We start from the raw sequence: 137,717 nt of genomic DNA, 5'->3' as shown, positions 1-137,717 counted from the left end.
GGAGAGGGAAAGAGAGAAACATCGGTGTCAGAGAGAAACGTTTGTTGCCTCCTGTACACGTCCTGACCAGGGCTCGAACCTGCGACCTAGGTATGTGCCCTGACCAGGAATCAAACCCAATTTTGGTGCAGGGGACGATGCTCCAACCACCGGAGCCCCCTGGCCAGGGCTTCTTTTTCCTTTAGAGTTACCAGCTAATGGAGGCCCCCTGTTGGTTAAACCCCCAGGAAGGATCGTGGCTGAGGCTGAGCGTGTGCCCTTTGTGGGAATCCTGGGAGGGAGGGAAGGACCGGACCACGTGACACAGAGCAGGCATGTCCTGGCGGCCGGTGCTGCGGCCTCTCCCGTCGACCGCTGCCCTGTCTGAAAGCACGGGGGGGTGGGGGTGGGTCAGTGAAATGCCCTTTCATGATGCAAACGGCTTTTGAGCTCCCACTGTGGAACGGAGGTGGCTTTCTGTTACACGGCCCCTGCCTGACGAGGCTGCTGCCTTCAGTGGCTGGCCACCTGCCAAGGACAGTCAAACCTTTCAGTGCCGGACAGGGCCAGGCCCGTGGCCTATGAGGTCGGTCCTCCCACCGCCCCTGCAGACCCTCCTGAGAGTCTACAATCCAGGGACAGACCCTCAGGGCAGGGCCTTTCCCCACGGGGTCCCTGACTGCTCCCACCAGCAGGGCCCAGCTCAGATGGCCCTCCAGGCCCCTCTTCCTGAGTCCCCGCAACTGGGGCAGCGTCCCTCCCATGAGCTTCCTGGCTGAGGCCCTGCGTGGGTCCGTACTGTCACGGGGATCGCATCCTTCGGAACGTCCCATTTCTTTGCTGTGTTTCTTATTAGCCTAGGAAACACCTTCCATGCAGAGAGAGAGGCTCCGCCACTGCTCTGCCCCCCGAGATGGCTCGGTGCCGGGCACATGGCGGGTGTTCAGTCCCTACTTGTTGAAAGCAGGTAAACCAATGGCTTCTGCTTGTGAGGTGTCACCCTGGGCTGCAGACACTCATCACAACCTGGGCTCCGGCCGGGTCCCGTGTGTGGTTCTGTCTTCTGCCTCATCTCTCTAGTTCTCCAACAAATGAGACAGACAGGAGTCTCAGTCCCTACGGCACATCGATTCTGCGGGACGAACCCAAAGACATGCGTTTCTGTTCTGGGCCTCCTCTTTCTCAAAATGACTCAGCGGGCCCTGACGTGGCCACAGACATCAGCTGAAACGGTCACTGTCTGCCCAGAGGACACGTCCCAGGAGAGTCAGAGCCCGCTGTCACGCCCGGGGATTCTGTTGTCCTGCTCTCGAACTCACAGAATTCGGGTGCAGGTAAGCACGGCTCCCGAGTTTGACCCCATCTTTTATAATCACGTCCTAATTCAGCATCCACGCAGACTCTGACACACACACACCCCATCACCCTCATCATCCTCGGTATCACTCACATCCCACGCTCAAGTTATTGCTATTGTTAAGGAAGGGAACATGAACACAGGTTCTGTTGTTTGTCTGCAGGGACTGCCTGGTCCTGTCTGGTTCCTTTAGCCTCTGCTTGGAGGCTCTTGAAATCTTGCAGTCTTGCTCATTGCGAAGAACCTCATGATTAGCCTGTCTCCATTCCCATGGGGGTACAGGCCCCTCCTCGCATCCCACCCAACCTCCCCATGTCTCGCCTTCCGGAATGCAACACTGTTCTCCCCAACAGGAAGCTACGTGATCTTATTCAACACATACAGGAAATGTTTAAAAATCACACAGGCTATGGCGAATCCCACACAAACAATAAACACCTCCTGAGACCAATAAAACGGCCTTGTGCCTCTGGAGAGAAGTCACCCTAAATGTTCCAACCAGGAGACAAATGCGGGGTAAGACAAGCAAATTAGTGGGGCAGAAGGAAGGTCACGTGCCACGCAAAGATGGTTTGTCAGTGACCCAGTGAAGGGCCTTTTCCGCAGTTTGGACATAAAAGTACTCGGATGTTATCCTCTGTTGACAGGCGCCGGAAATGCAGCAGACCCCCTCACGGCGCAGGACGGAGCGTCACCGGTCCCTCCCGCCTCTGTCTCGAAGGCCAGCAGGGGACCACATCGGGGTTCAAACACGTGGAAGTGAAGGGAGAAGCGAGCACTCACCCCACTGTCCTGTACAAACTGCATTTCATGGTAACCCAAGTTTCTCTTTATCAAAAAAAAAAAAAAAAAATCAGCTGCTAAGCAGAGAAAACAGTAATAGATACTTTAACATCGTTATTTTGCGACTGCTATTAACATGACAGGCTGAGTCCATTTTAGGAGATGCTCAGGCCCGTAGGCGGAAGGTCACTAAGGAACCTGATCCTGGATGGCACCGCCTGCTGACAGTCCCCGAGCCCTCTGACCCACCGAGACCGCGGGAAGGACTGTGCAGATGGCAGGATGCAGGAGGGACGGACAGCTCCGCCGGGATGCACTCTCCCCAGGTGACCGAAGCCTAAGCCCGTCCAGCCTCCGGAAGGGACAGGCGGAGTGTAAGAGATGCGGGGACCAGAAGAGTGTGTTCAAGGGCACCCCGGGGAGGCAACCAAGGCCACCCAGAAGGCAAGAGACCCTGCAGAGCCCGCGCGTCCTCAGGAACCAAACACCAGTTGTCGTTCCCATCAGAAAATGCTCCTAACCCCCTAAATGCCCGAGGCACCTGATCATTCCCAATCTCCTTTTCTGATAAAAAGCACATAGAAACCTTGGAAGTAATGAGCATAATCAAGAAAATGGGTTAGATGCTGACGGCAAGCCTGATGGGGAGACACTGGAAGAATGTCAGTAAAATTTCCCCAGAAGACAAGGATGGCCACTGTCACTGCAGGTAGTAAATACTGCTCTGGGAGTTTTAACTGGGGCTGTAAATTTAAAAAAAGAATAAGGATTGCAAATGCTGAAGAATTATTTTGAACTTATTATTTGTAGATGATCAATCTGGAGAACACAAAAGAATGAAATGAAAAACTCATAAAAGAATAAATAAGGGGTCTAGAAAAATATTATAAAACCCACTAGCTTTATTTTAGGTCACTTTTTTAAAGTACGCCTATATGGATACATATGCATACACGTGTTTTGTTGAATATATAGGAATGTGCCTCACGGCTTTGTAGGAACCATACAAAATCTGTGAACTCTACCAAAGTAAATTAAATGTCTTGAATAGACGGCGGTAACGTGCTATGTTCCTCTATGGCAAGACCCACTGTGGGGAAAACACATAAGAAATGTTTTAATTCCCCTGGAATTGCACGATCTCTTTTGTTTCCAAGCAGGCGGGGCCGTGGGTGACTCTCCTATTAGGGCTCTTGCTGACCACACGCTACAGGGGACGTCAGCAGCCGGAGGCGCTTCCCCGCGGCGCTCAGCACAGCGTGTGTGTGGGGGTGAGCGTGGGTGTGTGAGAGCTCACAGAACACCAGTGTCCTCGGTGAGCAAGGGCAGAACAGCAGAGAGCACTTGCAGTAAGAAGAACCACAGAGAGAGGCCTCTTGCACTACCAGATGCCAAACCAGATTGTGAAGCCATGACGGTCAAGTGCTTTATTCTGTGAGCATCGGGAGCGCCAAAGGAGACTCAATGCCTTGCAGGGTGTCAGGGGCAGAGATCTGCCTACAGCTGGGCGAGAAGAGAGCACTCAGGACCCCGCTGCCAGCGGCCAGGAGCCCACGGGATGGTGGCAGAACCGGTGACATGGGCCATCCTCTGGGGAGCCCAGATCCGAGAGACCTTCTCTGGCCCGGACTCGGCACTAACAGTCTCCTCCACAGCGGAGAGCTTCCTTCTGAATTCTGGGAATGTGCTAAAGCAGGAGGCTTATCTGAAGATACACAGCCTCACAAACACTGGATGCCTCTTGGGACAAGAGGGGCCCCGCGTCCTCAGCTCCCTCCTGCCGAAAAGGGACCAGATCTGTGACAGAGGCTCAGCTTGTCTAGGAAGTCACATACATCCACACAGATAATGGGAGATAACGTATATATAAAGACATCTAAAGATAATACATAAGATATATTTATTAAGATAATGTATATGAAATAACGTAAGGTAAAACGCATAAGATATACATACACCTACATGGTAAATACCAAAGCCAGAGAAAACATGAGAGATTTTTCTACATAAAACTAAAAACTCTTGCAAGGCAAACTTCATACACTAATAATGCAAAGAAAAAAAAAAACTGGCAGAAGAATCGGGAATCTATGAAAGTTTTGAGACAAGTGTAATATTTTCTAAATGTGAAGCATTCAAATATCCATGACAAAATAACCCACAGATACCCCACGAGAAAAAGGCAGCTGACGTTCAACATCAGATCCCAGGCGTGGAGTCAAGCCACGGACACGGGACACTGGATGGGTTACGTCCTCTGACCCAGCAAGGCGGACTCAGGTGTGGGCAAAGGGAAAGTAAGGTTAGCAAATTTAGCAAAGATGTGCACTTAAAAAGATGTGTTTATTACAGCATTATTTTTCCTGGTAAACTTTCGGAAGAGTCTGCATCCCTACCTCTAGAGGACCGGTTACATTCACTGTGGCGCGTGCCTAGGATGAAATATTCCAGCTGTCTTTACTGGTTGAGCGGGGCTGTATTCAGACCTGTGAAGTATCTCTAGTAAACTACATGTAGCAGTTTTTAATGCCCACAAAAGCAAGCCAATGAACAAGGCACCTGGGAAGGGCTCCTTCCGGGAGCAGGAGCCCACGCTCACTGCTCACCTGGTTGCAGGATCGCCAGGGCCCAGGGGGCCTCAGCGGGCCTCCCTTGGCCCCATCCTCTTCCTCCTCTGTCTGCAACCTCCCCTCACCGACGGTCTCAAGGTTTCAAGAACACAAATACTTGCACGAACCTTTTCAGGACTCCCGACCTCGGATGTCAAGCCCGGAGAAGCAGACAGTTCCGCTCTGGGACTCTGTCTCAATGGCTCAGGAAACAGGAGACAGCCAGGCCTCACAGGGGGACAGGGACTGGCTCATGTCTCCTATCTCTCTCCCCCAGCTGTCCCCTCCTTTCCCCTCTCCATCCCACGTGACTTTGATCATTTCCCCTCGGCACCACGGTTAGTTGGTGAGTAGAGAGTCCCCACCACACTATAAGCCAGAGAACGTGGGCTCTGCAGGGGCCTGAGTTCAAATCCTGGTCCCATAACGAGCGCAGACCCCGTGGGGCCAGGGTGGGCACCCAGGTAGGCAGACCCCACACTGGGACCCTCTCGCCAAGTGCACCCACTCTTAGCAAGACTCAGCAGGGCCTTTCAAGATAATGAGAACAAAGATGAAAACGAACTCAGGCTACATCCTAACCGAAGTCTCATCCACGACTGTGCGCGCAGCCTGCGTTCAATCGTGCACGTCTGGCTAATTTCCAGTCATTTTACCAAGTTTCCCATCTGCGTCGCTCTGCTGTTGACACACACTGTCCTCTCCTCTCGCTGCCTGGGTCATGCTCATGGATCGCTGCCGGGGCCCTTCTCAGGTCTCCCTTCTCGTGATGTTCCTCTTCGTCCTGAGCACCGCACGCCGCTCTCTCCCACGACCTCTGCTCAGAGGCACCGCCCCACCGGCTCTGTACCTGCTCAAGAAGCTGAGACGTCCTCCAAGTTCAACGTCACTTCACAGGCACGACTTCCCTCAGAGTTCAACTGTGTGATCGATCAGACGTCCCTTCACCCACACGGATCAGATTTCAGGCTTCAGCATATGCAGGCAGAAACTCTGTATTTTCCTGCGCTTATGAAAACCAGAAATTAAAATGTTTACACCTAGAATGTTAAAGCCATCTGGGGTCCGTCCAGGTGATGGAACCCTGGAGAGTGACGAGGAGCCTCTGAGCCCAGAGCGGCTTCCAGGACAGTCGTTAAATTAAAAAAGTGTGGAGCAGAGCATGCAGCCTGCTGCCCTCTCTGTAAGGAAGAGAAAACTTAAGGAGAAAGCATATGATGACACATATTTGCTCATCTCTGTAAAAAGCGATACAGAAGAAGTAAAGCAGAACCAATGACGATCTGTACCCCCGGGGGTGGGTGGGAAGCAGGCGGGTGCATGGGTAGAAATGACGTTTCTCTGGCCTCAGCTTTGGAGTCATGTGTTGGACATATTCAGGAGAAATTAATGAAATAAAAGGATGAAAAAAAATCAATGAAAATTGATGATAAACACAAACAATGAACCTCAGCATATATCAAACATATAACCACAGAGAAAAAGAAACAAATTGATTCCAGCCAATTTGGCATCAGGGTCTCTATACACTGTAGTCCTGGGGCTAATTCTAAACACCAAAACAATTGCCGAGATCCCACCCTCCAGTGAAGACCCCAGGGCTCTGTGAGGACCTGCTGACGGCAGCCTGGGGCAGCGGAATCACGGGACAGCTCTTGAATCCGGTCTGGGCACAACGGCCAAGACCCTGCGCAAACCTCACAGAGCACCCGCCGCTCCCGGCAGAGGGGACTCCTGCTTCCGCCTGGTTCCACCCCCACCTGCAAAGCACAGCAGACTCCCGTCCGCAACACCCCTCCCTGTCCCCTAACGCAGGGAAAGCCTGCAGCCAACATCTCCCACAGCAAGGCCCTGCCCTTGGCCATGGTGGGCGGGCTCCCTCCCTGCAGCGAGGGTCACAGCACCGACTTGGTTCTCCCGCTGGCTGTGCGTCTGCCCCTGAATGAGGGTCGGGCGCCCGGCCCCCACGCACGGGACAGAGCCCTGTGTCCGTCGGTGTTCTCAGTCACTGTGTGGATGATCGTTCTCGGAACCACACAGCCGGACGGCTCGTCGGAGCACCGCCCTGGGCCCTCTGCCCCGCTCGGCTACTCCCGGGAAACGACCATCCCCAAACCTGCCAGCCTCTGCCTGGTCTTACACCGTGTTCCGAAACACTGTGCCTGCTCTCTTGCTTCTTGGTTTACCGACCCCCCACGTTACCCTTTGCCCTCCTTCACACAGGGTCTCCCTTGCCCACGTGAGGGAACCATTCATTCAAACTCAGACCAGGCAAAACGGTGGCGGCTGGGCTGTTCAGAAACGCTGAAGCGTTTCCCCTAAAGCGGCCCGGGCCCCTCTGACCCGCGGGAAGGATGTACTTCGTCCGCCGAATGCTGAACGATCCACAGTGGGGGAAGGTGTCCTCGGTCACGCCCAGGACGTGTTCATCGTGATGTTTCCAACTCGACCTTATAGGTGCCATTATTAGCACCATGTAAATGCGGATCATCCCTTTCTTGAACGTTTCTTTGTTTTTTTTTGCTTTGTTTGTTTGTTTTGCCAGGTGGCACCCACCTGCTCCCCAACAGAAACATTCCCTGGGCGGGCGATCTTGACCCCCACCCCTGCACACACACACACACACACACACTCACACACACACACTCACACACACACACACACACACGCTCACACACACACACACTCTCACACACACTCACACTCACACACACACACTCACACACACACACACTCACACACACACACTCACACACACACTCACACACACTCACACACACACACTCACACTCACACACACACACTCACACACACACACACACCCCTGCACACACACACACTCTCACACACAGACACACACACACTCACACACCCCTGCACACACACACACACACACTCACACACACACACACACCCCTGCACACACACACACACTCACACACACACTCACACACTCACACACACACACACCCCTGCACACACACACACACTCACACACACACACACTCACACACACACACACTCACACACACACACGCACACACACACACACACGCACACACACACGCACACACACACACACACACGCGCGCGCACACACGCACACACTCTCACACACACACACACACACACACACACACACACACACCGGGGTTTCGCAGCAAGTACCACAGCTGCAGGGGAAGGAGCCCTGCCGAGGCGAGGGGCCCTCTCGGGACCCACGCGGCTGCCCGCAGCGTGTCTGCGCAGGGGCCCGAGTCCAGGCAGTTTGTCCCGCCCACGCGTCCCGCGTCGGTGGGCCCACTGAGCTGAGCCGCGTTCCGGAGAGCCAGCCTTGCTGCGTGGGTACGTCCGGCGCTTAGATAGGGCGGGAATCCCTCCCTTCTTGTGCCGTCAGCAGAGGGGAGAGAAGAGCCCCCACCGGTTTTACACGGCTCTGTAGACACAATGTCACCTTCACTCGGCGCGCTCGAAATGTGCTGGCCACGTGCCGTATCTGATACGAGGCTGGTTAATTCCCCGCGTCCCACGTCTGAGGCCCTGGAAGAGGACCCGGGGACAGCAAATGCGGACGGGACCGTTGCAGAGCACATCCCAGGTGCTGGCCAGAACGCGCGTCCTCCGTGGGCTGTGATTCTGACAAGGTCACCTGATGCGGGGGCAACATTGTGGCCCATTGAAGATTTGGAAACTCCTTGTAGTTTATTTTTATTCCTTTTCAAAGTCGATCATTCGTCTCTCCATTCCTTCTTAATTCACATTAATCTCCGTAAAAGTCTATGGACAAGAAGACCCCCCAAAATCTCTAAATGACATCAGCGATCCTCTGCGGTCCCTGCACACCCGGCTGTGGATCATCCGTCACTGGGGCCATGTGACCACTGCTCCGTCAGCTTGAGCAAACTGTGAAGGGAAGAGAGAAAATGATCCCCTGGAGCATGGCTTGGGATGCGGGAGAGGCGGGTCCCTTGGGCCTGAAGGACATGAGGAATCGGGCCTCCAGGGAGGCTGAGCATGGGAAGGAGCAGGAGGAATGAGACGATCCTTTGCAAGGAGGCCTGGGGTCTTCCCCGAGGTCAGAGGAAGTGGCCTGGCACCTCAGGGAGGTACACAGAGGAAACAAGAGCTGAAGAATGTTGACAGTAAAATAAACCAAAAACTGAGACCAAACCAAACCCTCAAGCCCATATTTGTCAAGGGTCCTGGCAAGTTCAGAAGGCAGCTCTCACGGCAGGCGCCGATTCTCAGAAATGACAACAGGTGCGTGGTGAGTGGAAATAAAGTGGAACACAAGCCCTTGTCTCCAATGTTTTCAATGTAGCAGCCGCGCTGTAATGAATAATAAGTAACATTTCCCTTCTATAAGACAGAGTACCAACAAGGTACGCTAGGTAAGAATCTGGAGACGAAATAATAAAAATGTAGCCATCGTGAAATGCTGGAAGAATAAAATTAAGGCTCCATAGGACACACACACACACAAGCTGATTTCAAATACATGAGACGTCTCACCCAATAAACCAAGCGGCAGGAAGAAGATGAGTGGCCGGTTTCTTCTGACTACTTGGGACGTACAATTCCCCGATGACGGAACACAAACAGATCGGCAGTCGCTTCCTTTTTAATTCAGTAGCTGCAGTAACTCGATCTGCAATAAGCAAAAGGGAGACAAACCTTGAGCTTTCCTTGGGCCACAGACAGGAACACACGGGCGGATTTCTCAGGCTGGGGGTACAATGCTTGGCAGCTGAGTGTAAAACTGTTTGAAGACCACTGTGTCCTCAGAGACCCCCTACCTGTGGGAGCCTGCTGACCCATTCAGGTGGGGGTGGGCGACTGCAGATGAGGGCTGATTTCACACTCAAAACTTTGTTCAAAGGGGAAATCTCACGTTACACGCTTTTACGGTACAATAAGAAAGTTCTACTACTAAGGTCCCTCCCGGAGGCTGGCTGTTGTTATCACTCATTCCTGTTGATTGCTGCATAATATTCCATTGCATAAACCCACTGACCCTCCCACGGATGGACACACAAATGCTCCCAAGTGTCCGTTAGTGTACAGAGCGCTGCTGTTGACACAGGGCAGGTACCTCTTGATGCTCACACTCAAGTACTTTGGGGGCACATACCTGGGAGTAAAACTGCTAGGTTATGATTTGTTAATGTTCAGCTCTAGGAAGGAACGCCAGGTTGTTTTTGCAAAGTGGTTGGAATTACTTACCCCTCCCTCAGCAACATATAAAAAGCTCCGTGGACTTCCATCCTCGCCAACACTTGTTATTGTCAGACTTCTTACTTCCGCTAGTCTCCTCGCCACCTTGATTTCTACTTCTGTAAAGGAAAATCATTTTGAAGCTCTCTATATGTGTACTGGCCAGGAGTTTCCTTTTCTTTGAAATGCCTGCTCATAATTCTTGACTAGTTTTCCATTGAATGGTTTAAGGTCTACTTTTTGATTTGTGTAAGTTCTTTACATATTATTGATAGTGATCCACTGTCAGTAGAATATGGTGCAAATATTTCCTCCCAGTTTGTCTCTTTTCAAATTCTTTATGGTGTTTTTAATAAAGTTATTGATCTTATATATTAAAATGCATCAATCTTGACTATTATATTCGATTTTTTAAATCTTGTTGAAGACATCTTTCCTAGCCCAAGGTCTAAAATACAGTAATGTTTTCTACTAAGAGTGTTCATGTTTTGCCTTTGACATCAGTCCCGAAATCATTTGGCTTGATTTCTGTGTAGGTTGGGAAGAAGGAATCCCACTTCATCCTTGCCCGTGAGTTACAGATTTCCTTATCCTATTAACCAAATTTTCCCTCCCGTCTCCGGGTCATGCCACTTTAGTCATACACCGAGTTCCATAAACGTTTGCTTCTCTCTGCAGACAGTCCTAATCACAACTTCATACTAAGCTCTGTTGCCTAGTGAGGTAAAAGCTCTCTTCCTGCTAATCCTCATCAGACATGCTCTGGATGCCTCAGAGGTCCGGTCTTCTGTGTCCACTTCAGAATAATCTCATTCTATTCTGCAGGCAATACTGCCCTATGGAAACTTTGACTGGAATTGTATGAAACCTGTCTGTCAATTTGGGAAGAATCGAAGTCTAAAGCTGCAAAACAGCAGCTATCTGGGGACTCCGGATGCACCAGGACCCCAAGAGCGCAGTGTACAGAGTTCTCACTCCGCCGCACCGTCTGGGGCCTCAGCTGGGAGGAAGTGAGGCTCGGGGACCGCTGGCTGGGAGCCAGACTCACCCGGAGGCTCAGTCACGGCCAGCGGCTGAAGCTGGCTGCCACCCAGAACGGCCCTGGGGGCCTCCCCACGAGGCTGCTTGGCTTTCTCCCAGCACAGGAGCGTGGTTCCCAAAGAACCAGCAGGAAGTTGTGTGACCCATTAGGGTCTAAACTTAAAAGTTACATAGACCACAGACCCCTCTCAGGAGGGGAGAAGTATCCAAGCCGGTTTCGAGAGTAGGAGGGATAGGAGATATTCTGTGGCCATCTTTAGAAATCACAATCTGCCCCATGAGTCTTCCTGTCCACTCACCTGGTATCATTCTGCCTTTCCATGTCTTTTAAAATATATCTCAGCCCTGGCTGGTGTGGCTCAGTAGATTGAGTGCCAGCCTGTGAACCAAAGGGTCACGGGTTTGAGTCCCAGTCAGGGTGGTGCATGCCTGGGTTGTGGGCCAGGTCCCCAGCTGGGGGCATGTGAGAGGCAACCGCACACGTTTCTCTCCCTTCCTCCCTCTCTTCTCCTTCCTCTAAAAATAAATAAATAAAATCTTTAAACATATATATGTCTTAAACCTTTCTAAATTTCCCTGTAATCAGCGGGCATGGCCTTATTTAGCTTTACGACTCGGCACATTACATTCCCCACCACTATTGTCAGGGGTGTTTTTCCCATTTTTAGCTTCTTGTGATGTACAGAAACGCAACTGATTTTGAATCCGGCCTCCTTCCTAAACCCTGACTATTAAAATAACTCATTTTCAATTGTTTTCACTTCTTATGCAAGTGATTATGTCATCTGTGAATGATACTTTCTCCTCTGCTTTCTAATTTCAATGATTCTAGTCTATTTTTTCTTACTGCACCGCACAAGCCTGCCAATAAAATCTGAAAGTACGTGGAAATAGCGAGCCTCCGCGTGGCATCCTTTAACTGTGAGGGAATACACACTGTGATGTTTCCCCGTCTGGAACGACGTTGCTCTGTGTTTTCTCTGTGCCCCCTGAGTGGTTAAGAAAGTGCCATCTACCTCTCATTCACCAAGACACTGATAATCAATTATCATCAAGTACTGTTTCTACATCTACTGAGGTCAGCGAACAACGGTTTCTCTTTTTTATACAGCGTCCACTTGGCCTGTTTATGTCTGCGACTCGTGCCCCTATTCACGAGGGAAACGGGCCGCCCGCCTCCTCCCTTCTTGTTACGTCTCGCTTTGGTTTCGGCACCAGCTATCCTGGGCTCCCGGAGTGAGCTGCTGTTCTCCCCTCCCTTCCTGTAACCGCGAAGAGTGTGAATAAAGTCGGAACTGTCCTAGGAATATGTGTTAGAACTGGTCCGTAAAGCCACCGGCCTTGTTTTCTTCGTGAAGAGATTAGAATCACTGCTTCAGTATCTTTCATCACTGCCGGACTCCTGAAGTTTATTACTTCAGAGGCCAACCTACCAAGTGGGATTTTTTCCAAGAATGTGCCCACTGCGCCCTGCTTTCCGGCCTGCGAGGGCAGAAGTGCGGATGCCATTCTAGCGGGTGCCTCTCCGTCCCCACTGCATCTGTCTTACGTCCCCGTTCCATGGGGCATGGCGTCTGTCCTTCCGCTTCTTCAGGTCATCGTTTTGGGTAGAAACTTGTCTACTGCCATTTTTTCAAAGGACCCATTTTTGCTTTGTTGATTTTCCGTCTTTAATACTTTTGATTGCATTTCATCAACTTCTCTTGTTTTTACATTATCTCTTCAACATAATTTGGGTAGATTCTGTCGTTACTTTTCTCACTTCTTAAGATAGTCACTTGGCTCTTAATTTTGAGGCCTTCTTCTTTGAGACAGATTTAAAAATAAACTTTCTCTCTTGATTAAAAAACCGTGAGAGAACATTCGCTTTTTCTGCATCCCACAGGCCCCTCTGCGTCAAGTTTTCATTATCATTCAGTAAATTTCCACTGTGGTTACTGCTCTAACTTGTGGGTTCCTTAGAAGTATGTCTTTTAATTTCCAAATATACAAAAGTGCTTTACCCATTTTTTCCTAATTAAAATTTAACTTAATTACATAGCAGCACAAGTTCTTGGTGTACATGGACCATCTTTGAAATTTACTGAAGCTTTTTCTGTGTTGCCTGGTATTTGTAAACACTTCATGAGAATTGAGGGGGAAAGGGTGGTTTCCCTGATTCTTGATTGCAGAATTCTGTACATACCCGTTAGATAAGTAAGGGTTATTGTGCTATTCAGACTTTCTATCTTGACCTATCGAAAATCAAGATATGTCTGAAATCTATTCCTGTAACGTCAGATTTATCAGCTCCTGTAATGTCAGATTTATCAGCTCATCCTTGGAGTTCTGCCACTTTGGGCTTCATTTACTTTGAGGTTATTTTATCAAATGCATGTATGTTTAAAATTGCCACATCATCTTGATGAGTTGAATCTTATATGATCATAGTGACATTTCTCATTTCGTTTAAAGATTTTATCTTACAGTCGATTTTATTCTACATAAATAGCGGTTTTATTCTGATTACATTTGCTTCTTCAGTCTTTCATTTCAAACTTGTAAACAGCCTATAGATTTTTTAATTTAATATTTCAAGACCTTTCATTTGTGAGTTTAGTCTTTTTACTTTTATTGACATATTGGAATGTGTTTCTGTCATCTTCATTTGCTTTTTCAATTTGTCCCCTTTTGTATTTTGATCCATTCTCATGAAAAGCTGATCTCTGCCTTCTGCACCCCAATAGCAATACGTACGGCGCTCTCTTCACCCCTTCACTCTTCCCTCCCGGATGCCTGTCAGGCTGATGCCCTCTGAGCGTGGTCTTCCTCACCTGCGTCTCACTGACGCAGAGCATCCACACAGACTTCTTCCACATGGGTACTCCAGGGTCACCGCAACCTGGACCGAGAAGTAGAACATCAGAGGCTGAGGCAGAAGCAGCCGGGCGGTGGCTCTCTGCCCCCTTCCGTCAGCAAACACTACAGATGACCGTCATTGCAAACGTCCGTCACCCGCTACTGAACTTCTGTTACGTGGAATCACTCAGGGAGTCGGCCTTCTTTCTTTCGCTCAATTTAATGTTTCTGACATTTATTCATGATGTGTGTTTACCACTATTTTATTTTTTTTAATTGCATAAATACACTTTTTTTTAAATGTATTTTTTTTCGCTCACACTAGACAGCTATTATTGTGTTGTCTGTTGCCATTTTTTAAAATTAATTAATTTATTATTTATTTTATTTTTAGAGCGAGGGGAAAGGAGAAAGAGGGAGAAAAACATCACTGTGTGGTTGCCTCTCACTCGCGCCCCCAACTGGGGACCTGATGTGCAACCTAGTCATGTGCCCTGACTGGGAATCCAACCAGCGACACTTGGCTCACAGGCCGACGCCACACTTGTTTTTAATCTGTTCCCTTATTAATGGGCACCTAGGTTATTTCCAGTTCGATAGTCCTGGCTGGTTTGGCTCAGTGGATTGAGCGTCGGCCTGCGAGCTAAGTGTCGCTGGTTCGATCTTCCAGTCAGGGCACATCAGAGAAGGAAAACTCTGACTCCAAAAAACCTCCGCTGCCTTGCGGCATACCTCTTCAGGGGAAAGGCTAAGGGAGTAAACCCCGACAGAAAATCCGGAGCCGGAGTCCCTAAGGCGGTTTGACGTTGTAGTCAACACCGGCAACTCCTGAGGCGCACCTGAAGCCAAGCTGTATCGACTCCGTCTTTCCCTTGGACCCTTCAGCTGCGAAGAGAGGGGGGGTCTGCTGCATGGGCAACAGCAGACCCTCCATATCACCCTGCCCAGGCTCTGTAGCTTCAGCTTCACTGGAGAGGACACTCCAGCGTCATCGCAAGATGTCGATTCAACACGGGAGGAGACAGATACCGTGTCACTCCCGAGTCGGACTGCACAGCCATTCTCGGCCGTGCAGATAGACTCTTAAGAAGCTACACCATCGTCTCTCGAGACGGACGGCTGCCGACGAGTCCTAAACTTTGCAGTGACTGTAGGTTCTTCTCCTTCCCTCTCGTCTTCGGCTCTCTACGAGCTCTTCATATGTAAACTTTATCAGCATTTTTCACAGGAGTAAATTCGTTTCCACTGTTTCATCAGCTGTTTATTTTCATTTTTATTCTTCATTTCAGAGTCTCCTGCCATCCATCCAGATGTGACACTTCTAACTCTCTCTCCTCTGTGTCTCCTACTTCTTATACTTTATTTTCTATTTCCTGTCGACCGGTACTTTCCTGTCCCCAGACTTCTCCTCCGCCTCGTCTTCTAATGAGTTCATCCCTCGGCTGGACTCATCCTACCACTTGTCCTGCCTGCTAGAGTCTTCTTTCACCTCTTCTGTCACACACAGTATTTTCTTGTACTTTTTCTGTGATGGCTAATTTGGGGTGTATGTTTTTAATTTCTTCCTTTATCTTGTATGTATTTATTTGGCAAATTTAAAATCCTTGTGTCGCTTGTTTTCATCTCTCTGCTTCCTTTGGGAGATGTCCAGCACCTCGTTTTCCTTTTGAAGTCAGTGTGTCTGTCCACGGCCTCGTTCTGGTGCTGCTGAGCTCGGGGGCCCCGGAACATCGGCACGGGGGGCGGGAGCCACGGCAGCTCCCGGCGGGCCGCTGGGGAGTGCTGGCCCCGGGGTCCGTCAGTCCCTGCTCGCTCCACCGTCAGCCCAGGTCGGGCGCTCACCCTTCCCCCAGGTTGAGAAGGCACGTGAGAAACACGCGTCTGTGACCGCAGGGCCCGGGCCTCGTGGCAGCAGGGCACAGGAGACCCGGAGGACACCCGTGGGCTCTCCCGCTTCCTCGGCCCCACACGGGCACCGTGCTCTGGGCCGCCGCCCGGAGTTTGTCACACGAGCAGCCTTGGACCAGAGACCAGAACGCCAGGGCGGCCGCTCTGTTCACCATGGCAACGCCGGGAGAAACAAAGGCAGATCCCCAACGTCTTCTGCTTCCCCCCAGAGGGCTGGCCGGGCTGCCCCCCGCCCTTGGCCGCTCCCACAGCAGCGCCAGCAGCTGCCCATGTCCCCAGAGGCTTGTGGCCATTCTCTGCTGTCCCCGGACTGACCTCCAGGGGAGGGGGCAGCAGGCCTGATCTCTCAGCACCCTGGTGGGTACCAGCCCTGCAGCAGCCTTAACCAGTTCGAACCCTGAACTCGCACAGAGCAGTACTGTTCACACTGGGGCCCCCGGTTCTGAATTACACTCTGTCCACTGGAAGCTCCCCCATCTGGGGCCCACGCTCAGGTTCACGGCAGGGGCAGTGGCACGCGCCCTCGCGGGGAGCTGTGCGTGCTGAGCTCTGGACGGGAAGCGCGCATGAAAGACGCCCTGCAGACTTCACTCCCCACGGCAGCAGCGCCCACGGCACGAGCGCCTCCCCCGCCTCTCCCGGAGCCCACTCCGGTCTCCCTCCCGCCTGCATCCGGCCCCCTCCCCTCCTTCTGCGCAGAGCAGCGTCCCGTTTCCGAGCTGAAGTCTGATTTCCCCACGCTGCTGGACTGGCAGCTTACGAAGACAATTTTCAGAATTTACGGTTCCAGTTTCACAAAGCTGATACCGACACTGTCCTCCCCAAAAAGAACTTCCCAGGGGGGGTTCCTTGTAAACAGTGGAGCTTAAAAGTTTAGTGTCTTCGCTTCACGGCGGTGCTGGTTGCGTCTTCAAATCATATCTGAAATATGTTTTCCTCTTTCGCCGCTGAACTAAAAAGTAGTCTAAGAATTTTAAAGTGTTTTTAAGCAGGGCTTTTGGCTTTCATTTTTTACTTTTAGAACATAACAAAAATCTCTCCTCATAAAACAAGCGTTCGTGGTTGCGCATATTTTGACAAAATCAACATAATTTTCAGCCTAACACACTATGAAGTTCTGTCGCTCTGACTAATTAAGTCTTTTCCGTATTCATTCATCCCAGGAAACACAAACGGAGCCCCTGCTTCATGCAGGGCGTGGTGGGAGGCAGGGAGGCACTTGTTCAGACAGAAGTCAAGTCAAGCAGCTGGTGGGAACCGAGGCAGAATGCAAATCAGCACAGCGCAGGGGAAAAGGGGCAGGAGATGTAAAAGCCTCAGAAAGGGGGAAAAGCTAACCCTGGTATGCAAACTCAACAAAAAAAGAATTTCCTCCTCGCTGGGGTGTCTGAACACAGCTTCACGGGAAAGCTGACATTTGATGTGGCCTTTGAAGGCAGGCAGCTTGGACACGCGGAGGTGGGCAGAGGAAAGCTAAGCACGGAAGCCGCAGCGGCGGGAGAAGAAAGGGCCCGGAGGGGCTGATGGGGGGCTGTGAGCGAGGGAAGGGGTGAGTGCCGGACCGCGCTCCCCGGCAGGTACGTGCGGCCTCTGGCAGCAGGAAGCCGGGCAAGGGCTAACCGCCACGAAACAAAGCAGAAGTTCAGGGTCTCAGGAAGCCTGAGGAGCTCACAGGGTAACATGACCTCTCTCAATGGAGCGCCGCAGAATGGGCTGGCTTGGATTTAGCTCATTCGCCTACTAGACGTGCTGGCAGGGGTCCTCTGCGGCTGCCACCAGGCAGGGTCGTGTGACTGAGATCAGGGTACACGTGCTCCTGAACCGTTTGTGCCACTTAGATGCGTCGCCGGAATGACAAGACTTGCTTAACTCTCAATGACAGAAGAGAGATGAAAAATAATTATTTCTTTAAGAACTAAACTTAAGTTTTTGCAAAGATTTGGTAACAAGGAGTTACAAATTGCTGAATTCTGTGGGGAGAGTCAACTTCAAAAGCATGTCAGAAATATCACTCTGGAAGAATTCCTGGCTAAAATGGCAAAAAACAAACAAACAGCCCGGAAGAGGCTGGAGTTCGGATTGCTTCCTAAACGTCTGGGTTTTTGCTGCAATTCCAGAAACTGCAAGTGGCCACGGTCCAGGCACGTCTGCTGTGACTGATGCCCCCAAAACAGTGCTGACGCCCACGAAGGAATTGGACTCAGAGACGGACTCAGACCTTCATCAAGAGATCAGATCACGAATTCACTTCAATGTGTTTGAAATAAAACCCCAAAGGCACCTATTTTTAAATTCCTCAGTACATTTTAGTTTTCCATCCATCACCCAAGTCCCAGTAACTGTCTTTGAGAACACGTCTGCACAGAGCAGCTGCTCCGCCCGCCCAGCGATAGTCGCGTGACAAGCAGGAAAGCCGTCCCACTTCATTCTGACGCTAATGGCTCCAGCGCAGAATGCAGCTGGACCGAACAACGTCCTGATGCAGCAGACTGAATAAACGCAAGAAGCGTCTAATCTCTTCTTCATACTTTATGAGGGAGGATAATACTTCTAATTACATCGTGTTTTTCTATTAAGTCAGCGAGACCGCGGGCCGTGGGGCAGAGGCTGGCGGTCGCTGACAGAGCCCCCGGCCCCTGCTCGGCCCACGGAGGCCGGAGAGGTTACTGGACGTGCGGGAGCCCAGCTAAAGGACTCCGTCCTCAGCCCTGGCGGCTGCCGGGGGCCACCTGGACGCGGCCGTGTTCTGTCCCAGAGGATGTGAGGGCAGGCCGTTGGGCCAGCCTTGGGGAAGGCTCCCTAGGAGAGGGACAGAGAGCTGGGCAGATCCTTCCCCGTCCTGTTCCCAGAAGGATGGACCAAAGGTGGCCAGGCAGAAGGAAGGGCACCCGAGCCCCCGAGGACACTGCCAGCACCCAGGCGCAGCGGATGTGGAGGCGGCAACGGAGCAGAACGAAGAAACTCCTCCTACTGAACCATCATGATTTGGGGCAACCACGGCTTTTCCCAAGAGATACAAAAGGTGACTTTGAACCATGAACTGATTCTTTGCCATCCAACCTTTAGGAATAACATCACAAAATGATTAAGATAGTAGCTCTCCCTTTTGTAACCTGTCTCTCCATGGTAAGCCAAGGGAAGAATGTTCTAACAGAGAATCTGAGGAAATCGTGTTTGCTGCCCTTGCCTGGAACTGCCAGCGGCCTGCGCTGGGGTGGGGGTGGGGGGGCCCTCGCTGCCCCGTGAACCAAACTGGACGGGCCCCGCAGGCCCAGTCGGGGCCGAGGCAGACCCACGGGGAACGGCACTGTCCAGGAAGGAGACCTGCACGGAAGAACTGGTTCCCTGCTGCCTCCGTTAAAGCACGCGCTGTTCTCTTGGCTTTCGTGCAAAATTAAACAGAAATTTATCGAATGTTACTTTATGGATCTTTTGTGAACTACCCTTTGAAGAGAGCCGATGTTTCCTGCAGCAGATTTCTCAGACGCAGGAGGCGCCGATGAAACGGGAAGATGGATGCTGCAGGGAACGTGGGAAAGAGGACCCCGCCGAGCTCCTCGGGTCCAGGCGCGGGGTCTCCGACTCGGGGTCCAGTGTAGTCCTTCCCCCAGCAGGAGCACCAAGGCCCAGGGGCCCCTCACTCTGCCCCAGCTCACTGACTCCTCGAGTGTGGTAGGATAGTTCCCACGAGGAGCCCTTTCAATGGAGCCAGAATAAGCTCTAGGAAACCACAGCACTTTAGCTCTGGACCACGCAGGTCACGGCAGGGGAAGGACCGTGACTCCTCCCAAAGGACGGCTCCTTTAAGCTGAGGCACTCTCTTGGATGCTACATTATAATCGGTTATATTTTTCCATTTCCACGCTTCACAGGGGAAGAGCAAGTACTTCGCCGACTGACCAGACAGGCGGACCTGCAGAAGGACGCAACGGAGCGCCATGCAGGCCGGGGCTCTGGGGCCACCACGGAGCGTCTGCCCGCGGGGACCTCAGGGCCGCAGACACACGTCGCCCCTGGAACTGACCCGGGTTCGCACCACACAGCTCCCTTCCCTTGGGTGGCAAGGACACGAGGTTGTGGGTTCACTCCGTCGGGGCGCAGGTGAGAGGCAACTGATGGAGTTTCTTACATGGAAGCTTCTTTCCTTCCCTCCCTTCCCCTCTCTAAAATCAGTAGGCATGTCCTCAGGGGACGATGAAAAAAAGCCCTCAGGCTCATGAGCACCCTCACGAGCCACCAGCCGCAAATGAACTACGGAGCCCCTCCGTAGCCCCTCCGAGCCCCCATTTATTCAAAATAAACTGCATCATAAACATCCTCAGGCACCACCTGTGACTCAGCAACAGCACTTTACACAAGTTACCAGGAAACCCACCCGGCACTCGTGAGCGAGGGCTGACAAGGTGACACCAAGAAAAAGACACACCGTCAGAAGCCAGGAGAAAGGGGAGAAATAACGCTCAAGGTTCCTGCTCTTAGAGCTGGTGAAGTTTTCAGAATGCGGTCATGCCTGCAGCTTCAGATGAACTTGGGCCGCCCGGAAACTGCTGAGCGCCCTGAATCTGTGTGTTCTCTAATAGTAATTTCACAACACCACAGGTTTATCTGCTTCTAGTTCAGTATTTAACATATATTTTGTCCTCATGCTTCCAGCTTAAATAACATCACCTGGCCTGTTTTATTGATAATAGCAATTTGCTAACAGGACTTAATTTTTAAAAAAAAGTTCATTTTCTTCTTATTAACCATAGTTCAAATAGGAAACTTTCCCCTGAATGACTGTATCTGCGAGTGTGTGTAAGTACATGGAGGGCGCGCGCGCACACGCACACGCACACGCACACAGAGTCAGCTTTTGGTTTTCGTTTCTTTGACACGATCTCCTCTCCTTACTTTCAAGTGTCTGGAACTGCGGAGAGGGAGCCGGTGTGGATTTACGCCCTGAGCTCGCAAGTCCGCAGCAGGGGGAGGGACGTGCGCCGCTCAGCAGGGCTGGCTCCGTGTGGATGTTTCAGTCCTGTTCTTGGTGGCACCTCAGACTGGGCTGGGATTTGAACCCAGACCTGCATCACCAAACACTCCATTTCTCCCTCTGTCGTTACACAGCATTTCGGAAGTTGAAAGGTAAAAAGAATAAAGTGAACAGCTTTCCAAATCACATCGGAAGGGGTTAATATTGCTAAGAAGTGCAGAATAAAAGCTACTCACAAAATGATACCCATTTATATGGAAATATCCCTTCACCGACATGTATGTTCTGGACACATACGGTTTAAAACCTACGGCTCTGCACTGACAAGAGCCAAACTGCCCGTGAGGACAGTTTCACAAGAGGAAATGGGAATACATCCGCTTTCCGTCCCTAGAATTTATATTCATGAGACCGACGAGTCCGCAGACAGCAATTAATCATCAGTCAAGTTCGTTTCTAGAAATATGTTATTTATTAAATAACTATTAAATAGGATTTTTACAAAGCAAATTGCACAGAGAAAGGGAAGGACGTCTTGGTCCCCAGAACTTTGGACGCCTTTTTGCTGTCGGCTTCCGGTCGGTGCTCTTCACCGGGAAGAGCTGGTGGCCGCCAGCAGCTCCGCGTCCCGTCGGGAAGAAAGGCGGCAGCACCGTGCGGACGGCGCGCCTGACCTCGGGCGACACGGTGCGCAGAGCCGGCCTCTCGCCCGCTCCCCTGCGCGGCGGCCGTCAGCTGCGGGGCACAGCGCCGCCGTCCTCACGAGCTGGCCAGCTGCTGAGCGAGGCTTTCCAGGCATGTCAAGTAATAGGCGTTGAGCGGGCTCTCCTCTGCGTGGGGGCGGGCTGAGGGAGGACATAAGAGCGTGGAGAGCGCGCTGATTACAACTGGTGCTACACCTGCACCGGAGAGCGCCCCCCCGACAGACGTAGGGAGGGTTTCCAGGGGACCAAGTTCTGTTCAACTTCTTGACGGACCAGCATCAGGGCATTTTACACTGTAATCAGACTAAGGAGTTACAGAACTTATATTTAATTTGTATTAATGGTTTAGCCAAAGAGCATGCACTAAAAACCACGCACCTCCACGGTGGACACCATTAACTATAATCCACACGCCCTGCCTCCTAACACAGAAACACGAACATCGGCTCAGTCGTTCACGGCCTCCCGAAGCTCATGGTCACAGCGAGGAAGCAAGCGCAGCAAACCCCAGCGGACACGCAGGGAAAGTCAGACCATAAACGCACGGCAGAGGCACAGTGTGGTGTCTGAGCGTGAAGCAGGGCCGGAGGGATGCTCCCTGAACCCCCGCGTCAGTTAGAAGGGACAGCGCGCTCTAGAAGGGAAACCCGGCCTCCTGGCGCGGCGCGGCCGCGGGGCGGCTCTGTCTGTGGGAAACCGAGTCAGCCGCCCGGGCAGGCCCAAGTGTTCTGTCCAAGGCCAAGTCGCTGGGCCCAATGCCGGTCACCTACAGGCCACTGGCCAAGTTCAGCACAAGGAAAAAATGACCTGAAGGAAGATCATAGTCATGTATGAACAAACGATTATATTTTATTATTTTTAAAATGCTAGGATGAAAAGCACGGGCCACATCCGGACAGACGGAACAACGCTCCTACTAACTGTCTCCTCAAATGTCACTGCGAAACGCTGGTGCAGAAAAACGTTATTTTGCCATGAGCTGTCCAAGTATTTACTCATCAGAGAACCCACTGAACAGCTCCAAGTCTAACCGCGATCCCTCACAATGAAACTTACTTTTCTTCGCTAAGGAATAAGCTTCATCCACTCTTCTTTTTATTGATGCGTTTTTCAAGGTCGTCTTTGCCTGAGGAGAACACGGAACGGCCCGCACATGAGACCTGCTGCCAGGGCCGCGCCGCCAGCCCCCGCCCCCCAACTCCGCTCCTTCCCTCCCGCCCCACGCCTGGCTGCCCTCCCCGCTCGCCCCGTCTCCCGATCTCAGTGGACTTTTAAACGATGTCATCGCCGTCTCAGCTGCCTTCCTATCCCCTCAAACCTCAGGTTCCAGACCAAGGACAGCCCTTACCAGCCGGCCAACCAATATCCACTGACTGACGACAAGGCGCAGGGCGAGGGGCGGCAGCCGCCGCTGCCCCCGTGCGTGCGAGCACCATCCAGTGGGGATGGGAGCTGCCCCGACAGGACGGCCGCTGAGGGCCCATCAGGGACACTGCCGCTCACAGTCGCTCAGCCACCGTTGCAGCGCCAGACACACGCAGGCCTCCCTCTCAGGCGTGCGGTGTCTGCACTGACAGAGGGCACAGAGGCCAGAGAGAGAGCGGGCGCATGTCCCCCAAGGACCTGGGCCCGGGGACTGAGCTTTGCCCAAAACCCAGTGGCCACACGCACCAGAGACTGGGAGAGCCCGCGACAGGCTAAAACGTTGTGATCCGGTTCTATTTCAGGATGTGTCTTTCCTTGACACTTAACTTTGAGCATAAATAACCTATAATAACAGGGCGCCAACCTGGCAAACCAGTGGTACTAACGGGAGATGCCTTTGGAAGCACAAGGCAGCCGCTGAGAGACGGGGTGAAGGTCTGCCCGGCTGGGCGCTGGCCTTGTGGGTGCACGCACAGGGCGCCACGGCCCGAGAGTGCGTCCCCCGCGCTGGTCTCCTCGGACGGCCCCAGATGCCCGAGAGGTCCCTGGTGCCGGCCCCCCGGGTACAGCAGATTTTAAAAACTGACCTTTTGGCAATTGTGAATCAGAGCCCAGAGCGCGGCTGCTCCGATCCTCCGAGCGTCTGGACGGTCGCTTTCCAGACAGGCGGCGAGCACATGGATGACTTTTTCTAGTAACAGACACATCAGAAGAAAGCTCAGTCCCACATGACATTGTACTGACTGACAGCGGTCAGACGGTCCCCCCCGACCGCGTAGCACGAGGGAGGCCACCCCGTCAACAGCTCCCGCGACTGACAGCGCGGTCCATGGAGCAGCCGCGGCCCCACGGCTTCCGGCCCTCGCTCCACACGGCGCCCCCATGTACAGACAACACTGGGGAAGGAGGGAATTCCGCCGTGAGCTGCATTAAGGAGCTCTTCCATTAGGGCTCACGTCCTGGCATGCAGGAAAACAGATCTGCTCTTGCGATACATTATAAAGACTATCATACGAACATGTCTCTAGCATGGGCTGCTACATAAAATCATCAGGAGTCCCACGAGTTAAGCCTTTTACAAAGGGACCGCACACTTCAGAGGACTGTGTGTTGGCGTGTGTCAGAGGGACGGTGACCCAGAGGCCCAGCACCCAAGACGGGCCCTTGTCCCGCACTCCCGGGCAGCGTGCGGGGTTAGGCCTTAAACCACGCACAGAGCCCGCCCCTTCTCAGCGAGACGCGGAGGAGTCCGGGGCCGAAGAGACGGCCCGCATGTTTCAAACGTAGGAACCTATTTTGTCACGTATTTTCCTGTATCATTACGCTGCATCCCTTTCTTCCGTAGCAGGAGACTCTGGACCCGCCAGACACCGGGGACGGGGACTCGGTCCCCACGCCCGCTGCTCCCGACCCCCCGGATGCATCGAATCCCAGCGCAGGCCGGCGGCGGCAGAGCCTGCCTGCCCGGCGGATAACCCAGCCCAGGGCCACTTCACCGTGCGGCTCGGTAAGGACGGTGGGAGGAAGGGCGCATCATTCAGGCAGACGGCCGCGCTGCTTCAGTGATCCGTGTTGAGTTGTTTCTCGCGTGTGCTGTGAGTTGGTGGCCTGGTTTCCTTTTTTTGCACATCCCTGTCCATTTCTCCCGACACCACTTATTGAAGAGACCATTTTTACTCGAGTTTATGCCCCCGCCCCTTTGTCAAATATTAATGGACCACAGGGACGTATCTGGAGTCCAGACAGGTTCCCGCTCCTGTGGCCCTGTTTGCTGATAGGCTTGGTGTCCTTTCACTGTGCACAGGCTGATGCTTTTGAAAAGTTATCCGTGGAGTCTCCAGGAAGCTTAGCACCACCTTGCCCTCCTCACATCCGAGAGGACATTTGCTTCTGCAAAGCCCCCACAGCCATGGTCAACGGAGGACCAGCTGCAGCCAAGGCCACGGCCACCCAGGCTGTGGTCTCCGGGGCGCGGAGCTGTGGGGCGGTCTGCAGTGCCCGTCCTCACACGCGTTCCGTTCTTCAGTCGCCTGGATCGAGGGCCGGGGGCCCAGTCTGATTCTGACTCATCCTCCCCCACAGGGTCGGTCCGCTGCACAGAGGCAGGACGGCCCAGCACCTCCCGTCCCAGGCGGTCCTCACTCCTGTCCTGACCTAACGCACAGCACCCAGCGCTGGCAGACGTCCCCGGAGCAGAAGGAATTCCCGTACACGTCCTGCCTCTGGGCACGGGCTTTCGATCAAAAGCGCCTGGAAGTTTCCCACCACCTTCCCACTTCTCTGCTGTCCTGGAAGGTGAATGTTAGCACATGCCACCTAGAACGTTTTTGTTGTGTCCGAGGAGACCTGGCCTGACATCACCAGAAACGAGGAATCGTCTGCATCTACTTGGACAGCCAGGTCAAGCCCCACAGCCCACTCCACTCGGGACCATCTGAACCAGACCCTGGCCTGCTGCCCAGGCCTCCCGTTCTCCTCGCCCGGCAGACTTCCAGCTGGCGACCCTGCTAGGCCCGGGGGAGCCACACCTGGTGCCTGGCTGGGGACAGGCGTCACTCGCTCTGCCTCCCACAGGGCCTCCCACACCCTGGGGCTTCATAAACGCCTGCGAGTTACATTTCCACAACTACATCGTGTTTCAGTGTGAACGGCGGGCCCTTGGAACCACCACAGGTGTGGAAGCCCGCACACGCGCGCGCGCGGAGTGGGAAGGGGACACCCACCGTTGGCCAGGACCTTGGGCTTACTGGCGGGACTGAAGCAGAGGTTATGGACGATGAGGAGGGGCAGACTCGGGCCGCGCCGCTGCCTGTACGTGCTCAGCTCCGTCAGCAAGTCCAGGCAGCCGTCCAGCCTCAGGATCATCTGCTGCCCGTCCTCTCGGAGCGACACGTTCAGGAGCAGCTTCAGCCAGAGGACGGTCAGGTGATTGAGCTGTTTATTCCCTCCTTTTGGCAACGGGAGAGACAGGAAGTTCTGTAAGAAGTTAGTCTGCGGGTAAACAGAGAGAACGTTATTTTCTTCTTGAGTCTCCGCACCATTTCCCTAGTCCCTCGGGGACCAATTAACTCGCATTCTGCTCCTTTTCCCACCTTCAACGTCTCCTTCCTCTGACACCTTCCAAAGGCACCGTTTCCAGGTGTAAGCGGAAAAAGTTAAGGAGAACAAAACAGTGCTCAAATCTTAATCCCCTGTAATTCTTTTCCGATGATGGAGAAAGCAGTCATAGTCAACGCTTAATTATTTAGGATTGATAATTCAGTCAGGGGTGATTTCAGGCCTCCTGAGCGTTCTCTGTCCGCCTCGGGCAATGCTGCTCCTCATTAAAAGCTGTCCTCTGGGGAGGACCAAGGGCTGCCAGGAGGGCGGGGACTGGGGTACGGGAGAGGATGGGGGAGCGGACACGAGGTACAAGGTTCCAGCTCCCAAAGATTCTGACAATGTAAACTGAACTGAAATAGTCACTGCACAGTTCGGTTTTGTTCCAAGACCAATATATTACTTTGATGATTTCAAGTAAATGTAAGACAGCTGCCTTTCCAAAACGCTCATTTTTGAGTGATAAAGTATAATCCAAAGCAAAGACGATAAACAGAAAGGAAACTGTCTGATCATATTCTGGCTTCTGCCACTTTTCATGGACCAACTATCAACTGGCTTTGAGCAAAGGGAACCTCTCGGTCGCTTTCCAGCCCTTTAAAATCAAATGTCTTGAGGTCGAATACATTAATCCGAGAACCCGAGCTCTAGATTCCTCCCACGCGAGCCTGGCGGGAAGGCTGATCTCACCGCCCCGCCGACGACACGCAGGGGGGCGTCCGTACTCACTTTCTGAATCACGCCTCTGCAGTCGGGCGACAGGGCCAGGTTGGCGAGCAGCGCGAAGGCCAGCTGCTGGAGGGCGGCGCTCCCGAGGGGCGCCGGGGACGCCAGCTTCAGCACGCACAGCATCAGGGAGCTGCCGGGGGCGCCTCTGCACGTGGCCGGGGCGGGGTGCTGCGCAGAGCTGGACCAGCAGAGAGAACTGCAGCCTGAAAGTGACAGCTTATCAGCTTATCCCAGCGGCGCCTCAGTTTCCCTGTTCAGTTTAAAAACCCGCAGGGGTCAGGCCCAGTGTCTGTCAGAGGGCCTGGCCTTGGCCGTGGCTGCATCGACCCCAGGGCTGGTGCTGCCAGCTCCGCGGGCCTCGCGCCCCCACCGGTGCCGCAGAACACCAGGGCGCTGGTTTTAAAAAATAAAACAAGCATAACAGGTTTTTTAATAGTTCCTAAATAAAGTGTCTAATTAAACAGGAATAGGATTTTAGGAATGGGAGGGACCTTGGTCTCATGGCTCCGTTTTCTGGAAGAAGAAAGAAACACAGGGACTCTGGGGTGTGCGGACAGGACAAATGCCACAGCCGGATGCTGGGTGAGGGACACGGCTCAGAGAGGGCAGTGACGGGCCCAGGGCCACACAGCACCCCGGCGGCCACAGCCGGCAGGGGCGCCCCCCGGTCTTCCAGGCGCTCGTGTCTTCTCAGAAAATTGCGCCACCATACGGGGTTTGTCAAGGGAGAAAGGCGACCCCAAAGGAACCGGAAGCACCCTGACTGCGCTGTAAGGGCACCGAAGGCGGGTGAGCTCGGAGGCCCGTGCAAGGAGCCGGTTTGGCTGCGACTGCGTGCCGTGAGGTGAACTCGCGCGGGCCGGTCAGCGGAGCAGGCCCAGTGGCCCTCCCGCGTCCCCACTCGACAGCGGCAGCCAGACACCCTGCTCCCGTTAACTGTGCGGAAAGCTGTCACGAAGGACGCGGCTTTGCTTGGAAGCAACCCAGCCAGGAAAACAAGAAGTTCCTTCCCCACTTTAGTGACCTGATCACAGTCTAACAGTTACATCCATTTTAAGAATGAAAGTAACACAGATAATAGTTTCCAAAGACTGATATTAAAGTAAAATTTTTTCACTAAGTATTTAGCCACTGATTCTTTCTCCCTCCTTCCTTCCCGGAGCCCTAAGTTGGGGGGTGAAGGGCTGCGCAGAGAGGCGCTGGGGAGGCACACGGCCCGCACCCCGCAGGGCAGGTGCGGGAGGTCACAGGCCCATGTGGCCCGGGCCCCCGGGAGGACAGCCCTGGAGGCCGTGCGCCGATCTCACCGCAGCGCGGCCGCCGCGTGGTCCCTGAGCAGCTGTGAGCGCCGGCCCCTTCTCCGTGCCCCCGTGGCCCCGGGGAGGGCCTGGCCGGCTGTGCTGATGAACGCAGACAGAAGGGAGCGGCTGCCCTTCCCTCCCCCCCAGCGGCCCCTCCACACCTCCCCCTCTCCCCCCACAGCGCCCCTCCTGTCGGCGCTCTCCCCCCGCTGCCGGGCTCCCCACGCACGGCCCCCAGCAGATGCTCAATGAAACTCCTGCCCGCTGACTGGGCACAGCAAGAGGCGTCCAACGGCCCCAACCCGCACCAAACCCACCGCAGCCGGAACCGCCTTCAGCACGCACGCGTGTCCTGCTCTCGAATGTAGTCACGTTTTAGCCTTCCCCCGCTTGTTCAGGGCTCACACCCCCATTTTCCCTTTCAGTCTGCCTACGAGGTCCAATCCCCACGGACAGAACCAGGCCAGCCTCTCCGTGTCCCCTCCCTGAGCTGAGGAATGACGTCCCAACACACACAGGGCCACACCGGCCCGCTCTAGGATGGACCGGGCGCCTGGGCCCGCGCACCCTCCCGGAGGGGGAGGGGGAGAGGAGGGGGAGGGGGAGAGAGGGCACGGGCCAGCCGCTTACCGCTGGGGAAGCGCGCGGTGTAGACACAGAGCAGCTGCAGCGCGTCCCGCATCAGCGCGTCCTCCATCAGCAGCCATGGCCAGAGGGCGTGCAGGACGGGCACCAGCTGGGCTTCCAGCGCGGCCTCCTGCGGCGACAGGAAGCAGGACAAGGGAAAGTGACACCAAGCCCCCAACGGTGGGCACCGGCGCCCGCAGATGCAGACCGAGCGCGCGGGTCCCGGCTTTGATGAGCGCGAGCGGGCATCGCAGCCCCGGCCCCGGCCCCAGGACGGACCCGTGAGCCTGCCCAGCGCCGGGAAGCCCCCTCTGCACCAGGGCGGCCAGACACGCCGCTCGGCTGAGGAGTGCAAAAAAGCGGCTGTGAGCCCGTCGGGGACGCGAGGCCGTGAGGACCGTGAGACACTGCGAGCGCCTGACGCGGGTAGAAGGGGGGCTTTCTGCTGAACAGACACCCCGACCGACGCCCCCGCCCTCTGCGTGCAAGTGTGTGCGCGCACCTGCTGTGCGTGGGCCGACACAGAGCCATCAGGCGCGTGTTACTGTTTACGTCGTTGCTCACACAGCGAGTGACACCTGCGTGGTTCCAGGCAGAGGCACCGAGCCGGTGGGCAGCACCGCCACTCAGGAGCAGGACACACCCGTCCTTCCCTCGTGGGTACAGACGCCCCCACTCCCTCCCTGGGAAAGCCGTCTGACCCCCAGCTGCCTCGGAAGACACGCGCGCCCACGGCCACCCCCTGCAGCTCAGCAGAAAAACGCGTGGAATGCCTCACACGTGCGTCTGAGCTGCCCGAAGGCAAAGTCTCAGTGACAAAGTGGTGCGGACGGGACCGAGAACTGTCCCCGGTGCCGAAGCACCTGAAGGCCGGGGCATTGATTCCGAGAGCGCCGAGGTCAGACGCCCACCTGCTCTGCACCCAGGACGCTCGCCAGCGTCTCCGCGCTCCTGCCCGTGCTGTCGCACACAGAAACCACACTGCCCCACGCCACACTGCCGCGGGCCCCCAGGAGCGGCTCCCCTTACCTTGCAGCCCTCGTTCTGATAGAGACAGTTCCTCAGAAGCCGCATGGCAGTGCCCAGGTCTTTGGCAAAGCCGTCCTCCTGTTCCAATAGAGCAGATGGGAACTGTGAGCATGATGGCGCGCTCCCCGCCGGCACGGTAACCCCAGCCTCCGGGCCCCCGCAGTGCAGCGCGCCCTGCCTGCGCCTGGCCCCCTCCCTCTGTGGGGACTGCCCTGAGCTCCGGGGGGCGGCCGCGTCACAAGAAGTGCCCCCACCACGAGGAAGCGATTTCTGTCTACCGAGCACGGAGACACTGAGACACGCAATGAGCTCCCTGTTTCCCTTGACACGGTGACGCGGGGACCCATCGGTGTGCGGCCGCCGCAGGGGCTGGCTGACTGTCTCAGCGATGACCAAAGGGCCCTGGCCGAGAGGAGGGGAGGCGGCAGGAAAAGACACTGAAAGCCACGTGACGCCCTGTGTCCGTAACATGTGAAACGTGGCTTTCGCTTGGCTTCTAACCAAATGCGGCAGACGCTGGCTATCACCAGCCGCTCTCCAACGGCCTTAGAGCAGGTGTATTTCTATATTCACAAGTACATACGCATCCATTCTCTCAGGGAGCCTGTGTGGCAGGTCTTAGCCCCCAGTTATCATTATTAACCACTGCTATCACCTAACGCTGTGTTATTTCAAGTCCACATAAACACACAATCGGAACGTGAGCCCCGCAGGAGGAAGGAGATGATCAGAGACTAGGGACCCCCATTCTGCAGCCCCCCAGACCCGGGCCACGCCTGGCTGTGTCGGCCACTAGCTGCGCGGCTGTGCCGTCATGAGCATGCATGGGACACCGAGTGGGAAGGAGTTAGAGCGGTGCCGGGCCCACCGAGGCAGGGCTCACCCTGCGCACCGGGCCTGCTCGGAAGGGCGAGCTTCGGCCATAGGGGTGTCACGCACACCCCAAGACATGTATGGCAACAAGTACGACATTTCATTTAAAGACCCTCAGATCCGCCGGGGCGGGAACCCAGTCCTTTATCTGACGTGGGCCTTCCTTCTAACCCTCATCTGAACCCAACGCGGGTGGCGTTTCCAGAAGCAAGGACACCGGCGAGAGGGTCAGTCCCGTGGCCGCACGTTCGCCCAGGACTCCGGAGGCCGCACCTTCTTCTTCAGCGCTGCCCGCCCCGGTCTCAGGGAGGCCAGGCTCAGCTCGGCGTGGATGTGCTTCATCTGCCCAACGCAGCGGTCTACGAGGTCGGCTGGAAGACAAGACCCAAACCAGCAAGAGGATGAGCCGTTTCCAAGTCAGTCAGAGCCACAGGCTCACCAGTGACCTTCCCCGCGGCTGCCCAACCCCACGTCAGCCTTCTCAGGGAGCCGATAACGACCCGAGGGAACGAGGTCGGGGGGCTCAAACACTGCAGCCGACTTGTTTCCAACTCAGCCCCACGCTCCCAGAATCTGAGCTACGAGCTGGGAAAGGCGCGCGACCCGTGTTCCGGGAGCAAATCACAGCTGCAGGGAGTGGGCCGGGCGGCACGGACCCTCCCGCTCAGCTCTGAGGCCTGCGCGTCCCAGGTGCGATGCTGCCACACTCGGGGGGCCAACTGCATGGAAGCACAGGCTCATCGAACGCTGCGGGCATCCCCATCGAAACCGTGTTTGGTTTTTCAGGTATGGCACACGCGCCTGTGGTCACTAACATTTACTTATTAAAGAATTAAGGGAGGTATTACTTCTTAAGCCTCCCCAATAGTTAAGGTTTTCTAGAGTAGGAACCACTGCACAAGAAAATATTCTACCTGTATACACTTTTTATTTTAGCAGTAATGCACTCGCAACTATTTTTAGTGACCCCGACGATATCAGCTGCTTTACGTTTGGAGCCCGAATAAATGGCAATGAACTGACGACGCGCCATAGCAGTGCTCGCCCACCTTGCAGCGCGAGGCCCTGTGCCCGCCGGCTGACGGCCAGCAGTGCCAGCAGCGCGTGGCCCGCCACGCTCCTCGGGAGGCCTCCGGGCCGCTTCCCTCCGTAGCTCTGCAAAGACAGGGGCGCACCTGCACGTTACTCTCCCACACCCACACCCACCCGCACCCCCCAGGGCTCCCGTCCCGGATGCCACCCTCGTGGTGCCCCCCTGCTGGAGAAAGCAGACCCGCCACCCTGCAGAACGCCCACGTCCTGAGTCTGTCTGTCCGCGTCCTTGTGACAATCTTACCTTCCCTCTCCCCTCCGTCCCTCCCAGTGACTGGGTGGCTTAGCTCAGAAGACTTGACTAGATTCAGGGGCAGTTTTTGTGGATGGTCCTCGTGTGGCTGTGCACACACATTGTTACTACAGTTTCAAGGGGCTCGTCAATTCCAGTGTCAGAATCGGGAAGTTCCTCGTTAGATTGATAAATATTAGATAATTCAGATTTCATAACTTTTCCTTCTACCAGTTATTTTCAAAATAATCCAGCTTTAGAATATCATGATTAAAATTAAGCTGCTGCCTCTGGCCAGTGGGTTAGACACCCAACGCCTCAGGCCAGGGATGCGGGCGCGGTAAAGACCCTGCCGAGGGCAAGCACGAAGGAGGGGGGCAGTATCACGGGATGATGAAGTCATCCGGGTAAAGCCTAGCCGACCAGGAGAGCCCTCACTGATCGATGAACTCGTCAGGAAGAGCGCTCCTCCACACGCAGGCTAACAGAAACCGCACGCGCCGGCGACTGGAGAAGCAGCCAGCGATCCCACGGAGGAAGCTGCGGGTCGACTGCCTGCGGCGACCAAGGGACAAGAGGAGAGGCTTCGAGGGAACCGGTCGTGCACACAGACGTGTCTGACTCCCTCGTGAGATCTCATAAAAATGACAGAAATGGAAGACACCGCCGCCACCCACCCCTCCCTCCAAGGCTGGAAACCGGAAACGAGGCGGCGGAACAGCAAGCCATCGGCAGCCTGAGAGGCCTGAACTCTCGGCGGGAAGACGAGGAGCACCCGGGGCTGAGGACACCGAGCCGCAGGCCCCCCTGGGACCCCTGAAAGCCGCCAACAGGCAGCCTGATGCCCGGCCCGGCCGCCCTTCCTCCCCGGCCCCTGCGACCTCCTCTGCAGGCGAATGGAGCTGGGACGGCCCGCACGGTTCTGAATCCACTGCGGGGGGCACTGCGGCCGACCAAGGCCAGGAGCTCATCAGAGGGAACAGAAAGCTCGGCCAATCCCAGAGTGACAGGATCGCTGCCGAGGCAAGAGGAAGCTGTGCAGGAAGAGGACGGCGACCGTGTGCACTCCGTCCTCACCGCCCACCACGTGGCTGCTACTCAGCGGGAGGATGGGCGATCCCGGGGGCCGGAAGGGAACCGCTGTGGCTGGGCAGGTGGGTGGGGAGTGGAAGGCGTCACGGTCCCCTTCTCCACACAGGAGACCAACAGACGGCGTCCGAAACCGAACAGCACAGGTGGAGAAGCTGTGTGATCGCCGTGTGTCTGCAGATGAAGCTGACTGAGTACCACCCCAGGGAAGGGAAGTCTCCCCTACGTCACTTGTGTTCGGCGTTTTATGGTCAAAAATCTGCTAACAGTTCCTTAGAGGATACTCACACCTGGAGCCACCCCAACATGGAATTCTGAAAACATGCTTACACATTTTTTAGGCGACGTTCTCATCAAAAGGAAACTTTCAGCCTGTACCCCTCCCAGGGCACTGCTATAAGGCAGCCGCTTAAGCGGTTCTCGGCCGCGACACTTTCGTGGCCGCTACGGCACAGCCGTGTGTGAGGAGCGGGGAGCGCTGGCCGGAGGCGGCGCGGCGGGGAGCGGAGACCACGCACCTGCACAGACTGGAGTTGACGCTGCTTCGTGTAACAGCCGGCCCAACCCACAGCTCACACGGACATGTAGCAAGAAACATTATTTATTACAATGTGTTGCTGTTTCATGTAGTCTAATGACCTTTTAATTCACCTATAATACGCCAGGCTTAGAGTGTAATCAGCTCTTTAATAACGTCCCCTCTTCCAGGGACAGTCACTGCCCCGTGAGGGCGCGGCAGGGACACCTCCTTCCTTCACCCGCCTGAAGCCTGCCTGCGCCCTAACACACGGCCCACGCTCACAGCCGCCTGTGCGCATGAACGAGAAGAGTACGGTTTGTTAGGAAGCACAACTAATAGATACACAGCGACACAGAATACTGTGCGTATCGTGTAATTTGGAAGAAATGGAGGGAAATTAGCGAGTCATTGAGAGAATCAGTGAGATACCCTATGACCGTTTTCCTTGACCGAGAAGGTAACAGCCAAAGATTATAAACAATAACTTTTATAACACGAGGAAATATGAAAGGAAAATACGGACGTGGTGAACCCAGCACGCTCCATGGCGCAGACTCCTACGTACACTGATGTAGCCTCACTCCCTGTCCCTACATGGATCGTGTTTATCACAAGTCTAAACACGGTTCCTGGAAACACAGCACCACAACCAGCAAGAGACTGAGGAAGTTTTAAAAAAAAACAAGAAATCACGTACCTGGATAATGACTTCATTAAGCCGTTCTAGAGACGTCTGATTTTCCTGCGTTTCATCGAGAAGGGACGCCACTGTTGGGCTGTGACATGAATTCACTTTGTCCTTGTCCCGAAGACGCTTCTTCGCTTCTTCAGTCAAGAGGATCGAAAGGAACTGCAGGCTGGCAGTGTAGAGCGGGGGGCAGGTGGCAGACAAACCCGCACATCGGCAGAGCCTGTCTAGAAGACAGGATAGTTCCATATGTAGATGTTTGAAAATTACCTCAAAATAAAAGACGTGAATCCGACCGGTTTAATTTTTAACGAAGTAAAGTGATCAACAGTTCAAGTATCACAAGAATAACTCTAGAGTTTAAAAGTAATTTAAACAGTGCTAAGAGAACATACTGAATCAGGAAATCTATTTAATTTTCATTTCATTCTTTTTATGTCAGTTCTTTTTTTATATGAATGAGTTGGTGTGTGTACAAATGCACATATACATGATACCTGCTAAGACCCAAAATACTCTTCATAAGAGGATTATGTATAGATGACTATTAATCCCTCTGGCATCTATTGGGACCCACAGTCTCTCTAGAATTCTTAACTTGTAATTTTTACTTCAGTGTTAATCTAAAAAAAAAAGTTAATGCAACTATGCCCAGAATTATTTAGATTACCACCTTGCAAGTGTGACTGTGTTTCCACTTGCAAACAAGCTGATGCTAAATAGCACCTACAGCAGGACTCAGTAATAAGCAGTGTTGGCACCATGCAGGGCCAAAGGCTTCATGGTGCTTCTGATGGAGAACAAGAGGGTCAGGAATTGATCTGCAGACGTTGGAGTGGGAAGAACACGCTGACCAACTCGGAAGAATCTACACTGAATAGTCGTTACTAATTTCCTGTTGTGAGCACTGATTAGTATAATCAAAGGAGCATTTGCTGCATTACATTAATTTTATTAATTTGCTAGCACCAGTTTATAATTTTGTTTTATTTATGTATTATTTTGGATTTGTACTTGGGTAAGAATTATAACCATGAGAATTTCTACCCAGACTTAGGTTATAGAAATTTTCATGTTCTTAAGGTTACTGGTAACCTAAGAAAGATAATAGTCAGCAATGGACATCATGAGAACTCTGTTCATGTAAACTATGACTAAATATTAGTCAAATTTGAAAGTCTGAGCAAAGATTGCTACAGATAACGTAAGTGACAGAGTGACCATAGATACTTCAGATGTGTTTGCATACGCGGCACAACAAATACACAAAAACAAATAACTCTGTGGCAATGGAGTCACGGTCAATGATCGTTTTTATTAGTTATGTTTTCACTAACATCACTATTATCAAAGCTAACTGTTTATGTCATAGGTTATTTTTGATTAGTACCATTGTCACACGAAATTGTATGTGTGTGGTTTGTATAAAGATTTTGAACTTAATATGTCTTTATTTTATCACGAGGAAAACCATGTCAGCCAACAGGCGTAAATCGGGGTCTGCAACATTTTCTGCAAAGGCCCAGAGAGGCAGTAAGTGTGTGCTGCGCTTCGTGGGTCCCGGGCCTCTGTCACACCTGCCAGAGGCCCCCCCTGAAGCATGAGGGCCCCTGGGCAGGAAGGGGCGGCGTCGGCTCAGCCATGTTCCAATCACTCTGCATCCACCAGGACAGCTGAGGGGCTGCGCTCGGCCAGCTGGCCCAGGTGCCCCGTGAGCCCCACTAAGCATCTTGCTTTACCTTATTAGGGATTCAGGTGGTAAAGCCCCGTGGAAAGGGTCTACCTCAATCCGCCACTGGCTTTCCTCACCTGCTTTCATGGCCCCCTGAACTGTGCTTCAATTTTCCTACAGTGCCCTTTGGGGCCCCTCAAGGGCACTGCGAGGTCTGCAAGCAAGCACCTGGCCCCTCTTTAATGAGCCACGCCACAGCTACTTTAGCTGAGAGGATGCACACACAGTACAACTGTCATAAGGATTATCTCCACCCGATCAGCGGGAGACCCCAGCCCGGAGGGAGCGGCCCTTACCGACCACAGCCGCCCAGTGCGTGGCCAGAGCCGCGGTGACGGGCGCCAGAGAGGCAGCTGCAGCCTTCCTCAGGAGCGTGGCCAGGAGGTTGAACAAATGTGTCCACGTCCGATGAAACGCCGATGCTAACTCTCCATCTGCCAAGTTCATCAAAACATGTCAAGTTATGGACGCAAGGGAAAAGGACTTGTTAAAATTCAACGCTCACCAGACACTTCACTACAGTTAAAATAAGAGCTGTGTGTGTGTCAGACGGAGGTGAATGTAATTCAGCATGAATTCACTTCAGTTACTTTCTCATCCATATTGCTTCTTAACTATAGCTTTCCTCCATCTTCCTACAGATAAATACACACACGCATCGCCTCTCAGGAAAGCATATACAACAAACACTAAGTGTGACAAACGGAATATTAGGCCATAACTTCAGAAGGGCTTCTTGGGCAAGGACAGCTTCTCCCTTCTCTCCACTTGGCACTTTAAAGCTGGAGGCAGCCGATACGTTAGGGCTGTGTTCTTGGCCCAGTCCACCAGCAGGCCCCGCCCACCTCAAACCCCATCACCACCGCCCACTCCACCAGCAGGCCCCGCCCACACCACCAGAAGGCCCCGCCCACCTCTAACCCCATCACCTCCACCCACACCACCAGCAGGCCCCGCCCACCTCTAACCCCATCACCTCCGCCCACTCCACCAGCAGGCCCCGCCCACACCACCAGCAGGCCCCGCCCACCTCTAACCCCATCACCTCCACCCACTCCAGCAGCAAGCCCCGCCCCCATGTAACCCCACCACCAGGCACAACCCGGGAGGTCCTTCCTGCTCTTCACACCCATCAGGCATCTGGAAACAGCGCCCTCACGGAGCGTGGATAACACCCCCTTGTGTTTCTCCACCTTTTTGTTATCAGCTCTATGGGAGTCTTTTCGATATGTTTTCTCATCACCAGTCCCATGAAATATTAATTCCACAGATATTCTATCTGTGTATGTACTATCTGTATATCTGTACTTTACACTTAAAAAAAGTAAGTATAAAGCTTACCGATTTTATTCAATACAGCCTTAAAAGGGCCAAATAAAATATTTAAGTTGGAAGTTAAATTAAAAATTAAAAAGCTATTAACATTTAATTTTATAACTATGCTTACTGAACTTTTAATGTAATTTATTCATATATTAAAATGTACCAAATTATATATGAAAATTGCAAATCATATAAATATATACTAGAAATGTAATCAATTTTTATAAAATTATTCAAAACTTTCATTTCTCCAGTAAAAAATTTTAATTTCTTAAATAATATTTTAGTGGACTTTTAACTTTTGCTAGATACGAGAAAATAACTTTTAGCTTAACCACTTACTAGATACATATGAAGATGACACATTTTTCTTTTCAGCACTGGACATAATTAATGATAGGTTAAACACTTTTATGTAATTAAATAATAACACACTATTTTTATTTAATTCTCAAATCCCAAGTCACACACAAAAGCAACAGAACGGCACACGCACAGGCAGCCGGTGGCCAGCGAGATGCGCGGGCCAGTGCTCGCCGCGAGGGGCTGGCCCGGGGTTCGATCCAGGCCTCCACCAGCCCCCCGTTTCTCAGCCCCGACCTGGCACCTCTCTTGTGTACCGTCCATGGGCTCGACATTAATGCTTCTCAATGATACCCAAGCAAACCCAACAAGAGAACTAGACGCGAAGGAATAAGAGGACCGGGGAGAGGTGAGCCTCAAGAGGCCACAAACCACGGAAGGGCTGGAGTGTTTCCCTGGCCCTCTCCCCGGTCCCTGGGCAGGGGTGTCACCCTCGTAGAGAACGCAGGGCCTCACGGGTCAGCTTGGTCAGGACGTCACCACCTCCAGCACTGGGACCATTTTAACGCTGATGAGACGCTGGGGACCCGCTTTGCTGAGCATCATTGAATATCCCACTTACCAGTCCTCAAACCAAGCCAGCCCATACAATTCAAAGGTCTGCACAGGAAGAACTGACTCAGCAAAGAGAATGGCCAAATGATCCATTACTTCCTTATAAACTATTTCAGGCCATGATCACGTTAATTTGGATAAAGATCCTATCGGTCTCCACAACTGAGTACTGTATTCAACTTTTCTTCAGTTTATTCCTCAGTCATTTCAGACCTGGACGTTATATGCCAGACTTGCTTATACTTGGCATTGGAAATGAGTTATTGGTAGGGCATCTGGCCTTAGCCCTGGTTTATAGGAATAATTAACACCTAAAGCCCCTAGCACTCCCTCACACTCCGTAACGGACTTGACCCTCGTGTGAACTGACGGCGCAGGGCTGGCCTTTGACCCCACACAGACCCCCCTCAGATGGTCGCCCGGCACCGCTTACTGCATCCAAACTATAAAACACATCATGAAACCTTCCCAACGCTGGCAAAGGGTCACCTAAAGGGAACCCTGCAGGGAACATCTGGTTCAAAGATTTCTTTCCTCAATATCATTGTATTTGCATCCCAGACTAAGACGATGAAGCTTACCCAATAGATCGTCGGTGCGGATGGTGAGAACTCCGACCACGTTGGTGACAAGGGGCTGCAGAAGCTCGTCCTGGAGCACGAGGCCGGGCTCCGCCAGGACACAGGACCGCAGCAGCCTGCACCAGGAGCACAGGTACTCCAGGAGGAAGGACACCTGCCGGCGAGAGGGCATGACGTGAGGCGAGGCCCGCCCCTGCGGTAGGGTACTCCTCTTCTCCATGCGTTGGAGGGAACTTCTTTGTAAATAAGGTAATAAAAAACTAGTAAAATATTAATCATAGCTTTCAAAGACCTCAAATGAATACATGGCGGACAGAGCAGTATTTTTCTCGCGAGCACCTCATTAGCGGCCACATTAACACCATCAACTATAATAACACCAAACAAAGCAACGGTTATAAAGCCAACTGAATTGCATTTAGAGAAAGCAAGCTTCAGAAAGGCTTACAAATATAATTTTTCAAGTAGCTAAATTGTGAAATCAATATTCTGAGAGAAGCAGAAAAGGGCATTCCAAAGCCATAAAGCCTGTAATTTTGTACATAAAAAAAGAAAAATTACAAAACCCTCTTCAAAGGGCACAACTGGGGGTGGGGGCAGGTAGCATAATAGCCTAATTATTGCTACAAATAAAATGCAAATTGTTCCACATTTGCCCTCAACTACACTTTAGCATAAAAATACTACTCTTAATTACAGAAGAAAAATTCAATCTGTCCCAATAGTACCAATAAAACCATTTCTTGAATGTTGCTTGTAATATTATAAGAAGTATTAACTGACAAAAGTACATTAAGAAATAATTTACTGTATATGTAAAAATTGAAGAATAAGCTGGGATGATGTCTCACTTATCCGCCATCCCCAGGAAAAGAGATCGTCACACAAATCAACCTTAGAGACGCTCTGAAGGCCCCTCTCTGTACGCGGGCACACATGCACACACACTCTTCCCACCGCGTTCTGAGGCCACTGAGGGGACTTCCTGTGACTGTTGGGAGCGCCACAGAAATTAACACCAACCAGCTCCCTGCACATGCTCATTACTGTAAGTACTCACCACCCCCAGGGGCTGAGCGAGCACCAGCCACGGGACAGGCGCTGGGTGGACGCTGGGACCCGGCGGGGCACACACGGGCCAGGCCCTGCCGCCCTGTGCTCACCGCAGCCTCTGACCTCCCTGCCCCGCTGACTCTGCACCAGCCACGCCGGCATCGCTGCTTCCGGTGGCCGAACAGACCCCACTCCAGGGCCCCGCTGTGCCCCGCAGGACTGGCTGCCCCACCTACTTCAGGCCACACGCCACAGCCGGGAAGGCCTGCGCTGGCCCTGTGATGTGGGAAAACCCTCCCTCCCAGCTCCGCCATCACTCCTTGTCCCCTGCTCTGGGTGTCCACCTGTGACATCACTCCCTGCCCCCTGCTCTGGGTGTCCACCTGTGACATCACTCCCTGCCCCCTGCTCTGGGTGTCCACCTGTGACATCACTCCCTGTCCCCTGCTCTGGGTGTCCACCTGTGACATCACTCCCTGTCCCCTGCTCTGGGTGTCCACCTGTGACATCACTCCCTGTCCCCTGCTCTGGGTGTCCACCTGTGACATCACTCCCTATCCCCTGCTCTGGGTGTCCACCTGTGACATCACTCCCTGTCCCCTACTCTGGGTGTCCACCTGTGACATCACTCCCTGCCCCCTGCTCTGGGTGTCCACCTGTGACATCACTCCCTGTCCCCTACTCTGGGTGTCCACCTGTGACATCACTCCCTGTCCCCTGCTCTGGGTGTCCACCTGTGACATCACTCCCTGTCCCCTGCTCTGGGTGTCCACCTGTGACATCACTCCCTGTCCCCTACTCTGGGTGTCCACCTGTGACATCACTCCCTGCCCCCTGCTCTGGGTGTCCACCTGTGACATCACTCCCTGTCCCCTACTCTGGGTGTCCACCTGTGACATCACTCCCTGTCCCCTGCTCTGGGTGTCCACCTGTGACATCACTCCCTGCCCCCTGCTCTGGGTGTCCACCTGTGACATCACTCCCTGTCCCCTGCTCTGGGGGTCAACCTGTGACATCACTTCCTGTTTCCTGCTCTACGTGTCCACCTGTGACATCATCGGGCACATGTGGATTTGCTCTTGGTCTGCTGTATTCACGGAGGGAAGACCCTGGCATGCAGCAGGCCCGAGAACGATTCTCTGCCAGACAGGCAGACAGTGCAGGAGGCAGCCATCGTGCAGAGAAGCGCACTCACAGACAAGAACACTGCAGAGGGACAAGTGGCTGAAGACGATGCGCACAGCGCTGCTCATCCTTGTGGGGGGGTGGGGGAGCCTGCCTTAGTCAGCAGCTCAGAGAAGACACCGCAGCAAGAGATGCTGGCCGAGTGCACCCTGTCGCCCTCCTTACAAACTTGCTGGTGTGGAGGTAACATTTCTGTTAGCCACAACGACACAGTGAGCCGCTGAGCTTTCCTTACGTACAGATCCTAGCAGCAGGCAAGAACTTAAAAATAACTAACGTGCTCTCATTAGACTGGGTTTTGAAAAGACACAGGACTTCCAACAACGCCAGTTTAGGTGAAAACGACACAGGAGGCGGTGGGGGCCGCTATAAGATGCCCTCCTCCTTTAATAGGGCGCGTAACGATACCCAGGTCCTCGATTCAACGTTACAGCTGGTTAGTGACTGAATCGGGAGCAGGTGCCCGGCCATCAGCCCCCTGCGCTCCTCTGCCACCCAGGGGTTCAGATGGGAAGTGACCTGTTTCCAGCGACCCCTTCACACCGTGTGTGACCGGACAGTTCCCCGTCCTCTGCTACGGTTAGCGGAGCCTCAGCGGAGTTGATGTTTCCGGCACCTAACGCAAACGCACGCACCGACAGACGCGGGGCAGGAGTGCGGCGTGAGGCCCTCACCTGCGCCTGGGCGTGCTCCACCGGCGGCGACGACGGCAGCCGGGCCTGCAGCTCCTGGACGCGGGTCTCTGTGAGGGCGCGGGCGGCGTCTGCGACACTGTCAAGGGCACAAAAAGAGGGTCCTTCGACGATTAGGAGGTTCCTACTGAAAGATTAATGAGTCGGCATTTGAAGCTTGAATGCAACCTTGAATGGAACCCAAGAGAAAAGATTTGTATAAAGGAAGTCAATAAATGTTTATAAAAAGGTATTTCAGACGCAGGAAAAGATTTTATCAGGTACAACTGGGAAGCCAAGAATTTCAAAGAAAAAGCTCTAATGACGCCGCATTAAAAGCATCACTGGTAATGCTCATGTTAACCCCACGAAGCAGGTGTCATCGATGACACCCAGAGACCAAGGCTGCCATGCTGGTGGGGAAAGACTTCTCTAATCAGACCACGCACTGGGCAGGATTCAAGACCTAAGGCCCCCTTCACTACCCCATGTGACCAACGAGGAAGTCAGACAAAGTCATGCCAGAGGTTCATTACTACAGATAAATGCAAGAACCAAATCACGAGTTCCCTAACTTCTATAAGAAATCCTTTGTAATAAAAAGTTTAGTCTCCCATTACTAACTAAATCCAAATGAATTTAAAAAATGACTTTCCAACCCACGGACATGAATGTGATATGACTACTAGGGAGCTAAATCCCCAAGCCCTGCTTCCAGTTAGAATGACCAGGGGGGCTGAATGTTCCTTGTGTGGAGCAGAGGACAAACAGGGGTTAGAGCCTCTGAATTCCACAAGATCAGGGTCTTTCCGAGGGGGCGCTAACAGTCACTACAATGAACCCATACAAGTGGTTGACTACATCTAAAACAAAGGCCGTCAAGACAATTCCGGCCAAAGCAAAACCCTGCAGTCTAACGAGCCTGCACGGAAGGACGACACATCCCAGGACACGAGGTTTTCCGGCGGGGCATGAGCACAGCTGTGGGACTCATCCCCACCCCCACCCGCTCTAGGGGGGTCTCTCTCACCTACAGAGGGGCTCTATGAGCCGCGCTTGTCCAAACACACGTGCCGTGTCGCCAGGAGCGATCGCCAAGAGGCTCTCGGACAGGCTGCACATCGCGGAGAGGAGGGGTGGGGTGACCAGGACGCAGGTTCTGGGCAGAGGAGCTGAAGGGGACGAATCACGAGGAAGCCGTGGGGACGCAGCTCCGACCTGACCTATGATTGAAAAGCAGCAGAGAGAACAGCTCTGTTTTGTTTTCCTTGTGGTTCTGTGCAACGGTCACCGGTTCTGACAGAGGAAAGCTTCTGCACGTGCCAAAGACAGACAGTTGGGGATCCCCCGTGCGCCTGACTTGGGTCCTTTAGAGCGGAGACATATAGACCCCACCTGAAGGTCACCGTCAGCACCACCAGTAGTGGGACAAGTAGGAATCACGGCTCCCCGGACGTGCTGAAGGCCTCGTCATGGGCACACAACCCAACAGCTGACCTCCTGCAGCGTAACTGGTCTGAGGCTGTCACAAAAGGTCAGGGTCCTGGAAGGCCACGCAAGACTGAGGAGCTCTTCCAGGTCAGCACCCAAGAGACAGTACAGCTGAGCAAGCGCACAGCGGGTCCGGGCCCGGATCCGAAGCGGAAGAACTGCTCTCCTTTCCTCCGCGGGACCACACGCAAGACTTGGAAAAGGTCTACGTACAGGGTAGGTCATGCCGCTGCGTCCCTGTCAATTTCCTAGGTTTATGATTATAAAAGACAAAACTTTCCTTCTGTAATTAATTCCTTCAGGGAGGTACTCTGAGACTATCGCCGAGAAAAATCTGATATTTTAAATCAAATAAAATGGCGAATACTAAATTTTGGTGATTCCACAGAAATAGTTCCAAAGATCTTGAGGTAGAATTTTAAATCCTAATCACAAAATATGTATTACATATCTCCAGCATGTCTATCTAGGGTGAACAGAATAAAAGATACCAGTAAAATGGGAGGAGCACAGCATTTAAGAAATGCACACTCACCCAATACATTCAATATAACTTTTATATTTTATCTGGACAGAATTACCCCAGTTTTCTATATGTACTCAAAAAGACTAACATTGTTATTTTGTGACGATCAAACTGTATTAAACAAATGTAGCTTACAGATCATGAGAGACCCTGATAATGGTTTTCTTACAACATAAAAAATTTTTTCTTTTACAAAAATCAGAAGCCAAATTTTAAAAGGAGGAGTTGGATGTCTCGAGGGGCCCTACTAGAGAAAATACTTGTTATCCTGCTCGGAATCACACTGGGACACAGCAATTCCCAAGGAAATCAAGAATCACAGAATAAGCAATGAAAAGACTAACCAGCATCACTGAAAAATCCTGCTAGAGGTTCCAACTGGGGGAACCAAAATCTCACTACCTCTAAAAGAGAAATGGCATCGGCATGCGATTGTAAAAAGGGGGAATCCAGAAAGACAGCACAGCGCCCACACCACCCCGGCCTCGCGGCCCACACGCAGCCCGCAGGCAGCGCTGTCCAGCCCGGCTCAGACACGTGAGGCGGGGCCACAGGCGGCTGAAAAGCTCGCTGTGTCAAATACACACGCTGAGGTGCCTGGCAATCGGGAACACTGTCCATGAATACACGTTCTAAGCACAATCCCTGAAAATAAAGCAAATCCAAATCAGGAGTAAAGAAACAAAAAAACCCATGGAAGTGGGCGGGGCGGGCGAACGTAGGTTAAATTACCCGCCATCATTATCTGAAAGATAAACCATAAGGCTACAAAATAATAACAGAAATAAGAAGACGACAACTAACACAATAAATAAATAAAGAATTCTGCGTTTCACATACGCACAACTGAAATCTACTTCCGCCTACGTGTTTGTGGCATTATTAACATAATAGTCAAAAAGTGACAAAAAGCCAAATGTCACCACCTGACGCGCGGGCGGATCCCACGTGGAACGGCCACACAACAGAACCTGTTTTGGAAACAGAAGGAGTCAGGCCCTGATACCTGCCACAACATGAGAGCATCACGCTACATGAGAGATGAGAGCCACAGAGGCCGCGTGTCGTGTGACTCCTTCAGAGGAAACATCCAAAGCGGGCCAGTCTGTGAAGAGGGCGAGTGTGCTGGTGGCAGGCAGTGACCTGGGGCCGCGGAGGACGGGGGCGAGGGGCAGGGGCTGCTGATGGGCACAGGGTTTCTTTCGTTTGAGGAAAAGGCCCCAGAGCTGACCGTGGTGACGGGCACAACTCGGTGAATCTACTGAAAACCACGACTCGTACCCTTAAGATGGCGTGTGCGTTAAGAGCTCCAAAAAGCTGTTCAAAAAAGGTCATACAACATACTTGGAGAGAGAAATATTCATGGAACTCGTTATCAAATTCCACGTCATGCTGTGTCCTTGGCTCCTTACACAATCTGAGTTTGTCCCTTTGTTCTCAAGGAAATCAAGTGAGTTTCTCCCCACTTCCGCACATGGTCTACATAAGCCGCTAAATCCTTTAGGAAGTGGTGAACAGGTACTGAAATAAAACCTCAGAGCAACGTCTTAGTTAAGCAAGTATTCTGAAGTTTTAGAAGCATTTTCTCAGCAGGTACTTACACTTCGGTGTTTAAAATCACCTTCTTTTTAGATAGTATAATTCCTGACAGGTTAGGAATTTAATGTTATGGTGTAACCTTCAATTATAAATACCTACGTGTGTGTACATATATTGGAAGCATAAATATAGGGCTGGAAACAGGCGCTAATGCAAGGTGTAAAAATGTGCATACTGCCATAAATAAAAATAAATCCTAAGTTCCTCAGCATGCGTTTGTGATAAAACACGCAGTGCATTCTGTGTGCTTTAAAATGGAACCACAGTCTTCAAAAAATACTTGGGAGCCGATTCTCTTCCCTTTCACGGGACTCCTGTGGCGAACCGAAGCATTTCTCCAAAGGAGGGAAAAGGTGAGGCTGACCAGCACCCGTCCGTGCCCCGATTCCCTGTGCGTCACTCACAGGGGGCCACGTGGCGACGGTGCGGCTCAGGGGGTGGCCAAATTCCCGTGCGCCAGTCAGGAGTGTTTGTTTGGTCCCGATACACTTATTCTAAGTTATTCTATCATGCTCTGTGACATTTCATTTTGTTCGTATCTAGACGCTTTGTTCTGGACTTATTTATTTTGGTCTTATCCAGACATTTAGTTTTAAGGTATCTGTCTGGCCCGACTGGTCGTCTCCCCTGCGGAAAGCGCGGAGCAGAATCGTCCCCGAGGGTACCTGGAGCCAGCAGCGGGTCGGGCGAGGCGTCAGGGACAGGCGCGGCGGAGGGCACCGGGGGCGACGGTCCCGCACTCCCGGAGGAAGGCGCCACCTAGGGCCAGCGAGAAAGGCGTGTCAGTTACAAGGATCACACGGAATGTCACGACGGGGCACGTGGGACACAAGCAACATGCACACAAGAAGGATATCGGGAAACAGAAGGGTCACAGCAAAAGCACCCTCACTAGGCTCAGCGGGAAACGCTCTGCATGGGGCGTCTTCACAGTTCTGTGAATGGCGGTTTCTGCTTCTTCTAAGACCTGTTACAGTTTTGTATTTTCTGTTTTTTATGAGCTTCATCTATTTACTCAGAGACTCCACATACAGGAGTCATCACGTGGTATCTGTCCTCCTCTGACCAGTGTGACTCAGCACCATGCCCCTGAGGTCCACCCTTGTCTCACTCGGCACGACTTCTGCCTTCGCCCGCCCCTCCCCCAATGGAGTCACCACGCTGGCACCACCCTGCCCACTGAAATCAACGCCGCAGTGAACGTGGGGTGTGGATGTCTCTGAGTCAGTATTTTCATTTTCTTCGGGTTCAATCCTTGATTTCCTAATTCACAGTAAAAGAGGGTTTTTCCTTAAAGTTTCAAATGGCACAGACAAATTTTAATAGTGCCTATAAAAAAATTAGCTGAAGTATTAAAAGAGTTTTCTCTACCTCTCCCCATATTGCAGAAGAGTCGGGCAATAGGCTGAAACTGGGTTTCAGTGACAACATTTTTTAAAAACGTCAAACATAACAGAAACTCCGTAGAAGGAAACACAATTTCATTACGGGCTTATAGGTAAGGAGACGGTGGGGCCTCCTAAAGTCGAAAAGGCCCAGGCCAACGAGCCTGGCACCCCCGGTGTGACAAATACCCCACCTAGGGAGGCCGGGCCACTCTCTGCCTCCTCCCCCACTTAGCCCCTCTGGGACAGCACGCGCCCCCCGCCTGCGTCAGGTCTACGTCGGGGTGCGCACGCGGCATGAGCTGTCGGCGAACTCAGGAACCCACCCTGCCTGCAGCCCAACCGCGACACAGCGCCCAGCACCCTGACCCCTCACGCAGGGCATCTCAGACGGGGGATGACGGAACGAAAGCAGAAACCAAGGTGATTTTCATTTCCAGTCCCGATGGCCCAAAGAATGTAAATTTGAAGAAAACAGTGAACGAAACGAATACACAGTTGTTAAAATCCACCGTTCAACTCTAAGGCCTTCTTCATCTCTCACCACTTCAAGTCTGACGTTTGCAAAAATAAGAAATAAGCGATAGGAAGCTGTAGCCAAAAAGTAAGCTACACATATAAAGTCACCTAAAAAGTAAACCTAGGGAACTGTCAGTTTAAAACGACACAGAGACTGGCATGTATTATGCGCTTTATTTTATATCATATTAGATCCAGCTAACAGGAAAAATGCACTAAAATGTGTTTTCCTCTAAACTTAAACTTGCCTGCGATCAGATACAAGAGATGCGCAATACGAAGGAAACACTGTCGGCAGACGTGTGGGTGACTTCAGAGTCGTGAAGGCGGCCACCGCACGCCAGGCGCCACCACAAACTACCGGGAGCGGACCGACAGCCCTGGCTCCTGCCACCTGAGCTCCCTCGTTCGCGTAAGAAAATTGAAGACGACGAGGATCCTAGAACCTTATCTTCTCATTGAACATCCTTTTGACAGGCCAACACCAAAGCAGCCCTCTCAATGGACAAACACGGGGAGTGGCCAGCGCCGCTGCTAAGGGCCCAGCAAACACCCGGCCCTCGGAAGTAAAGCTGCAATTCACAACCAAAGGTCGGGGATTAATAAAAGCTGTGGTTTGCCTCCGCAGAGTCCCAAGAAGGAAACAACCTTATAAAATATGATTTTACAAAGCACCTACCTATTAGCAGTACAGGGTTTACAGCTGTCCATGTGGAAAATAAAATAAATGATAAATAATAATACAAGAATAAACTATGTTTCATGTACTCACAACTGTAAGTCTACTTTTGCCCATCCATGGATTATAACTTACCCCATATGGATGAGGAAACACAAAGACTTTTTTATATAGAAATATATTATGTTTTAAAAATTGATTATGCGTGACTTATATTTCTACTAGCCTATCCACACTTCAATATTTGCTACATTAACATATTTTAATAAGACCAGAAGTATTACACTGAATTGCTCTAGTTCAATGCTTGAAGTCCTTGCTTGTTTGAAAATTATCTTCAATGAATACTTATTTAATTATATTTAATAAGACACACTGATGTGTAAATACATCACTTGTCATCTTGAAATTTAAGCGTCAGCTGCTGGAAGGCGGAGGTTTGTGGAAGTCTCCAAGGCCACAGGTGGAAAAGGCCCGACCTCGCCCAGGTCCTCGCTCACAGAAAGGACCACAGGGAGAGGTGTGCCTAAGGTTGGACTCCGACTAGCTTTCTGAGACCAGGGCTGTAGTCACGACGGCGCAAACCCACGCAAGTCGGAAGGGACACGCCTTTCCGAGGTGAGACCTCTGCTCTGCTGCACGAGGGTCTCCGCCCGTCCCCAGGCGGAGGAGCGGGGCTCACGCTAAGAGCAGAGCAAGCAGGTCACGCCACGGCTTCCCTTCCCCCTGCCCGGGGAGAGCAGTCTCATTCTCTGCCCACCCCACGGAAAGGACAAGCCCCTCCAGCAACAAACAGTGAGTCTGTCTGACTCTGTGCCTACCGCCCGCTCTAGTGGGCGAGACCCCACTCTGGACGTTTCCCTCCCTTCACACCTGCCCCGTGACACCCTGAGATCTGGAAGTCACACCCCACAATAAGACAAATGACACTGAGTTTTCTTTGGACTAAAATACGAAACGTCTAGCCTCATCACCTGACTGGGGTCACACCGGCAATAAAAGCCTGTTCGTACAGACAGACAGATGCCACCTGAAGCCACTATACGAAAAGACTCCAATTTGGCTCAGAAAAACTGAGAGAAACTTTCTGTCAGTGTGTTTACAGACAGATGTGGTAACTCTACAAACTTCCTAACTCATGCTTCTCTGCCACGCAAGCAGTTACAATTTCAAGAGCGTCCCTGTGAAATAGCTGGAAAAAGCAAAGCCATTTGCCATAGCAAAATAGGATTTGAGTTTAGAACTATTTTTCTATTTTCCTGTCATATAAACAAAATGCATCAACTGCTCAAAAACGGTTTTCTTTGTGTTCTGCCTTCCAGAAACAAAAGAGTTCACTGGATACTTTAAAATTTTTTTGAAAGTTAATTTAAGAGTTGTGTTTCTTTTTTTCAAGATGATTTCATAATACCCTTCATCCTCTTTCATCAAAAATAGCACTGGTGTCTGAGCAGGTTATCTGATTTTTTTTAATTAGAAGGGAACAAAGGAAGAAGATGAGGGTTTGTGGTATGAACAAAGGATAGTGTACAAATCTACTCACATTTTTAATACATGACAAAAATAAGAAATGAGACGCTTCTGAGGAATTGTAGGTCCCACGTGCCCGATTTTATGCCTTTCCCTACCAGCCCGAGAGCAGACAAGCCCTGGCACGCGTCCCAATCGGTCATCACGATTCTAGCCCAATGACAACAGGTCAGCCGTACCGAGTCACCACTCACAGGGAGTGTATACAATATGAAAAAGGGGGGCTCAGGAAAGCCGCTGAGGATGGCAGAGCCCTGCCCGTCTAACAGGAATCCCCGCCGCGCACCCCGACAGCGGCCACCAGGCCCCACCCACCGTCCGAGGCTGGCCCGCGTCTACTTCAGGACCACAGGCCTCCCACAGCTTGTGCTCCTCCTCCCTCCACTAGCTCTGGGACCCGGGGCCCAGCACCCCAATCCTCTACGACACTGTCCTTCATGTGTGAGAGGCCACCCCCCTGCAGGGGTGCGGCGTTCAGGACCTAATGCGGGGACAGCACACAGCACACGGGCAGGCTCCACACATCAGTTTATCAGATAAAATAACTGACTTTTACCAAATTCAGAAAATCTGTTTTAGTACAAATACAAGACCTAAATCCTTTCTGCTAACTCTAGCTGTAGTTCGCTGCGTAAGAAAACTGCTGAAATCTAGTTCAAAACATCTTTAAATGCCTGTACTTGATAGCACTGGCTATAACGCTGTAATCGCTTAGTTTGGAAAACTTCAAACACACCAAAATGAGCACAAAACACAGAAAAAACCCAGACATTGGCTCTTTCTACTAATTTTTAAAAAAATTATTATCTATGAAATAGTAGGTGCTATGCAGGCACGGAGAATATTCTTACACCTGCCACTGTATTCCTTCTAACGTCGGCTATGGAAAAGCAGGAGTCACTAACCATCAACATCTAAATTTTATTAAAAGAATCACATAAAATTTTTATTACCCTCCCCAAAAAACCCCATATTTGCTCATTTGCATTGTTTTACAGCCCAGCAGCCTCTATTACTAATCCTTAGGAACTAGAATCTCACGTGTATTTTCCTTCTTAATAAAATACACAGGTCCTTCGATCCTGGGTATTCCACAGGGAGCTGGAATTTATTGAAACGAAGTCCATCCCTCTCTTTTTCTCTTCCTGCGGCCATACAAACGGCCACCTCCCAGGTTCTCCTGTGGTCACCACGCAGGAGGGGGGTACACATCCCAGCGCGGCTCTCTCTGTCCGAAGCCCCAGCGGTAGCTGTCCTTGGCCCACCGTCCATCCTACGAAATAACCTAACTCCCACCAAACAAGGCCAAGCCCCGGTTCCTGAACGCCGCTCTCCTCTGCTGAGACACCCCCCTATCTCTCCCTTTGTAGCCCCCACACCTCCTCTCTTCAGATCCAAAACGGGGCTCAGCTCTCTGGGCTCACTAACCCCGACCGAAGGCCCCTGAGGAACTGTCACACCCTGTGTTTCCCACGTTTTAAGAACGTGAGTAGATCTCTGCCCCCCCTTTTCTCAGAGCACAGCCCCCGTTTCCTTCCATCGTGCTCTTCTGTTTTTATTAAAGACCGAGTTTCGGTCACAAAGCTGCTGCTACACACCGGTGCACACTAGGCACAGGCGCCTGGCCAGGGCGGAATGTCCTGAGAACCAGAAACGTCACTTCCGGACGAGAAACAACAACTGCCCCCCAACCCCCCGAGTCGGACAGAAGCCATCTCTGAAGAGGCGAATTCACAAGGAGCCCGAGGTTCTGACGATGCTCCTTCCTCTCTGTGCAACTTACAAAACACACAGGCTCCGGCCCTTCCCCAGCCTGCCAACGACGGAACCAGCGTCCCCAGATCAGCCCATGAAGCCCCGGACGTGGCACTCCAGCACCCAGTGGGCCGGGACCCAGCACCCTGGGCGACAGGGCCCAAGTCAAAAGGCAGAGCCTCCCTGCGAAGGACAAAATGGAAAAACAAAACGGAACAAAAAAAGAATCAACCAACTGTATCTTTTGTTAATTCTGTGAACTACACCAATTTTTTTTTTTTTTTTTTTGGTCATAAAACCTTTACTGATGGGGTGAATAAAAAAATGTAGATAACAATGCTTTAAACATAAACATAAATTTAAATGTAAACGTTGCTGAATAAAGTAGTCGTATTTCCTATAATAGCTTTACCTACATTTTAATTTTATGGTCAAAGCTGATCAGTTTCATAGCTTTGGGATTTTATTTGATAAACATCAGTTATTCTTATGGTAAGTAATACTATCAGTTGTAATACACAAGCTTATCATAGAGCTATTAACATAGTACATGTTAAAAATATAGGATAAAATAAACATAATTATATAAATAACCATATAAGCTTATTAGCAAGATTCACATCTGCACAACTGATACTTCAATTTGTAATTTCAACATTGTCTTATCCCTGAGAAAGTTTTAGTTGGTCCAGGTACTGAGAGCTTAGTTTAAAGTGATACTGGTACAGGAAACAGATTCTCCACGTTGTTCTCCTGTTGGGACAAGGAGACACGGGACCTCGGGCCTGGGGAGGGGACACTGACGCTCAGAGGAACTGGGGTCATTAGGGCACTTCCATGAATAAAAGGCCCCACTTGGGTAAACACAAGCCACCAATGCCCAAATTCTTTTGTTTGGAATTCAGAAAGAAGAAAGACAATAGTTGACTGTTAAAATTCTAATAGATAATACAAGGTTTTTTTTTTAGAAACTCCAAGAAATAAATCTTACACAGGACTACATAGAAAAACTCTTAAAAAAAAACAGATTTCACCGGCATATGTTCCTCAAAGTGTATGTGACGCCCTAACACAAACACATTAAAGGCTCTGACATTAATAGAGGTGCTTCTATTTTATAATGACCACAAAAATACCACATTTCCAAAGTTTATCTCAGAAAATTTAGTATCGTTATCGGTAAGATTTATATGTTATTACAAAACTCAGAAATGCAAAAGTGTGATTTGCTTTTGCTTTTTGTGTAGGATAAATACGACTTGGGACCCAGAAAACAGCTAAGACAGCCCGAAACTAATGAGAACAATCACCCTTTCCTGGGTGCCTCCTGGAAGCAAAGAACTGGAAAATGGACAAAGACTTCCAGGTTCGCCAACAGCCCTCTAAATAAACAGGGAAACCTTAGAAGTACTTTTAAGCGCAGGTTAGTGCCATCCTTCTGTGAATTAAAATAAGACTTTTTGCCTCTGGTCGTATTCCTTCCCTGAGACAGAGATACAGGGTCTTTCCAGCTTGGACAGGAAAGCATGACACCTAGTGGAAGGAGGGTAATCATTCCACTTCTCCAAACAAACGTTCAGTTTGGCACTAAAAAAAAAATCAACTCTTCCATTCTGAGTCTTGAAAAAATACAGCTCTTAAAAGTACAGCAAAAAGTCCCAGTATCCTGAGAAACTGGGCAGTAAGGGACTCCTAGCAACGCCTGCCTACCAGTTACTGCCCTCACACTTCTTCGCTCCTGGAAGCGGCGGTGACAAGCGCTGGCCTTCCTGGTTCTATGACACTGTACTTCCTCCAACGACTCTTCACAACCGCAAGTCATGTTTTCCAGCTGAGCATAAACTGTCCTGCCTGCTTGTAAAACACATGAAACCCACGACCATTATCATTTAGACCACACTTGGTGTGCCGGCCTTTTTAGAACCGAGCGCACCTTCTGAAAGAAAGGGGAACGAAGACAGGTGGGCCCCCCAACTCTCAGGTGTTCTACAGCCCAGACACGCTGCTCGCTGTAGAAATGGGCTCATCGGGACCACCTGGAGCCGTCTGGATGGACAACTGTCTCCAAACTACCTCATCCTGATGCCACAGGGGAGGGGAATCAAGCATTATCAGCCACTTGGGACCTGTTCTCCTCCTCCTGCTACCCCTGATAAACGCGTGTAAGGTCTGGGGTCTATCAGGAAAGACAGGGGGGAGGCTGGAAGCTCAGCTCAGAGGATCTCAGCGCAGCGCCATGAGCAAGGCTCCGGCCGCGCTCAAATAAGTCACGGCTGTCCCAGTCAAGCAAAGCCCTCTGCTTCCTGCCACGCCACCTCTCCACTAGGTGAATGCAACCTTGTTCAGCGATTCAAAAGAAGCCCTTGTGAATTCTTTGGAAGTACCATTGTTTCCGAGGTGGACAGAGAACTTGGATCTCGATCTTGATGGGGCATTCTGGATGGAGCACTCCAAAACTTGAACGAGTCATCTAGACCTGTGACAACAGGAAGACTGTCACCATGAATAGTCCCCTAGGTACTGTAACAACGAACAGTTGGCCTAATTTTTATTTGCCTAATTTGTATATAGAGCTTGTTTTACAGAAAATTTAAAGACAATTACTTGAGGGTGCTTTAGCTTAACATTACACAATTTATCAAGAGCACCAGCTGCCAAACTTTCATGTGCCGTTCCTGGGTCCTAATCCAAGAAATTCCTTCCACCCCCCAAACCAGGGTGGGCCACAAACTTGCATTCCTGACACCCTCACAGCGGAGGTTCATCCTGCTGGCTCGTGGGCCATGCTTTCAGCAACACAGATGCAAAGACATCCAAACAGCTGAATGGGTCACTTTCCTATTAGGGACATTCACTTAGAATGTTTAAAATGTCATCAAATGTCATTTTCCTCTTAATTCCTCCAAGAAGTGAGTAGAAAAGTGAATTAGAATTCACACTTAAATACTTCAGGGTAAAGAAACTTTACATCTATAATTTACTCTTCAATTTCTCAGAAAAAGCATATACATATATATGCACATAAATTTTATTCATAAACACATATACATACACATATCATGGGGACAAATATAATAAAATTAATTCCCAAATTAACATTTGGGATTCTTTCTACTATTCTTGCGCCTGTTCTGTAAGTGTGAAATTATGTCAAGATTTTTTAAAATTACTTTGAAATTAATTTTAAAATTCAACTTATTTTTATTATCAAATCATTATAAAATATTAACAGGCATAAATTATTACATGTTCTAAGATCCTATACTTAGGAAATTCAAGAGAATCTATAAATATAAATTTAAAAGTTTCAGCAAGACATCGTGATAAATGAGTAATATGCCAAATACAAATAAATTTTTGATACATTAGTAAAACAAATTAGAAAATTTAGTAGGAAATGTCTTATTATTGATTGCCTAGGAAAAACCTTTCTAAAGTTCAAGACAATTATAGAGGAAAGTATAAAACTTTGCAGAAGGTCATGAAATAACTTATGAAACATTTATATGATATCAAAAATGGTTTCCATGAAGAATTTATAACACAGGAAAATGCTTAGGCAATGTTTAGTGAAAGAGGGTAATACAAAAATGTACATAAGATATGAACACAATTATGTGAAACAAACAGCTATCCAGACAAAGAAGCCTGGCAGAAAATACACCGTAACGCAACAAAGGCAGTATCTGGGCAGCGGGACTTGGGGGGGACTAGAGAAGAAATCAATTCTGCCTGGGTACACGTCATTATTTTTCAAACATTGTACAACAAACACGCTGGTCTTTAACAGTTTACAAAGTGTCACATTTTATAAACACATAAATATAATGTCCTTACCATTTAAATCGCTGCTGTCGGAAGTTGCATCAAGAGCAGAGCAACGCAGATCAAACGTATACAGTCCGAGGTAACACTGTTTCACCATCTGACTCAGGTGTTCATAAAAGTGGCAGTGATACAGAAGGGCCTGCAGGGCGGGCTTTCCGATGAGCGACAGGCCAGAGTCCTCGTCATGGACACAGGGGCCCTGCAGGAGAGGAGGGCGGGGAAAAGGGAGACAGGACGGCTCAATCCTCTCTTCCAGGGAAGCAGCAGGTCCCGCGTGCGACCTGGCCGGCCCCCGCCGTCCCCAGCTGACAGCAGGGCGCCTGCTGCAGTATTTCACCGCCCAAGAATCCACGGAAGGCAGAAGCCTCCACTCTGTCCCTCGAGGGGCCAGTGAGTGTAAAGTTTGTCCATGAAGTGATACCACTTCAACCACGTCATGAGACACCTGAGCCATAAACAAAGAGCTATTTTACAGCCGACACAGAATAAGTACTGAAGTACCAGAGACAACGTGGCCCAGGGAATTAAAATTAGTCCTCACAGCTATCAACAGGCTAGCTAAGACGCAAAGGCCATTGGCAGCCGCCGTCGGAGCGGCAGCCCCTGTCCTCGCCCCGGCGCACACGCGTGCAGACGCCGCGCGCCCACGGCCGCCCACGGAGGAGAGCCCGCCATCACATGGCTCTGCCCTCTGTGCGCTTCTCTTCACCGGTTTTTCTCAACGCCCCGCGCCGCTTTTCCTGGAGGATCCAATGGGAAAAACCAGCAACAATACTACTTGGAAGTTTGCAAATAATTCCATCACTAGTTTATAAATCTTTCTAAGTTTTTGGGAAATAATTTTAAAAGTTAAGATTTTAAAACAGACCGTGAGAGAAAAATAAAAGGAAATAGGAATCTAAGTGCCAACAGGAAAGGCGCGGCCCAAACGCACTACCGATCGAGCTTGACCCTGAGTCCATGCTGTGTGCCCTCTCTCGTGCCTGGGCACCAAGGCACGGCGGATACTAAACCTGACTCTCCAGGAAGACGAAACGACTCACAACTTGCAGGTACGATTACATCAATAGGATTATTTCTACTAACCCTTCTTTTTAAGGATACGATCATGAAAAGGAAACCTCTTCCTTTGATATTAAACGCCTTCTTGGGTTACGAATCTGTCCTGGCCGTGTTCTAACGAACCTACCGACCACCGTTAGCTCGTTCTCCGTGAGCAGAGCAACTCACACATATAAGAAGAAACGCATCCATTTAATAAGCAGCCAGCACCGATGGCCACCGAGGACTGAGCGCTCAGGGTCACGTGGCTCCCACTGATTAACTGTGGTCACGTTCCAGGCCACGAGGCCCTTTCCTCCGTCACCTCACGTTAATTACCCAGGATGCAGGGATTCATCACGCCCGCAAAGCCAGCTCTACCACACAAACTTCAAAATGGTCCATCTTTTCAGCAGCTTATAATATCCTTAAATGTACTGAACTGAAGCTACAGAGCCTCCAATACGCCTTTAAGGACTGCAGCGAGGGTGTCTTCATTCACACCAGATCCGATGGCAAGCTCTACAACCTGGCCCGTCTACGAGCCAAGAACAAAGTCAAAGAGGTGCTCATCCGTGAGATGCTCTTCGCCGACGACGCAGCTTTGACATCACACTCCGAAGAGGGTCTCCAGCAGCTAGTCACTTGCCTTTCCCACGCATGCAAGGAGTTCGGACTAGCCATCAGCCTGACGAAGACGAATGTTATGGCTCAAGGCACAGGGACTCCCCCATGCATCACCATCGACGGATACACCCTGGAGGTTGTCAACGACTTCACTTACCTCGGGTCCACCATCTCGAGCTCTCTGTCAGTCGACTTGGAGGTCAACCGGAGAATCGCCAGGGCAGCCACAGTTATGGCCAGACTGAACCGGCGAGCGTGGAACAATTCCAGCCTCACTGAGAAAACCGGACTGCGCATCTACCAAGCCTGCGTACTCAGCACTCTCCTCTATGGCAGCGAGACGTGGACCACCTACGCAAGGCACGAAAGGAAACTCAACAGCTTCCACATGAGGTGCCTGCGACGCGTCCTGCATGTCGCCTGGCAGGATAAGGTCCCCAACACCGAGGTGCTGAAGCGAGCCAACATGAGCAGTTTGCATGCAGTTCTTAGCGAGAGACGCCTCAGGTGGCTCGGCCATGTCAAAAGAATGGATGCAGGCCATATCCCCAAAGACCTCCTCTACGGCGAGCTAGCAGAAGGCCAGAGGATGACAGGGCACCCAAAACTGCGGTTCAAAGACATCTGCAAAAAGGACATGACACAATGCTCCATCGATCTCAACACATGGGAAATTCAAGCAGACGACCGCCTAGCCTGGAGGCTCGCGGTCAGGCAAGGTACGTCACGCGCGGAGGCTGCGCGCAACGAGGAGGCGGTCCAGAAAAGATCGAGGCGGAAGCAGCGTCAGCAGCAGCAACAACAGCCATCTGCCTTCACCTGTAACAAGTGTGGCAGGGATTGTCACTCCCGAATCGGACTGCACAGCCATTCTCGGCGGTGCAGATAGACTCTCAAGAAGCTACGCCATCGTCTCTCGAGACGGACGGCTGCCGACGACGACGACGACGGCCGACGACGATGTACTGAACATGTCACGTACACAAGAGATTTGCCACAGCTGCTTAACATCACAATTTAAAGGCCCCGTCTTAATAATTCAGAGAAGGAATTAACAACTAAGAGGAGAATTATAAATAATTCAGCTAAATTTACGAGCTTAACTCTTAACTACCTAACAAACATCACTAAGTTAATAAAACTGCTAAACAAGTACCACAGATTATATAAAGTTATTCAAACGTCTTACTTTTATAAACTTGTGGCTATATAACTGCTTCCTGGATGAGTTACAATCACAGGACAAAACCGACAATGGTTTAAGAAAAACACGAGGAAGTGGGAGCCGTGTAAATGGCGAGAGGGAGTCGTGCTGGGGCGCCCACACCTGCCGGCGGTTCCTGCCCAGAGGCTCGCTGAGGCTGACGGCTGCCGCTGCCACCAGAAGGACAGGGGTCGGGGGCCTGCTGCCCCTACCACCCGGCTTCTCCTCGGTTCTGAGGACCTTCCAAGGGAGTGAGAGTTTCCCCATGAAACTGCAGTGCAGAACTCCAGCAGCTACTGCCTAAATATGCGTAATCATACTGATAAGTCTAATTAAATAACCACACTTATCCTTCAATTCGTGTATTTTAAACTTGATTTTTTCCTCTAGTTTTTACTAACATGAAAAGAAAAAAAAAGATTTATAAAATAAAGATAAAAGATGTCATAGACATAAACTTAAAATTAAATCTATCTAATAATGTTTTAAAACCTGATTTCTTTTGTGTGTTGTTTTGGTTGTGCTTTGTTTCAGAATCATGGTGAAAATTACTTGGTGTACCAAGACTGAAGCCAAACTAATTCTGAGATGAACCACAGAATTAATATCCGAGAAAAGAAAGACTGAGAGACAGAAATGTAGAAGATAAGGAGAGGAGGATACTCAGTGCAGGAGGCTTGACACGGGACCCCTACAGTTTGTGAAAAGATAGAAGAAAAGAAAAAAAGGGAAAGTGATTTTAAAAATAAGTATGAAAACACTGTCAGAGCCGAGAAATACAGAACATCTACATCGTCCATTAAGGAGCTTAATGCATGTCGAGCTAGAGAAATAAAAAAAGACAGATAATCACAAAGCTCTACCATATCCAAGGTAAAGAGAAGACGGATGGTAAAAGCAACAGTCAGCCAGAAAGAGGTGAGGGGGTCGGGGGGGACCCACCTGCATCAGCAGCACAGGGTGTCAGAAGACCACGGAGCCGAAGTCTCACGACGGACAACGGCACCCTACTATCCGGTAAGCAGCCCAGACGACGAATCCAGTGCAATTTAAATAAAGTTTCAGATATGCAAGAACCCATGAAGCTTAACACTCATACACTGGTTTTTAGGTGAGAATACAATTATTTGGAGGCTGATGACTAGAAAAGAAAATTCCAACTAAAGAAAAAGGATGATTATGAGCTTAGAAAAACTTGAGATAATGATATAAAATCACAGAGCCATATCAACTCCACAGGGGAGAGTCACCCCAACCTGGTAACTACACACACACGCACACGCACACACAGGAAGCGTCTCCCCTGTGGGCCCGAGCGGCCATGGCCCTGGGAGCGACACACGCCTGTGCAGCCCCCGCCCGGTGAGTGGCTCTGTGGTGAGTGACCGGCGTTCAGTTTCTAGAACCAACCGCGGAGCCAGATGGAGACCGCAGGGAAGAGCAGACGCCGCCAGCCCTCACGACGCGGGAGCAGGCTCGCACGGCCGGGACGACGGAGCTGGCTGACCTCGGCGGCAGAGACCAGTGAGGGCAGGACAGCTCAGCCACGTCTTCTGACCTTCCGAGTGGAGCCACGAGACGTGACCGCTGCTCACAAGACCAGGAGCAGCAGGGGCGACCGGAGGAAGTGAGACAGGAAGAGAACCGTACTGCAGGAGGCTGCTTACATGAGCGGAACCCCACGTGTCCGCCCAGCCAGGAACACACACGTCCCTGCACACGTGCTGAACAATCAACATCGGTAGGAGGAGAGGCCGTCTCTGTGAATGGGGACAGGTGGTGAACTTCATTATAAACCCTATTAGCTTGTTTAACCACATGTATTTATTACTTGAAGAAACCATTTCTTCAAAATATGCAAGTAATACACTCAAAACACTTATAACTTCTCCAAGAAAACCAAATACTTGCTGTATCGTAACTACGCGGCCAGCCTGAGTCTGCGTTCCCCACGGGCCCGAGCTTCCTCGTGGCAACGGCACATTAACAACAGGCTCCGCTCGGCCGCGAGGCCACGCCCAGCACGGGCACCACAGGCGTGCTCCCCCAGGCCGACCACAGGTGCCCAGCACTCCAAGGGCCAGAGCAAGGACGCCTTCCACGCGAACGCCAGGCTCTGCCCCTCGGCCCGCCAGTGACGGACGGGCTGGCTCCTGCGTCGGGGGAGCGGGGGACACCGCTCTGTCCCGAGATGCCTGTGTCCTTACCGGCCTGCCCTCAGGGGACAGCTGGGGCTGCCAGGGCAGCTGCAGAATGGCCAGGGAGCCCGGCACGGGCAGTATGCCAAGCAGCAAAACTCTCCAAATCACTAGGAAGAAATCAGCTGTGTCACAGAACGCGCCCGTGAATTGGAAAAAAATGTTCTCAAGGATGCAGTGAGGTGGAGTGTTAACATCCAAACGTACTTCCTCCCAGAGTCACAGTACTGACATGCCCCCGAAGGGACCAGAAACAAAATAAAAACTGCATTTAAGAACAACAGAGATTTACTATATAACAAAATTTTTAAATGTTATAATGCAACCTGGAGATTGGGAAAATGACCCTAATTACATAAGAAATCCTTAACTACAAATAAATTATAAATACAGATAAAATGATACTGCTTATTTGACACTAAGTAGTTACTGTTTTGTGAAACAACACTCGTGATTTGTGACGAACACATGAAAAGATGAAAAATAGGCACTGTCACATTAAATATGGAAGTGGTCTTCACTGTAACTATAAATGACTGCACGCTCTAGACCACACACACACACACACGCACACGCAGACAGTTGACAGCCGTGTCCCTGAGCGGAGTGTGCCCCGCCCCGCCCCGCCCAGGGACAATGAGAACCTCCAGAACCCAGTTCTCCACCCGAAGCGATCGGGGCCCGGAGCCCCTGCCCGACTCCAGGCTGGGGCTGGAAAGGCGGGAGCGTCCAGCTACCCCAGGAAGTGAGGAGGTGCTCAAACACTGATGCACATGTGGGAAAGGGACAGACTCTCCATGAAGGGCTTATGCTGGCCAATCCAGAACAGTGTCAACATCTAAATAAATAACCACAGAAACAGGTCATAACCCATGAAACAGACTGTTTCCTGGAGTCCGTGCGGGTGTAAATGGTTTTAGAAAGTGAATAAATAAGTAACTGAGGAAGAAAAGAAAGCGCTTCCTTACAGGAAAATGTAATAAATGCACAAGAAGCGATGGAATTGGAAAATCTCCACTTGGCAACCGCTCTGTGATAATCGCTTCAGACATGAGTCACGACAGAAGCTAAAACGAAGCTGATGAGGAACGGTCACTCACACCGTCTCCAGCACCGCCTGCGGAAGTCCACAAGGAAGGACACGGGCAGACTGGGTCCCAACCACGAGAGCAAGGCTAAACCACGGCCACGGGACCCAGAGCGCGTCTGTCTCCAGGTGCAGTGCACTGATAACACACACTTCCACGGCTTTTCTGCAAAAAATACGCAGCCTAATGGGAGAATAACACAAAAACTGAACGGGCCGCGCTCCTCAAAAACGCTGAGGTCGCCCACGTGAAGCGCGTAGGAACTCCCGTATCTGCGGGGAAGGGACCAGACGGCCGCGACTGCCCGGCACGCGCGCCGTCCTGAGCCTGGTGGCCGCCCCTGCCGTTCGGCGCCCCTCCCCCACTACAGAGCAGAGCTTACAGATCCGACCAAGCAAGAGCCAATTTCTGCAGCTCCTTTTAAGAGGCCCTGTGGCCTTGGAGGGAATTTCACCAGTGATGAAACACAGACGTGCCGAAGCTTGGTCATCAATGCACCTCAGCCGTCTGCCAGTTTGGGAACGGCTGGGACTCACCCACCTGCCAAGTGTAATCCTTTACAATCACCGATGGCATTGGAATCACCAGGAGATTCTGAAGAATAAATGCAGCCTGAAATTTAAAACGAAAAGGTCAACACTGCCATCGTGGTGGCATCTCCTAAATGACCAACATGCCATAATTTCATAACAAAACATGCGTCACGGGCCAACTGCACGTGCTGACAGGTCATTACAGGAAATGCCAAACTGCATTTCCTGACCGGGGTGACCTGACAGGAGCGGAAGTTATTTCACCAGGAAGTATGTTTTCTCCTATTCCAGAATTTTATTTTTTAAAAATAATCTGTATAAAATATAAACTGTTCTGGGAGCGATGAGGATATCGTTTCCCGTTTGTTATCCCCTGCACACACGCACATACACACACGCGCACACCCCTCCCCCAGTCTTTCTCCCTCTCTCAGATTCCTAATTAACAAGGGTAACAGGGACCCAGAGAGGGAAGTCGCCAGTCCCCTTAGCTGGAAGCCCACAGATCATCTCTAACGCTGGCCCAGGAGGGCGCGCGGCCGGGGCACCAGATCACGCACAGCCTTGGGGTCTGGCGCGCGGATAGTCTCAGGGACAGCCCGGGAGCTGTGGCTTCCTTCACAGCGTGACTGGGGGACTCTCTTAAAGACTACGTGCATCAGGTCACCACGGACATACGCAGAGACAACAGAAAGCCACGAAGTGTTCGGCAGAATTCAACGGGGTTCACTTGTCCTCTTATAAGGTACATGACAAGTACTAGAGTACACGGACAACCCCTTAACTACAGCTTATAAACACTGGGGACCCACAAAAGCCTTTTTTTCTGTAAACCGTTCCCACGCATAATGATAACATGAAAGTTTATTAAAGCGTGCCGAGTTCTGCTCGGACCCTGTCAGGAGAGAGGACCCCCCCATGTGCCGTGAACGGAGACCTGCGTCCCTGTCCACCGCTGCCCGGGGGTCAGCAGGGAGCCGGCGCGGCGGGTTCTCAGGCCCACGCCGGGGCGGGGCGGGGCGGGGCGGGGCGGCGCGGACAGCGTACCTCGCGGCGCACCAGGCTGCACTCCGACTGGTCCAGGAGGATGCTCACCGCGGTGCCCCACAGCCCCCCGGAGATGTTCCGGCAGCTCTGCGCCAGGGCCACGCAGCCGCCTTCCAGGGTGGTCAGTGCCGAGCCCAGTCCCAGCGCAGTGAACCTCACCTGCTCCAGTGAAAGCAAGAGCTGTCACGTCACAGAATCTGATTTCCTTACGGAAATCCCTGATTTTTCTGGTACATAAACTATCGTACTTTTACGAAATTGTCTTCACAATGCTAAATTATAAAAGACACTTATAAAAAGTGTTCTCTGAGTGTACGAATAAATAAAATCCTATTCCACAACTCAAGAAAGCAATAATATAGGAAAAAAAGTTAAATGAAAGTAAATGTCACAAAATGTCAAAGCCAGGTAAAAGGATAAAAAATGCACCTCACAAGACTTTTTCTAGGAAAAGCACAGAGCACTTACATATCTTTAATGAGCTGATTCTTGTTCACGCCTCATTTTTATTTTTATTTTAAAGATTTTGTTCATTTATTTTTAGAAAGAAGGGAAGGGAAGGAGAAAGAGAGGGAGAGAAACGTCAGTGTGTGGCTGCCTCTCATGACCCCCACAACCCAGGACCTGGCCCACAACCCAGGCACGTGCCCTGACTGGGAATCAAACCGGCAACCCTTTGGTTTGCAGGCTGGTGCTCAATCCACTGAGCCACAGCAGTCAGGGCTAAGGCCTCATTTTTAAAGAGACGACCTACTATTTTGCACTACCATCCTTAATGTTTTAGTGTTTCTTTCAAATAAATCGTTTTCACTTTTTTAAAACTTCTTTTCAAAAAGAAGTAACAGAATTATGTTTCAAAGACATTTGGCATTTTCCCCAAAAATAATGTTTTTAAATGTTTCCAACAGGGCTGAGGGGGTAGAGCAGGCTGCCACGGCACCGCAGCTGCTCAGGCTGTGCATCTTGGTGAGCTTCGGAACTTTCTGAACGCTAATCCCCACCTACAGTGCCACTGATAACTAGGAGGTAACAAAAGTGTAGTCGTGACACAGTCACGCAACAGGTGCGCGAGAGCAGCGTAACCTCCAGGGTCAGGTCCAACGACAGCTCTGGAAGTCACCGTTTCTGTGATGATGGGATGCGGTCATCTCCTGCTTGAATTCGTGGACGGTGTACACAGTTAACACTACTGTATTGCAGACTTAAAGGTTTACTAAGAGCAGATCAAAAATTCAACAAACACACACACAATGAAGAAGGCAGGAAGAAACTTTGGGAGGTGAAGGGCAGGTATGCTGATGGCACTGACTGTGGTCATGGTGTCTCCACACTCGTGAAGCTGTACCTATGAAGTACATACAGCTTTTTGTATGACAGTCACATGGAGAACTCATTCACCACATAAAACTCTGCCCTGTCACGGGCCTACCCCACTCATGACACTCCGTCACCAGGCAGCTAACCTTCTCAAATCGTTGAAAAGGGCTCGGTGTTTCCAGTATTTTCACTGTTCACTCTGTAAGTGACAGATTCTATCATTCTCTTTAATCTGCTCCTAACCTGCACCCTCATGAGTCTGACTGAAGAGTGGGTGCTGTGAACCGAAACGTATCCCTCAAAACGCAGATGCTGCAGCACTCACGCCCAAGGGGCTGTGCCTGAGGACAAGGCTTTCAGGCTGTGATAGTTAAATGAGGCCATCGGGGCGGGGTCCTTCCCTGAGAGGACTGGCGGCCTGGTACGAAAAGGAGGAGGGACGCATTGTACACTGAAAGCAAGAAGAGAGGCCTCACCAGACCCCAACAACGTGAACGTCTTGGTCCTGGACTTCCCACCCCCAGAACCGTGAGAGAGAAGTCTCTGTCCTTCAGACCCATCCCCAGCCCCGAGTCGCCACCCCGGTCTACGGCATTTTGTTACGGTATCCAACCTGATAAACACACCGGTCAGTAGAGTTTAAGGTATAGGAACTAAAATAATCTCATTTGGAAAATGTGAACACATGAATGCACATGTTTAGTTTCATTTATTTTTTAACCTATGCATAAGGGACTCATTTCTCTTCCCACTGACCTCTGGGTCTCGGTCAACCCATAATGGAATCAACCAGGCCAGTCCCTGCTGGGTGGGCGTGTGCTCCTCACCGGGACTCCCCAAAGGCAGGAACCAGAGTGACATCCACTCCTAAGTTTTTTTTGAAGGGAACAGAAACACATTAGGTAAGTTTCTAAGAACAGAATAAAGAGTTAAAAAAAAAATCAAAACAAAGTAAAAATACACTGACCACTTGGCTTTCATTCGTTATTTAACCAAAACAAGGCAAAAAAAAAAAAAAAAAAAAAAAAAATTAGCTTTTCCTTAAAAAGTTAAATATAACATTTTTTCTTCAGAAGAGCTACTCTCCCCGTGATTTAGAAACAATGTCGCCTGCAAGGCAGATGTCAATCAAAATAAGTTTCAAATAACATTCAGGTTTGTGTAATGCGCAGCTTCTAAGAAGGCACCTTCGTCCCCACCACTGCTGTGTCCCGGGCAGCATGGTGGGGGGGCTGTCCCCACAGCGACGCTCAGCGCCCGCCCGCCCCCCGCAGCGGCCCCGGGATGGGCAGCCAGCGCACTCACCGCGCCCGGGTCCTGGGCCAGCATCTCGTGGGACAGGTGCAGCAGGCAGAGGACGGTGCTCTTCGTGACGCCCTTCCCCATGAAGGACATGGCGTTTCCCCCGCGCTCCACGTAGAAGGAAGTGATGACCTGAAAAGCAGCGCCAACAAGTTCACGGCGCTTCCCTCGGAGCGCTCAGCGAGGGCACTGGCGCATCTGAACTGAAGCCTAACCCCAGTGTAGACATTCAAAAATGACTGAGGTGGGAAATTTTGTTATTTTACCATGATTTAAAAATGCATAGTTAACAGTACTGTACTATATGCTTAACATTTGTTAAGAGTAAATCATAAAATATTTTTCCTTTGGAACTTAGAACGTATAGTGTCCTCCTAAGAGACTTTAGTGATTAGAAAATACTGATAATATTCTTTAAATGTTTCATTCCTTCAAGTCAAAGAGTTTATAAATACCTTGTTGAGAAGGATACTCAGAAATTACTAGCTACATGAAACTCCTGTGGACTGCCAGGGTTGGGCTACATCTTCTAGAATTATGGTCTAAATGTAAATGAAAATTTTCCCCACTTCTGAGCAATCTCAGATTTCTATTTCATATCTAAGTAAATGCTTATTTAAATCATTAGCTGTCAGCTCGTTTTCTCCCACACATCTCAGGGATTCGACACATTTCCAACAGTAACAACAAAATCTTTCTCATCTAAAGGGATATGGTCTTCACATTAGAAATAATGCTATAAATTAGCATTATTGAATTGTATAGTAGATTGAATTGTATTTTAAATGCATTAGGGAGCTTTCTTCTTAAAACATATTTGGTAAGTCTTTAGCTAATAAATCCATTCTAAAAATTCACACATTTCTTACCATGGACACCTTGAAATATGAGATAAGTAATTAATATAACTGCCCTTTTCCAGTATTTATAACTATTCAAGAGAAAAAAAAATTATTTCATTAAAATGGATACACAAAAATTCATATTAAATTTTATACTTAAGCTAAGAATATTTGGGGTTTTGAAATCTTAAGAAGCAAGATCAACTTTTAGGGAAAAATTCTAGATAACATCCTCTGAAGCGGCATTTCCAGCAACATCACCTAAAACAAGATTTAATGACAAAAGCACAGAAATTAAGTACACACAATTTACACTCCTTTAGGTCACATTCCAGCACTCCAATTGCATTCGACTTTAAACATCACACACTAGGCACCACGTAACTTAAACTACATCACTGCGGTCAGCCAGTGGGGAACTCGGGAGAGCGGAGATGGTCCAAAGACGGTCCCCAAAAGCCTGGGGTCTGACAGGCCAGCACCTCAGACAAAGTAAGAACGAGATGCGTGGGCACCACAGCAGTGACATGAGATGCTGCAGGTAAAGAACCCATGGAAGAGGCCAGCCAGTCAAACAAGACACACTGAGTGTCTGTGTGCGAAGAACAGAAACAGGCCTGCTGAAGGGAGGCCATGCGTAAGCAAAGGTGAGCGGGCAGGTGACGGTGAGCGGGCGGGTGACGGTGAGCGGGCGGGTGACGGTGAGCGGGCGGGTGACGGTGAGCGGGCGGGTGACGGTGAGCGGGCGGGTGACGGTGAGAGGGCGGGTGACGGTGAGAGGGCGGGTGACGGTGAGCGGGCAGGTGACGGTGAGTGGGCGGGTGACGGTGAGAGGGTGGGTGACGGTGAGAGGGCAGGTGACGGTGAGTGGGCGGGTGACGGTGAGAGGGTGGGTGACGGTGAGAGGGCAGGTGACGGTGAGCGGGCAACAGGACCGTTCCGAGAACGCTGGGGAGACGGACAGCGAATGTCTGCCATGAAGTGGGGCCTCACTACACGTCCGACAGGTACTTAATAGGTGAGATGATCTGATGACTAATTTTAGGACAAGGAATTCAAAATTTTAGGTTAAACTCTAGAAAAACACACCTTATATAACTTACTGGCACAAAAAGATACAAAATCTAAATAATTCTAAAGTTAAAAAATTCAATTCATTTACAACCTTCCAATAAAGAAAACTCCAGGCCCTGATTGCTTCAACACTGAATTCTACCAAACATCTCAGTTAAAAATCACACCAATTCAAATAAACTGCTCCAAAGATGGAAAAGGTTATATGAAGAGAAGATTATATACATATATATGTAGATGGTATGATTTTAATATTAATACCTGAAGAGAGGTTTCATAAGAAGGAAGATGCAGTAATTCTAAAATCATTTTTGCAGAAGAAAATAGGGAGAATAAGATTTAAAACACTAACCACCTAAATCTATGTATATTACAAAAGAAATAATACATCATGAGTTAGTTGGAATTTTTCCGTAAATTCAAGGTTAACATTTTAAAATCCATCACTATAATTCATCATCTTTAATAGACTCCAGGAGAAAAAAATTATGACTATCTTAAAAGACACAGAAAAAGCAATATACATTTATGATTAAAAAAAACTCTTAGCAAAATAGGACAAGAAGAAAATTCCTAAATGTGATTTTTCTTGAATTGAAAAAACTACCACAAAGAGGATACTACTGAAAGGTGAAAAAGTAAAGCCTTTCCTTTGAGTTTGGAATAAGACTTGCTGGTACATGATTAATATGTAAAATCTAAGTGCATTTCCACATATAAACACTAGTTAGAAAATAAAATTCCAACAACTCATTTTCACCGAGATAGGAATGTTCAGGGCAGCAACACCCAAAACTGCTCTGAGCCGAACAGAACAGAAGACAGTCACTGCCCTTCCCCTCTGCAGTGGAGAACGCACGGAGCTGAAATGAACGAGCCCCACCTACAGGCAGCAACCGAGCCGCGCGGACCGGGGCAGTGACGCAGAGCCGGCGTGGGGAGTTCATCTCACCAGCCACAGACAATAAAAGTAAATGAACTAATTACCCAAATGAGAAGACCCCAATGCAAGCCTTAGTTTATTTTCTGGAAAACCGGGGTACTCCTAACAGTGAGCTTCCTTCCTGGATAGACGGTAAGCCACGACTCACTGAGGGCTGCTGTTCGTGTCGGGACAGTCCCTGCTACTGCCACTTACTTCCAGGAGCCCCGACAAGTACTTCACGCAGATCTCCAGCGGCTTGGCCAGGGGCGAGTGGGCACCCCAGCCGGGCAGCGCGGTGAGGTGGGCCATGCCCCGCAGGGTCCTCTCCAGGGAGGGCAGGCCGTAGAAGTGCGGCGCGTCCGTGACACGCAGGCACTGCAGCAGCTTCAGGGCCAGCTGCGTCTGGAAAGCGTGGAAAAGCTCCAAGCACTTCCTGGGGACGCAGAGAAGGGAGAAATCAACCACAGGGCGGGCGGGATGGCGTGACGAGGGGTGCCTTACGGGTGATAGAGGGTTCCTGGCAAATCCTGAATCGCAGAAGTATGAACTAACAGAAAAGGCAGAGAATATTTCCTCTCAAAGAACACTTTTCAAAAATAATAATAATAAGCATAGTTAAACCACCACCTTGGGTATAGACTGTAAAATACCAGCAATAATTGCACTGAAAACTACATAGTCCGGGCCACTGTGGCTCAGTGGATTGAGTGCCAGCCTGCAAATGGAAAGGTCACCAGTTCGATTCCCGGTCAGGGCACAGGCCTGGGTTGCAGACCAGGACCCCAGTGGGGGGTGTGCAAGAGGCAAACTATGGATGTTTCTCTCATACATCAGTGTTTCTCTTGCTCTTTCTCCCTCCCTTCCCCTCTCTCTAAAAATAAATAAAATCTTTTTTTTTTTTAAAGAAAAATACATAAATGGATATCGGTATTGTCATCCAATAATAAGAAAAATTGGAATGGAAAGTTAAATGCATATTTTAAATGAGTTTAATTGCTACATATTAAACCTATACTTTTAATCGTTCACTATCACTAAAAAATTGAATTTTTAATTGGCTAAAATGTATTTTTTCCCAGAAAGCTAAAATAAAATGAAAGGTTTTAATGCATTTGACACATAATTTATACAAAACCATCAAAACAATCACATACATTTTCTATCAGAAAATAAAACCTCCAAAATTAAGTAGCTAGGCACAGATCCAAGGATGTAATTCCCAGAAAAGTGATATCATTGAATAAGAAAACACAGACTAAAGTCTTAAATCTCTTCAGTTTTACAGATCCATAGACTCCAAAGCTGACAACTACAGACTATTGCCTGTTCTGCCCCAATATTATAGGTGCACAGCTACACAATTGGTAAAGATCGTAATTTTTATGTGTCTGTCATCCAGATGCTTTTAAAGTTTTAAGTTATGTATATAAGTTCCTATTTCTCACAGGCCAACAACAAAGTAATCTCCTGAGGACCATAACAAATGCTCTCATCCCATGTTTCTCTCTTCACCCCCATGTTCTCTGACACGTTGCTCACTCAGTGGTCTCCCCTCGATACACATCTCTCCCCCCGCTTCCCTCTCCTCCTCCCCCACCTGCCTGTCTCTTCTCCCCCCACCTTTTCCCTCTTACTCTGACTTTCCCTTACAAGAGGCACCTGACCCACAATCTATAAACACACATACTTTCTACCCTACAACAAACAAAAGTTCTGACCTGTTCTCGGCCGACCCATGAAGGAAGGTGTTTCTAACACGCCTCTCCTGAACGTCAGAGCTTGCCTAAAGAGCAGTCCACACCGCCGTTCCCCGGTCGCGTCCAAGGACTGCTGCGATGCTCATTAACACGCAGCTTCCCGAGCTACTGACGCGGACACGGTACAGCACGCCCACCAGGGACTCTTATGCACGTTCCCGGCCCAGGTGTACGGGCTTGGGTGCACGGTGTCCTGACCTTCAGCGCTGTGTTGAGGCAGAATCTGCCTGCAGTAAAACTCGCCACCTTTACGTGCACACAACACGATGGTTTTATGTGTGTATATAAACACGTGACCCCTGACGTAACAGGACAGAAACATCTCAGTGCGCAGGAGGCTCCCAGGCGGCCCTCCAGCGGAATCCGTAGTGACGTGTGTTCCCTTTCACTGGGCCCCGTCGGCTGTTAACCCCCACAGAGAATTCTTTAGTTTAGAGACTATATTTCTCGGTTGTAGAATTTGTGTTTAGTTCTTTTCTGCCGTCTCCATTTGCCTGCCGCTGGTATTCTCCATGTGCTTATTAATCTTGTCTATTTGTTATACTTATTTAAAATATCTACTATGCTCATTTAAAAGAATATTATTCATAATGGCAGCCTTAAAGTTCTCCTATTTGAGCCCTGGCTGCTGTGGCTCAGTGGATTGAGCGTCGGCCTGCGAGCCAAGTGTCGTTGGTTCGATTCCCAGTCAGGGCACATGCCTTGGTTGCACGTCAGGTCCCCAGTTGGGGGCACGAGTGAGAGACAACCACACAGTGATGTTTCTCTCCCTCTCTGCTTTCCCCTCTCTAAAAATAAATAAATGAATAAATATTAAAAAAAAAAGTTCTATCTGACATCTACGGATGTGTTTTTAATTTCTCTCTTAACTACAGGAGACAGTTTCCTGCCTCTTCACAGTTCTCTCCGTCTGTGATTACACATCACACTTCCTTACAAAGAGCTCTCAACAGGAAAGTGCGTAATAACTTCCCATAGTAACCGCTCGCCCTTCGGTCACAGGACTCGGGCTGGGGGCTGATCGCTGGGATTTGATCAAGTGCGGAGCTGAAGCGGAGCTGTTCCGACACCTCAGTTAGTTTACGATGACGTCACGTGTGTGGGGTGGGGCTTTCCTTCCAGCAGGGCCTCGGCATTTCAGCACAGAAGAGCTCACCAAGTTAGAAACGTCCGTGCGTCAGAGGCCACTATCGAGAGCGAAAAGACAACCCACGGTGCAGAAAAACCTGCAAATATGTATCTGGTAAGGGACTAATGTCCAGAATCTATAAAGACAGCTCAACAGCAACAAAAAACAAACCACCCAGGGCCAAAACAGGAGAGGACCTTGCCTGGAAGTTTCTCCAGAGAGTCAATGAGTGACCGGTGCTGGGGCGGGGGCGGGGCTGCCGGATGCGGGGACTGGCCGGGCTGTGCGTCAGAAACGGAGGCAGACCCGCCACACGAGCTCCCAGACATGCACACGCAAACATTCACAGCGGCGCTACGGCCACCAGCCGGTACACAGGCGAGCGTGTGGTGCGCTGGCACGTGGGGCATTACTCGGCCACGGGGCGGGGGGGGGGGGACGCACTGGGATGCGCTATGAAACGGACGCTCCTGAACACCCGACACTGGGGGACAGAAGCCAGACACAAAAGGCCATGCTGTGTGATCCCATTTCTAGAAAATGTCCGGAAAGGTCAAATCCACAGACACGGGAGGGACCTGCGTCGCAGCCCGGGCCCTGGATGAGGGGTGATTGGGCAGAGGCTGGTGAGTGGGTATAGGGTTCCTCTGGGGGAAATGAAAATGCTCTGGAATTAAACTGTGATTGTTGCGCAAGACTGTGAATGTACCAAAACCCATCAAGTCTACATTTTTAAATGGTCCAAATAGATAATAAAATGTACCTAATTTTTAAGATTTTTTAAAATACTGTCAGAAGCACCTTGGAGAAGCACGAATGCAGAGCTACGCCTGCAGGCGCAGAATGGGAGTGGCCGCTCAGGCCGGTGAGCCGAGAACTGATGGGCCGGGAACCACCACCCGGAGGGCGGCTCACACCCTGCGCGTGAGAGCCCACTCGGGCCGCGCCAGGGACTCAGCTGGAACACCGGCCGCCCGCCCCACAGGTCGTAGCTGATGTCCTTCCTCTCGTAACGGGAAGCCAGCGAACAGGAAGACCCTTTGGAAGTCGAAAGAGAACGTGGTTCTCCATCAATGTCCCCGAACCTCAGCGACGCGACGGTACCTGTCCGTAACTGCCGAGAAGCTGGGCAGCAGGGCATTGAAAAAGGCCATCAGTTCCTTCTGCAGCTGCTGCCGGACAGCGGCCCGGACGTCATCTGCGTCCTCGCGTGCCTGGGACTCCGTCAGAACCAGCAGGTCCAGCAGTGGGTTTGGGCTCTAAAAAACGAAGTGGGCAGAAAACACAGTGAGTCTAACGGAGGCCGCGCGCGGTGGCCTGGAAGGCCCCGGCCACTCACGGCGCTCGGGGTTAACTAAGCACGATGCATGCCAGGGGGCTCCATGTGTCTGCTCCACAGACAGTGCGGAGGACACGGAGCAGCAGACGGCAAAAACAAACTGCCCGCCACCGCCCCTCACGGAGGCCGTGGCCTTTAGCAGACACGTACACACTCCTCTTTTTGTGTGGGAGTGTCTATATTTTTAACAAAACTGAGATCAAGTGCAAAACCCCACCATTAGAATCATTTTATACATTAACTTATTATCAATAGTTCTTCAAAAACATGCTAATTTCTGACTGTTTTTCAAGCATGAGGACTGACCACAGGGACCCCGAGCAGCTCAGCGCTGATTGTGACCTACGCACGCATTCTGCACAGTGAAGGGACCACGGAGGAGGCCCCGCGGCGGGAGGCTTTGGCTGCAGGCTGCCTCGGGCCCTGGGAAGCGCACGCCACACACACAGCTCAGCAGGGCGAGAAGGCCCACAGCCCAGTGTCACTACTGTTGGAATCTCTGCCAACTGGCGAGGCTAATAAACAAATAAAACTAACACTATTCCAAATTTTTCCTGTTTCCCACTTGTAAGAAATGTAACTAAAGAAACATAATAGGATGATCCCTAATGATACTGAGAACAGAAAATGTCACGCTGACCCCAGCATTAACTGAGAGATGGCACCTTCGTTAACCATCTATAACGTCACAGGCAGTGCGCTGAAGGCTGAAACCAAACAAGATTTCACGTAACTTTTCCGCTGAAGGAGAAAATCTGCATTTTCTTATTTTACACATGGGCACACAGAGGATTACAAAGAGGTCAAGTAATTTGTCCAAAGTCCTGAGAATGGGCAGAGCAAGGATTTCAGCTCAGAAGCGTGATGCTGCAAAGCTGGCTGACACTCTGTCCCCAGCCCGAGGTCATGGCGGCGGTGCAGGCGCAACATCCAGAGAGACAGTCAGACTTCATTGCTGCTGGTATAAAATCCTTCCCCTCAAGAACTCAACTCAGAAACAGCCATATTCTCTTTAGGAGAAAAAGAGAAAAATGGGGATTCCAAGATGTTTACGTGATGACTTCAGTCAGGTGGGCACGGTTACAAACCACATACCCGAGAGACTCTGAACAGCACTGGGGACAGACGTCTGCTTCTAGCTTTCCTGACCACGCTGCACACCTGAGCGGCTTTTCCCCAGCTTTTCCTTTCCTCTTAGGCAAGAACTGCCTCGTTTGGATCAAGTAAAATTACATGAAGCATAACTACCACTTGCATGTTTCATACATGAGTTAAGCAATCATATACTCATTTAATAAAATTACAAAAGTAAACATATACCCCCGAGTGTTCCTAGCCCCACATATCAAAGGCGGACTTGGGTCCGCAGCCCCTCCAACCCTCATACACGCTGACGACATGAACACGCTGGTTTTCATGCCAATCCCATCTGGGCAAAATATAACTTCACTATCAGGAAGTATTAATTTTGATATACAGATAAAAATTTGGTGGCAGTACAGACTCATACATGAATATACTGATGGAGCGTGAATAACCGAAAACTAGGACTCCTCCGGAGACTCTCACGCCGGCTGTAACTTGCTTTGGCCTGTAAACGCGGAGACTGGTTCCCTTTGGAGCCCGCCGTGTGCTTGCATGTAACATTCGGACTCAGGGACCCTCAGCAGCCTCACGCCTGAGACATGGCATGAATCCCCACTCCTTAAGTAAAATAAGGAGTAAAGAGACGCCTCTACCAATGCCTGTGACTCTCAAGGGCCTAATCGTCCCCGAAGGTCCTGCCTTCAGACACCAGCGCTCCATCCTAACGTTACACCAACTGCTCGGGCCATTGCCTTGTCTCGGCTGACCTCCAAAAGGCAGCAATTTCTGTAGCGATGGCTCCTTTTCCTTAAGCCCGGTTACCAGGCACCGCACCCCATTTTCCACCTACGGCAGTGGTGTGCACTGCCCCCCGCAACCTCTGGGTGAGCCCGTGCCAGGAACGTCGGCCCGACAGACACACATGCGGTACTTTTAGGAAGGTCTATCTTCACTAGGTTAAGTAAATTCATATGGTTTTTGAACAGAGAAGAAACACAGACAACAATACACCGTAAGCCGGCTTCCTGGCCAGCGTTCCGCGGCACCCCGTCAGCTGAAGGGCTGGGAGTGGCGGGGGCTGGCGGGGCAAGGCCACGTGAGCCTACAGGGAAGCCTGAGCCCCTCCAGCTCTGCGCTGCAGTCCACCCCCCCACCGCGCCCCTCGTGCCCCCGCCGGCTCTGCTCCCGGCCTCCCCACTTCCCCGCCCACACCCCCAAGCCCCGGATCCCCACTTCAGAACACAGCTGCAGCAGAAGACTCACAGGAAGTGGGTTTTGTTCAACAGCAAGACTGCGGGCCCGTTCACCTACAGACTCTGAATTCAGTAAGCCTGGTCCCAGCCACCGCAAGAAGGCCACGGGGCTGTGAGCCATCTACTGCAACATGAGGGGCGCTTTACTTAGGGTTTTATTTTCCATGCCATAGTATTAATGACTTCCAAATAAATCACTTGTCAGACTGCAACCCAAACCCCTTAGCGACACTTACAGGTCTAAGAAGCAATTCTAGAAGCCAGTTTAGAAGTTCCACTGATGCATTTTTTCTTTGTTCCTTCAATAACTTATTTAAAAAATGGATGATATCTATGAGCAGTTTCTCGTCTTCAATGCAAGCAGGAAGCACCTGTAAAAACCTGCAATAAAGAAGACAATAATTACGACTTCTGGCTCTTCCAGGGGTGTGCTGATAAATGTTCAACCACCAGCTGAGAAGTGGGTGCGGATCTGCTGGGTTTGCCCATTTCCACAGTGTGACTGTGCCCCGCGGCCACCAGCAGGCCACCAACGTGACACAGAGCTGGGGAGACGCACGGCACCGCTCGGTGACCCGCAGCAGACGAAAGGGATGGCCAGAGCACAGCCACAGCGAAGGGCCGCAGTGACCGGGGAGGAAGGACGTCCGCATAGTCGCTGCCTTTATTTTCACAGAACTTAACTGTCAGCTTACACAATTTAATACTAAAGATGGGTGCTGTTTAAACCATCTAACCTGCCAAACCCCTGAAAACGCAGGCCCCAACCTCCTCCCAGGCAGAGTGGGCTGCCCCCAGCGCAGAACGGCCGCCTCCGGCGCAGCCCCGGGCCCAGAGAACCACCTTCCACCCCCTGCCCCACCCCCACTCTCTACAAGAGTCAGAGGGCAGCTAACAGGGGAGACCGCCACTGCCAGCCACCGCGTCCCCATCGCTGCCAGGCAAAGGCTCGCAGGGCCGGCCAGCGCCCCTCCCACGGCCGCCACCGGACCTCCCCATGGGGCACCGGCTTCATGGAGTCACAGGAAGAACAAAAGTGAGATCGTTCCCTTATGGAAAAAAGCAAGAGTGAAGCCACAGGAAACAGCCTGCTCCAAGGGTGCCCGGCCTGCCACCGGCCCTCTGACGTCCTCGGTCACTGGCAGTATGGACAGGAATAAACATTCGGGGTGTTCGTTCACGTCCCAGCCTAGTCATTTACTTTCAGGAGGTCACAAAATTCTACGTGAGAAGGGTATTTTCAAAATTGCTATAAGTTTATTAATAATTCCCTCTAACGTGCAGTGGTTAGGTTACAGCTTTTCTCCCCTGCTGTTATTAGATATTTATTGCAGGGGATAAATATCCTGGGTTTTCTCATGACAGCCACAGTGAAGCTACATGCTGTCATCTTCAAAGCTGCGGTGACCAGGCCACACACACGTCAGTCCGGTCTCTGACGCCGGGGACTGGGGCTCCCACTGACCTGCTGAGGGCGGTGTGCCAAGCCAAGGACCGTAGGGCGACCCCGCGTGGGCCCGCGCCACCCTCGGAAGACAGCCGGTCGTTCAGGAAGTAAAAGCCCATGCTCGTGACCGCGGCCCTCACTTCCTTGTGGCCCGCAGCATCCACGATGTCCTGGAGGCAGCCCCCCAGGCCGCTGGCGGCCAGCGTCACCTTCAGCGCCAGGATGTCCTCGGAGGACAGCTGCAAGGTGTCTGAGAAGCTGAACGAACAGGAAAAAAAAGGTGACATGAAGCTATTAAAATAAAAGCTCACTTTCATTATAAACTCTTTTTCGGAAATCCCATTTCACCTTCATTCTCTTTGATAAAGGTCGGCTCACGGCCAGAGGCAGCCTGGGCCGGTTGTCTGCCCACAGGGGCTCCCACACCAGCATCCATGCGCCCCTACCGACGCCCTCCTGCTCCCGCCGCCCCACAGCGAGTTCCATGCGAACGCGAAGGCTCTGGCGGACTGGGGCGCGGACATTCGGACGCGGTCACCGTCGGCCTCGCGTCATGAACACGGTCTTACGCCCACGTCCTGACCTTGGACTGCAGTCCCGAGCACCCTGCCTAGTGACTCACACCACGAAACTCAGCAGACTTTCTATAATCTCTACCACAGCATGGTGCTCTATGCTCTTCCTTTTCATTCCCTTGTGTGGTCGTTTCTAAAAAGTGACGCACACACGTGTCCTTTGAAACAAGGTAAAAATCATCATCTTCAGGGCAGAAGCAGAATTGGGTGACAGTACGTAAAACGACTGCTTGGCCTAAAGGAAAAATAAAGCCTAAGTCGTTAGATGTACACGCTTTCTCGACTGAGCGGAACGGCTTACTCGTGGATTTCCGCCCCCGCGTTCATCCGCTCCAAGAGGCGCGCGGCGCCGTGATGCCACGACAGGTTCCACGCCATCCTCAGCATGTCCGAGACGGGCTGCAGGGCCGCGCAGTCGGCGGACAAGGGCAGGACCACGGCGTACGGGCTCACCGCGTGGTGGCCGAGCGCGCGCACCGGCAGCTGGTACCTGAGGGGAGCGCGCACCGGTGAGCACCCGCTTTCACGTCCTTAACGCGCTCCAACGGCCGGGCCGCCCGCGGGGGCCGGCCCACGCGACCCGTCGCACGGGCCCCCAGGGGTGCGTGGGCAAGGGCTCCGTCCCCGCCCGCCGCCCTCCCAGAACCAGCGCTCCCCTCCCTCCCGAGGCCGCGCCGCCAGGAGCCCCGCTCTCTGTGCGACGCGCAGGGGGGGCGAGAGGAGTGTGCTCTCAGGGCCGTGTCGTGTCCCACGTGTGACGACAGCACGGGCCACTCACCAGCTCTCCCCGCCCTTAGACACTTGGGACGTTTCTAGCTATTGTCTACTGCAAGTAAAGCTGTTGTAATGGTTCTAGGAAAGAGGGAGGGGGCGGGGAGGGGAGGGGAGGGGAGGGGCAGGGGGGAGGGAGGGAGGGAGGGGGGGAGGGGAGGGGAGGGGAGGGGAGAAAAAGAATGAAAGAAAAAAAGAGAAAAGCAGAGAGAAAAGAAAGGAGTTGGTGGGGCGAGCACCAGGGCCTGGCGAGGTGTGGGGGCCGGGAAGCTGTCGTCGCCCCCTGGAATACTGTTGGGAAGCAGTACTCTCTGGCCCACACGTGTTCAGAGCACGTGCCCATCACTGACCGAACGCAGACCCACCGCTGCACCTTCCGACACTGACTCCTACAGAGCAAGGCAAGGGGCCGACAGGGACATCTCTGCACGGTGGGCAAAAGGAGCCGCATGCAGTGCCCTCTGTTTATGACGGCAAAGCCAGCAACAACGGGCAGCAACGTGGGAAGCAATGAGGAGGCACACTTCCTGGCAGGCGAGGAACGGCCTGCACCCTGCCCTGCAGGGCGGTCACACGGCTGTGTCTGGGAAACCTCATCAGCAGTACTCTTACGATTCGTACACTTTATGTATGTTACATGTACAGTAGTCATGTAGGAAAATGTCCTTTACTTAAGATTTAAGGAAGTACATGCTAGAATAATTAGGAGGAAAGCAAAATTATGTCTTATTTTCAAATGGGTCAGGAGGAAAAACATTGCATGTAAATAAATAAATCTATGAGAGAGACAGAGAGAGAGAGAGAGCGCCCATGCGCTAATAACTGCTAAATCTAGGCTGAACGGTGTGCCAGTGTTCACTGCTCAGTTTTCTGACTTTTCTGTGGAACGGAACATTCTGTGAATGTGTGGACCTGAACGTCCCATGAACCGGAGCATTCTGTGGACTTGAACATTAGTGGACGTGAATGTCCTGTGAATAGAACACTCTGTAGCATTGGAAGGTCCTGTGAACATGGACATTTGGTGGACCTGAACTTTAGATAGACGTGAGTGTCCTGTGGGCCTGGACGTCCCGTGGATGTGAACGTTCTATGAACATAAAAATATTCTGTGGACTTGAACGTTCAGTGGACATGAAACTCCTGTGGACCGGAACGTCCCGTGGATCTGAACATTCAGTGGACTTAAATACTCAGTGGATGTGAACATTCAGTGGCCTTAAATATTCGGTGGGTGTGAACATCCTGTGGACATGACGGTTCTATGGAAGTGAACGTCCTGTGGACATGAGCGTTCTGTGGACTTGAACATTAGTGGACGTGAATGTCCTGTGAATGGCCTTGGAAGGTCCTATGAACAGGAACATTTGGTGGACTTGAAAGTCTGACAGACGGGAGTGTCCTCTGGACCCGAGTGTCCTGTGGGCGTGAACGTCCTGTGGACTTGAACATACCCAAGACAGAAACCTGGAGATGGGGAGGTGCCCTTACTAGGCTCGCCGAGGACCGCTGTGAAGCAAACATTAAAGCACTGCGGGCCACGTGGTTTCCATGCCAGATGGAAACTGGGACAGAGTGACAGGTTCTCATTCCCGTTTCTGTAGCAATAGTTATCCTTCAAGAAAAACGAAGAGAAACATCCTTTACCTTCTAAAAATGGACACAGGCAAACTGAAGACTGGCTGTGAGGAGGGTTTCCCGGGAGGAGTCACAGACCTGTTTCAGGAAGGAAACACAAAAGGGAAGGAACAGCTGAGCAGCCCCCCGCTGACACACACAACGCGCTCCCCGGCCTTGCCTGAGCCCCACGCACACGGCTGCCGGTCCCAGCGTTCAGTACGTGTAGCTTTTACCCATGGGCGGCGACTCGGATTTGCTTATGAAGCGCAACCACGCTCCCCTCTGGGGCGTGCACTGACTCAAAGGAACGCGGGTGCCGTGGTGGCGGGGGACCCGTGCCCCCTCCTGCTGACCTTGGTGCTAAACAGATATTATCACCCTCAGCATCTTCCCAAACGTTTCCCATAAAATAATAAAGAAAAACATGCAAAATTGAGAATACAGTCTGAAAAACAGATCACTCACAAAAATTACGGCAGTGATTTTAAATTTTACATCTCGTGATGCTCACAAAGAAAGGGGCAGCGTGGCTTTGGGAGCCATCGGGCTCTGGAACGCTCCCACGCAAACCCAGACTCGCCCCACGGCGCACCTACCCCCGAGAGACCCGCCCCCTGAGGCAGAGAGCCCCACGCACGGCTGCAGGGCTGCAAGGAAGCCCCAGGCAAACAGCTGTGCGCAGGCACCCTTGGGTCTCTAAGAGCTCACTCACCACATATCCATCCTGGAGACTTCGTCAAATAGCAGAAGACAAAACAACGCTCCGACTTCAGTCACGACAGTACAATCTTCATGAAATATCAAGGAAACTGTGAAATGGAGAGAAGCGTGACATCATGAAATGTCAGAAAGAATGAACTTCAAATGTAAAGTATCTTAAAACTCAGAGGGAGAAGCGTTCACTCTCAGAGACACGTCCACCGAAGTATTCAATGTTTGTTTTGAGGGACAGATAAAGTACATCGAACGGCAAGCAAACGCTCCCTCCCTGCTGTTACACAGCGCACCTACAGCTCCAGAGCGACCTCACCGGCGGCAGGAGGTGCTCACTCACCTCTGAACAGCAGGGTCAGCAGCGAGGCCCGCTGGGCGAGGGCGTCGCGGGTGGCGGGGTCCGCACAGAGCACCTTCCTCAGCAGTGCCAGGCACGGCGGGATCAGGCACTCCACCGCCTGGCCGGCAGGGAAACACGCCGTTACCCCAGGCCCATCGGCTCCGAGGGCAGAACAAACATACTCGACTGTTACCCTAGTATCTTCTTCTTCTTATCTTATTCTAAACGTTGTGCTTTATCAAAATTGTGTGAAACAAAAATGCAAATAATATTAAGAACTAATTTCCACTAAAAATAAGCTTCATATATACTTTTGTGTAGACATCACACAGAGATTTCAAGATCAGTTTTTCTTTACAGAGATGTCAATCTTAGAAATAAACAAACAAGGTAGTGGTGTTAGGACTTAAACTCCAAGGACTTAGGCAAATTCAGCTGAACTCACTCTCAGATCTGATAAATAAAAATACTGATCTGTAAAAATATGTCCAGATCCCCACTGGTCTTACCTCACCATCCTGACCCACACATTCATTTAAATACTCGATTATCTTGTCAATTAAGCATAGCTTTTTCACTACAGCATGCATTTTAATATCTGCAGACAAAAAAAGTTACCAAAAATTAAAGACATTTTTTGTAGTTTAAATAAAACAGAACAGACATCCACATAGCTTTTAAACTATTAAAAATAGTCACATCTGGTGTTGAAATTAAAGGATAAACCTTCAAACTTTTTACTTAATACAGCTCTGAACAATTTGAAAACTTTAAAGCAATAAGCAGATCTCACTCCTGTATTATAAAAAATAAGTTAAAAAATAATAATTTACTGAACGAGTTTAGACTCTGAAAAGTACTAGAATTTTAGGCATACATGTACATGACACATTATTGTACTTATATTGTTTCACTGACTTCTCTTTTCTAAATCCATTATTTCAATGTTTAGAATTCTTCACAAGTTAATGTATAAATATGGTTGGCAACACGATCACTTTTCTACAAATAAAATATCTAACCTCAAACTGTGAACAGCAAATATAAAGGGAAAGGGACTGTAACATACTGTAGATATTTGAGTGTGTGTGTGTACATGCATGCTGCTATGGACCCAGTGTTTATGTCCCCCTGAAATTCCTGTGTAGAAACCAAAGCTCCAATGGGACGGTGGGGCCTTGGGAGGAGATGAGGGCATGAGGGTGGGATGGGTGCCCTTAGGAAAGAGGCCCAGAGGGCGCCCTTGCCCTCCCCAGACACCAGCCCTGCTGGCCCCTTGGCCTCAGGCTTCCAGCCCCCAGACCTGGGAGAAGTAACTGTCTTGTTCATAAGCCCCGAGTCTACAGTATCTCAGCACAGCAGCCCGAACGAACTAAGACAGACAGACAGACAGACAGACACACACACACACACACACACACTCACACACACACACAGACACACTCACACACACCCTCACACACACACACGAGATAGACCGGCTCCAAAATGCTAGCTGCTTATTGATTAGTTACTAGTACTTAATAACTTGCACACGAATCTTGCTCCCGTGTTCTCGGGCACTCTCAGTGCACACACAGGCTGAGAGACCCCCACACCCCCATTCACACTGGATCAGAAGCTATCGCGGTCACTGTCTTCAGCTGACACTATCTGAAACGTCGTTTCACTCCTCCCCGAAGAACACACACCGAAACTCTAAGCTGTATTTCTGAAATGCTGACAATACTGAAAGAATACTTCCTCAAACAGTTCTTGAATCTTTTGTCAAGGCTCACCCCATTTTCTAGAGCCTTGTTTTCTAGTCTGTGTTACTGTTATTCAAGCCGCTAACAGGCTGCCTGTGTTTCTCCCAATTCCTCTCTCACCCTGGTACCTACTGACGCCAGGACAGAACTAGTGACCATGCCCCGTCCTCCACGTCAGAAAAATCTTTCCATGCAATCCAAAATGAACATCTCTCTCAAGTATTAAAGGTAAATCGCACATTTCAAATACAGGGGAAAAATAAGAAACCAACCCAAACAATGGAAGAACAACACTGCATAGTTAACAGCACATTTTACTCGTTCTTTTTTATTTTAAATAAGCCCTTAAAAAAAGTGTTACAGGACATTATTATGATTTTACCTACCCAGAAACAGTACTCCTCGATTGATTCTCTAAGCAAGATAGAACTAAAAGCATCTACACTAGAGAAACTGAGAAGGAACGCGCAGTGACTATCAGCACGATGTCAATGTCTTAGAAGATAATTCTGTCGAATGACATGTGCAGGTAAGAATAATGGTAATGCAGACCCGGGGCCAGCAAACCTGCTTTGTGGAGAACTAGGTGCTAACAGGTTAACCTTTGCTGGCCGTATAGGTGTCTGTCCCATATTCTTTATTTTCCTTTTTTTACCACTCTTGAAAAATGTAAAACCCGTTCTTAGCTCCAGGCTGTAGCGCAGCCAGACCGGGCCGGCGGCCGAGGCCTTACCCTGCAGAATCACGGCCAGCTGCTCGGCGGCCGCCCTCCGCAGCTCCAGCTCCACGCCGTCGGAGACGAAGACTGCATACACCTTTTCCACGGTCTCCAACTGCAAACCAAAAAAAGAAAAAGCGTTTTTCATCCACTTCCGACTCTCCAATAAAGTTTTATAGTTCCTGCCGTAAGAACAAGGCTCCAAAAGTCACCTTGCGGAGCTGACGTATGTCCACACACGCGGCGGGGCAACAGTCACCTGCCAGGCCCGGGAGGAGCACAGGACCCACAACAGAGAGCCGCCTCAAACAGCCTCTCCTGCTGCGCAGTTCTGCTGGGAAGCCGCTCCGGACCCCGGCGCCGCCCCGGACCCCGGCGCCGCCCCAGGCCATCACAGGGAGGCCCCTGCAGGCGGGGCCGGCGACCTGGGACCCGCGGCCCGACTGAGCCAGGACGTCCCCGCTGCCCAGCGCTCCAGCAAAGCCCCCCAGCCCCCGTCCTCGGCCGCCCTTCGTGCCAGCACAGGGTCTGAGGCGGTGAAGCTGAGACGGGAACGGGGAGGACAGAAGAGCGGAGGCGACGCTCCCCGCCCCCCCACAGGCCCTGCTGGCAGCTCCAGAACAGCCCCGCCCGCCCCTGCCCACCACACACAGGGCACCGGGGGCGGCCAGAGCAGGGGACGCAGGGACTCGCCGGCAGGGCCCGGTCCGCGGTCCAGGGAAGGCTCTCCAAGCCTGCTGCACAGCTGTCCGGGGGCCCCAAACACCGAATGTGTGGCCCCGGGGCTGCCACAGGCGCGGGGCTGCTCTGCACTGAGCAGAGGAACGGCCTTCACCCCGTGGGAGGTCTTTCCTCTCATAACGAAGAGGCCAAAAATTTTTCCCATAGCGCCTTTTATTTTCCTGCTAGTATAGGCAATTTCCAACAGAAGTACAAAAATTGTAAATAGCTTTAAGTCAGTGATCTTTCCACTATATTAGCCTTACGCTTTACTTAAGACACTATTCAAATTAACTGCATTTCCAGTGTATGTTTTAAATGAAAAAGGGCAGAGTGCCTAGCATACAGTAGGCTCTCAAGAACTTCATCTCTTCAGTAAATGTGTCCACAGGCCAGGTAAAGGCAGAACACAGCCCTGGCTGCTGTGGCTCACTGGACTGAGCGCCGGCCTATGAACCAAAGGGTCGCCGGTTCAATTCCCAGTCAGGGCACGTGCCTGTGTTGTGGGCCAGGTCCCCAGTTTTGGGTCCACACACGAGGCAACCACACATTGATGTTTCTCTCCTTCTCTTCCTCCTTCTCTTCCCCTCCCTCTAAAAACAAATAAAATCTTATAATAACCACACTTGAAGCTACCACTTCCCTCCCTCTCCAGTACATCACACACACTGAAGAATGAAATGTAAGGTGCATGTGTACAAGTGTATCAAATAGCCGCACAAAGAGAAACTCCAACGTTATAGTCACCTTAATAACCAGCTCTCTCCTGTCATCCAGTCTGAGCTCAATAGGGTTCTTCACGACAAACAGGTTAGTAACCCTGGAGAGGACCCCGGCATCTACTGCAGGGCGCTTCCGATCAGCCCCTTCTTCCTCGGTGAGGTGACGCGCCAAGAGCCTCCGTGCCAGCGAGCGGACCCTGAGGAACCAAGGCGTGCCAAGTCAGCACTGTAGAGTATACAGGTCTATAATCACAAGTTACTGCAGAGCAACACAAGAACTAGCCACGCTTCTACTGCCGTTACGGATAATCTTTTACTTTTTCTATCAAAATATTTCGTGTGTAACTACAATCGTTCTCTCAGTTTTATGTTTATAAATAATCATCAGAAATAAAGCATAATCAATAATTACAAAGGAAGACACAGACTCACTGAGACTGTCAACTTCACAGTCAGTATCAGTGTCACCTGGAGTCAATACCACATTCAACTTCAGTAAGTCAACCGGCAAATTAAATCTGCGACTCCTGACTCCACGCCGAGTGAGCGGCTCAATCATAAAAATTACCACAGCCGTGAGCAGAGTTCAAACGCTAGGCTGAACCTCTAGGGCCGTAACCACACTAATGACCGAGACTTGGCATCACAACGATGTATAGAAATCATATAGATCCCCCTCCAATGTGAACACAGAAACACTTTCGATGCCCATCAGCACTGTTTCATCTGGAACGGGTTAGGGACGAAGGCAGCGGAGTGAGAGACGGGAGCGCTCAGGAAGAGGTGGCTCTCTGCAGGCCGCCGACAGCGGGAAGGAAAACAGAGAGACCGCCCGGGGACGAAGGGCACGGGGCCGGGAGACAGCAGACTGCCTCTTGCCCCTCCGACGGGCTCCTGACTCCCTGGAACTGGGCAAAGGTCAAGTGCCAGCGCACGCCACAGCTCTCAGGTACCCCCCGTAAGGCAGCCGTGACGCCTGCGCACAGCCACGGCCACGGCGCGGTCACCTGCAGCGCCCGTCGTCACGCCGGTCTCGCTTTATCGCAGAGAACAAAGCAGGTGGGTAAGGCCGCGCGGCCCTATCCCGCGCCCAGGCCCGGAAGGGGTGCCCGTGTCCGGGCTGCTGGCGCCACAGCTGGGCGCTGTCCTCGGCTCTCAGGCCCGCCGCCGGCACTCGGTGAGCAGGGTCCCTGCGCTGTGACTGAGAGATGCCCCCGTCGGCGGAGGATCACTAACTCCCCGGCGGCGCGAGCAGTCAGGAGGGCTTCCTCCCTGCCCCGTCTGCTGTTCCCTCCTGAGAGCCAGAGCAGCCGACCCGACATGGTGCCTTCCCCGGGCTCCCCTCACTTCCCTCCACGGCCCCCGACACTGGAGTCTGGGGCTGTCAGTTCAGGGGCCGTTACCGCCCGTGAGAAAGCTAGAGACTGATGTGCAACACGCGCACTGTGCATCTCTTCCTCTGGGGACGCACTGAGCCTCCCCCCGGGTTCACAGGGGCCCCGGGGTCCGCGTACTCCCTCCTCTGCTCTCCCTCTTCCAGCAAACACATCTGAGCATCGTTACGTCCAAGGGCCTCTGTGAAGTGCGGAGGACGTAAAGGCGAGCCAGGAGACGGGGGTCCTGCCTGTGGACTCCATGAGCCGGTGGAATGGCGGAAGAATGAACCAGGTAACAGAAAAACTACGCGATCCAAGCTGCGTTCGGTTCTATGCCACGGAGCCCTACCCGAAGGCAGGTCTGTCCTTGTTTCCTGAGACTGGAGACCCCAAGGGGGGTCAGAAAAGAAACTTCCGTTGCGTTCAACGGCCGGTCCTGGGAGGGCTGTGCCGCATCAGCACCGGAATGGGGGGACGGGGGGGATGCAGGGGGAGGAGCAGGCACTTGACCTCCACCCCTGCACCCCCTAACTCCACACTGTGCTACGCAGAGACTTTTACACTTGATCCTTCTGATTTTCCTCCTTCCATGCTCTTCAGATCTCATTTGCACCTACTTGTTCCTCAGCCTGACCACCTGCCTATAAACAAGCCGCTGCGTTACCAGGACGTGAGGTCTGGGGAGAACACAGCTGTCCACTGCCAAGAGCGTGTGCTCCTCCTCACCTTTCACCCAACCCCCCTTCTCATCGCTGCTTCCCCGCCCGACCCGAAGCTTATCCTGTCCTCGGCATGACGTCTAACCAGTGCCCTGAGGCGCAGCAGCAAACACACCTGCTGCACGGACGGAGGGAGGGGGCAGCAGCAGACCTGTCCTTTCCTGTTAGTGACAGTGACACTAACACTCATGATGGAGGAGGACACGCTCTTCCAGGTCCCCAAGGGGACAAGTCAAGCAGATCAGAGGACCTGCGCACTCCGGCAGGGGCGGCGACCGGCCCGCTCCGCTGCTCGGGAACACTGAACTTCCAGAACAAACGTGTAGAACAGGGTCACTCCAGGCCAAGGCATGCTCAGGAGGAGAGGCGGGGAGACGCTGCGCCCCTTCTGTGAGCTGCTCGTCTCCGTGGCCCCCCAGGCCGCCCCCCGCACCGTGGACAGCACCCAGCACCGCGGTGCCCGCAGGCAGGTCCCACCACCACACTGGGAACAGAGCGATGTTTCCAGAAGCACCCAGAACCCCTGGGTCCGCTCAGAGCCTCGCCCCGCAGCTTCCCCTCTCTGACAAAAGCAGTCGCTGCCCTCGGCCCTGCCCAGTCCCGGCCCCCCAAGGGTCGCACTACGGCCGGGCCACCCTCTCCCAGCACGCCCCCGCCCGCCCGTGCCCCTCGTGCGCTGCTGCACTCACGACGGCTTCTTCACGAGCAGGAGCCGCAGCACGGACTTGAGCCGGGGGGTGCTGGGGAGCAGCCCCCCGCCGCCCTCGGAGCCCGCCGTGCTGAGGAGGAGGATGCATTTCCCCAGAGGGTCTTCCGTGTCCGCGTAGCCCTAGCAGAGGCGTCAGAAAAGAGGATGTTGTTCGACTGTATTCGCGTGGCTCAAGCTTTGAACTTGAAAATGAAAATTAAATTGATCTCTCAGGCAACGCATACATTTCTTTCAATTCAACTGGGAGTTACTTTTCAAAATAACCTACATGACAGGAAAGGCCTACCTGAAACTGTATTTTAAAAATATCCTAAAGACCTTCAGGAAAGCATGCTCACACTCCGGACACCTGCTGACTCTCCCGCCTCCCAGGACTCCAGGGGACCAGGCCCGCCCCGTCCGTGGACGTGTCCCCGCAGGAGGCGGCGGGTGAGGCAGACGCCCCGCACGGTGAGCCCCAGGGCCCGGGGCCTGGCTCCTGCACTACAGGACTGTCCCCAGGAGGCGGGGCCCACCCCCACCTGCCCACGGAGGGGCAGGGACCCCACCTCCCTCGCTCCCGTCACACACACAAGGCCTGCTACAGGGCTGCCTCCGAGGAGAGCCCTGGTCACACGTGTGCACAGACACGATTCATGCAGCAAGCGGTGATGTACAGTCTGCTCAGAGGCCCTGTGCGCTCTGCCCCGAAGTCTTCACCGAAGGCTGAGTGAGTTCTGTCCTTCAGGTCACAGCTGAGGGTCCGCACCCCACTCTGCAGCCCCCCCACCCCCTGCTGAGGGCCCGCACATGCACACAGAAGTGGGCCCCAGCTGGATGTCCGGGCCGCCCTGCCAACAGAGGCAGCCCTCCACTTCCTGCCAACCCACCCACGCACCTGTGGGTCTCTCACAACATGACAGCCCCCTGCGTGTGCACGGGAGAGGCCGCATGGTGAGCGGGCCGGCCCCTCGTACCTGCAGCACTGGGACGACGGGACACAGGGCCTCGATGAACCTGTCCCAGGTTGGCGTTGTCATCACCAGCCGCCCCTGCAGCAGGTACAGCAGGATGGCCTTGGCGGCGGCGTTCACCTGCCAGACACACAGACGGAACCCCGACAGGTGAGATAACCCGAGTCCCGGCCGCGCCTGGAACAGCAGCGCAGCCCGGACAGGCGCTGTGACCCACAGCCCGTGCTGCCGGCGCGCGTGTCCCTGCGGCATCACATGGCCCCCCTGTTGTTCCCTTCAGGGCACACTGTTGCCCGGGAGGAAAACGCCCCTGAAGGAGACACCCTGCTCCCCGGGGCTCCCGCACGGTGCTCTGCGTCTGAGATAAAGGGCGTCAGTACACGCTTCCACCTGAATTCTCCAGGAGTGGGTCTGTCGTGTATTCTGATTCTCCTATTTTCTTCAACATTTCCACTTATTCAAACAACCTGCCTGACCCCACACGGCAAGTCTCCTTCCTGTTTCTCATCATGCTCTCCAATTAAATGGCGTCACCGTGATTTAGCTGAAGACGTGAGGAATTAAGACAGTTTTTCCACTTAGTTTTAACATGCATACCTCGTTTTGGGGCTCCTGCATGCCAAACGCAGAGATTTCATACAGGACTTTTGGGTGGAGTAGAAAATGAACTCCACCACAAAGTGAAGAAACGGCCTTACCAACATTGTGGACACCTAAACATTCCTGGAAAATAAAACAACAAGTTCTTAAACATCAGTGACACTGATTTTTCAAGAAGTTCCTCTTTCTTCTATTTAAAATTCAATTCCAATCTTAGTTTGCCCTTCACTGGAACGTTTCTTCCACGTCGAGAGGACGGACAGACTCTTCGGCCGCACAGTTCTGAGTCTGCATGAGGTGCGTGCTGTGCTGCTTCCTGCCAACACGTGCGGCCTTGAAAAGCAACTGAGCTGCTGAGACGCGGCCTCGGAAGTTGTTCAGTGACAGCCATCGAGGAAATAAGTAACATAATAAACTACGTGCCCAGGAGGGTTAAAGCAGGAACTCGAACAGATACTTGTATCCCTACGTTCTCAGGAGCACTGGTTACAACAGCGAAAGATGAAAGTAACCCAAACGCCCATCCACACATGGGTGGACACACGTGGCACATGCAGACAAAAGTGTCATTCGGCCTTAAAAACGAACGCCCTTCTGGTCCCTGTTATAACTCGGACGAGCCTCGCACATACTGTGTTAAATGAAAACAGACACACGGAGAAACACGAGTCCACTTGTACAGGCGCATGCCACAGTCCAAGGTGGACGGAACGCAGCCTGGTGGCTGTCAGGACGTGAGCGGCGGGGGGTGAGGACTGTCGCTTACGGGGTGGGGGGGCGGGGGGCCTCCGAGCTCCAGGCTGGGGAAGGCAAGAGTTCTGAGGGCGAATAACGTTGGTGGTCAGACAGCAATGTAAATGCACTTAATGCCCTCTAACTGGACACTTTAAAATGACCTAAATGCTAAGGGTTATGTCATGTGTATTTTACCGCTATTTTTTGAAAAGCAAATTAGACGGAGTAAGAACGAATTCGCGTACTGAATGACGGCACTGAGGAATGGCCCCCGAACGGAGCAGGAAAGGGCAGAGAAACTACTTCTAAAAGGCTTCAAGGGTGCAGAGGGTGAAATAAGGTCTCACACAGACCTCAGGAGCGCTCCCCTCGGAGAGCACAGCAAGGCTAAGAGAAATAATAACGGCTGAGAATTATCCAGAAATGAGGGCAGACATGAGGCTGCAAACTGAAGAGCGCAAGTATTTCAAAAGAAAAACATTACTAACCAAAAAGGACCTGAAGCTACAATTAAGCCGCAATAACCTAAAACTTCTCCTGAGCACAGAGATCACCTGTCCACACCGGGTACCTCTCCTTACAATCTTCCGTCATTAAATATCACAACATAAATGCCATTCTTAATAAAATCTCTAATAAAGCTATTCAACTGCTGGACTTACAAAGTTACGGAAATTTAACAGTACAATTTCTTAAGTTGATCATAACTTTTTACGGCAAGAGTTCTTATATCTCACCCAACAGGTGAAGTGATTTAACTTCGCGGCCGTGAGAAGAAGACGCACTGTGGGCGCGCCCCCAGGAATCGGAGCCCAGGACACCCACCTTCACGACTCCCAGACAGCAGCGGTAGGTCTCGGCCTTCGCCTGCGGCAGCGGGTGTGACAGCGCCCGGAGAAGCACCTTCTGACTCTCCTCCTGCAGCGGCCGGCTGGCCTGCGCCGACTCCCAGCTGGGGAAAGATACGACAGCCAAGCCGGCTCAGGCAGAGAAGTCACCCACCCAGGGATGAGGAAGAGCAGAGGGGAAGGCGTTTCTTCCCACTCCGATTCCTCTAGCTGGGATCGTACTTAAGTAACCCGAGTAGTATTTACCCAAGCACTCATCGTTTCACGGCAGAGAATATCTCCTCAAGAGTATGAAAAACACCCGAAATATCTTTAAAAACCGATACTTAGGATGGCAGTTGGTACAACCATTATGGAAAACATATGGAGGTTCCTCAAAAAATTAAAAATAGAACGACCATATGACCTAGTAATCCCAATTCTGGGTACAGAGGCAAAGAAAAATTAAATCAGTATCTTGAAAAGATACCTGTACCCCCATGTTAATTCCAGTACTATTCACAAGTCAGTGTATGGAGATCACCCAGGTGTCCCTCCAGCAATGAATGAAGGACACATGGTGTATACATACAATAAAACATTATCCAGCCTTTTTAAACGGAAGAAGCAAGTCCTGCCACTTGCCACGTGACGCGAAGGGGAACAGGGCAGACACAGAAGGACAAACAGTGCGTGATCTCACTTGCAGGCAGGCCTGGGACGGTCAGACCCACGGAAGCAGGCGGAAGGCTCATTGCCAGGGGAGGGAGCGGGGCGGGGCCGGTCCGAGGGGAGCACGGAGTCTCGGCTGCGCAGGGTGAGCGAGTCCCAGGGACCGAGCGCACCGCGTGGTGACCGCAGCCGGGAGTCCTGGGCCGCACCCTTGGTGCGTGTTAGGAGCGTGGGCCTTAAATGTCACACGCACATAAAATGGCAGTGATGGGAGGTGGGAGATAAGTCAAGGAGGAAACCGCACACTTCGCTGATATTTACCACCACGGAACTGGCTCTTTCTGAAAGCAATGAAAACATGAAGTTCTAACGGGCATCGACTCCAGTGAGCCCTCAAAGTTAACCCATGCATGGGCTTTCCAAAGACCCATGCCAGGGAAAGGTAGGAAGTAATGAAACGTATGTAAAAACCCCAACTAAGTTGTTAACTAAAGCTTTAAAGATCAATGAGCAAACAAATGCGCTTGAATACCTGGTGTGAATGGAAACTAAACCAAATGTGTAAAAACCCAAGGACAATTCACTTTGATTGCAGCCTGATGTTTTTAAAGTTTACTCTGGAATCTAAAGCAACTGCCCCGATGCAGCGGCACACACGCAGTTTAAAGGACACATGCAAAAGCCATTTAAACTAAAAACATAATAACGACAAGATTTAAGACCGATGTCATTTCCGTTGCCCCTGACTTCTCTCTCTCTCTCTCACACACACATCCTCCTATAACAGAATTGTATTAAGAAAGAAAATATTACATCTTTGAACAAATGCCGATGACTTCCTTTATTAGGGGAAAATGCTGATGATAGGAGAAGCTTCGCAAGGCTTGGTCTGCCAGCTCCACGAGCTCTAAAAGATTCTTCTCTCCCTAAAAAAAAGAAAGAAAAAAGATTCAGAATAAAACAGTAACCGTCAAGGTCATGTATGACAAAGCTCTCCATAGCCAACTGAGCAGCCTCAGAAAATCAGACTCTGCAGAGGCCCTGAGCGGGCCCCCATCGGCTTGAGTCCATGTTCTCAACAAGCATCTAACACTGCCCGTCCGGGAGAACGGTGTGTGAAAGCCCCTGGCTACGTGCCACACGGGGTTGTCTACGACTCGCCTGAGGAGGTCTGAGCGGCCCTTCGGCCACCGGCCTGCAGCCCTATCTCCCTACCGACTGGGGCTCGCGGCACGGCTCACGTTCTTGTGACCCTCCCCCTCCAAGAGCCTGGCCGGTTTGGGGTCCGCGAAGACGACCAGTACATGCGGTTGACTGACAATGCAGAAAGCCACAGAAATCAATCAACTTAAAGACAATTCCAAATCCTACCACGGAGGAAACAAGAAGCCAATGGGCATCAAGGTACGGCAAAAAGAAAAGAGGGAAAAAATAGTGGATAAAGGAAAATTAGAAATATGAGCTCAGACTGACTCTACTGTAAGGGTCTAAAAAAGAATTTTGTCCCCACTATTTTCAAGATCTTCAGGAGCCAATTTGGTATTTTCAGACACTACACAATTACTGTAGTCAATGTCTACTTTAGACTATCGATAATATACTAAAGAATATCCCAACAGAAATAAGGAACAATACATGGTTATTGCTATAACATTATATCTGAAGGCATTCTACACCTTAAAACCTAGCTCATGACTTTATTTAATAGCAATATAAGGCTCCCTGTGTGAGTAAATAAGGGTCTATAAATAGTTATGAAAAATGAGTCTACAAGTAAGCACCGAACTAGACTTTATAAGTCTGTTTACACCAAATGTTATTCTTCATACACAATACGCCACTTCAAAGAGAACTCATTATTAAATATTAAGACCCTGAAAATAATTAATGATTACTGATTTTTAAAACCCATGTTTCGTGAATATACATCATTCATTAATCAAAAGTCTTCATTTTATGTTTATACAAGTTATATCCTTACTTGAATCTGATCAGTGACCCGGTCACTAATTATGAATCCTATGTCTAGCAATACAACTGCTCTACGTCCATCAATGTGAAAAGTACAGGTTACACTTTCTAAATATTTTATCAAAGGAATTTAGAAGTGATATTAATAAAACTTTTTACCTCCTTCCCAACATCAGACAGGAAGTTACAGGTACATTCAATTGAATAAACAGCCTCTGCAGTTCGTTTATAAATACTGTAGTTTTCAGAATTCAGCTGTTCCAAATAGGCCACGACAGCTTCGTGAATGTGTGGATATTCCAAAGAAATTGGCATGTCCAAAGAAACCAGAAATAATGCTGCTGACATAGACTCTGGTAAAAAGTGGCTTGCCTTGATAAATAGAAAAAATAATAATAATTAATAAAAAACATTTCTGGATAAACATGGTAAACTATAACCTTAATGTAGTTCAACTTTCTTTCTAAGTAATTCTCTACCACGAAGTCTGTGCTTTTTCTACAGAAAACTCCGTTCCCCACAACGTCGTCCACCTGTACGCCTTCACTGAGGACAGCTTTCCTGAGCCCAGGGCATCTCACGTCCAACTCTCAACCACCCCCCAGAGCCCGGACACAGGGTTGCTCCCCCTTCCCCACACCGACACCCAGGGCTACTCTCCCGCAGGCCCCGCATCTGGTGTACGCCTCTGCTGCTGACCTTCTTCCCTGCGTATCTTGGACACCTGCACGCACACCACCAAAGGCAAGCGAGGGCCTGGGGACGCGCCCAGCCAGCCCCAGCGGAGCACGTGCCCCAGGGCTCAGGCGGTACCTGGGCTTGGAACAGCACATCTCAGACAACAAAAGGCTGATTTGAACAGAAATTGATTTTTATTTGGTTTGTATTTCAGAGGAGAAAGGTAAAATTCAAGATAATATTTAAAATAGTTCTAGAATAATCACAGAAGAGTGATCCTTAATTAGCATAAAATCAACAAGTCCACATGAAATATTATGTTTTATAATGACTGATTTAAACTGAAACAACTGTTTTTTAAAATAATTCTAGCTTCATGATAGGAGTCTACACGTCAACTGAGAAAATAGAAAGGATTAAAAATTCAACATTCAGAGAAAATCATTTGGCAGACAGAGCTCACTATTATGGCTGAAATGCTGTCTTTATTAAAGAAGGTTGGTCCTGATCTATTTCACAGGTAACCTATTTTAAAGATAATCATTAACTGCCTAAAAGTCTAAGAGTAAGAGCTGAATCAGCTAAGCGATGCTTTTTTAAAAAGCCAAGTTGCCAGTGAGTGTCAGAACTGCAGGAATCCCATGTTAGGTCACTAAGCACATTCCACTCTGAGAAGCGCTTCTCTGAGTCCATCAGCTTTACCAAGTCTGCAAGGGTACAGGCCTCACGGACAAACGCAGAGCCTGGGGGCGACACCTCCTGACCCCCACGGCTCGGTGGCTCCAAGTAGCAGGTCGCAGGGGCTCCTAGGAGGGTCTGCACCCTGCCTCCAGCACAGGGCCAGTAACTTTACCCTCATTTCCCAGATAGTTCCCCCAAATAAAGTTACCTGCATTTGTTTTACCAATTTCAAGCAACCAATCTGAACATTTTTACAATATTACCAATATAACATGTACATGGGTATTCTCCAAAATCACTTAAAATCAACAATTATGAATTTAAAAAAAGGCCTTCAAGGCCACTTTGTTAAAACTTTCCAATCTGAGAAATCTCTACACAGACTCATATTACCATTTTCCAACACCCAAATCACAAAGCTGATAAGCAGAGACTCAAATGCTTGAAAGCACTTTCACGCGGGAAAAGCTCCGGAGCCCAAATTTCTACTTCCAGCCGGCAGAGGGCAGCCTCACCTCGCAGCTATGTACCAGCTGAAGGAGGAGCTGACCAGAACGGGACAGCATGTTCGTTTACGTCTCACTTAAAGTTCTTAATCAGTCAAAGCAATTATGACCATCTATTAATCCATACTTCAATTACATTCTCTTCAAGAACCTTATTTACTGCCCTAATGAAATTTCAAGTTATATACGTAAAAGAGCTACCAAAAATTACAGGTACTGATTTGCCTTCAAAAACGAAGGCAAATTAAAAAAAAAAAAAAACTATCTTCAAAATATTGGAAAAGTGGTTTTATATTTTTCTAACACTAAATTAAATCAAAATAAAACAAATTATTGATTTCTATGTTAACTCTTCCCTGCCCAAGTAAGCATACAGATGAAAAAAATATATACTCAAAAAGGCAAAAGTTACATCCTACAATTGATAATTGAGTTTTGCATCAATACTTCAATCGATGCATAGGTTGACTTCATAATATTTAATAACATTATTATAGCACTACTAATTTTTCAGTTACTTTATTATGTAAAGTGAGGCACATATTTTAAATCAATTATAATCTTATAGGAGACTTCAATTTATAATGCGTCTGCCTTGAAAAATTATCACTCTTTAAAACCAAAAAATTCCTCAGAAACATAACTAATGAATAAAAGTTAAAAATCAAAGTGAATGGAAACGGTGTTACAGATATAGACACTTTATAATTTAACGCTGTATTCTTGTTTCCCCAGATGACCTGACAATATTGCATGTGTAACTTATTTAAATCGGAGTGCAGACTGTGTGCTCTGCAGAATTCTGGGCGACAAGAGTGCAAATGGCTGCAGCCGGGGCGACAAAGGCAGACACAGCTCTGCAGCAGCAGCCACGTCCCCCGCGCCCTCGCGGGAGCACACCGCACCCCCTTTCTGCGGGGAGTCCGCTACCGGACAACGCGCATGGTCACTGGAGATCTTCTTACCACTAACATTCGCATGTAAAATATAACCTCTGTTTAAAAATGATAAGTAATTGGAAAGAATATTTACACATATGAAAGTCACCTGTACCACAAAATCATATCGTGGATACCATTTACAAATAAAAATTAACCCATAACTGGGACAAGCAGTAACGGTGATGAATCTTGAAAAAAAGTCTCAGTACACACTTCGTCATTCTATTCGTATGACGTTTAAAACCAGACACCCTGCTCTCCGGGGAGCAGGCAGAGAGCATCAGTCGGGGGGCCTTTGAAATGCGAGCAGTTTTCCATGTCATGTTCCGGGTTTCGCTTCGGAAACACTGATATGTTCACTTTGTAAAAATACACCGAACTGTGCACCTGTCTTAACATGTTACACTGTATCTTTTGAAAGTTCCTAAAACAATTTTTACAAAATTAATGTGTTTTTTCCAATCGAATAATCTGTCACGATATTAGCCACTTAGCTATTTCCACATTCCCGACATAAGCTCTGTGCACCGTGAAACGGTCAGCAGGCACTCACGGCGCAGGGCACAGTGTCCAGCAACCACAGGGGCAGCTGCGCCTGCCTCACCTTCTCCACAGGGAGCAGCGTCTGCAGCAGCCGGGTGGCGAACAGCGACACGCTGACGAAGGCCATCCTGTGCAGCCGGCGCGCGGCCGCCGTCGGCTCCAGGCCCACGCTGCTCTGACGGCAGCACACGGTCTCTCCCAGGGACCCCAGCACCACAAGCAGTTTCTCTCTCTGCGAACATTCCAACACAGAATGGGAAAACAACCCATCAGTCGTGAAGAACAATTTAAAAATATTAGCATCAAACTAACAAAAACCAAAACACAATCATTCCAATCAATAGCTGCTGAGATAAAAGAATGAGCATGCCGAAATGTTCAAAAAACTAATAATCTTTAAGCATTAAATCTGATGACTTCTAACTAGTAATGAATAAAAATAAACAATATAGGAAAGCCTAACGAGCCATAAATTTCTCCTAGTTCCCTCTGTGCTTAATTGTTCCCACTTTGAACCTCGCATGTAAATCTCTCAGCAAGTATTTATTAGGCCTACTGTAAGCTAAACACAGCGGCCGGTATCACGGGGAAAAACGGGTTACTGTAAGGGACACGATCCTTGCCCTCAAAGCGAACCCCAAAGTCCTAGAGAAATGAAACGGGAAAGTCAAATAATTAGAAAACAATTCAATATCCAATTGTATGAGCTCTCAAGTAAAAAGGCTGTTTCGAGGGAAAATGTTCTGCCACCATCAGTTTCTAGGTAACTCGCTGCTGAAACAGATGCTCCACCCTTTAAATCGGAAGGTGAACACGAAGCCCGAAGAGAAAGCTAAAATGCTGCAGACTACCCTGCAAATCCTGACAATACATAATAGGCCGACCGTACCCCCAGCCTGGGGACCCCCCCCAGAAGCAGGTGGAAAAGGGCAGCTCAGTTGGACGCAGACCTGAGAGCCGCGGGCCCTCACACTCCCCTTCCCAGTGGGAATGCCCAAAATTGGCAGAGCAGACACCCCGTGAGCTCAGGATAAAACCTTATGCACAGAATACACTGTTGCATTCGAGGATGAATACGTGGGAAACAAAACCAGAAGGTATGAGCCCTATAAAATGACATCAAGGATCAAAGCCACGGTGAGACACCATTTCACACCCACCAGGATGGCCACCGTCAAAAATAATGGAAAATGATTTTGTGCACAAAAGTTAAAAATTAAATGTTGTAGTGAAAAATCTACAAAAATATATGAAATATGAATAATTCAGGGCAAACACAATGGGTAAAGGGGTCCTTTCTGATTGATGAGATGCATAGTTAAGAGGAAAGACCAGATACAAATGAGTCGTCGTGGTCTGAGTGACATACAATATCAAGCAAAACCTGTTACCGAAATGAAAATGGATTTTACAAGTTTTAACTCCGTCTTTTTGAACCTAACAAAATAAATAGATATAAACTTGGAACATTCCAAAGACTACAGCTCCTCGAGTTTCCAAGGACACTGACAAAAGACTAAGCATTTACTTAATCACAGAGAAAGCTCCGATGTGTGTTTAAGCCTACAGTCTCTGATCCCCAGGAAATAAAACTAAAAGTAAAAATTTAAAGCAAAAGGAGGGCAACGCTTCCTAAATTAAAACCGAGAAACGTAACAGCTATTACATTAATAACTACTGTTCTAGAGAAAATGACTTAGAAACACGGCGAGTCTTACCGTATCAGCAGGCAAGCCTGTCGCTCAGTGCTTCCCCACTGAAACAATACTTCCACGTCCCTACAGCACAGCTGTGATTCAAGATTAACCTTGACCATTTACAGTTTCTAAATCAATGCACGTATTTAAGATCTCAGTATTTTGGGGCTTTTACTAGCAGTCTATTTACCTGTGAAGCTGTTTCAAATAACACTGCTTTTGCTAATGATGAATTAAGTGCTTCTCAAAACAATACAAAAAGGAAGTACTATGTGACTCAAGTCTTGTGATTTGCACTATTTCCAGCATGTTTTCTATGTCCAATAAAAGTGTTTTAAAAAATGTTTTTAAGAAAAGGATTAAAAAATAGTAATTGGTCCACAGTTTTAATCTAAAAGCTAAAAATATGTTTAAACACCTAGGAAGTAGATGGGAGGGGGCAGTTTTCAGAGGATATTCGCAACTCTTACAAAAGCAGGTACAGAATTAAAATATCAGAGTAGCAAAATGTTCTCATTGAAACGGGATTTATGGGGCAAACACGCACGGCCGGAAACAGACCGCGGCTGCTGCAGCCCCTGAGCCGGCGTCGGGCACCGGAGGGGGAGGGGAGGGTGCGGGGGGGGGGGGGGGGGGGGGGGCATGTGCTTCCAGCCTCACCGCCGCCCCCTCCTGGATGGCAGCCGATCCTCTAGCGCCTGCAGGAAGCCACGCCACCCGGCACCAGGCGGCAGACGTCGGTGCCTCCCTTCGCCTGCCAGCCTCTCCCGCCACGGCCACCCCCCGTTTTAGGCTCCACCTGCGCATCCCCCCACCGATCGCCCCCAGCGGCACGACCCGCGCGTCCTGGCCCTTCTCGTCCCACCGCCAGGTGAGAAGACCCAGCTCCGTTCGCCTAGCCACGCCAGATCCGTAACCCAAGGCGCCGTCCCGTCCGATGTATTAAGAAGCCCTTCCTGAGATCCCAGGCTGAGTGTTTTCCAAGCACTCGTGGCAATAAAAAATGATTAAAAACACAGAGCTGCCCCTGCAAAGAAACGGTGCCCCATGTCCTCCCCCGGAAAGGAGGTACCTGCCTGACAGGGCCGTGATGGTTCGATGGCCTCAGGGGCCCAGTGAGCGTCAGGTTAAACCTGCTTGTATTCAGCTGTCCCCACCCTGCGGTGCCCTCCCTCCTACTGGGGTCAGTACGAGGGTCTAGGTCCCCCCAGAAGGAAAACGGACGCTCATTCGCAGGCATACGACGGGCAATCAAAAACGTCTGGTCAACTAAAAGAGCCGTCCCTGTGGCAAGGGGAGGTGGCCCTGAGCCTGAGACCCACAGCCCAGCCACCGGGCCGCAGGCGGGTGCCCTTCCTGGACACGAAGCCCGTTCCCAGTGCTCGCGGCCCGCGTGAGGCCTTCCCACGCGCCTGGAGCCGCAGGGACCGGCTCCCGGGGGTCAGACGGGCGCTGAGCAGCAACGGGTCACGCGGGAGCAGCAGAGGCCGCTGTCGGTGGCAGCAGGACGCCAGCGGTGACAGAGGGAAGGGGAACGCCAGCGGAGCGGGGCCCCAGGGGGGCGGGGAGCGGCCCGCGGGGCCGACGCTTGGCTGAACCTCACACCCCGCGTGGGCAAGGAAGCAGACTTGATTTCAGGGGAAGAAAGGCGGGCGTCACACTCCAGGTCAACCTCCCTTTCCCAAGGGCTGCTCGATAGGTGTTTTCACAGAACACAGTAAAAACATTTTCTCTTTACTTCGAGTGAAATAAAAGATATTCAGCTGGGGAGATTTCTTCTGACCATGCTTCCAGAACCTGACTCACAGAGTCGCAGGCGTGACCGCCGTTAGCACTACCTGGAAATACCTAGAGAACTGATTCTACACCCTCGGGTATTTAATTTCTGAATTGGTAGCCGCACGTTTATTACTTTGCTCCCTTAACGAAGAAACAAAATATTGCCTCTATCTTCCTTTTAAAACATTAAGAAATTCTCCTTAATTGCTTCTTTCTATTAATATATAGCCAAAATACTGAGACTTTTCTTGAAGCATTTACTCTTTTATACAACTTAATCAAATATAATCTCAAACAGTACTGTTTTATTTAATGTTTCTAACAAGCCAACTGGCACTTATACAGCAGATTTAACCTTTAAACTAAAAATAATTCATTGAATCACAAAAGATTAGCAGCCAAACGTTAAAAGTGAGTGACTAACTTTTACAGATAAATGTTCGGGCCAAGAAAACTGAAGTTAATTTAAGAAGCAACTGACAAAACAGTCTTCGCACATCTGAGGAAAAGCTCACTCGTTGAAAACCTTCAAGATGCGAAAATCTCCGAAAGGTACTGTAAGGCGGTACGGTAGGTAACCTTAGGGGCTAAAGCAAAACTAAGATTAAGAACCGTCCTCCCTGTTCCACAGATAAAGAAATCGAAGGACTCGAACACTGTATTATACCAACTGTAAAATATTTCATTGGTCTCTCTTTTCAAGAAACTTTTGTTCTTAAGAAAAAGTCCGGGTTTTTACACAGGGGTATGGGCATTAAGGAAACATCAGCAGTTTGTTTATTTTTCATGTTCTAACTGCTAGTCACCAAGATTTCAGGGAGCAGATAACAAAGTTTAAGAGAACACAGGCAGATCTAGGTCAAAACAACATCAAGAAAAAAGAACTTTGATAACTATGAGAGTCAATATATATTTTTATGACTAAAGAATTTTGCTTCCACCTCTCTGACAATGCAAGAAAAAAAAGAAAAGGCTAAGTTACCAATTTACATAAAAAAAGATGGAACACCAGTATTTCAAAAAAATCAAGCTTAATTGATAATTTCAAAATAAAAAATATAAATAAATAATTCATGATATAGTATACAATTCATAATTACATGGAGATATACTCTGATAGTTCACAGATGTCTTAAATGTTATTTACAATATAATATTCCTGGGAATCTTATACATGTGTTGATTACTCACGCAAATATTAATCAAAATATTTCTTTCAAAATAAATAAAATGTCATGCCATATTTTCCAAAAAATATCTTCCTTGCTGAAATACAAATAGCAAACAAGGCATCCAGCAATAAAATGAATTAATAAATGCAACAATATGGGTATATCTCAAAGTAATCATACTAAAGAAAAAAATGGAAAAAAGCATACAGTTAATTCATTCATACGAAACTCTAAAAAATGCAAGCTAATCTGTATCATAGGTGTTATCCATATGTCAAAACGTACCAACAAACATCAGTAAAACTTAAATCCCACATATATTCATACACGTATACATGAAAAAATAAGAAATATACAAAATCTATATAAGGAAAATACTCCTAAAAGACAAAAATGTAGACTTCAAGAAATGAAAAGATACAGCACATTCTCCCAAGGTGTAAAGAAAATCTTTCTTAACTTTGATTCAAAACCCAGAACCAAGTTTATTTTTAAAGAAAGAAACCGATGAATCCAGTAACATAAAAATAAACAAATATCATTAGGAGAGTTTAAAAAAGAAAAAAAATGAATAAGGGAAAAATTGCAACTTGTTTCCTAAGGCCAATGTCCTTAATATATAAAGAGCTCTTAGAAATCAATAAAAGAACAAAAGACCAATCAATGACCCAAGGCGAAAATGGATAAAGGTTTGGACAGTTTACAGAAAAAGAAATTAAAATGACTCTAAAAGTTACAAAAAGATGTTCAACTCTACTCAGAGAAAAGTGTCCATTAATGCTACACTGACATACCATACTTCATTTATCAGAAAGGCAAAAGTCTGAGGTCTGACTCTAAATATGCTGCTGAGCCTGTACGTGAAACCACATTGTAACAAACTGCTGGTGAGTGACTGAAAAGGCACAGCCCTTCAGGACAATGTGACAATATCTGCAACTAAGGACATTTACATTTGAACACAGCAATCCCACTAGTTAAAACCTACCCTAGAGACACAGTGGTACAAGTATGAGATGAGACAGGCACATTACTCATTTCATAATTTATAGCAGCAGTAATGTCCGTCACTAGGAGACTGAGTGACAAACGCACAGTAAAGCACCTGTAGCTTAAAAAAAAAAGGGAAGATGAAGATCTCCACGTACGAACATGGAATAATCTCCACACCTATTATTCCATGCATACAGGACGCATTTTTAATTGTAAGAACAATGTGTAAAATTGTATATGATATAATATTATCTTTTCTGTAAGATGTAGGAGAGGGATCAAAAACCTACATACTTATTTGCTCACATCCATAAAAACTAAAATAAAAATGGAGAAAATGAATCAGAGAACAGAATGGCAGGGAGACATCTCTGAGTCAGTTTTATAAAGAGAATACTATTTCTAAAAGAGAAACCAAAGTGAAACAAATCTAACTGTGTATTGTGCTGGCAACAGAGAAAAGAATTCTTTCGAGTGACTTTAAGGCACTATGTTCGTAGTGAGAAATAGTCTAAGTAAAAACGACCCGCAGGGAAACCTTGAACTTGATTGGTCAGGGGCCACAGAGGTACTAATATTGCTGTTCTGAAATTACTGAGTGCTGAAGGCAAAGCTAACATGCAATTACGTTGATACTATTAAAAACTAAGACTTTCCATGCGCGACAAGTACAGGCAAAAACATACAAGTTTAAAATCATAGAAACGAAAATCTGAACTCATGGTTTTTTAAAAACACATATTTCCTAGTTCTGCTACTAAAAGGAAACAATGATGATATCACAGTCACTGAATGCAGCCCTGGTGGCTGTCTTCGGTCCTGACACACACGCCCCCGTGAACCCTGTGGAAAGTGACCAGAACCTCTGGAGGAGCAGCCTGAGCTCGACTTAGCACAAAGCAAGCCTGGACACGCGGTGTCTAAGAGAGGGAGCGCTTTCATAGACCAGTGGGACGATGACACCAGCCTAAAGACAAGGCTGCTACTCATAGCCTGAGGAAACCATGGATTCTCACCAGATCTATAGCAAAAAGGCTGCTGTCATCCCAGATATCTGTTGAAATTGCTTCACCAATAAGTATCAAATCCTCTGCAAGCAATTCCAGAACTCTGATTATCATCGCTCTAGTACCTAGAAAAACAACCAGGAGAGAGATAAGAAAAAGTTAACTTTCAAACAAACAGCTCCGTGCCATATCCCTCAATCCTCTGGTTAGCCACACCCACAAATTCCATTTCTCTTTTAGTATTGCTTTTAGAATTGCTGAAAGAGATAAATAAGGAAGTCACAGTCTACAATCACCATTGGAGTTCTGTTCTGATCATAATGCGGTTTTATTGCAACAAAGTGAATGCGCTCACATGTGGGAAAGGCACTCAAGAAGAGGAGCAATAATTTAACCACAAGTATTGTGAGACAGACGAAAAGCATTTTTCAAACTCAGAGGCCATCCACGCTCTGTGTAATGTGACGAAGCACCGGGCCGGTTTAGAAAATGCATTCTAAGAATTTCCTCTTTAGGACTAGGAGGCTGAAGCCTCGTGAGAAATAATTTTCCCACCCGGGAGGTGCCTGGGAAGCTTCGTCTGGACAAGAGCAATGGAGAGAGAAATGTCCACGCTGGAACTCGCTGAAAAGACTTGGAGAAATTCCATCTGCAACATGGTCTCCAGCCAACCCTCACCTTAAACTCTAAAAAATTCCCAAAGAGACTGTGATATGGAAGTCCCGCCCACCAGCACACAGAGGAACATACACAGGAAGGTCACCACCTGTCCCTCGGAGTGAGGCGGACCCACCAGGGAGACCGTCCTGCCCACCCACCCGAGGTCCGTGTCTGATGGGTGCAAGGACAGCAGGTGCCGGATCAGAGGGGTCTAGATTAAGTGCTTCATTAGAACAGCTGGAGAAAGTCCTTTCAGAAGTCTCGGGTGTTCTGAACAATTATAACTTACGCAATGATGTACCGCAAAAGGGCAAGAGAACATTCAGAAAATTTTCTGTACCAAGATACAGCTTTATAATGACCAAGCTGACTTTTTACAGCAAATTAAGAAAAGGTTAAGTGCAGCATCATTAAATCTAAAACTGTTCTCGGTATTGCATGCAGACAGACATATACGCTTCAGAATGCCGGAGTTCAGGTGTCCCTCCACCACATCATGAGCACGTGAACTAGTCCATGCTGACAACTCCCGGGAGCCCTGAGTCCGAAGGCAGGTGTGAGGTTTCCTCGGGAGAAAACGAAAACACTGGTGCTTCCCTCCCCGTCACCCCCAAGCGGGCAGAAAACAGCCACAGGCCTTAAAGAGCCAGGAGCATGCGACCCGTTTCCTACTCAGCCCGCGTAAAGGAAAGAAGGCAAAACTCGCTTATCTTGGATTAACATCTCGACAAGTTTATCAAGTGCTGAAAATGCATAGACTGAGAGAATAAAAAGCATTGCTTCCAAGTCCCTGCCTTCACAACGCAGTGCTGACGCGCAGCCTTGGGCTTCTGAAGGACCCGGGGTCGAGTCCCTGTCCCGGCTGTTGACGGGCTGCTTCTAAGCCGCCCTGGAACTCGGCGTCCTGGTTTGCAAATGGGGGTCAAAGCCGGGCTGCCACGACGGAGCGGAGCGAGGGCCGCGCCCGCTGCACGCACGGCCACTCGCTCCACCGCTCGGCTGCCCACCACGCTGTCCGGTTCCCGCCACGCACGTCCCGGCCACATCCCAGCGCGCGCCGCCCCGCACCGCTGTGACTCTCCTAGCGCCTTTGAAAGGCAATGTAAAATGTTTGCGTGCTGAGTTTTGTTACGTGTTGGGTTTCTCAGGAAAAATTCCAGCCAAGCTAAGAAGCCAGTGGCAGGTCTGTCTCTAGCATGTTTCACAGGAGAGGCAACAAGGAGTGGAAAGAGTGAACCGCGGGAAGCTCAGAAGTCTGAGAAGCAGGAGCCGGAGATTTCTCACGCTGGTCTGTGCCCGCCGCCCTGCCGCCCCGCCTTCCCCCACGGCCTCCCGCGGCGAGAACATTTCACGCCGCCGCTCCGAAGGGAGGCCTGCGCACGTATTGCCACAGGTGAGAGGCGACACTCAGCCCGAAGGCTGCTCCACACTCACCAGGTAGATCATAAAGGCCCGAGGACAGATCCTTTTTCCCAAAAGATAAATAATGCAGATTCTAACGGCCCTAACACAGGTGGAAGGTGATAAAACGAAGAGTCCCAGGAAGCAGACAGAGCCACCACGGGCCGTACAGAAGAACCCCGCGCGCACGGGCCCACGCACCTGTGCGCAGCAGCGGCGCGGCGGCCTCCAGCACGCCCACGCAGAACTGGGGCAGGCTGAGCTGCTGGAACTGCAGGTGCAGCGCGTCCTCGGCCTCCAGCTCCGGCAGCTCCAGGGGCGCCGCCTCCACAGGCGACGGGGCCGAGATCCTGGAGTTCACGTGCGCGTGGCTGCTGCTCCCGCTGTGGGATAGACAGGGGGGCTGAACTTGGGGCCGGCGCACATGGAGACTGACTGCATGTCTGCCGCCTGGGGCGGCCCAGGCTTCAGGGTGGACACAATCCCTGAGCTTCACAGAACAACTGGGTCAGATTTGTAGAGACCGTGACAAACTTATGAGATTAAAGCTGGATCAAAATTGAACAGGAAACCAAAATGCCTTCATAGTTTGCTTTGCAAATGATGTTCTAGAAATGTGCCAACATTCTTACAGCAGCGGTCAACACCGGCACTGACAACTCATTCCTGTGCTAGGGAAAGCGGGCAGATTCATTGCGAAGGTGTTCTGACATCAACCGTAAGGGCAAAACTAAACACTTCATACAGTGGCCGAGATCTTCTGTGATTGCCACCAAATGTTCTAACCAAGCCAGTGTTAACAGCCAAAATGGGCTAAAAAATCCCCCCCAATAAGAGAGAGAAAGGGATTATTTGTACACTGAGCATCACATAATGATTTTGAAAATACTCCAAAAGATGGGACATCCTGTCCTTGTGGGCTTCTTTGGGGCGGGGATAAAAGCGGATAAAGACTTGAACCTACATTTGCAAAGACCCTAAACTTCTGACTTCTGATGTCACCCATGAGCACAGCTGAGTCACAGAGGCCCACGGATGCTGCTGAACAGGAAGAACTCCCAAAGTTTAACACACGGTTTGTCATTTCTTCATCTCAGCGTCCCAAACAACCCCAACCCCTCTCAGGCTCGGAGAGGCCCCGCGAAGAAGCCGACACCCAGGGGTGAGCACCCCGCAGTGGGTGGCGCACGAGGCGCAGCTCAGAGGACAAGGCGGAGGCTCTGTGAGAGCAGAGAGGGAGGCCGTCCTGAGCAGCGCCAGCCCCCACGGAAGGGTCGGCGCTGGGCCGGCCTTTCCCACTGCTCAAGCCCCTGCTGACTCCTTACCAACCGCAGGAGCTGGGGTGTAGAGCCCCCGCAAACCCCAGGATTTCCTGTAAGGTGATAATGGCAATAAGACCAAGACGGCTGAAGGAGATAAAAGCAGGCGGCACCTGGCGCAGTGCCACGTGTACTACGAACACGACTCAGTGTCAGCAGTAGCTGCAGCGTCATGGGAACGTGTCGGGCCAACAGACAAGTGTTCATCTGCCTGCGCACTTATTAGGATGACACCAGAGAAGAGATTCATGTTTTTAAGGTGCTTGCAGCCCACAGATGTGGTAACAAATACGATACCAATACCTTTAAGAGAACTTGATATATAAAAATCGGTATTTACACAAACAAGGGAAACACCACACAGGTACACCTTGAAGGAGTCTGTTTTATACATTCTCCAGTCAAGTCCTTGAAGAGTAAACACAGTTGCTTTTAAATTACTACACTTACAAAAATGGGTTTAAAATACTATCAAAATGTACGCATCATTTAAAGCTATAATGTTAAACTAGATCACATTCCATTCGGGGCTGGCAAAAACAATTTAGTGGGTCAGAATCATCTTTTTTTTTTTTTTTTTTAAACGAAATACAAAGAAACCGAAAACATAGTTCGCTGTGTAGCACACAGAATCAGAGTACTATTTGGTGAACATTTTGTTTTTGTGGATAAACACACGCACACACGCACACACATACACAGAGTATACGTCTGCGTGCTGAGTCCGGAGTCACAATGTAATATTTCTCTCCTGCTGTGGGCCATGGTCAAAAAAGCACGGAAGTCCATGGTTTAACATAAGGCCGACACCTGCGGTCAGGTTTCGAAAGGGAAGGCAGAGGAAAAGAAGAGCCTCCCTGGGAAATCGCACGCACAGAAGCCAGCGGGCATTTCCGCAATCACCTGGAGGAAACGGCGTCCCAGTCCTGGCCGTCGCCTCTGGGCCGCTGGCCCGTGCGTCCCACCACAGAGGGCCGTGGGCTGCTGCTTCCAGGAGAGGGATTCTGGGAATGATGAGGGACTCTTACTTCGTGGCAATAAGACAAAGAAGAATTTTGGGAAACTGCATCTGGGGGGAAAAAGAAGAAAATCGTCCCTTAGTAGAGACAGATTACTGATTATGTAGTATTTCTAACAAAGCTAAGCTGGTAGAAATGCGTCTCTCAGGGTACAAACAAAAACGAAGGGCAACCTTTTCCGCAGGCCCTCACTCAGCACCTCGAGGTCTCCCTCTCACCTGACGGCAGACAGAGCTGTCTGGCCAACGTCCCTCCCGTACAGCGTCCGAGCATCAGAGCGTGCCACGGCCGGACGCCCGGCCACACGCTGCCCTGCTGAACTCTCTCCAACGACCCCCACCTCCAACCACAGGCAGAACTAACTCAGAAGGGATCTACAACCTCAATACGAGAGTTAAAATAATAAAACCAGGGATAAGTCTTCATGACCTTGGACCTGACGATGGATTCCTAGATATGACACCGAAAGTACAAACCAAAGAAAACATCACCGAGACGCCATCAGAATTAACGACGCCCGTGCATCGAAGGGCGCTGTGAGGAAAGCGACACCCTACAGCACGGGAGGCAGTATTTGCAGATCATAGAGGTGATAGGTAGGTATTTTTTAACATATATATATATATATATATATATATATATATATATATGTATAAATACCCTAGAGTAAAACAAAAAATTTAAAAACGGGCAACGGACTTTAATAAGCGTGTCTCCGCACACGTCTCCCTGTCTGAAGTGGTCTGCTTCCCCTGTCCCGACCGTCTAAAGTACACGCTCACAGGGGCTGGAACAAGATTTTGCTCAGTGTGGTGTCCCCATCCCGAGAGTAGAACATCGGTTGGGAGACAGTGGGTGGACAACAAATATTTACTTAATTCATGGATAATCCTTCAGAGAGACGGACTATTTTTGCTGACACTGTAACTCTTTCTGGTGACGTGTGGGCTGCCCAGGAGCCCCCTACGCACAGGAGGCTGCATCTCAAGGGTGAGGCGGAGGAAACCCCACCCCGCTGAGATGTCTAATAAAGCTCAACAAAGCAAGACCATTCAATGGAATTCTGAACAAAGTCGGGTTCTCTAGGAAGCACGACCGCCAAGCCCACTGACTTAACAGCCGACTTGCAGGCCCGACTATGTAAGCAAGTGCACAGAAACCCTAAGCTGTGAGCAGCTTCGGCAAGGCCAGCCTACTCCTCCATTTGTCCGTCAGACGGTGCTTCTCCAGGAAAGCCAAGCACTGTGATCATATAATACTCGAAGGACATCCCAAGTTGCATAAAAGTACTTGCCGTAAAATAAAGATCAGCCCTGGCGGGTGTGGCTCAGTGGACTGAGTACCCGCCTGTCGACCAAAAGGTCGCCGGTTCGAGTCCCAGTCAGGGCACAGGCCTGGGTTGTGGGCCAGGTCCCCAGTTGGGGCCATGCGAGAGGCAACTGACTGATGTCTCTCCCACACATCGGTGTTTCTCACTTCCTCCCTCCCTTCCCAAATCTCTGAATAAATAACTAATGAAACAAAGTAAGAATAAACGCCGGTGTTTTCCAATCCAAACAATTGATTTACACAACATAGAACCCTGCTGCCCGACTTCCAACAACACTCCACATGGATGGGAAGCGGAACACCTTGCAAAGTTCTCGTACAAGAAAAAGAACTGGCTCACGCGTGGCTCTGACGTGCTGAGTGTTTTCCAAGGTGACCGCCTGATGACGCTGAGGGATGGGGATTTCCCGGACGCAGCCGGAGCCCAAGGGAACCAGAGCGTGCCTACCTTGTTTGCTGGAGAAGAAGCCTGGGTCGCGGTGGAAGTGGAGCCGGGTCCGCAGACACACGCACAGCTGCTGCAGGCAGGACAGCGACTGCAGCGCCAGGCGGGGCGCGCCGTCCGCCCCGCAGGCTGCCCTCAGCAGGGAGAAGAGGCCCTGCAACGGGAGGCGCGGGGAGTGATCCCGGGGACACGTGCCCAGTGCCACGGACGCGGAGCGCAAGGACGGTTCAACGAGCCGCCAGAGGAGGTAAATTGCCAGGTATTTACCAGACAGGAAACAGAAATGGGCCGAGGTGACTGAGCATAATGCAAGAAAACAGGCAGAAATTAGGTAAAACGGGGGAAGAGCAGTCGGCGCGGCTCGTCCCAGGACCGGCAGGTGAGCACCTTCGGAGGCACACAGGCATCGTTCCCCACTTGGGCCACGAAGGTTCACGGCACTTGCTGAAAATCACACCAAGGCTTCCGCCTCCCCAAAAGCTCCCTCACTGAGCCGTGTCCTGGTCATTCCCAGCTTCTCCTCTGCTGTCACCGGACAGTGGCCGGGGTATGGAGTCCCAGCTGCACGCCCTGGAGGGAGGTGCCCAGGCATCCCCGGAGGCTGCGGACCCAGCGCGGCCAGTAAACGAGCAGCAGACAGACCAATGGCAGAGAATCCACCCCGACGGCTCGCAGCTGCCACGGCCACCAGCCCTGCGCGCACACACCGGGCCATCAGATCAGAGAGAGATGCTGCCCTTAATGCTCAGCAGGGTCACTGCTGCCCGAGCTCCACTGCCAAAGACGAGTCGCCCCTTCAGGTGACCATAACCGGTCAGCCCAGGTGGCCACACTGGACCGCACATGTCAGATGAGACGACCCCCTATCAGAAGAGCCTCCACCATCGGAACACGTTAGAGAACAGGGCCTTAAATAACCAAACACTTTCGTGTGTAGACACGGCAGTGACGTCTCCTTCCCAGGGACCCCTGTGCTGCAAAATTTGTTTTATGGCAAAAATTTCTCTCTTTCAACACCTAAGGCTGTGAGAAAGGATACGCACCTGAACGATTTTTGGCCTTTGAAGGAAAATCTCAGCAGGAAAGTCTTGCATGATGACGTCCTTCAATAGTTCACAGGTGTTCCAGATTAACGTGTGGTTACTACTTCTTAAAGAGCTACAAAATAGAGGAGCATTTATTTTTAGAGTTTCCCTGTACCAGACTCGGAGCGACCTAGTGGCACAGCCTCAGGTCTCAGCTGAGGCATCACCTCCTCCAGGAAGCCTTCCTCCACCTCTTCCTTGAACAAGGTACAATGCTGGGCAGGTGTTTCTTCCCAGCCCCCCGCTGTGCTGGTGCTACCGGGACTGCGTGCTGACCCTGGTCAAGGCTGCATGCCCAGAGACTGTCACTACGCTACGGAATGAGATTAACGAGGCCAAAGGGAACAGACTGCAGAGACATCTGTCATGTGAACTAAGAAGTAAGACAGAAACAATAACAGTAACCACAGAGTTAAATTCTAGGGATTAGACCCCTGCGCGCTCTTCCCGATTCCAGGTGAACCCAGCTGGGTCACCCCTCAACTCCCCAGACTACGACCGCCCTTCCTAGGGATGCAGAAGGCTCACCCCGCAGCCCTCTCTCAACCGGGCCCCAGCCCACCAGCCACAGGGGTGTCACTGGGGGGCGTCTCCCCGCTCGGGGCTGACTCAGAAGGACGGATCACGCCCGCCCTGCCCCCTCCAATGGGCATGATCAAAAATCATTTCACAGCATCCTGCTGTCTCCGGTCCTAACGCTAACAAGTTGGTCTTTATTTTCCACATTCTCTGTCCCCAACCACCCCCCCCACACACACAAAAAAGACGGATAACTCATTTGTTGTAGTATTTACAGAAATTAAAATTTCAGCAGAAGAAACAAAAAAGCAAAAATGAAACTAGACACTAAGGCACTCTCCACACTTCTGCATATCAGTCACCCACTCTGGGGGGGAAAGACCACTGAGCACCCATTACCTGGGTCAGGGGCCCCGCCCTCACCACGGAGCCCGTGTGCCTGCTAAGGAAAACACATCTGTGTCACCGCCCACTTCTGCTCAGCAAAGGCCCGGCCACGGCCACTCAGAGACCCTGGTCAGGAAGAGGGGACCGATGGCACACAGCACCTCCACCAACCACAGGCCCGCCCCTGAAACCCTGACGGTCACTCATGCCGCCCCACCTCCCGTCACAGCCAGAGTAACCACTGCCAGGCCCGAAGGCTGGCAAAGACCCAAGGACGCCGGAGGACGCCGGGCACCGTACCTCTCGTTAGAGGCGAGAACGTGTCTGTCCGTCGTGGTCAGGGGCAGCCACGGGAATGTCGAGAACTTCACACACCTGGCCGTCCGAGCCACTGTCAACGGGAGAGGAAACGTGAGCCACCCAAGAGGACAGTGTTGACAGAATCAGCTGTAAATTACATCCCCAGGTAAAGTGACACACGCAGTGACCTAAAATGTACCGAACGGGGTCAGCCGCAAACGCTCTCCCTGGCAGGATGAAGAACAGAGCCCTCTCGTCATGATTTCAACAGAACGCACGTGCGATGATTAGAAGGAGAGCATTACACGCAAACCCACGTGGAGCGACACTTAGTTTCACTTACATTTTCCATTTTACTGGTCGGCCAGAACACAGAGCTTAAGTTTAACATAAAAGGACCTGGCACTTGGAGATGTACAATTACCGAAATTAAAAATGATGAAACATTATCACAGACTATATTTATTGAGTCATTTCCAAATATCCTGAATGGTGTTAGATGGTTAAACCTCTCTGAAGACGACCTGAAAACCATGAGGTTGAAGACCAAATATCTGCAACCTCAGAGATTACAAGAAACCTGAGAAACCAACACAAGTTAAACGACCACTGTTCCAGTTATTTTTAACCGGTTTCCCCCCAGGTTCACTGAGCTATGACTGACACACGTAAGACATCGTGCACGTTCAGGGTACAACACACGACGGTCTGATACACACACGGCAGAAAGACCAGCACAGCGCACTGGTTCACACCGCAGCCTCCCACGCCGGGACCCGCTCTTTCCCGCGGCAGGAACACCGAGGCTCCACTCTCAGCGTTTCAGCGGGCCTCACGCTGCACAGCTGAAGGCGGCCCACGCAGGAAGGGCGCCCACGACGTGCTCCCAGATGAGGAAGTGCCTCTGCCCCGCCCCCTGAACAGAGCGTGGGCCTGCCGCGTGCACACAAGCCTCACTCGCTTCCCGAGGAGCGCGCCGCTGCCCCTCCCCACAGCGCCGGCCAAGGGCAGGGTTGCGTTCTCAGGGGGGCACGCGGTGGGGGGCGGGGAGGACAGGCTTGCACCGCACCCAGGAGGACCCGTCCCACGCCAGCCCCCGCCGGCCCACGGGGTGCAGCTCACGTGCAGAAGCCCCGCCCCCTCGGGGGCGCGTCCCGTTTCCAACAGCTTCCCTGGGACGACACCACGCGCCCCCAGACCTCTCCCACTGCCCCCCAGCCACGCCTCTCGGCCCCACACACGAAGGACGACCCTCTCACATGGAAGCTCCCTACAAGCCTAGCGCGCCTTCTCCAGAAAGGAAAGGTAAAGTACGTTAGCACCGAGCACCTCTTCTGTTCTTCCCCATGCTCCTGTTCCACCCGAGTTTCTAAGGAGCCTTTTTAATAAATAACGGGGCGTCCGAGCTGAGTGAAGCTGAACCCCTGCCATCAGCAGCTATGCCCTCGGACACATCTTTCCAACGACACAGGCAATACCGCGTAAGAAGCCCCCTTACTTAGCCATCCCCGACCGCCAGGCGCACCTGGGACAAAGGCTTCATCCCTGCTAGCCCCCACGTCCTCACCAGAAGATGGGGTGCTAACAACGCCCGTCTCACTGGGGCTCAGTGAGGACTCGGTGACTCACCCGAAGAAGGTGTTCTGAGTGCCTAATACACTCTTGGCACCGTTATGCACGCGGGGATAGTTTGCAGCTGTCACGGAGCTTATCGTGACGGAAACGAGAAGGAAACATGTAACTCCACATCGTGACGCGTGTCAGGAAGAAAATAAAACATGTAACTCCAGATCGTGACACGTGTCAGGAAGAAAACGAAACATGTAACTCCAGATCGTGACGTGTGTCAGGAAGAAAACAAAACAGAAAGAGGTCACTGGCTCAAGCCCTCAGAAAGTCCTCTTTAAGGAGGCGGCGTGAGCAGAGACCAGGCCCAGCCAGACGCCAGAAGACCTGGGGGAGGTCCGCATGTCGGGCCTAAGACAGAGACCAAGGCGACGCCGCGTCTCCGGCTGCAGTGGCCAGTGGCCAGCACCCAGCATGGGCCACCGTACAAGACGAGATGTGCGGAGCGCACAGCGCCGTCCCGACAGGGCACTGGTGTCAGGAAGCACTCAGTGCTCCCACCGCCGTCACCGCCCACTGGCACAGCCGCTCGAGGGCCGTGAGGATGACCCGTCATTTAGACTCCGCATCCTTAACTCATCTGAGGGAACGGAAGCCCTCAGTCTGGGCTGACACATGCAGGTGAGACCACCACGGGTCCTCGCAGCGACGAGGAAAGGCCGTTAATCCCTGACCCACCCGGTCAGCAGGCTCTGCCTCCCCCGCAGACTCACCCGTGGGTCCTGGAGGCCCTTCCGTCTGCGGGAAATGACGTCTGTCTCGAGGAAAATATCCTGTTGAGATTTCAGGTGCTTGTGGCAATTCTGAGAAGAAAATGCGTATCATTGCATGCATTATGACTGATTCCTTATTTGCCAAAAGTGAAGGTTACTCTTTTCAAAACTGTTTTCTCTTGAGTTTGTGAATCACTTTAAAAACTAGAAAAGTAACCCAGTTTTACTAACCCTATATATAGTTTATCTTCCTAAAGCGGGGAAAAAAACCAAATGCTGAGTCAGTTTCGGGGGCGGGGGGGAGTCTCTCTTTGACTGTTGAGTAAGTCCTTTGTTAGAATGAAAACATCCACAATGAAGAATGTTACAAACTGTTCACTCGAGGACTGCCCGCCTCAGCCCCACGCCCTCCCCCCCTTTCCCCCACACACAGAGGTCCTGCTCACTGCAATTCACATTCGTCTCTTTTCTAAAAGGCTGTCCAAGTCCAGGGAGTCACGCGCTCCCCTTCACCGCCTTTCACACACCTGTTCCAGGTGATCACAGGGCAGGGGTGCTGTGCAACGATAATGACCACGAGGAAGGGGCTAACGTGCAACTTTCTCACTTTCTGTCGGAGGTTTTCACGCCAGCGGTTCTCGATGCAAGCAACAGAAAACGAGAGCCCTAGACCATACCTCTAACCTCACCTGTCAGCAGCGAGCTTGGCAATTCACGATTTGCGATGCTATTTTAATTGTTACAGATCAAACAGAAGTTGTGAAATACTTTCTTAAAAGTCACAGTCATGCAAGGTGTCAACACATGGCAGCCGCCCCGGCTCTTGGGAACAGCAATAGCAGCACAGCGCCGGTGCAGAGGAGAGCGTGGTCTCGCAGAGAGAGCAAGCAGAGGCGCTGGTTACGCTCGCACCCGCATCACATCCACGCCTGGGCCTCTTCTCCCCTCCACCTCAACGCACATGCTTCCCACACGCAACGCACCCTACTGGGCGTAAAATAACAAGAACACAGCCGGAGCGGCCGACACCTCTGTGCCTAACAGACGCCCGGCTTCTGCTGAGCTCTCCTCGGGCACCGTCTCATTTCACCCGCACAATTTTGTGAGGTATCCTTTCTTACTGTCCCAATTGGGGGATGAGAAAACGAAAGGCTGGAGGGGTAATTAAGGACCTCAGCCGATGTCACACAACGAACGGCGGCCCCGGGACTTATCTCCACGTCCCTGCGGCTCTGGTTTGACCCACTATGCCATCGTTCTGACTGGACCCCATAGAAAAGTCATGAGCTAGGGCAGATATCATCCACACACCGCACCCCCACATGAAGAGCAGTCCAGCCGTGCACATGTAAAACTTGGCGGACATCTGGCTCAAGGAGAATGTGCTGTTACCGTGACAGAAATAATCTGTCAAACTGGTCTCACAAAAAGAAACTCACATGTTAGGCCCCGTCACCAAAAAAGCAATAAACACACATGTCCCCTCCTCTGCGTGACAGTACAGGAGGGACAAAAGGTCAAGCTCATGTAAGTCAACGCAAGAAAAATAAGCTGGGGGTGGATTTTTTTTTTTTTAATCCAAGGCCCGTCTCCTTAGAGTTAACCACTGGAACCAATACATTTATATTTTAACCAAACGCATCAGAATGAGTCCAAAGGGTTACCCGTGTGGCTGGTCTGGTAAGATGCAGAGCACAGGGCGGGCACGTCTGGAGGAAGGATGAAAAGCCCGTCCAGAATGCCATCGATCTCAGCCTGCAGACTTGGCTCCACATCGGCGCGGAGTCTAGACAGGAACTCGACGGCCCCGAGATCCACCAAATGCTGGACGGCTGCGGGGTACTGAAAGGAGAGGCGTCGTGAGAGGGAACACCCACACGTCTGGACCCCGTCTTACAGCACTTCCATACACCAGACGTGTCTTCCCTGAGAACTAACGCCTGCGCTGATACACCTAAAGCAAAGAACGTCCGTGCGTAGGACATGGATTCATAGACACACAACATTTGATGATCCCTCTGAGGGAAGAACCCAGACGACGCACTGGAAGGGCACACTCCCAGGGCCTACACCTTCATTTATCCGAAGGGTCACTTCTGGGCACTGACACGCACCCAGCCCTCTCCGGCCTCCAACCAGCCGAAGTCCTAAGAGTCACCCACAACTGCAGGCGATTTACAACTTGGAAAGGTCCTTCTTGCACCCTGACACCTGACCCTGGCGCCTAACTATGCTCAAGATACGCGGAGGCCCATAAATCTGACAAACAGACACGGGACAAACAATCCAACACAGGGGCGCGATCTAGTCATCGTGGTCTGTCACGTTACCTTTAAACGTGTCCTTTTCCATACACACACGCCCAGATTTTAACATGCAAACAACAGGACACAAGGGGAAAAGAGAATGACAACTATTCACCCCCCCCCCCCCATGATCTGCAAACGCCAGGACCTACCGGAGCGCAGGCGCGGGTCACTTCTGAGCACCGTGCAGCCCGCGCGAGACGGAACGTCCCGAACCAGAGAAAACGGAGATGAGAGCCACGTACCCAAAGGGCTTAAAATGCAGTGGCTCCGGGCGCTTTTCAATGTTTTTTTTTAAAGCGACCGTCCCGCTCCGCTCCGCGGGCACGACGACGGCGCCCCGACCCAGCCCCGCGCCCCGCCGGCCGGCCGTACCTGGACCAGCGCGCGCAGCAGGCGCAGCGCCTCGGCGCGCAGCGGGACGCTCGGGAAGCCGAACCAGCGCAGCAGGTGCTGGAACAGCAGCCGCTCCCGGGCCAGCTCGGCGCCGCGCACCAGGCGCAGCTCCACCTTGCCGAGCAGGGTCCGCAGCGCGCGCTCCCGGATCTCCGCCAGCTGGTGACCTGCAAGGAAGCGCCGCTCGCAGCCGCCCTCCCGGGACCCGCCCCGAGCGCGCGGGGCTGCGCGGGGCCGAGGGCCGGGGACGCCGGGGGGCAGAGGGACACCGGGCCGCGCGCGGCGGCGTCCCCGCCGAGTCCCACAGGCGCGTCCCCGGGGGCCGGCCCGGACAAGCCAGGACGGAGAGGAAACGTGGCGCGGCCGTTCTCGGCTGGGGCCGCGCCGGGGGAGGGGGGCGAACGCAGCGAGCGGCAGCGCGGACGTTACCGAGTTTCCCGATGAGCGCGGTCAAGTCCATCTCGTGCCGCTCAGTCCGCCGCCGCCGCCGGAGAATTAAACTGCCGCGCCACCGCGTCCGGCCACGCTGGCGGTCCCCCCGGAAACCCGCGCGCTGTGGCCGCGGGTTCCGCCTCGCCGGGTTCCTCCCGACCCGGGAGCCGCTCCCGGCCCCTGTGCGCCCCGAGGGGCTCGCGGTGGTTCTGGAATCACAGCCACGCCGCTCCCGGACGGCCGTCTCTGAGGCAGGAACCGGAAGGATTGAGGCGGCGAGCAGAGAGGGAACCGCGCCGGCTGCCGTGCATGCCGGGAGTTGTAGTCCCGGCCCCGCGGCGCCCGCCGGCCTGGGGTTCCCGCGTCGGGGCGCGCGCTGCCCGGCCCGGCGCCCTCGCTCTGCGGGGATCCGCTTAGGACGCCGCCGATCGGAAATCTCGGGGCGCAGACCGTTGCTAGGCGGAGTGCAGGGCAGGGCTGGGTTTGGGTCCCCCGCCCCGTCCGCGTTACCAAACGACTGAAACCCCCTTTAACCGTGAAACGTCCCTGCAGAGTCAGGCTGGGTCTTAGGTAAGTTCTGTCTGAACGAGCAGCCACGGGAGCAAAGCCGGGGGGCGGTGGGGGGGCGAGAGGGGAGGGAGTAAGGACAGGAGAGAGAAAAGGGGGCTGCAGACAAAAAAAAAAAGGGGGGGTCTAAATTATACTTGAGTGCCCCAGAGGCGCCTTTTGCCCTGACCGATCTGAAGGGGGGGAGTCTAAGCCGTGGGGGAGCCACAGGGGCAAAATGTCATTTGTAAAATAACTTGCATTTTAGAAACATTTCAGCTCCCAGACCTTCTCGGTTTCCCGTGGAAAGGGATGTCACGGCAGCTGTTCCCGTTCTTACTGAAACAGACAGACAAAGGCGGGGAGTGAGGAGCACCTTAAGCCCCCCCCTCCGCCCCCCGCCCCTAGGCCGCTTAGCTCTGGACGGCAGAGGGGGAGGGGGCTGCTGGTGCGCTGGGTCCTCTCCCCCACCCGCCCCTCCCCCACCTCTTCTTCAGTGAGTGCCCTGCGCCTTCCAGCCTCCCAGGCGCGTGGCTTGCAGGTGCTGCGCGATCAGAGAGTGCGAGGGAAGTCTGGTGTTTGATCCAGACTCCACTGGCCCCTACCTCAGCCCCAAGGCTGTGACCGTGGCTGCCTCCCTCCACCCGTGGGTGCCAGCTCCCGCTGAACAGGGCGCCAAATGGACCAAAAAGTGCGAACGGGCAGTTACAGCAGCTGAGAAGTTTCCGTCCTTATCCAGGCCCCAAGGTCTGAGTTGTGGACCCGAAGGGACGGACCGGAGGAATAATGGAAATAACTTCTCAGTGAGCCTTCTGAGATGCAAAGAAACGGGATTGGGGGTGTCCGAGAGTCAGGGGTGATCAATGCGGTGGGAGAAAAATAAATTAAAACAAGCATGCTGCAGGCACAATGGGGGTCAAACTAGGAAATGGTCTCATTGATGTTGATTTTATTTTTAATTTGTGCTGTTGAGCATCTATTGCTTATAATTACACACTCATTAGGTCCTGCTTATTATATTCAAAGCAAAAAAACTATAATTTTCCTATTAGACTAAATATTATTTGCCGAATTCTCCTCAAAGAATCAACTTTCCATGTCTTAATTCTACTGTTAAAAAAATCACACATATGCTAATGTATTAACTATATTATCTATTACTTTATCATTCCTTTGTTGGGTTTGTTTTTCTGTTCCTTTTGTGACTTCTTGAGCTAAAGGTTTTGTTGCTTTATTTTCGTTCTTTCTAATTTAGTTATAGAAAATTTGAAGTCCCTGAATCTGCATCTAAAGGATTTAAATAACACATTGTGAATTTAGATTTATAATGTTCTAACTACCGTTATTCACAACCATTCTGTAACCGCTATTTTGATACTTTCTATTTCACCTAAGATCTATTCAGGAGGGTTGTTTTTTCATTGTGAAACCTTTCTTGCATATACATTGGTTATTAATTTACATTATATCCCAATCAGCAACCGGGGCCTTCGTAATTTTGAACTTCAAGGTCAAATATTTTAAGTGATACCCAAGCACTTGAAAAAAATAAAAAATGGACAACAGATATCCGTGTAGCCGTGTGTAGAGCTGCATGTGTGTGTGTCTTTGTAACTCTCTGCTTATATTTACAATAGTTTTTGTTACATTTATTTAAATGCTGTGTTGTAATAAAAACCTGTTGACTTTTACATGATGGAAAATGACAGGCGTTCAGCTGCCAGTACACGTGTGGATCAGCAAGGGTGGGTGGAGACTCCGTAGGTTGAGGTCTGCCGTCATCACCAGCCAGGTAGCATCACGGAGAACAGCCTGTGGCCCCGGAGCACAGGTCACACTGTAGTAATTTCTGAGCTCCAGTTAATTCTCAGTGACTCTTCCACCCCATCGTCAGCCCCTGCGCCACTGGCAGCCATTGTCGCCGTCTGCTGGATCGGATCATTCAGATTAGATGAAGACATGGGTCCCCAAAGTCACCGGAAATCCTCAGTCCCTCTCCCGAGAACTCACATTACAATCTGTGGTGATTTATTCTAAAAGAAAACTAAATGCTGTATTTCCTCTGGGAAAAGGCACGCATTTTTGCTCTTCCTCCCAGTGCAGACATGAATGTTAATACTTGGGGTCATGTACAGTAGTTCTTTTAGTTGTCACCATAGGCATTTCAAACCCTTTAAATCTGTTACTTGGCTGACTTAAAATATCTGGCGCACAGCCCTGTAAGCAAAGGAAGCATTGCACGGAGCACACACTTTGGAGGCAGACGGGCATGGATTTAAAAGCAGCTTTGCAGCCTTCTTAATTTCATAACTGTGGGTAAGCTAATTAACTTTCTTGTTGCAAATGAGAAAACTCTAACTTGAACAAGTAAGCCAAGACCAGGGACTTCTCATCTCACTCCAGAGGAGGATCTGGCCCCAGAGACTCCAGAATATGTCAGTATCCCTCTTCTCTCTCTTGGCTGGCCTCGTGGTGTGTCTGCCCCAGCCTCTTGTGTTGCTGGCGCGGCTCTGCGGGACTCCAGCGGGGGAGAGAGTGGTGGTCCGGGCTTCCATCCTTCCCTGTGATGACCCTAGAAGTAAAAGAAAGCTTCTCTCTCAACAGTTGTGTATCAAATCCATGAAAAAAAAAAAAAAACCCACTTGAATCATCATTATGAAATACCTGATCCTACGTTGCTCGTTCACAGTCTGAACAGGAGGGCGGGGTGTCTTAGCTGTGTCATAATTTTGGGGAGTTGCACAGAGGGTTTCCATTAAGGAAAGGGGTGGTATAAACAGAAAATGGGGGGTGGGGAATCTTGGGTACTGGCTGGGGGTGAGGGAGTGGGGAGGACCTGATGCCTCTATAACCTCTTAAGCCTCAGCCTCTACAGGTAGAAGTTGGGATTAATAATAGCACCTCCTGATACAACTGTTTCAGGACCGAAGGAAATTAGAGAGAGCACTTACCCGGGCCTCCACGACAGGAAGTCACTGTAAGTGATAGTGGTTCAGGAGCTGTCAAACTGGACTGAGTGTGTCGCCCCAAAATTCATGTTAAAATCAACCCACCACTGAGAAAGGATTCGTGGTAGGACCCTTGGATGTGATTAGTTATAAGGGTAGAGTCCTCAGGAAAGGGATGAAGAAAAAGAAAAAAACAAACAATCATCTATGCCCCAGGAAGCGGAAGCGGGTCATCACCAGACTGAATCTGCCGGCACCTGGGTTTGCGCTTTTCCAGCCTCTAGAACTGAGAAGTAACTGTTGTGTATAGGTCGCCCGGTCTATGGTGTGTGGACTGAAATATTCCCCTTTCTAGGAATCAAATGCAATGTCAAACTATATCCTAGTACCGCCTGCAGGAGGAACCACAAAGTAGCCCCTCTTGCTCCACCGCAAGGATCCTGGGGCCCAGAAACAACCTCCCGCTTCAGAGGGGAGGCTTTGACTGGGGCGGTGCCCCCAGCCTTACAGCAGTTGTGAGGCCCCAGTCGGGCAAAATGTCCAGCAAACAAGCAAGCAAAGAATCAAAAAGGGAGCGCCCTGGCCCACTTTTCCTCATTTTTCAAAGGGAAGAGGTTATTGGTCCAAGGGGGAAATCCTTTTACATTAATTGGGATACTATGATAATTTATCTATGAAGACAATGTTAAAAATAAATAAAAGAGAAAAGCAAGCAGGATTCCTAAACACAAGAGGAATAGATGTGTGGAAGGTACTCACAGTCCCCAGGGCAGCAAACATTCTGTGTGTCTTCCAGGAAAGCCACCTGGGAACCAGCCTGTCTTATTTAAAAACAAAAGTCATGATTTCATGATAGTTCTGATCTCCAGGAAGGAAAAATGGTTGAGACATGAGGTTTCATCCCTGACTTATGATTTTTCCTAATCATGCCCATAACGTTGCCTTATTAATTTACATAATATTTAACTTTTTAGGGAACTGTCAAATTCTAACGTATCTTCCCAGTACTGAAATAGAAAGTTAATAAATATTTCATACCATTTTAAAGTGGAAGGGTGGAAACAGGCGTATTTTCTATTTCAAATAGCAAAGCAACATGCCCTTGAACTCCGCTTTCTCTGCACAGTTTAATAAATAGGGGTCTTAATTATAGATGCAGAGAGCAGACAAGAATATCTACCATCACTGTCTCTGCTTAACGTGCTGGAAGTTTTATTCCATGAAATTGGGCAAGAAAAAGAAATAAAAGACATCCCGGTGAGAAAGGAAAAGTAAATCTATTTCTATTGGTAGGTGAGATGACCTTATATAGAGAAAATCCTAAGGAATCCACAAAGAAATTAGAGCAAAAAAGGTGTTAGCAAGTTTGCAATATACAAAATCAATTCTATTTCTATGTACTAGCAATAAGCAATCCAAAAACTATGAAAAATCATTTCATTTATAATAACAACCAAAAGAATAAAATACTTAGGAATAAATTTAACACAATAAATGTAATTCTTCTACAGTGAAAAATACAAAATATCATTAAATGGAATCATATACCTAAATGAATAGAAAGACATTCATGTCATGATTGGAAGATTTTGTATCATTAAGATGGCAATACTCCCAAATTGAATTACAGGTTCAAAGGAATCCCTATCAAATACCCAGCGGCCTTTGTAGAATACATTGACAAACTTATCCACCTAGAAATAAAATAGACATTTTGGCTTATATTTATATGGAAATCATAGTAATTAGACTAGCCAAAACAACCTTGAAAAAGAACAAAGTGGAAAGATCTAGACTTCCCAATTTCAAAATTTACTACAAAGCTATAATAGTCAAGACTGTCTGGTTCTGGAATCAGGACAGACAGACATATCAATGGAATAGAATTGAAAGTCCAGAAATAGTCACTCATATTTACAGTCAGTTGATGATCAACCAATGTGCCAAGACAATTCAATGAGAAAAGAATAGTTTTTTCAACAAATGGGAAAACTGGATATTCACATGCAAAAGAACAAACTTGGATCCATACCTCACACCATATTGTTAAAAGAAAAAATCAGAATGGGTCAAAGACCTAAATGCAAGAGCTATAACTATAAACTTCTCAGAATAGAACTTTAGGCCAGAATCCTCATGAGCATAAACTAGACAATGGCTTCTTACATGTGGAAGCAAAAACACAGGAAAAAAAAATTTTTGGACATCCAAATTTAAAATATTTGTGCTTCTAAGGACACTATTAAGAAAATAGGAAGCCTAGAACGGGAGAAAACATTTGTAGATCATGTAACAAGTAGAAGTCTGTTATCTCGAATATGTAAAGAACTTTTACAACTCAACAATAAAACAAATAATTCAATTGAAAATGTGCAAAGGATCTGAATAGACATTCTTCAGAGAAGACGTATAAATGGCCAATAAACACATGACGAGATTCTAAACATCATTGGTCATCAAGGAAATGCAAATCAAAAAACCAGAACGAGGTAGCACGAGGAGGGCTATAATCAAAAATAGGGGCAATAACTCCATGGAGAAACCTGGAAACCCCATACGTTGCTATCAGGGATGTAAACATGGAACACATGTTGGAAGTTCCTCAAAAAGTAAAACAGGATTAACGTAGGACCCAGCACTTCCTAAATATATATCCTAGATATATGCCCCAGAGAACTGAAAATGGGTATTCAAACACATAAATGTCCACAACCCCACTATTTACAGTGGCCAAAAGTGGGAACACCCCAAGTGGCGTCCCCAGGGAGATGGGAGGGGCTTTGACCACAGAATGGTGATGAGAAGCTTGTGGGGCCTCTGTCAACAGGCCGCGGTCAGGCATTTAAAAATGAGGCAGCGGCCTTGAATGGGGAGAGGCCATGTGGATTGCAAGGAGGCTGGGAACGCGGCCCCGCTCGCAAGGAGGCGGAAGGGGAGAACCACGTGGTTCTGGATGAAGAGCTGGAGAACAACGTGACACGGGCAAAACCGCCCCAGTCAGGCACGGATGACTGGGAGCTGCCGGAAAAGGCTGAACTGGGCCTGGGAAGTAGGGGAACGGCACCTCTGAATTTTCTATTCTAAAACTAGCCTGGCTTGGCAGGGGGAGGTAGAACCATGTGTTTGCGGGTGTTTTAAAGAAAGTGAGACTCAACGGCAGAAATCCACCATGAACCCAAATCTGTCTAACGTTGAAATAAACAATTCCTTCTCTTTTCACCAAACTCTGGTATTGAGAGTTATGCTTCTGGCGGCGGGCAAACGGGCCCCTCATCACTGAGCAGCCCGTGGGCTCCGTTTCAGACCTAGATAAAGGTGATGGTTGTACAAGCCTGTGAATTTACTAAATGCTGCGGAATCGTACACTTCACTTTTTTAAATGAAAGACCATATTATTAGCAAAGAAAATCCATAGCAAATAGGGAAGCTGCAGATGCCAGCACATCAAAATTCAGGTACTTGCAAGGTGTATGTTCTTACGGGTCATACAGATGGATTTTTCACTGAAGTGTGCACTTAAAATGTTTTATTTTAATGTGATGTAAATTTCCCCTCAATTAAAAAATAAATAAAAGAAGCATGTTTTTTGTTTTGTTTTGTTTTTGTTTTTTAAGTCAGAGAGTAGCCCTGGCTAGCGCGGCTCAGTTGGTTGGAGTATCACCCCTTAACCGGCAGGTTCAATCCCTGGTTGGGTTGTGTGTGAGAAGCAACCAATCAATGTTTCTCTCTCCCGGGAATGTTTCTCTCTCCCGCTTCCTGTCTCTCTAAAGGCAATGAAAACGTGTCCTCAGGTGAGGCCAAAAACATCTCTTTTAGAAGGTCAGAGAATAAGTTTTGGTGAGGATGTGGAGAAATTAAACCCTTACGCGCTGAGACGTAAAATGTTACAGCTATTACACTCAACAGCTCCTAGCAGAGTTACACCCAGAGCGGCTGTGTGGTGCAGTCGTCCCACTTCCAGGTCTACACCCCAAGGTGAAAGCGTGGGCACCCACAAAAACGGGTTCAAGAATGGTGAGAGCGGCATTACTCATAGGAGCCACGATGTGGGGACACCCCAAGGGTCCGTCAGCGGGTGAATAAACCAAATGCGGCTCCTACAGACACAGAACTATTACTCAGCCTTTCAAAGGAATGAAGTGGTACTACATCCTACACGTGACAACACGGATGAGCCTTGAAGACATGACAAGTAAACGGACACATACTCTGTGATCCCACGGATAGCACCTGAGGACACCGGAGACAGGTGGCGAACCTGGCTGGTAGGTTAGAATCACAGAATGTAAGAGGCCCAGGGGAATTCAGAGATTATGGTCCTGGTTTTTTTGTTTGCTTGCTTGCTTGCTTGTTATTTTTTTAAATTTTAACCCGGTGGCCATGGGCCTCCAGCGTGCGAGTCGATGCCCAGATGGTTTTGCTTTGTTTTATTTTACCTGCACATGTGCGGTATTCTATGACGGTTCATCGGATTCCCCAAACAGTCGCTCAGCCTGCAGAAAAACGCACAAACGGATCCGGTCCCCCCTGGCCTTTGTCAGGCGTGGAAACCGAGATGGGGAGAAACGCGGGAGCTCCCCGGTTCGCCAGGGTAGATCCTGCTTCTCTTTCCCACGAAGGGGTTCCGCGTTTCAGGTGACTTTCCCTTGTGCAGGTGCTTCCGTTGCTTTCAAGGGCCCTGCTGGGACCCGCTGCCCTTGGAACAAAGGGACGGATTGTGGCGCGCCCCCAGCTTTGCGCTCATGCCTTTCCTGAGTCCAGGGGGGGTCCTTCTGTGAGGGAGGGGGTGGCGCAGGGCGCCCAGAGCAGACGTGGAGGAAGGGCACGGGGTTTGCCAGCAGCACGCGGCGGGGGAGGGGCCGGCTGTAACTCTTTGGATGTCCTTTGGCCCAAATGACTCCCCCGAGATGCAGGCAGGAACTGGGACAATGGTCCTCCTGTCAGAGCACAATTTGGATGCGGGGCGGTCCAGCGGGGGCCACCTTCCGAGGGCGAGGATGGGGAGCGCCTTGCAAGCAGGGCCTTCCCAGAACACAAGGAGGAGGGAGCAGCTGAGCCTCGGCACAATGACCACAAAGGCCGAAGAGGCTGGTGACGGAGCCCGGAGCCAGCGGGAGACGGGGGAGCCCTCCTCTTGGTGAGAAGGAGCTGCGCATTAGTCATAAGACCCTTTCTCAGGAAAGCAGGTGCTTTGCGGACAATTCACCTTAAGGAGCACAGGTCAGAAACAGCTTTGGCTGGAAACCTCGCCTTCCAGCGATCAGAAGGGTCACGTCCTCCAGAGAGGGCCACAGTGGCTCAGTAAAGCAAGGCCCGCAGCCCTGAAACGGTACCCTTTCCCAGGGAGTCTCAAAAACATCGTGCCAAGTGACCCGCTGCTCAAAAGAAGTGTTAGCTAAATTAGATGAGAACTGTCATCCAATTAAACTGTGGGCCCAGGGTCTCCAGCAGGAAGCAGCCGTCAGCAGCACGGGCGGATTCCACGGCCGCTTACTCAGCAGAATCGCGGGTGACGGCTCAGGGGACTCACTTGGTGACGGCGAGAGACACGCATCACGGCCGTGGACGATCCCAGCAATTAGCCACTTTCCTGTGCGTGACTCTGTATCTGCTTCTTCTAGACCAGTGGTTCTCAACCTTCCTAATGCTGCGACCCTTTAATACAGTCCCTCATGTTGTGGGGACCCCAACCATAACTAAAGCACAGTGATTAATCACAAAAACACTATGGAATTATATATGTGTTTTCCGATGGTCTTAGGCGACCCCTGAGAAAGGGTCGTTCGACCCCCCAAAGGGGTCGCGACCCACAGGTTGAGAATCGCTGCTCTAGACGATGTGGACAGCGAATATGGTACAAGGGGTGCTGGTTTGCTCTTCCTTGTAGCCCTGGAATGGACAGTCAGGGGGCCTGAGCGGTCTAAGGATTATCTATAATTATGTTTAGTGTGAATAAATTTTAATGCGGAATAAAAAGAAACTAAAACCTCCGTGTGGATGGTTCCCAAACGTTGGTCCCCAGATATCGCTCAATGGAGTCACTGTCCGCAGCACGTCCAGAAGAAGGCAAGTGTGTTCCGTTCTCTTCACTGACTCAGCACTTCCCTCCCCCGTGCGTAACGTGAAGTTAAGACATCCCATTTCCTTCACGTTGGACAACGTTTAGGTACCACGCTTATCACTATTTTTTAGAATAAAGTCAGTACAAAGTCAGAAGTGAAAATCAATCACCAGGATGGGAAATGAATAAAAATATGCCGGTGTCCGGTAACAACACCCTTTCTTGTCTTGAAGGCTAAGCCACTCGGTATTCTTCAAGACTCTAAGGTAGATTTCATGCCTTCAGATGAAACCCTACCTGTCGAAAGTAGCTGTGAGGGTTCCCAAAGTTCTCTTATTGCCTTCCCTGTCAATCATTTACAGATTTAGGGCAGAAACCCCCACATTCACGTTTGCTATTTATGGCAACATTCCGTGTGGTCAGAAGCACATCCCCTTACTGAAGAAGAACAGATTAAGAAGTCAACAAGATTTGAATTGAAGGCCTAGCTCTGAGTTGCAATGCACGAGGAAAGGCCCGGTATATCGATTGCGTCAGTATTTGCCAATGGATGTGCCAGAGAGGAAAAGCAATGGGTTTAAGACAGACCTGCCTTCAGAGAAGATGTCAAGACAGGTTTGTCGATAACCTGCTTCTCATTTCCAGTTTTGAGACTGGGTCATCACAGAGAAGATGAGCAGAACATGACATCTGTGTGACGTGAAGATCAGCTTCAGGTCCCTGTGTTCTCCTTTTTGTCACGGATAGACAAAAAATAGGAACTTCCTTACATGTTGCTGAGTTCCACAAAGATCTTACAGACATGAGTTTATGAAGCATTCGCCTTGTGTTTGACAACGGGGTTCGAGTACTGCTTGCTCCCCAATTATTATAGTTTTAGGTCTGAAGAAAAAAAAGTCACAGGAAACAACCCACGACAGGAAAAATGATTTTAGGATTTGAAAAAGTCTTGAGTAAAAGTGTGGGGCTGACTCCTGTGTAAGTTCCTCTGTGGCCACATCTACGGTATACTCAGTGTCACTGGACATTAAGAACCAAAACCCTGCCCTGGCTGCTGTGGCTCAGTGGATTGAGGGCCTGCGTGTGAACCAAAGGGTCGCCGGTTTGATTCCCAGTCAGGACGCCTACCTGGGTTGCGGGCCAGGTCCCCAGTTGGGGGTGCACGAGAGACAACCACACATGGATGCTTCTCTCCTTCTCTTTCTCTCTCCCTCACGCTCTAAAAATAAATAAATAAAATCTTAAAAAATAAAAAGAACCGAAACCCTGTATTTCCCAATCACAGTCGCTAACATCCCGTGTCTATGTGCAGATCAGCTTTCAGGGTTCATTCACCTTTGTTTACACAGAGTGACAGGCAATGAATGAGCGTTGTCCCGAAAGGAAAAGCTGCCTCCCAGAGCCGTGTTGAATTCAACGGCTGTCCAGTGTCTGAGGACGGATAGTCATCTTGCTTTTTAAAACCCAATGAGCGCATGTGTTACACTACACTAGGTTTTCCACTTGGAACTATTTATCAGTTCGGGCAGGGAAGCCTGGCGTGAAAGGGGGTTACTTTACTGCAAAAAAAAAGACACGTTTCACTTGGAAGCTGTTCGCCTTTTTCCTGAAGCAAGCTAAATTTGTTAACACAGGAAAAATAAAACAAGTTCATGGTGTGGAGCTGCCAGGTGTATGCATTGTGGGGGAGGAACACGTTTTCCTGTCCCCCAAGGGTGCTTCTAGCTGGCCTAACAACCAAATCGGCCTGAGACAGATGAGCAAGAGAAAATACGCACACTTAATGCACACGTGGGCATGGGAAGCCTGCATGCATGAGGGTGGCAGGGACCCCACGTGCACCAGAGGTTCGGAGACAGACAGGGAACATGGGATATAAGACATCCTGAGCTAGGGATGAAACGGGGCCTTGGGGCACTTCAAAGGGTCCGTGCAGGATGAGAAGAGCAGATGCTTAGAGAATCTCTGACCTGCTCCACGGAAAGGCCAAAAGAGGTTATCGCTGACCAGCACTCATCCCGGGCAAAGGCCCCTAACTCCGGTTCTTCTAAGGAGGTCAGGGAGGGGCAGAGATTGCTCTTGAGCCCGTGGCCGGAGTCGCCTTTAGCTGAAAACAGTCTGCACGCCCATGAGGCACATCTTGGAGTGCCTGGTTCTAACCCCCCAAGGCGTGGTGTCTAATAAGACTGAATCGCTGTATATTAATGGCCCGTCCGTATGTAATTATTCTGGGGTCTCCATGTCCGAGCGCCTGGCAAATGAGTAACCCAGTGATAATTGAATGAATATCAGTGCCAGTTGATTGTTTTTCTCCCTCTCCTGCTGGAGGGGAAAGGGTCTCTGTGTCTGAATCAGAGGCTGAAGGGATCCTCCGGGACCTCCTCTGGAGCACAGCACCCATCCTTCCTGTCCTGTCTGGGTGAGAGGAACCACAGGGTGCTCCTTTTAGCAAAATCGGAAAAAAAAAGAGTCAACTCTGTCATCTCAGAGTATAAGCCATTCCTCTCGGCCGTCTGAACTCCAGATTGTTAGGAAAGAAAATTTATCCGAGATCAACATCCCTCGGAAGGGCATGTGTGGTAAAGGAATGAAGGGGTCTGGGGAAACCCAGCCGCTGTTTGAGCATTTACAGCCTTTGCCGACCATTGTGCTTTCGTAAAGAATCATTTCTTCACCCATTCCAGCTTTCTTCAGTTGCTCCACCAAGCGGAGCCAAGGCCGCGCGGCCTGCATACTTTCCCAAGGTGTGCCTCTGCGAGCCAGGCCTGCCCAGGGTGTGGCGGAGGCCGCAGCGGGGAATTCAGGGCTTAGCCAAACAAAAGTGCAGAGACACCCCCCTCCCAGACAATGGAAAGCTCCCGAAGTCCTGCACTGCCTTCTGGGATGTTCAGACCGGAGCCAGACACAACAAAAAAAAGTCTGATCAAAAGTTTTGAAGTAATTTTTAAAGGCTTTTTGTTGTTGTTGTTGAGCCAGGATCTATTTCTTGACACAAATTTGTAGGGCATTGCAATGCCAAGGGAAATCCTGGGGGAGCTCGAAGGAAGCCCAAATAGTACAGTAGCCTGAATTCGCGGGAAAACCAGTCCTCTAGAGTGAGCTCAGTAAATGGCACCTGTCCCTAATTTGGGCACGCATGTAAACCTACAGGAATTTGGCTCCTTTTGTGAGCTGAACGGCCCTGTTTACCTTTTCTGTGTCCAGGCGCAAAGGCTCAGGCATGATTTAACTGCTTGCAAACACAAAACCTGGGGCTTTATTTATCTGCTTGCCCTTCAGCATTTTTCTCAAAATGTTATTGCAATGATACATAAGACAAAGGTCTAGAGCAAGATAGTCACTTCCTCATACCCTAGCAAATAATTTTTAAAAAGGAAAAATATCACAGGAATTTCTGGCAATGTTTTAGAGACCAAAAAAATGTGACCTTTTTTGAGTAGCAATGCAATGTTGTTTTAGTGGGTGGGAACCGTAACAGCACACACTCGGAAACATAATATTTTGGTATTTAGTGGAAAACACTTTTTAAACGTATTGCAGTTTATAGAAAAAATAATCAATGTACTGAAAAGTGTATTGCTCTTTTTCATAATCATAAAAATCAGACAAAACCTTAAGACTTCATCTACATGGACAATGTATTGAGAACTCTAATGTAAAGCTGTACTTTTTTAACAGTGATTATGTTAAGGTGGTCTGGTAATAAGAGCTTTTCTTTGTTTTTACAAAATTACGATGTATGTGCAGAGATGGACAGGCAGATGAGAAGTAGACAGACAGACATGGAACACAACTAATTCATATCAATGGCTTTCCACATGCAATTTTTAAGTATGGGAGTACATTTAAAGCAGAAGTCATTAACTTAAAAAGCTGGATTGTACCATCAGCTGTATTTCAGTGTTAGATCAAGGGTAGATTGTTGATATTATCAATATTTATTAATGTCCATAATATTCTATAAAACAAGTACTCAGAACTTGGATGCCAAAAATGTACAAATGCAACACACACACACACACACACACACATTCCAAGCTTACCATTTCCTTTTGCAACGCCCATCTGCCCATAAGGTCACCCCGGGAGACTTCTGCAGAATTCTTCTCCTGACCACGAAGCCCTTGCTATGGTTTCTATCTTAGTCGATATTCCAATATTCGGACGGGGGGGCGGGCACAGAAGTTAGAGTGCCCCGTGATTCCCAGTCCAACTGGACATCAGTAGGAGCTGATAATCAATGAATATTTTTAGCATAAATGGGTCCCAAATATGGTATGTACACTTAGGTACACAATTATTTGTTGTTTTCCTGAGATTCACATTCAGTGGGGCCTCCTATATTTTATTTGGCAACCTGAGCAGCATGACTATGTGTAAAAGCAGTTTAACATACAAGCAATCCCTGCCTTGTACTTTTCCTGAGAACTGTAAAAAATAAATAAATAGAAAATCATTTGAATCCCACTAAACACAAGCTTCTACTTAACCAGAAATCACCATTTGTATCATCATCAGATACCACTGTACATCGGTCAATTAACATGCAAATGGAGGCTATTTTTCCTGATGAGCAAATTTCAGAGATGGATAAACTCATGAATAGCTGATTAATGGTGAAAAATGATATGTGGGTTTTAAAGGCCTGTTAGCTAAGCCCATCAGTGAAATTGAGAGCAGGAAGCGGACTCAGTGGCTGTGTAATTATAAGATGCTCCATGGGAGATACAGCAGCAAGACCTTTCTTTAGGGGAGTGTGGTCCACAGGGCTACTCCTAGGAAGTATGGGGGAGCATATAACCTCATTACGTGCTTCCTTCTCTTCCTCACCGTCCATTTCTGTCCAGCTGGAATCTAGTTAAATACATTTCAAAGCCTCCCTTGAGGGAAAAGGGAAACCACGAAAAGGCAGAGGGTGGATGGTTTCTTCTTTGGCTTTAGAACTGTTGGGATGGCGGAGAAGCAAAGAGAGAGTGTATGGACCAATCAATTTTGCAGTAACCAATGGGGAGAAGGGGTGGGAAAGAAAATGGATCAGCCTCTTTATTTCCTCCTGTGCGTCTCCCACCATGGGCCCCTCAGAGACAAAGGACTAGTGCCATCCGTGGTCAAGAAGCTATGAAATACGTCCGATGCCAGTGCTCCAGGAGGTGTGGGTTTTAGGGAGCAAGAGATAAGTCATCTGTCATTTAAAAATAAGAGATAAATCCTGACTCTCAGCACTATGCAAAAGAAGCACCCCCTCCCTCCCAATGTTTCTATGCGACAGCTCAGTCGGTGAAATGGGCTGGTTCTCATGGGGTTTGATGTGTCTCCTGTCGGCCCCTTCACCCCAACACCCGGGCTGGCCACCCTCAGAAGCGGGCAGCACTCACTCAGCGCTCCCTCAGTCACGGCCAGTCTGGGGTCCCCACCCTGTCCCGCTGAGTCCACGCACACGCTGCCCGCCTTCCTCCTGCCTCACAGCAGCACCGAGAACCCACAGCGGGCCCTCGCTCCCGTCTTTGCCCCGCTCTTCTCGCAAAGACTTCACTTTGCTCCGGCCTGTGCGCGGTGGGACAGAGGTCAAGTGAGTTGTACGAAAGCTGAGTACAAATTAGCGCGCCACCATCTATCTTACAATTTTGATACATTGGTCGTCAGTGGTCAAGTTTGGGAGACCGCACATCTCAACGGTCTTAGCTCTATGTCAATGCCTTCCACTTTCTTCCCACCCATAGAGCAAAGGTAAAAGGTTATCGATATGAAGAGAAGCCAAAGTACGGGAAAAGCGAAGCCCTACAGGGGGTGTAGAGCTGTAATGACCCTGCGGGGAACTCTATTAATAGTATAATTACGGTTTATCTCTCCTGCTTCTAAAGCGGAAGCAAGAGTCAAATCAGATTTCTATGATATGAGCCACAGAACTGGTATTTTCCCCAAATGCCATTGTCTTCATTTTTGCTAGTTCAGAAAGAAGCCATGTAAGTAACACCTTGAAATTGTTTTTACTTAAGAGGAGCTCATATGACAGCCGTCCCTCTGACCAAATCTCATTGGGGGGGGGGGGGGGCGGCGGTGACAAGGAACAGAGCACTGGGGGGCAAGGCTGATGGGTCATCGCCCAAGAGAGGACCAGCCGGCAAAGGCTCCTCTGCTCTGCTCTTAGAACTGATGCTTCGTACAAACACGCTCACAGACTCTGGGTTTGTTTTCCTTGAACAAACCGCTTCTAACAGTGTCTGCTCATTTTTCACACCAACGCGACAGTTCCTCGGAAGGGCCTTCTCGTCCTCTATCGCTTTATCATCCGCGGTTTCACGCGCATCAATCATTTCTGTACTTACTGCCTTCCAATACAATTTTCTAAAGCCCATTATTCCATGAAGGGGAGCTATAACTTTTAATGTCAGGCACTTTAATATTGACCTGACAGAAATTAGTCGAGTTTTTTTCCATTAAACCAAATGAGATGCACATAAAAAATTTAAATTTCAAGTGGGAGTTGACCACAAGAACTATATTTAGCCTGAAATTCCATTATCAATACCCAACCCTCTCATTCACCACTTTTCATGTTGTTCTGTTTATCTTTTCAACTCTTTATTGTTAACATTTTAAAACATAAATTTGAAAGAATGATATGATAAACTACTACACTGTTCACATTATGACATTTTACCTCAATGTCAACATGCACCTCCTAAAATATATTCTCCTGGATAATCATCAAATAATCGTTATAGAAGAAAATTCACAATAATTCCCTAATACCCAGGCTATTTTTAAATTTCCTCAGTTATCTGCAAATGCTTTTTATACCTTGTTTTATAGTAGGTTTTTGTTTTCGAATGAAGTATAATATTTGTCCCAATTGAAAATCCTGTGCCAGTCTTGTATGTGAATATACAAATATATATTGCGTTTTCTTTCGGTGTAAAGCCTTGATTAGACGCATTTACATATTTCCAGCCATTTGGTAGGTGACATGTGTACTTCATCTTAGATCCCATCGAGCAGTATATATATATATATATAATGTCAAATGGTCATAAGACATTTCCTGGAAGGCAGAACCATTTCCTATAAGGCAGTGACGGATCACTCTATTGCAGGTCTTTAAACTTCATGATTAAGAAGTAGAGTGGGTTATTTACAGCTCAGTAAATGTGCTCCTAGAAATCATCAGCTGCGCAACATTATAAAATAAAAGCCACAGAATTTATGAGGAAAAGGGGGTAGACACTCGCAAAAAACAATTATCCGTGACACACTTAAGGAAATCGTTGAAAAAGAAAACCGGATGAAAATGCTAGCACAGTTTTATGCCTGTGATAGTTTAGAAATAGATAAACACTCTATCAATAGAGCATTTTCTTCTGAAAAGAGCTGAAATCTGCATGTGTCAGGAGGATGGCTGTGCTGGATGAACACATTTGTAAACACGTGTGGAATATGTGTTACGCTCACACTGTCCCCTAGTATGTTGATCGCCTTGGAACTGAACTGAGGTCTTAAAACAAGCATTACAGCAGCATTTCATCTGTGGGTCTGTGCTGTGGAGCCACACGAACACCGTGGTCCTCACTAACCTTTGTCTTCCTGGTTTTCGTCTCTATTGATTATCCCTGCCTGAGTCACTGGTATCAATGGCACTTGCCAAGTGGTGACGTCCACATTCCATCCATCTTTCTATGTTTGTCAGTGGACACTGATTTGCACACAATGCTTTTCCTCCTTCCTGCAGAGGACGGTCTGCGCCACTCGTCTGCAATGTGCACAAGTCTAATCCTTCTGTTCCTGGCCATCCTTCCAATGTGTTAACGCCGCGAGTTTGGAGTCCTTCATTATTCTGGTCTCCCAGTGAAACATTCCCATCAGTTGAACCGTTAGGTCACATACACTGGAACTCCTCTAACCTTCTGGCCACTGTCTTTTGAATAAGCTCCGATCTGCACCCAGAAAATATAATTTCCAGGTAGGGTCTGATTGAGTGCATTGAGACAATCACCTTCTTCCTCTGGACATTAGAGTTTTATGCAGCCCAAGGTCAGCCTTTTGCTAAGGTCACATCTCACTGTTGATGGATATTTTCACTGAAATTGATGAGCTAAGTTTCCTTCACACTGTTCGATTTTTTTGCCCAGGTGTCAAGATCTTACTGTGTCAAATTCCATCATAGTAGACTCAACCCAATAGTCCGGCTCTTTCTGTTCACTTTTTTATACTAGCTAGAAACCAAAGGGGCTCTATATTTTTATCCAAATCTCTAATAAGTTTGATCAACAAAGGGCCAAGGACAAAGCTTGCCCCTGATTATGATCATTTGATGTGTTTTATTACGATCTCTCCTCCTAAGCCCAATACATCGAACTTATTATCTCTAGCTAACATTTCTCCACTGACTCCTCAAAGATATCATATGAGAGCCCTTACCCCATACCCTGCGGATGTCCAAACACCCTGGGTCTACAGCCTGCCCCTTAATTAGCCCGTTGGTCACACCGTCTAGAAAAGAAGTAAGGTTAGTGTGACATCACTTGTCTTTAGTGAAACCATGCCCTAGTCTTATGATCCTGGCTTCCCGTCCAAGGAGTTCACAAAGTGCTCGGTATCAAGCAGCTCATTCACCGTTATAACAAGAGATCTTTTTAAAAAGGAAACATGAAATTCATCCAGGGAGAATTTTCTTCAAATTCATATAAAAGAATAAGTTGTAATGCTTGCTTATTTAGCATCTTCCAAGTTTGTACTGTGCTCTGCTGACAGATGAATATTGTAGAAGAATGAAAACATAATAAATGGGTTTGCAATTTCCTAAAGAAAAACAATGTTGAAGTCAGTCCATTCTCCAAAGCTGCTTTTAAAAGTTTCTCGTTGTCCACTTGCAATGGGACTGTGGAACCACATTAAATAATGCTTCTACACCCCCAACTTTATGTGATGCTCGATAGGTCTATAAATCTATCTAAACTGAATGAGGAAGAATCCATTAACGGGGTCCAACCAAAGGGATCACGGTCATTTCATGGCAGGCAAACCGAAAAGTGGATTGGTCCGTGTTCAAATTTAGTGTTGCAAGTTATATTCTGGTGTGGAAATTCAGGCATGCTGCAGAGTCAACATCACATCACTTTATAAAATGAAAATACAAGTGAGAAAAAGTCCAGTAACTATTTTTGCGCAGCCTTAGAACACGGAAGGTGTGTTTTTGGCAGTAACGTTTCCTGGATGCAAAGCAGCACAATTTTTGTCTTTGAATCCGTGTAGGAAATCAGCCAGTAGCGAAACATCCCAAAGTTCCCTTGCGAGGTATGCTGCCAGAAGCCAACACGTTAAGGTATGTCGTTGACGCTGTGAAGACATGTACTCGAACTCATGCATTTCAGTGTTGGTTCTGTTTATTTTAAGGTGCTAAGACAGTTAAAAAGCGAACATCCATGCCGAAGGTTTAGGAAACAGGCAGTGAATATATAAATACCCTGATATGGAAGGAGACTTGACTTGGGTGGGGAACACACACTACAATGTGCAGATGAAGCCTTGTAGACGTGTATACCTGAAACCTACGGAATTTTATTACCCAATGTCTCCCCAATAAACCCAGTCAATCAATAAATGAGTAACTTGATGTGAACACAAATGCTAGGCATCTAATCCAAGAGAAATCATACGCTTAATATTGTCACAGTCTGTGAAAGGATCATTTCATTGCCACAAAATGGAAAATATTGAAGTCAAATAGTATCCATTCAAGAGTAATTTTTTAAAAATCCTATTTAAAAGAGGATAATTTCACTACTTTGTTCTTCTGAAAAGGAAACTATCCTTTACCTTTATTGATGGGATTTTCACTAGGAATTCTGGGTCTAAATATTACCTGATAATTTTCATCTGCTGTTGAAATATCAATCTTCGTTCCCAAAAATGTCCAATAGTTGTCACATTAAGCAAGGAATAAAATTTATAAGGCAAATGCTCTCTTCCTTTCTCTCCACATTGAAAACAGAACAGAAATTGTGTGACTTTTTTCAGTCTACGTAATTAGTATGGCTTTTGTATTACTGTTTATCATAATAGCTTATATTTTAGAAAATTATGGAGTATATATCATACAAATAAAATCAATTTGTTAGTAGTAAATTATACACAATATGTTTTTAGTGTGCAAAGTTTAATGTTGGTTTCATGTGATCTTCCTCTGAGTTTATTTCTCTTCCCTTCCTTCACCCTATTTAAACAAACTATGTTAATTATAAATTAAACTCTGCCTCAGGAAATTACTATCTTTTCATCTATTTGTAGTGAGCTCCCCAGGACTATACAATTAGTGAAATAGAACATTGTCCAGGTTCTATGCTAATTACTTTTAAAATAAACATTTTTAAGCTAAAATGAACACCATACCAATATATGTATTTTATTTAGAAGATAGTTTCTAAAATTAGAAGAAAGTCTTGGCTTAATGTCTGTATCAAAGTTTAACATTACCTGAGTCCATTATTCTCTTCAGACTGATGAGTTCTGCTGTGGGAGGCATTTAATTAAATAAGATAATGCATGTTCTTATTGCTGTGAATCTTCTTCTTTAGCCCTTAAAAGGGAGTTCACGTAGTAAAGAAAGTCACATTTTACTGGTTACATCAAATACGACTTTTCAGACGGAATGTAAAAGGATTTTGAAGTATAATTGTTTTCTAAATATTTATTGTGTTATACTCAAAATTGTGTTAATTTTACAAACTGACAAATTAAGGTGTTAATTTTTTTTTTTGACATTTGATTCTTTTATTTCCATATGCAGTGTAATATTTAGGCACATTGCTTAGGACACTATTTCTAAAAAGTCATTGGCCATTTTTCAAAATATCCTTTTGGTTTTAAATACTGATCAGGAAAAAAATAATGTAAAAATAGGTGAATAATTTTCTGTTACAGAAATGAAAAACTGAGTTGCATCTAAAATTGTAAGAGGTGAAGTCATTAATTTTCCCCATTGTATTCTTTTTGAAATAAAAGGTCTTTTGATTCTTAGGTCTTTCAGTCATATTAAGTAAGATCCATATCTTTATGAGAATAAACTTTTCCCGCTTCTAATATGAAAATATTCAGGTGCAATCTGCAATATTACATAACCCATCAAAGCAAAAGCAGTCATAGAAAAGGAAGCCGTGACATCATTTGTTCTGGAAATTATTGCCTCCTGTCATGTCACGTTTTTCTACCAGATGTGGATATCAGGCACTCAATGGATTCTATGCGTTAGAGTCTGAACTCTGAAGGAAAAAATCCAAAATAAGAAAATAGGAACGTAGCCACTTCTAGAGGACAAGAAAAAAAAAGACTAACTAGGACCCTTTGTTTCACACAGACAGAGGCCACAGGAGGCCTCATAGCGAGTCCAAAGGTGTGAAAAAGCCTTGGCTGGCGGCTCAGCTGGAGTATCGGGCACACACGAGAGGCAACTGATTGCTGTTCTTCTCTCCCATGTCTGTCTGTCTGTCTAAAATTAATAAACATATCCTTGGATGAGGGATTATAAAAATTTCTAGAAGAAGAACAGGAAAAATGTGTCTGTTTGCAGCAAATGTCACAGCAGAACTGAGCTCCTATGGAGGGATTTGTATTGGACCAATGAAAGGTCTTCACCTTCCATGGACAGAACA

The 137,717-nt window shown here is 49.9% G+C and overlaps 1 protein-coding gene across 2 annotated transcripts; it reads right to left on the bottom strand.

Annotated features, from left to right (window-relative positions):
• Window positions 1-21,159: 21,159 nt before the first annotated feature.
• On the bottom strand, window positions 21,160-116,720 carry RTTN (rotatin). 2 transcript variants are annotated; one of them, XM_090285397.1, is made up of 49 exons: window positions 116,515-116,720; window positions 116,065-116,252; window positions 115,048-115,225; window positions 113,384-113,473; window positions 111,045-111,135; window positions 109,797-109,911; window positions 108,757-108,907; window positions 106,864-107,029; window positions 104,843-105,024; window positions 102,590-102,705; window positions 95,994-96,164; window positions 92,743-92,955; window positions 91,426-91,538; window positions 89,939-90,065; window positions 88,376-88,501; window positions 87,782-87,898; window positions 86,806-86,945; window positions 84,047-84,218; window positions 82,595-82,694; window positions 80,623-80,711; window positions 80,114-80,231; window positions 79,772-79,868; window positions 79,087-79,155; window positions 76,970-77,158; window positions 76,112-76,351; window positions 74,883-75,027; window positions 72,073-72,227; window positions 68,296-68,515; window positions 65,245-65,373; window positions 64,696-64,806; window positions 62,623-62,781; window positions 61,583-61,654; window positions 54,894-55,083; window positions 53,441-53,532; window positions 45,854-45,947; window positions 42,603-42,795; window positions 41,576-41,672; window positions 38,664-38,817; window positions 36,138-36,275; window positions 34,119-34,336; window positions 31,538-31,643; window positions 30,762-30,859; window positions 29,616-29,693; window positions 28,590-28,716; window positions 26,659-26,861; window positions 25,554-25,821; window positions 23,418-23,521; window positions 22,462-22,531; window positions 21,160-21,546 (listed from the first exon to the last, which is right to left on the bottom strand). In XM_090285397.1, exons 1-49 carry the CDS (start codon window positions 116,543-116,545, stop codon window positions 21,461-21,463), a joined length of 6,696 nt encoding a protein of 2,231 aa, XP_090141523.1. In that variant the 5' UTR covers window positions 116,546-116,720; the 3' UTR covers window positions 21,160-21,460. The 2 variants fall into 2 exon arrangements, with proteins under 2 accessions (XP_090141523.1, XP_090141524.1); XM_090285398.1 differs by having other exon boundaries at window positions 42,603-42,825; window positions 116,515-116,609.
• Between the last annotated feature and the right edge of the window lie 20,997 nt (window positions 116,721-137,717).

This window comes from Furipterus horrens, unplaced genomic scaffold (genome assembly GCF_987537825.1).
Source record: "Furipterus horrens unplaced genomic scaffold, mFurHor1.1.pri manual_scaffold_8, whole genome shotgun sequence".
In the NCBI taxonomy this organism is placed as follows: Eukaryota; Metazoa; Chordata; class Mammalia; order Chiroptera; family Furipteridae; genus Furipterus; species Furipterus horrens.
Note: the sequence above shows the minus strand (reverse complement) of the source record. Positions and strands in the feature narration are given on the sequence as shown.

What these genes read in the sequence shown, in the direction of transcription:
- RTTN (XM_090285398.1), bottom strand. Translation starts at nt 116,545, where the DNA reads ATGGACTTGACCGCGCTCATCGGGAAACTCG. An exon ending in TGGAGCACGCCCAGGCGCAG is followed by an intron (nt 38,818 to 41,575) that starts GTGAGGGCCTCA and finishes TCTCGCCGGCAG; the next exon opens with GTGTCCTTCCTCCTGGAGTA. An exon ending in TTAATGAAGTCATTATCCAG is followed by an intron (nt 31,644 to 34,118) that starts GTACGTGATTTC and finishes CTGTCTTTGCAG; the next exon opens with AGCTACGGAGGGAAGCGGCC.